The 144,179-nt window shown below is 39.5% G+C and overlaps 5 protein-coding genes across 7 annotated transcripts; 1 reads left to right on the forward strand and 4 right to left on the reverse strand.

The window, feature by feature from the left end:
* Positions 1-6,633: 6,633 nt before the first annotated feature.
* npr3 (natriuretic peptide receptor 3) lies at positions 6,634-38,092 on the reverse strand. The gene is made up of 8 exons (XM_062384960.1): positions 37,211-38,092; positions 18,941-19,063; positions 18,461-18,636; positions 16,554-16,689; positions 10,149-10,243; positions 9,907-10,024; positions 9,718-9,802; positions 6,634-8,935 (listed from the first exon to the last, which is right to left on the reverse strand). Exons 1-8 carry the CDS (start codon positions 37,866-37,868, stop codon positions 8,824-8,826), a joined length of 1,503 nt encoding a protein of 500 aa, XP_062240944.1. The 5' UTR covers positions 37,869-38,092; the 3' UTR covers positions 6,634-8,823.
* Positions 38,093-42,952: 4,860 nt separating this feature from the next.
* pdzd2 (PDZ domain containing 2) lies at positions 42,953-82,032 on the reverse strand. 3 transcript variants are annotated; one of them, XM_062384958.1, is made up of 26 exons: positions 81,686-82,032; positions 71,552-71,910; positions 70,327-70,805; positions 67,105-67,615; positions 63,530-63,675; positions 63,022-63,154; positions 62,550-62,603; positions 61,822-61,921; positions 61,330-61,478; positions 60,411-60,530; positions 58,961-59,075; positions 58,749-58,822; positions 58,327-58,549; positions 58,020-58,137; positions 57,361-57,493; positions 56,404-56,491; positions 56,127-56,230; positions 54,874-55,033; positions 52,692-53,596; positions 52,379-52,523; positions 47,362-50,035; positions 46,623-46,740; positions 46,402-46,503; positions 43,987-44,248; positions 43,656-43,776; positions 42,953-43,090 (listed from the first exon to the last, which is right to left on the reverse strand). In XM_062384958.1, the coding sequence occupies exons 2-25, from the start codon at positions 71,669-71,671 to the stop codon at positions 43,658-43,660; spliced, it is 7,152 nt and encodes a 2,383-aa protein (XP_062240942.1). In that variant the 5' UTR covers positions 71,672-71,910; positions 81,686-82,032; the 3' UTR covers positions 42,953-43,090; positions 43,656-43,657. The 3 variants fall into 3 exon arrangements, with proteins under 3 accessions (XP_062240942.1, XP_062240941.1, XP_062240943.1); XM_062384957.1 differs by having other exon boundaries at positions 62,451-62,603; XM_062384959.1 differs by lacking the exons at positions 42,953-43,090; positions 43,656-43,776 and having other exon boundaries at positions 44,083-44,248; positions 46,398-46,503; positions 62,451-62,603.
* A 7,124-nt stretch (positions 82,033-89,156) lies between these two features.
* On the forward strand, positions 89,157-102,796 carry LOC133950823 (Golgi phosphoprotein 3). Its single transcript, XM_062384962.1, has 4 exons — positions 89,157-89,590; positions 92,182-92,313; positions 93,397-93,511; positions 98,738-102,796. The coding sequence occupies exons 1-4, from the start codon at positions 89,381-89,383 to the stop codon at positions 99,160-99,162; spliced, it is 882 nt and encodes a 293-aa protein (XP_062240946.1). The 5' UTR covers positions 89,157-89,380; the 3' UTR covers positions 99,163-102,796.
* A 3,760-nt stretch (positions 102,797-106,556) lies between these two features.
* si:dkey-3h3.3 (uncharacterized protein LOC100144568 homolog) lies at positions 106,557-111,948 on the reverse strand. Its single transcript, XM_062384961.1, has 4 exons — positions 111,168-111,948; positions 109,880-110,866; positions 108,962-109,179; positions 106,557-107,904 (listed from the first exon to the last, which is right to left on the reverse strand). The coding sequence occupies exons 1-4, from the start codon at positions 111,171-111,173 to the stop codon at positions 107,835-107,837; spliced, it is 1,281 nt and encodes a 426-aa protein (XP_062240945.1). The 5' UTR covers positions 111,174-111,948; the 3' UTR covers positions 106,557-107,834.
* A 1,247-nt stretch (positions 111,949-113,195) lies between these two features.
* Positions 113,196-114,909, reverse strand: LOC133950824 (molybdopterin synthase catalytic subunit). Its single transcript, XM_062384963.1, has 5 exons — positions 114,768-114,909; positions 114,219-114,332; positions 113,670-113,826; positions 113,429-113,552; positions 113,196-113,346 (listed from the first exon to the last, which is right to left on the reverse strand). The coding sequence occupies exons 2-5, from the start codon at positions 114,328-114,330 to the stop codon at positions 113,239-113,241; spliced, it is 501 nt and encodes a 166-aa protein (XP_062240947.1). The 5' UTR covers positions 114,331-114,332; positions 114,768-114,909; the 3' UTR covers positions 113,196-113,238.
* Positions 114,910-144,179: the final 29,270 nt, after the last annotated feature.

Genomic DNA, 144,179 nt, shown 5'->3' on the forward strand with positions numbered 1-144,179 from the left:
TCTGAATGGCGCCCTAGGCAACCGCCTATGTCGCCTGTAGGAAAGACCGGCCCTGGGTCAAGGCCACACTGACCTCATCTTATGGTTTCAGTTGTCAAGAGATTACAGTGTCATTTATATGAGAGAAAATATGTAGACGGACACTGCACTGGTTAGCGGAGTCATACAACGCAGTGCGGTAATTCTAGTGTAGGTTTTTTTAAATAAATAGGTTATCTTTTTTTACAATCTACAAAAAGTTATCTATACATTTGGTCACAGAATGTTACCCAAATAAATTGGCATTAAAGATGGCATCTTGCTGTCTGGCCAGTCTGACGATGCATCTGAAGCGTCCATCAAGGGCGTTCTGCAGGTAATTTGGATTGTTTGTTTCTTGTGAAGAGAAGAATAACATGAATTCATACCAATATCAGATTACAATCAAACCTTTTTGTGTTAACCTTGTGTAAACAGAGTCAAAGGACATTGTACAACAATGACACACATTTTTCCACAGTACCTGTCGTTCACTACTGAACTTCTGACACCCATTACTGGACTGTGTCTTCCTGTAGAGTGGTGATGTTCTCAACGCTCTTTTCACAGTCTGTCAAAACAAAATTAGAGTTACAAATGTTAATGCCCCACAACCCATTGCAGATACGGTTGTATTTGCACACCACATCGGATCAAAACAAAACTGCAGTCTGTGAAACAAGCAGTTTTGGTAGATATAAGGAAAATGCTAATATTTCTACATGAAACATATTCAGTCCCTTAAGCAAAATAACAATGATGGCAGGCCGCAACCTCGATGCCTTCGTCTACTTTGCTTACAGACTAGTTTGCGGAGTCTCGTGCTGCCGCCCACTGACCGATACATCATCGCTCTTTTCTGAAACTAATGAAGGCAAATTCACACATGTAGACAGAAATAATCAGAATAAATTAAAAGGTGTAAAGATTGCTAACATTATGTTTGATGGGGCTCATCATTATACATAACAGAGGAAAACTTTGCACATGTATTCTTTAAATTGACTTGCCTTCCTGTGGAAAAAGTTGTTTTCCCAGTTAAACAATCACAGCAGGGAAGCATGATTGATCAAATTTCTTTCAGTTTGATATTAACTTGTATGTCAGCAAGCGTACTTTGGGGATTTAATAAAAATGTATATTTGGCACATTATATAAAATGGTGTTTCTGGTATGTAACTTAAAAGTACCTCTTTAATGGTAGGATCATTTCTCTCCCTCATCTTCCTCGTGGTACGTGGATGATGGTAGTGGGCTCAACCCGGCTTCTCTTTCTCTCCAGGCTGCCCTTCCTGCTCTTCATCAAGCAAAACAAACTGGTCGGTCCAAGTTATTGACGTTAATGAAACTCCTGTCGCTTCACTTGGATCCTCCTTGATTAAAAAACAGAACATAGCAATTGTTTTATAAAATGAATCGCAACTCCATAACATGGAAACATTATTGTCATATTGCATACTATACATTAAACCAAATTGACCTAATATTGTGGAGTAATGGTAGAGAAATACACTCCTTATTAATCTAAAGCATTCATAAATCAAATTCATGTTTATATTTATATTGTAGCGTCCCTCAATGATGAGCTAAGCGTCTTGAACTGGTTTCCACAACCATGTATTCACCTCCCAGGTAGCACAGGCTAGGTAGCACAGGCTACCGTGGGCTGAAGCATGTGGCTAACAATGGCGTATTAGCTGAAGAATAGCGTCCATTGTGTGTATCAACGGACTCCGCATCCGCTGTCTCATCACTCGGACTGTAAACCTAGATCGTAACGATCTTTAAAAACAATAAACTACTTACCTGACAGAAGGAACCGCTCCAGCTATGACGGAGCGCTGAGTTAAATGGACCGAATGTTTTGTTTACAAGCCACACGTCATGTCCGCTCGAGCTCTCGGTCCGTCGGCGAACTCGGACCCGCCTCTGTATGAACAGACTCACAGGATCCTTCGCATTAGAGGTGTAATCCATCCTCAAATATTAATATTATATAACATGAATAACATTCAAAATCACTGAAGGACACCACGCAGGGACAGTGATTTAAACACCACGCTGTGACCTGGTCTTCCGCATGAGAGCGTCATAGCAACCCTCATAGCAACGCTAAAAACATTCTAATAACTACTAAAATATTTATCATAAGCACGAACTGGCTGAAGACTGTGGAAGCAAAGAGCACATTTCTCGCTAGAAATGGTGTCAGAATGAATTTTTATGCCCAAACTAAGTTACAAAATTATATTTTGATCTGAAAAAGCAAGGAATATCCGCCATGTTTTCCTCTCCGCAGACGGGAGCTTGTGAGTCACGTGACGTGAGAACACGCCAATGCAAAACAATGGGACGACAAAATGTTACCATCTCACACTCTGAGAGGCCAGATTGTGAGATGGTAACGTCGTTCCAAGTGGACCAACGTTGCCACTTAACGTTTTCTGATGAGACTGGGTTGTCTTAAACATGTTGTAGTGTTATATTACATTAAATATGTTTTATTTGTAATGTCATAAACATTGTAGAAAAGCCATCATGCCAAGAAACTACACCAGGAAGACAACCTGGGGCCAAACGGCCCTCGCAGAGATGGGGAGTGCAGCCGCTGAGGTCATGCAAGGAAAGAAGTCCTTAAGAAAAGCTGGAAGGGATAGAAATATTGACAAGACAACCCTCAAAAGATTCATAAAGAAAAAAGAGAAGGGAAAGTAAAATCAGTAGCCTGGGGTGCAGTAGCTGAGGTAAAGAGAATATTCACAGATGAGATGGAGGAGGAGCTTGCCAAACACTTGAAACAACTAGCTGACCAGTTCCATGACCTTGCTCCAGTTAAGTGCCGGGAACAGGCATTTGAATACGCAGAGAAAAACAATATCCCTGTCCCTGTCAATTGGACAGAGAAACAATGTGCAGGTAAGCTAGGGTGTGCAAGTGATCACATCATCATAATAATCATAAATGTGCTTAATTGACCAATCCCCATGATTCTGTTACTACTCCGATATTAGTTTTGGAATTGGTGGTTGTCAATCTAACTGTCAGGATTTTAACTATTACAACATGTGTTGTTATGGTAGTTTTAAAGTGGAAAAAGTAAGTGGATGACTTTACCCCCTTGATTTCTCTGGTCTGTCTCACTTTACCCCTAAACTGGGGGGAAAGACACATGACCACGTTTTAAAAAACAATTATATTTTTACTGCCCTTTGTCCTGAAGACATTCTGATCATTTCTATTTCTAGGAAACATCCTGAATTAATGGGAAATGTGTAAATTTGAATGATACATCATTTTAGCTCGCCTAAAGGGGAGCAAATGTAAAAAATGTCTCACATTACCCCGCTCTCCCCTACCCATAATGCTTTGCCAATCACCATCAAGCTGGGAGGGAGACCCACAATTTTAGTATTTTCTAAATTAATAAGGATTTAAAAATTAGGATAGTGATTGTAATTTCTTAGTTTAATATCGTTTCAATGTATTATGGTCGATTTTTCACTACAACCTTAAAAAAAAGAGATCACAAGCGTGCTAGCCTAAGCATTCTAGTGATCTTTTTTTTTTGGATGATAATCCCGTAATTTCACATAATTTCATATTGCACCAAAAAATGTTATTACAATGAGATCCCTGAAAAAGCTTTCGTCTGGTCTGTTGACATCGACGACCAATGATTGGTTTTGTGACGACTATTGATGATGTAACCGCTTCTTGAAGGGCTGTCCCAATTCGTAGGGAAATATATTAACCAAAACCCCCTGGGTCTCCGTTTCAAGGGCCAAGATAACCCTTGAGAACAATGGGTAGGGTTAGGGCCAAGGGGAACAATTGTCAGGACAATGGGATTCGGATAATAATAGGAATGTATCTTTCACCTATGAACAATGCAGCAGATACATTTTGCTTTGGAGATATGTTTTTGTTTACGGTACATTGACACCATTGACTCCCTCATCACCTAAAGCACTGAAGTCACTTCCAATTCTACTTCTACGTGTAGTGCACCTGTTTTTATTCAGAGATGTTATTAATGGTTTTAATTTAAATTCTGTGGCATGTCATCCACATGACTACTAGCTCACTATGAATTCTCCAGAAAATATTCAGCTATAGTCTCAGATTGGCTCATATGGACATTCTCCAAAATTTTTAAGAGGGCTGGCAGTGGAAACTCAGGAGAAAGCCTGGGATTCAGTCAATGTATGAAAACAGAGAATGATATAAACTTTAAATAACTACAATAAAAAGTATGCACATTTTGGTATTGAAATTATTAGAGCTGTAAGTGGGTGCAAAAAGAAAGTTCCTATAACAGAACAGTAATATTCTTAAGGCAAAGAGGTTTGTGTCGATGAGTGTTTGGGTCTTGCGGAACTCCTGGTTATTTGCTTAGGGTGTTCATTATTATTATTATTTTTTCTCTACGGTCCTTTGTTTAGGGATAGTTTTCTTCAGAGGCTCCATATGCTCCAAAAAAGAAAAGGAAGAGGAAGGGCTGGCGATGTTGTGATTACTACTGGCCATATTGAAGGTAACCAACCTGGGACACTGTTTCCTATGAGACAAATTGGGATTTGTGCTATACAAATAAATGTTGACGGACTAATTCCTTCATTGGCTCATCATTCCATATTAACCTTTTCGTCTCTTCTTATTGTCTAGAATTTAAATTATTTGAGAGATTCTTGTGAATTTTTCTTGATATTTTGTGAAAAACCAATGACTTTGAATTTACTCCGATCTACTTTTGAAACCCAGACGTCTGGAGAGGAACTTATTAATTCTGAGACTTCTTGGAACACATCCCTCTCTCCAGTAGTAGTGAGACTGTGCCAGTACAGTCTGGTCTCCTTTTATGAGGCTCTACTTACACATGCTTGGCAGTGGCACATGTATTCTATAAACCAGGATAAAGTTAAATAGACTGCAGAATATATGAGATTTCCCCAGGAAGCATTAATGGGGCTCTGATAGTATCCATGTAGTCAAGTAGAGATGACAGTGCTCTGTATGTAGATTTAGAGGAAACACAATGTCAGAAAGACATGATACTTGCGAGAACTGCGAGAACTGCAACAGTAACTAGGAGAAGGCTATCACATTTAGGCAAAAAAAACGCTGTAATTTACCCAGTTTTGCTCGAAAATGAATGTGGGGCTTACTTGGATCACACCTCAGGAGCAGTATGGAAGCGTTTGTTTTTTATTTCTGTTACGTCAATTCGATTGGATTTGGCTGAAACATTGTTTCCCCTGAAACTCGAAAACTATATTTTAACTTTAACTTGAATAACATTCACTACTTTATTCATTTATATGTACCTCGACAAAATAGTGCCACGCATTGTCTTACCAATTATCTCTGAAACAAATATTAACAATGTATAATGATTTAAAGAGTAGGCTTGTCGTTGTGACCCCTAGTTATGCTTTAGGTTTCTTACATTTAATTAAGGGTTTTCTCTTCACTGTTGCCAAGGGCTTACTCATGGGGGAATATTAAGTCTCTTGGCACCAAGTTTATTTCTTCACTCAACCCCAAATTTATAATTGCCCCCTCACTCTTAGCAATCTAGATCTGAGCCTAAAAGGAGGTCTCTTTCTATTAAAGGATGAATGGAATGCAGCTTTACCCAGACCAACATGATCAACACGTCAAAACATAGACACATTAAATAACTTCACCTCAGCTAAAATAAAGACAGCATATGTAAATTAAAATGTGTTAGGGTAAAGTCCACCTTCCAAGATGGCCCTATGTTTTCCTGCTGTTTTAAACTCCCCTCAAGTGTGTTGCTTTAGCTGACTACCTATCATGCTCAGATTTTCTCCAGACTTTCTCTGGCCAGCTGTTAGGGTTAGGGTTACTTAGAAGACACTGACAAAGATATCAAGAGAGTATGTTTCCCATCACCAGCTGCTTATCGCATATGTCCAAGATAAAAAATCAACTAAGAACAAAACTGACGCAGTGACGTTTGAACATGCTGTCACTCTATTAAAATTGAACTTGTGCGAGAGTTGGACTTTGATAAATGACTTTTCTTTAAAGAAGGCCAGAGGAAAGATTGAAATGCAGTTTTGAGTTTTGTATGTGGCTCTGTACTACTTTTTATTTACTGTATATAATGTCTCAAATATGTTTAATCTTAGCTTTTCATGGCATATGTGAAAGATCTAAAATGGCATACAACATGTCAAAGCAACAAATATAATTAATCTATATGTGATATTTATAGCTGCCCTGGCTGAGGGGTAGAGCATGCGAATCTAATTATATGTCGCTTTGGATAAAAAGCCTCCGTCAAATTACATGTAATATATATGCAGTTAGCCTTGCAGCTTAGCAGTGACTGTGAGCTAACAGCATGTGTGGGTAGGTGTCTGTAGCAAGTTTGTGTCCCATCTATGGTCCTGATAATCCGTCCATGAAATGGAAAAACATTTTTTGTCAGGAAATATGTACTGTAGGCCATGTAGGACATTTGTAGTCTGCAGGTAGGAATTCAGTGTACTGAACTATCAGACAATATGCATCGGGACTGCCAGACACAAAGCGAAACATTTTTCAAAAGCATTTATTTCCAAAGATCTTCCATAAATGTCTCACCACCATCCATATTGCTTGATTATTGTGGCTGTATCTTTTGATTGTTTTGAAAATAATCATGGAAAAGCACAACCCGGGGGGGCGTATGGCTCACCTGGTAGAGCTATCCCCCTATATATGCAGTGGCCTCAGTTCGATTCCAGTCTGTGACCCTTTGCTGCATGTTATCTCCCACTCTCCCTGCCACCCTTTCACTGCTAAAACTCTCAGTCCTTTCAAATAAGGGTCATAAAAGGCCATAATAAACAAAGAAAAGCACAATTAAAAATCAAGCAGATTTATTATGCATAGACTGATCTGTGAATACGTCATCTTGACCCTTCTGATGTGCATTCCACAAGGAGTATAAAATTGGTACGTGGTATGAAATTATGTAAAATAATGTCTCGAAAAACCAGCGACAAACTAGCATCCATGATTTGTCAGATATCTTGGCGTAATGATGTATTTTCTTTACATGTGCCCTACAATGAATAATACAACTTTACATGATTAGTTTATAATTGGAATTTCGAAAACCTGGCACTAAGCTAAAATAGGTATACATGAAAACATAATCATGGGAAGAAACCAAAAGGGATGAAGTTTGAATGAAAAATTGAGAGAGAGAAACAGCCTCATAATATTGATGTTATAAATAACATAAAATAATTTAAATATATTTAGGTCACTGTAAAATCACTATACCCTACCAGATACCAAAAGGCACTACAGTAATAATTGTTAATTAGTAAGTGCATGAGGTGCTCCAGAATAACACATTTTTAAAATTTTAAATAAATCTGTTTACCCTCCCAATCTTTTCCACAACACACAAACTGAACCAACAGGCTTGGATGGTTGTCTTTATTTTGTTTCTATAAAAACTTTGAATTCTTTTAAAGTCTGCATGAATAAAGCAACTGACAGAAATTTCACATAGTCTCCACTGTTTTGGAATGTATCCCACACTGCCATTATACCATATAAATATTACCTGTCATGTACGTCAGTTCATTATGATTTCTGTTCCACTTTCTGATAAGGAATATTTAGGCTTTATAATTCACAATAAACATAATGTCTTTGGTAATATTAAATAAGTCAATAATTAATGTGTCAGTAATAAAACATGAATAAAACAACTTTTGTTTATCCTACTTCAACAGTAACCTTGCTTTATATATAATTATCTCTATAAAGTAATTTTTTAGCATTTTTGAAAATCGTTATCTTGTGTTTCTTTGGCTGCAGTTTTTGCAGCTCTGGCCACCGGTTCAATCAATTGTGGTGACACTGTTCTCTTTGAAAGATGTCAGAACACATGAAATGTGCTGTTGCAGGACTGGCAGGTCAGATGATCATAAACAATCATAGCTAATCCAGAGCTACAAACTACTAAGTTTGTAAATAGCTTTCCTTTAGTTCATTGGGAGGACAATTAGCCAAAAAACCAAGACAATCTAACCCATGTCGTCCCTATTACTGATGTATAAACCATTTTATAAATCATTTATAAATTATATGTTGAAATGTTTTCCCATCAGAAAGTGGTACCACAGTTTATATAGGAGCACCTGGGGTACAAAATACTCATAATTCTAAAATAATATAAGAATGTATGAAGAAGAGATACAATTTTAAGAGATGATAACTGACAGTGTGTCTTTCAATTTAGGAGCAATGTCCTCATTTAAGAATTAGGAATTTGGTTTGTGTGGAGGCTGCTTGATCACAACAAAGTTATGGTGAACTGAAAACATTACAATATCAGTAGCTTAATATCAGTAGCTTATAGCCTATATGTGTAGAAATAGATCTGGCCTATATCTCTTTTTAGTCACTTAACTCCAGCTGTATCAAGTTTAGCTCCGCTATTGTTTAAACATGAGGCCTCTATTTGTCAACCTGAAGGCAAAAGTACAGTAGACCTCACCCACCCTACTTGTGCATGCTAATGTAGTGTTACATACACTCTGTTCTTAATCATTCATAGTCATGATATATATATATTTTTGCCAGAGCTTTCTATACACCAATACAATCATATACCTTTGTATGGAGGAACATCTGAGTAAGTGGTGCTTTGTGACTGTTACAACTGTCCTGAGTTACAATAAGTCAAAACATTAAAGGATACAAACACAAAATATCTCAGTCTTTGGTCACATTCAGATGTGTGATTCTCTGTGAAGGGACTGCCACTGCTGCTAATTATGCTGCGGAGAAGTTAGATCTGATAGAGTCCTCTCGTAACTGACGGTGCTTCCCAGTGTCACCCTCTTCACTACGTGAGCGACGCTCAATTGTAATCCTGTAGTTCTTTCTGCAAAGGAATGTATAACATTAAAGGAAAAGTCATGTTTTTTTTTATTCTCAGTCAGCAATCATTCAATCAAATTTTATTTGTACAGCCCATATTCACACATCACAATTTGTCTCATAGGGCTTTAACACGGTGTGACATCCTCTGTCCTAAACCCTTAACAAGAGTAAGGACAAACTACCAAAAAAAGGGGGGAAAGGTAGAAACGTCAGGGAGAGCCACATGTGAGAGATCCCTCTCCCAGGATGGACAGAAGTGCAATAGATTTCACGTTAACTGAAGACATCCAGGTCCTGATTGTCCAGGGATTGAACTGAAGAAGCCTCTTAGAGGTGAAAATCTTTGTCTCGATTCAATGAATTTTAAACTGTCCATTTTTGGGTAATTCTACCCAGAATTCCTTTTATTTACTCTTCTAATTAATCATAGTGTTTTGGGTGTAACATGCAATCAACCAATCACACTGCCATCTCCTATTCCCTTTAAATGACAGGTGAGTCTTATTATTATGACACATTTTCAAGCTAGTAAGAGAGAACACATCTCTGTAGAGGAAACGTAGATAATCTGCGTGTGTGTGTTGTGCACCTGTCTATGTAGGTGCATATCACTTTCTTGATAATGCACTGTAAAAAAACAGTTCTTGGCTGTGAGGTTAGTGAATTGATTGTCAAAACTATAAAAGCTTTATCAAAGTGGTTTTAGGTAAATATATTTGTCTCTGGGCATATGGATGCAACAATATTAGTTTACATGATAACATAAACATCACATATAGTTACCTGAAAAAGTAGAACGCTATAAGCAGAGCAGTTCCAAGAACAGCTCCCACTATGACTCCAGTCAAAGCTGATACTCCAAGTCCACCTGTTGGAACAGTTATTGGTTGAAAAAAATCATTTGTACAGTCACACATAATGTAGGTAAAACACAAATGTCACCACTTCAGGTGAACAGTAGTGAATATTTACATGATTTGTCAGCAATCTCCGGAAGTGCTTTATGTCTTCCTCTCAAAGTGAAATGCTCAGTGTTGAATGCAGGCAGCATCTGAAAAGATCCATTTACTCCAAAGTAGTTGGCTACCATCTGTAAGATAGTATAACATATTATCATTCAGTTCATTTCCACAAGTACATATACCAACTTCTGCCTGGTCTGGAAGAGTTCAGGGATGTCACAACAAAATGTTGTAATTTTACTCTCATCTTACCTCATAGGTTCCTGCCTCAAAATTGGTCATGGCCATCAAAGAGAAATCTCCATTTCTGTCACCATTAACATCCATGGATACCTGGCCAGCGATTCCTATCCACCATTTTGTAAACAATTGAGAACATCACTTAGCTACAATCTTGAGGAAAATGATTCTCTGCTCTTGTAAAATAATTGCTCATTGATCTTTAGAAAATACTAAAATGACATTCCATTCTAGTCAAAAACAAACTGACACAAACATACAATAAAATCTTTAAAAACAAATATCATGAAGTTTTACTAATCACTACGTGTCATAGAATTTCATAGAATAGACTGCCAGTTATTGACATTGTGTATGAAAGTTATATAAAGCAAATAAATAGCAGTACCAGAAAGTAGCAGTAATAACTACTTCAAGTACAACTTTGATAGAAAAAAACACTAAAGCCTTAGAACTATTCATTCTTTAATAAGGTGAAAAAGCTTATTAAATCTATTTACTGAAAAAAGCCTCATCTGTGTCAAGGACTTTCTTTACATGTCAAGGAGGATTGCCTGTGTAGGTGGCACTATAACTGAATATTGGCATGTACCTGTCCTTTGACTGAGTATATTATACAACGAAGTTTGATAAATTGGAGAATATAAACAGTGTTTGAGTTAAAACTATGTATTGTTTTATGCAAAACATTGAAATTTGCCATGTCACAATAAACATGTTGTTAAATAATAAATAAAATTTAACCAAAACATGCGTAGTAATCAAAATGACGGTTTTATGTTGAGTTTAGGGTATGGCTCATAGATAAAGATGGATGATATGACAAATCCCAAAAGTGAAGCCCCCTGGTGACTGGCTGCAGTATAGATCATAAACTCCCCTCCATGGTTGCAGATGGGACATAGACCAACCTAAAAAGTCAATACACATCAAATACATTATGCTCACTGATGGTTTCCGTCATTTTAGGTAGTTTGTCTCACATATGTATGTTCCAGTATAATTTTTTTGATACATCTCATAGTTTATTTTCTGCTAATCAGACAGGGTGAAAGTCAGGACATAATTGCCTCCACTTTATGATCTCCACTGCACAGACTCTGGCTTAAATTACCTTAAAGTGCAGGATGGGGGCACATGAACCGGGTTTTATATGAGCTTAATTTATGCACAAGAGGTAGAGAAGCGACATCAATTTTTAGGGTCTATAGTATGGTTCTAAGTTAGTTTTTTTCAAATGTACCACATGAGATAATTGGTTGAACCTTTCTAGGGGTGCACTATCAAGTCATTTTGCCACACCCACGCAGATCAAAAATCCACCTTTACAATTTGACAGGTGCAATGTTTTATTTTTAAGTCTTTAATATCTGGGTGGCTTTAGATGTTAAAGTGAAAAGCTTCCTTCAAAGCAAGTAAAATGAGGAAGAATAAATAACTACAAATCTCCATCTTAACTGATTCATTTTCATAAAACCAGTATAGGGAGTTTTGACAGTTTGTCCTGACTGAGGTTTTAGTTGAGAATCTACTTCTGTTTTTGAAACATATTACTCTGCACTTCATAGCTCTTAATACCAACAATTCCGTGCACAATTCAACAGATTATCACAATTTATAATCTCACCTCCGCAAAAGAATAAAACCGTTGCTAAATAAAAATACTCTTTCAAGATGTTCGACTTCTGTTTCTGTTCCAGCATCAGTGCATGCCACTTGGAGCTAGACATTCTCCAGGGGGAGTGCAGGTAGCTGAGCAGAGTAGATGTAAGGAAGCATGCCCCATATGGTGGAATATTCTAGCTGCCCTCATGAGATAGAGGCTGAGAGAGCAGTAGAGTATGACATGGACAGTGTTGGCTCAACACCAAGGAACCCTCCAAGCTAAATAAAAGAGACATAGTTTAGCTCGCTCGCGACTTGGGTTGAGCAGAATCCTGACCACCAGTGCCTAAAGAACTCCAGAACCACCAGGGTGCTAAAAAGGAAGAAAGGGTAAAGGGTCATAGCTAATCCTGCCTAAAGTGAACACTCTTCTTCACCTACCTTCTTGGATGAGCATAATGATATCAGGTAACTCCAACTTGACTTCTTTTGCAGAAAACATTGTGCAATTTCACCCCAATAGCTGCGATAGAAACATTGAAGACTACCATTGGGAGGTTGAGCATAAACTGCCTCACTACACACCAGACAAAAAGCTCATTATGTGTAAATCAACCGGTAGGTATGTTCATTGATGCCCAATCCCATGAACATCTCATCTTGTCTATAATAATTACTCACAACTCTGCAAACATCTGTACAAGGAATTCCTTAAAATGATGAGCCATCAGCAGCCATCAGCACCATCCAGATCAGGCATAATAAACTATCGTATATTCAGCTAATGGATCTTTCTAACATGGTTATAAACCACAATGACATGGTACTATGTAAGTACTATTCCATATGTTCATGTTAGTTCTCTCCCTTCCTGGAATGATCTATGACCTAGGGAATAATCTCTTACCGGCTAACGGATGGCTGAAGATGTATCAGGCACCTTCAACTTAAGGTACCAAAACATGTCCATGTTTAGTCAGAGACCCTATGGGTGACGTAATTTTATCTCTAGGTGTGTGGTAAACATCTCCCCTATAAGAGTCTTTGTCGTGCAGAGGCAAAGCTAATTTTCACTTATTGGCTTGCGTGTTATATCCGAGTTCTGGGTCCGCGGTTTCCTTCCTTAAAACATATTTTTCAGCAACACTCTGCTGCTTGAAAGACACAACAAATTAGAACCTCCATAGGAGCAAGGCGTTAATATACGAAGCTTGGAAGAAGATCAACCTTCACTCCTGTGTGCACACTCCTGTTACACTAGTGTGTCAAAAGGGTAAATACAAAATGCGGAAAATTAGTAAAATGGCTCAGATTACATGGGAGATAGTTGTGAACCCAACTGGACAAACAGGACATTAGGTTGGTCTTTAGCCAGTGTGTCAATGTGAGGAGTGTTCAGAGTAAGCACCCCCCAAAGCCACTGTCTACAAAATCACCTCCAAGGTAAATGTGGGGAGACTGGGTCAGGACTGTTCTCCTGAGACCTGCATTGATCCAACATTTAGCTTGGATGTATAGAAATTGCCAACCATTTTCATTCGACTACACACCAAATAGTGGTGGATTACCAATAAAACCCACCCACTAACCTGTAAAGCTTTTCAAACTCCAAAAGAATGCACTAATACTTACACATTCAAATTTACATTATTGCATCGTATCACATGAATGCAAATTGAACTTACAAACTCAGCATTGGTGATACCTTTTTCCAGCAGACCAAAAAGGTTGAAGTTCACCCTGTAAAAGACTGGACTCAAAACCTTATTTTCCAATCATGAGGAGACAGTCCTCCCATCAGTCCAGTTGCCTTATGACTCCTCCTCATGGGTCATCATAGCAGGTAACAGACATACTGTACCAACGGATAAAACGACTTCACATTGACCTTGACTCCATAATCAACATCCCTGACATGATAGCTTAAACGGTTAAAGTTTGTCTCTCGATACACGAGCTGTCATCGTCCTCAAAGGAATATACTTATTAACCCTTTTCTCAAACACTGTGTCTTTCTCGTTCATGTATACTATCATTTGTATATTTGTTAGTTTTCACACGTAGTGAAATGCCAAGTTCCCAGAAGCTCACAGCCTTTACACATGGGACATACAGCCTGCATTGCCTGTGATTGGGAGCAACCTCTTTGCACAACTGTTGCTTGCACACATGTGTCCACACCGCCCGATTGTAAGCTACTGTAATATCAATGATACTGCCAGCTAAATCTTTCTGCACTGAGTTTGCCTTTGACATAGTATATGTGAGGAATGTGTGCAGACTGTGATTAATGTAGAATCTGTCATATTTCCTTTGTTTGCTGCCTTTCTAGATAGATCTCGCTTTCTCTTCTCTCCTCACTCTTTCATTCTCTGATTCCCTTTCTCTAACGACCGAAGAAGTTGAGTTGGGGGTTAAAAAGGATTCACTAGTTGGAGGTCTAGTTGGGACTGACCCTTAATTGGAGATCCCTTGCCTCTCTTGTGTACATCCCTCCCTCTCCTTGGCATCTTATGTTTTTGTATCACAATTACAGCCCCACCTGTTATCTCTCTCCTTCTCTTCTTGTTTCTTCGGTCTGTGCCTACAAGGCCTACCATGTCATGCTGGTTTTTGCACTTACATGATTTAAATAGAGTCCTTTATGTTTGATAGCCTACATCCTTAATCTCAGTGATTTCTGCCAGGGTTTTTCATTCCAATGATTAACAAAAGCATACAATTCCTAAATTCAAACACTAAATTGCAGATTAATACACCTGTGATATCCTGGTAACATCTAAACTTACACTGACCAGTAACTTTGATTTAGATTTTCTGGAGAACAATTGCATCCCCTCAGATTAAAGCAGTTTAAAATCTTTACCCCTTGTGAATGTCTCAAGTGTTGTGTGATTGTGGAAACAGAAACTTTTCGTGGTTTCATCCTTGCACCTCACATAGGGGAGAGCGGGGTAAAGTGAGACATCGGGTAATGTGAAACACCCCCTGTATCTAGGCAACGGAACACTTCCAACATATAAAACCATGTGATGGATGCTAGCTGAAGATTAGCCTGAATTGCTAAGAGATGTTTTTTCTAAAATGGTGGCTGTGGGGTAAAGTGAGACAAATGAAGACATGAAGCACAAGTTGAGTTTAGTCTTAAACATATTGTAAGTGTAATATTACATTACATATGTTTTATTTTTAATGTCATAAACATTGTAGAAAAGCCATCATGCCAAGAAACTACACCAGGAAGACAACCTGGGGCCAAACACCCCTCACAGAGATGGAGAGTGCAGCCGCTGAGGTCATGCAAAGAAAGAAGTCCTTAAGAAAAGCTGGAGGGATAGAAATATTGACAAGACAACCCTCAAAAGATTCATAAAGAAAAAAGAGAAAGGGGAAGTAAAATCAGTTACCTGGGGTGCAGTAGCTGAAGTAAAGAGAATATTCACAGATGAGATGGAGGAGGAGCTTGAAACAAACTAGCTGACCAGTTCCAGGGCCTTGCTCCAGTTAAGTGCCATGAACTGGCATTTGAATACACAGAGAAAAACAATATCCCTGTCCCTGCCAATTGGACAGAGTAACAATGTGCAGGTAAGCTAGGGTGTTGACCCCTAAGCTGGGGTAAAGTGAGACACAAGACCACTTTTTAAAAAACAATTATATTTTCACTGCCCTTTGTCCTAAAGACATTCTGATCATTTCCATTGCCAGGAAACATCCTGAATTAATGGGAAATGTTTAAATTTGACTGATATTTAATATTAGCTCGCCTAGGAGGGAGCAAATGTAAAACATTTCTCCATTACCCGATCTCCCCTATAGCTTGTTGGTCTCTGTATTTTAGTGAGTCTTGTCAATTCCTCATCTCCTCTTCTCTGCAGAGTTTACACTCACAGGGACAGGGAAGCAGTGATGAGAGAGGAGAGGTGGTGAACGAGCTGGTGTATATCGACAAAAAGGGTGAATACAGGGTTTTCACCCCGATGCAACACTGTAAAGCGACTAGCATCGCTGCTACTATTCTGCACTCTCTTTACACTTAAACATACGAAAGAGAAACCTTTGGAGCTTTTAGTTGTCATAAAAACTAAAAAGGTTGTCCCGTTTGGACTGCTGGGAAAAATATGGGGCCTTACATAGAGAAGACCCGCTCCTGATGTAAATGAAGAGTAGTTCAATATAAAGGGCCCATTCAGGGGTAAATAAAACCACAATTTGTATAATTTAGATGAAATACACAAGTAAAGACATATTCAACTTCTTCCATCTTACACACTTAACCTTTAACAGAGCCAGAGAGTCCATTTTATTTACTGTTCTGGTTGTCTGTGTTTTTTAGTTTTAGTTCTCTGTGAAATTATTTCATATCCAGGATAATATGGGTATTGGTCAATGAAATATTCCGAACTGAATCGATATTTGAACAAATCAAATAAAACTTAATCTTATTTAAGAAATTACCAATGTATATGTGAATTGTCAAAGGTATAATATTTGTACAAAAGGCACAGTTAAAAAGTCAGCCACAACAAATGTAAAACGTTAGTCTGGAGCCCTGAGATCTTTAAAACATGCAGTGACACTTTCTGACATGAATAATACCTTATTATATAAAACATGAGACAGGACCAGTCTAATTGTGGACAATCACTTTGTCACAGCTTGTGTTTGAGGTTTAAAAACAGAAAAAACAAAACTTGAAACTGCAAACATGCCAATGTCTTCTTGGAATAACTTTACATTTTGAAGTTTTGACTTGCAGTATATATTTTCAAGATATTTCAAATAACTACTATAGTGAGAAGAGTGCTTTACCCTCAAAGGTTCTGTTCCACATGTGTGAAGTAATCACTGTTCCATTCTTCTTACTGTATCCATTTTTCATAGCTTCATGCAAGGCGCCGGCATACAGCAACATGGCATCATGGAATCCCTCAACAAACATGTTGACCTGAAATGGAACATTAAGTTGTAAAGAGAAGTGATCTTCTAAAGGAAAGTGTAGTGCATAATGTCCAACAGTCTTCATAAGACAATGTACTCTTTGAAGAATTCAGCATTTTAAATGATTATTATTATTATTTAAATTTTTTTATCATTTGAAAAATTGGGTTTTCAGCTATACTTAAGCTTGCATAGCTGAAGTTCGAATTTGGACAAACAACTGATTTTATTGACAAGTGAATCAAAAGGAATTTTAGTGAATGTTTCATTTTTAGTTTAGTCATCTGACTTTTTCTTAAAGGGATGGTTCATCCAAAATGAAAGGTCACTCATTATCTACTCACCCCTATGCCGATGGAGGGGTGGGTGAATTGTTTGAGTCCACAAAACACTTTTGGAGTCTCAGGGGGTAAACTTTGTTAGAGCAGAATCCAATACAAATGAAGTCAATGGTGAGTCGTTCTTCAGACCTAATAAAACAACAGAAAAAACACAACATGTCTCCATACTGCTCCTGTGGTGTCATCCAAGTGTCCAGAAGCACCGACATTCAAATTCAACTCTAAACGGTGAGATTTACACCAAGTTTTAAGCCTAAATGTCTGGTGATATCTTCGGACGTGGTGCATTCCGGGGCTGTTGAAAATGCTAACGTCCGCTAGCTTAGCCACTTCTGTTCGACTTTTGGACTTAAAACTTGGTGTACATGAGCACTATGGAGGCATGTTGTGTTTTTTCTGAGTGAATTTTCATTTCTGGGTGAACTACCCCTTTAAATCGTACACAGCAGACCAATTTTTTCTGTCTGCAGTGAGTAAGAGGGAAAGGAAAGGAGAAAAGCAAGACTTTGATTGACTGACAGCCTGCCCAGGGAGTAACCCACTATGAGCACAATGTCAGTTGCAAGTCCATTTAGATCCTAACCATTCAGATTAACCAAAGACGTGATATGTCTGCAGAGAGATGGGTCCAGCAATCCTTTGATTAACCATGAGCGGTACATTGAGACAGGACTATTAGGGAAATAGAGACCCGGGATACCACCTGGACAACAGAGTGAAAACTGTATATTTCCTCAGAAAGCTTGGTCAACTTTTCAACTCTGTCATGTGGCAAGGATTCATGCTGAGTTCTCAGATGTCCTTTAGACCAAATGAATGTTTTGTAACCGATTTTGAAGAAATTCCTTAAAGGTGATCATAAGATATCATGTTGAAGAAAAACATAAACATTCTATGTCAGGCCACCATGACCTTGCCCTTTGGCGATCAAAATCAATCGACCTTGAGTATAAGTGAATGTTTGTGATAAATGTGAAAGGATTACCTCCAGATTACAAGGCAAAACATTTGTTTTGTGAGGCCCCTCTGACCTTTGACCTTCAAAATCTAAAAAGTGTATCATTGAGTCCAATTGAATGTTTGTTGCAAATTTGTTCGAATTCCCTAAAGGCATTCCTGAGATATTGTGTTCACCAGAATGGGACAGATGGACAACCCGAAAACATAGTTATTACATTATTCCAGCTGCTGGCTGTTGCTGGACCAGAGGCATAAACATACTACTGATTCCCAACCTTCAGGTGAGGAGGTTTACAATGAATGAATACAGATCATAACCGTGATAACCAGTTCTTGGTTTGTCAGTGCAGTCCAATAGTAAAGCAGACGAATACTACCTGACTTTTCATTGCTACAAATGTATCATACATCATTTCATATTTCAGAAAAAACAAAAAGATGAGTTAGTTCTGGTGTGAGATAGACACACATACGTACACTTTCGCAGTCCTCGCAGTCATGAATCCCAGCTTTTTCAATGGACTTTTTCATTTCCATGGAAAAGTTCTCAAATTCTGGCTTAATTGTCCTGAGCAGCGTCACTGTGTTCAGAGAGGAATAGGCTTGCCTTGCATCATTGTCATATTTATCTCCTCTCTTCCATGAGCCATTACCTAATTAATATAAAAGGGACACAACAAGGTATTTTTTCAGAACATAACTGAAAAAAATAATTGTTTAATCAAAATCTGTTTAGACATACTAATACCTAAAGCTAAAGTAGATAAAGATTTTGTAAGGAAAGACTTAGTAACAAATAACAGTGCAGAACAGATGCATTACATTCCAAAAGTAATCTATATAGCAGTATAGGCATATATATAATAATATATAAGTATGTGTGTAGAAATTTTATTATGCATTGAGGCTATTGTACAGTAAAACTCACACATTAAATTGATAAAATATTAACTCTACCATAAGAAGAAGCATTGAAGAGTTCGACATTAAAGAACATATAATTTCCATTGGTCAACCGATGTCTGTGTGCAGCCAGCATGATCTCTCGTATTTGGTCTGCTCCCATGCACATGATCACCACTGCAGAAAAATGACAGAGACAAATACAATTTAAGACATGCACAACACACTCATGCAATGGTAGGTAAATTTATCCTCTGCATTTAACCCATCTGGTGCAGGACACACAGAGCAGTGAGCAGCCATGTACAGCGCCCGGGGAGCAGATGTTGGGGGAGTAAGGTGACTTGCTCAGGGGCACTAGACAGGGTAGGGAGAATTCTCTTGGATTTTTGGACAGATCAATCCAGGTTCGTCTTTTGTTGTTTCTCCGTGGAGTCGAACCAGAGACGAACCAGAGACCTTTTCTGCCCATAGTCCAAGTTTCTGCCACTAGACCACCGCCTCTCCCCCAGGTTATGTTCATTGCAGGCAGCAGTGCGCCTAAATACCATAGATTATAAATCTTTGTAAGCACAGTGTTTGTGAGATCATTGAAGGAAAATAATTTCCATCAGTTAATTACTAAAATGTCAAGAGGTTAAGACCCTTTTTAGTTAAACCATTCAGTATTATTGTATTTATATAGCGCTTTTCTAGTCTTGAGGACCACTCTGCCACAGCAGCCCTCAATAGGCAGAAACAATGTTCAACCAAATATTTAAGAAAAACAACCAACAGAACTAAACACTGATTAAGTACAAATCAGCTATCAGAGCACTTTGCAACCATTATTCATGTCTTTATAAAGGCGTCATATGTTTTGGACCAGCACCAACTCACACACCAGCAGTTTGTCAAACTAACCTATTCCATAGGACCAATATTCAGCATCATTAAAATAATCTAGATCCTAGTAACCCTGAGAACCAAATGAAATACAGAAGAATTATTTATTTCATTACCTTGTTATATAGTTCAGTGAATCAGATACTGTAGTATTTTTTCTTGTATACGATACTAGAGCAAACATAGTTTTCTTTATTCATAAAATAACAGACACAAAATGAATGTACTTAACCTTAAAACAATGTATATTAGAAATACTATTTGTAGTAGTAGTAGTGATGTGACCACACGTCGTCAGCTGGAAGCTTCCAGAAAATGAATGAAAGGAATAAACCCAGACATATACAGAGAGAAAAATTAGATGATGGCTAGGGGCCTGAAGCTGCTCTGGTTGTAAATAATGCTTGGTGGCATCAAATGTGCAGGCTTGCTCTCAACAAGACAAATGTTAGGGCCTTGAAGAGAGTTCTGAAGAAAATCTATATATATTACGGGCAACAATGCCACCATTCTAAGCCCAAGTAAATGCATCATGCACGGAGAAACCTGCACAGAGTAGGCTAATGTTTTTTTTTCTGTTCCATTGAACTTTGCATTTTTTGGTTTCATTTAGTTAGAGCTGGGTGATCAACATAAAGCAAGTAATCACTAACGGCTTGAAGGACTGGCCATCTGGCAATTTGTCAAATGCTAGAAGGGCTGCCCATGTATGGGTCATTGCATTGACAACAACAACAACATCTACTACAACAACAACTACAATAATAATAATAATAATAATAACAACTGTTGAATCTTTCCTCACTGATTGAACACAGCTGGATTGGAATTAGGAACTGTGCCTCACCTCCCTTTGAGGGCAGAGTAAGCCATCAAAACACTAAACTGGCACAGATGAGGAACCAGACATAGTGTCTACACAGTAAACATCCAGTCACATTTTCAAGTCGTTTATCTCAGGCCTGTCTGATAGCACAGATGCATAGAATAAGTATAACAACAGAGGACTGACTCCACAACCTGACTCTTCTTCATGATAAAGAACTGAAGCTGATGCTGCTTTACATTACACAGACAACTCTGTTTCTTGTACTGAGCCAATCAATCCATCAGGATTAGTGGTAGCTTTATTATCATGGGGACAAATATAAAAATTAAATAATACAGTTAAAATAAACATCATCCATAGTAAACGATTGACTAGTTACTCTACATGTTACTCTTGAAAACTGATCCACGGCTATGTTGAGTGTTACTGTGTTTGACTACAAGTTATTTTTCATTGTGATGTAGTATATCCTACTCCTTATATTCATGTGTTTTGCAGACAGCTATACTGATGCAGGTCAGTGACAGTTACAGCACTAATACCCTTCATAGTTAGAATTCTCCTTTTCTATTCATCCATGTGTTTCCTAATAGTTCTCAGGGAAAATGAGCAGTGATACACAGCTCTCTGTTAACAGTGACAGAGATTCCTGCTATTCTCATTTGGAGCTATATTTGTAGGGTATATACATTTTCTGTACAATTTTCCTCCAGCGAGTTGATACAGAATTTTCCTTTGGTGTCCCCGTGATTGAGAATAAATAAACAAACAAACAAGAAGCTGCACAAACAAGGGTTGCAATTGAAAACACAGTAACCCCAGCGTCCCTGTTAATAAGGAAGATTCAGAGTCTTGCTGGAACATTCCTCACAACTCTGTCACTTAAACACACCTCCTGAAATATCCCTTGAGTCAGTGGGACAAACTTCACCTCAGTCCTGCCAGCACTATAGCACCCTTTAATTACACTGGGCTCTACACACACTACTGGCCCTGTGTATGCTCTGCAAGCCATTCCATGGGGCAGCGCTTGCAGCCAGCAACATTTTAAAACTTCTGGATTTTCCTTTTTGCTAGGGCACTGATGCTAGTTACAAATTAACTGAGGAATAGGGTAGCACATGGTGGGCTTAGTGTGTGCTCACAATGTATTTCAACTGACCTGTGTTGGACATTTACTTGAAAAGCTATTGCATATGCAAATAGGGGGCTATTGTGCAAATGTATTATGCCATAACTCAAAAACAAGGATTTGTGCTGCTGGAGGTGTCATAGGAGAACAGGATGAAGTAAGTAGGGTGGAGAAAGCTAATATTCAAGTAAATCAGACTCAGTTGGAAGGAGCCAACCTTGACATAGATAGATACTGTAGCTGAGCAGGTAAATGACCATGGGTTACTGATAATGTTCCTGTTTGTTGTTATAAACATTATTGTCATGGTAATATATTGCTGTCTTTACCCTTTCAGACTGAGCCTTAAGACTTTTGTGGTCATAAAGTAAGAGCGAGTCATTGCCTGTGCAGGAGCCCAAGGGGAGTTCTCTCTAAACACAAAGACTTCATACAGACTCAGGATGGGAGTGCATGTCTCAGGAGGATTAACATCAGAAATGGACCAATCATGAGAGCGGTGCTACATTTTCCCTCCTAAGTGGCTGTTACCCGTTTTCTAATATTGTGTGGTTGATAGAACATAATCTGTACAAACTGATGAGGTTTTTTTAGAAGCAAAGCATGGGATGCTGTCTAAATGAAAGAAATAAGTGGATAAATGTAAGAAATAAGTGTAGAGCTATCTGAAAATAATAATAAAATTATTCTAAGATGAAGAGAGGAACAATGCTTTTGCTTCAAAATGTGTCAATCCAATTAATGTAACTTATTCATAGATCTACACCCTTTAATATTCAGACGCATGAAAATGATGAAGAAGGGTAAAGTAGTTTTACTTAGTTGATCTAATCCCAAAGCATGAACTGAAATTAAATTCTTTACACATGCTACATCTGGACTTCCTACGTGGATTAATCCAAATGAGGGGCTTCAGCTTAGTGCCATGGTCACACATGAGGGCATCAAGCATTAACTATAATTAATGAGGTCACCGTGACCTTGACCCTTGAGCTCCAGGCAATAAAATCGAATAGTTCAGCTTTCAGTCCAAGTGACCATTTGTGCCAAATCCGAAGAAATTTCCTCAATCCAATCTTAAGATTTAATGCAAATTAATGTTTATGCCAGATGTAATGGAAGGGATGCAATATATTCAATATTGCATTCAAAACAACGCTAAGTCATGTGACCTTGACCCATTGACCTTTGACCATCAAAATCAAATCAGTTCATCTTTGAGTCCAATTAATGTTTGTACCAAATTTAACAAAATTCTCTCAAGCTGATCTCAAAATATCATGTTAAAGAAAAAGGAAACATATTTTGTGAGGCCACCGTGACCTTGACCTTTGACATCCCTTACAGTATTATTGAGATATTGTGTTTACAGGAATAAGATTGACGGATGGATAGCAGGCTGTCGTAGAGGTATACATTTTTTTATTTTTATTTATTGCATATATAAAGTGGATAAAGGTGGCTGTGGGATTGAATCACATAAAATCCTCTTCCTCACAGTTTGCTTTCCACCGATTTAACACCGACCTTCTGATGAAAGGAAGACCCACTTTAACCCCTAAGCTCTACCACTATACTCAACCCAAAACTATCTTTCAAGACATAACATTTTCCTTATGGAGAATTTTTAGGTGGCCTTGCATGCGGACACAAACCCCTGCAGAATGGCTTAGTAGAGTTAAAACTTTTAAATATTCCTTGTTGTCTTTATTTAAGATACATAAAACAATCAAAGTTTTCATTTTTAAAGTGCAACACTGTCCATCATTTGTCTACCACTCGTCTCCTGTAGAACAAGTGACCGGTTTAAATGAAACTGATTTTGCTCTGATCATATCATGTTGTTGATCTCAGCCACAAATCCATCTGTAATTCAATTATAAATGCACAGCCTCAGGCACTACTTTTGCCAGACCTGTTGGACCGAAGCGGCCACCTTTGATGAACTTTCAGTTGAGGAGACGGTGATGGTTTTGTTATGAATCTTTACTGTAGAGACTTTAAATCTTAAATAAAACATTCAGCTTAATTACAACTTTGCAGAGATTGATTTTTGATATAGATATATATTTTGATAGTTATGATCTTTTTTTTACTGTCAGCTTGAAACAAATCAGCAGATCCAGAAGATATGACTCCCTTCCTTTGGAGGTTAGAGTTGTGAAATGTCTGTAAACTGTGATGGACAACAGACAGTGGTGGTAATATGTTACTGTATGTCTTTGTCTCAGGCAGAAAAGGACACTATATCTTCACTGTGCAAAGAAATAATGGATTGAAATAGACACTCAGTCAGACTTTCTGAGGCCAAGATTTGATACGTTATAATGTTTTGTTATAATGTTTGGCAAAAACTGATCTTTTTGTTGAATTTTAAATCTGTTCTCAGTCGTTTTTATAAACAGAATGCAACAATTTCAGGAAAGCAGGATTTTACTTCTAGACAGCACTGAACAATGCTTTAGCCTTTTTAAAAGACAGACATCACTCAGAGAGGACTGGTTACTTTTTCAGTGCAAGCCAGCATCTGTACTCAGTCAAAGGTCAAGAAACGATGGTGCATTTTTGTCAAGCAACAAGTACAACAGATTGTGAACTGTTTCTGGTGATATGATGCGCACAGGGCTGGACTGACCATCTGGCCCACCGGGCATCGTCCCGGTTGACCCAATGTGGGCCGGTCTGGTCCTCTCTAAATTCCCTCCAATTGGGCCGGCCAATTGGCTACAGAGGGCTAGCAGTGTGTTGCCAGCATCGACACATATTATTGGTCTATTGTTTGTCATTGTCAATCAATCATGGGCTGACAGGCTCAGAGAGCCCTGACAGTGCTGTCAATCACAACACAAACCAGGGTGGGGCGGGACCTCATGGCATTGGCGGGGAGAGTCGCGGGACGGGCTGCTGCTGAGATAGAAACTTAAAATGGATAATAAGAGTAAAAAAGCACCCGGGTGGCGCTGAGAAGCATTGGGGAAAAAAAGCTGAAGTCTCTGGAGGTGGAGGCTGCTAAATGTGCCAAACTGAGGGACCAATTGGTGACGGGTTCACCAGCTGCAGATGCGCCGGGAGACGAGCGAGGAGGACTCGACAATGATGAGCGAGTGGAGGCAGACATGGTAAGTAACGTTGGCCTGGGGCTGGCTAGGCTACATTTTTGAGACATGTCCAAAAAAAAGTAGAAAACGTTTTTGATTTTGTTTTAATATGCCGAATTGTGATATTATGGGTTATTATTGTTCAGATGATTTAGCTAAGCCAGCTAAGAGCTGCTAACGTCGTTTACTGTTTTCATAGCAACAGTAAACTTTCTGAGCTGTAAATAGAGATGCAGAATGAAGCTGTATTGAAAACAGAATACAAGTAAACCTATAGGGAATAATTAGTTTAATTTGAAATATTTGCCATTGAATTTATTGTAATCTTTCTATTCATTTATTGTTTACTGAGGTGATAACTATTTAATAGGTATAATTTGTGTGTAAATGTGTTACTTTTACTGTAGTTTTCAAATGGCTGTGTATAGTGCTGTCTTGAGCATTTTCAGGTATTGTTGATTGATTTTATTTTATTTGGACATGGACATGACAATGTCATTGGACGAACCAGATGCATTGTTCACAGTGTATTAGCATAAATGCTAGTTTACAACACCTGTCCACAGGAGGTTGTCACAATGATCTGACTTTTTTGCATTGGAAAACACTAGTAAAGTGTCCTAATGAAAACATGACATTAGTGTTGTTACGTTTACAAATGTTTTAAGGTGAGAAATTTTAGTATTATTGTTATTATCACACATTGTCATTCTTAATCATCATTTATAATCATTATGGATGTAGTAATTTATTATTTGTCATTTTAATAATTCTTTTCAGAAGTTTTATTTGATCCTTAATGGTGTGATCATGTACACTAAATGATCAATTATTCTCCATTACAGGTTGTTGTGATATATTTGAGGAGTCGTTCTCCCTCTGTTTTATATGTGGACATTTGGGACCACTGTTAGAATTTGGTAAGTTTATCATGTATTTTTTTATATATAAATTCATACCTCATAATTGTAATAATTTTCAAAAGGTTTTAAAAGAAACACACATCCAAAAAGTTCCAACTCTAGGTGCAGCACAGAGGAAAACATTTTCTTGATTTTTCAGACATTATAATGTATCCATGTCCTTCTCAGGTTGACCACTTGACATGTGAGAGCCTGAGGAGGTGAGCCCCCTCTGTCCCTGTTCGAGGACTCGCTCTCTTTCTGCCTCCACTCTCTGCCTTCACTGTACCACAGTTTGTCTGTTGAGTCTCCTCTAGTCTGGTGAGTTTATCATTTTTTATGTTTTATGAAATCATACTTAATTTGTGATGATTATAATGTATCCATGTCCTTCTCAGGTTGACCACTTGACATGTGAGGGCCTGAGGAGTTTTTTTCCAGACACAGGTAGAGCTGGGCCTGCCCTTTTGGGCTGGGCTTCAGCTGCAGATATAAAGGCTGCCTCCAGGGGCATGGGGCCCTCAGCCTTTGTTTTTCTTTGCTTCTGCACCTTACAACAAACATCACACCTTATTTTCACACATCCAAACACTGATAACACCACTGACGCGTAACATATTTTACACATCCCACTACGTAGTGAGAGCTATCTTGATTTGGAGTTAAATAAATTTACTTTTGGCTTGAGAGGTTTGTGTGTAGCCTCCCTTCTTGTTGCCGTCTTTGAGCTAGGTGGTAACAGTAGTATGCATGAAAGAAGACGCCGCGAGATTTGTGGACTTCTATGTGGTGTCCGCTGATAATGTAGTGGGCTGGTCTGGACAGACAATGCCAGGGCTGAATTTTTGTCCCAGTCCACCCCTGGATGCGCATCACACCAGTTTCAAATTTTAGTACGTTATCATAAATATTTAGCCTGGATGCCAGACGAACTTAGCCCCGCCCACAACATTTGAGGTTGGGAAGTTCGGTCTGGAGTCGCTCCGTTGGGGTGAAATTATGCCCGACCGGGCCAATCAGATTGTCAGGGCGGGCTTTATACGATGATGGACAGATGATCAACAGTAACGTAATCAACCACGTCATCAAAGTGCCCTTGGGTTGAATTCGTTTTCAACAAACATGCCTGCCGCTGGAGAGCTGAGATGTGTAAATGCTGCCATTGAGTCTGTTCTAGAAGACATCGACAGCGCACTCATTTTGAAAGAGGAACAGAGAACGTGGAGGCGACGCCAAAGCACCGCGCTAATCCCTATCGCCCCAGCGCTTGGCTGTTCACACCGGACACTGAAGCGACGCTGAACCGCCGGGCAGCGCTAATAATATCACCCGTTGATCCAGTAGATTAAAAGCATATACTTACTTGTTGCTCCAACATTAAGCAACGACGTCCCAACATTTGTCTTTCTTGGTGTTGTCTTTACAACATGTTCCGAGGATCATACAACTCACTGTACTTCTCCACTTCAATTATTAATTTAATGTCATCCATGTTAAAAACTTCGCTGTTTGCTCCGTTAAATGTCGGGGGTAAATTACGTATTCTCCACTCAAGCCTATGTGGAGAATACGTAGCCCCCTCTCTCTCTCTTTTTATCTGTATCACTGCTTGTGTGGCTGTAGTGGATGGGCAGAGGGGGACATTTAATAATGTCATTGGTCAAATTAAAACTCCAGGACAACAGAAGGAGACTTCAAAGTATGGGATGCATATTTGATCATTTATATCATAAAAAATATGTCATCATATAGTTTAAGATCGTTTTTCAGTGTGTTTCCTGGTGCGATACACTCGCGTCAAGCGCTAAAAATAGACTTGACGCCGAAACGATCGCTGCACGGAGCGAGGCAGCCTTGGCGCAGCGCTTCAGCCTCCGGTGTGACCTGCACAAAGTTTTAACATGGGAGTGGATGGGAGCCAGCTGTTATTTAAGGCTTGGCGCTGCGCTGAAGCGTCGCTTCGGCATTGCTTCAGCATCCGGTGTGAACACGGCGTTAGTAAATAACTCACAATGCGCTGCTAATATACGTCACATACTACGTTGCTCTGATTGGTTGTAGGTCTATCCAATTGAGCGAAGAAGAATTTTATTTCCTGGTCAGTTGAAACAGTCTCAGACTCACATTCTGACTAGAATTGTGAGTCTGACAACGTCAGGCTAATAAATATTTAATTTGAGGTTGATTCCACTGTCATATTTATCTATGAAGCTACAGACAGCAGGTCCATGGTTAGTTTAGTGCAGAACAAATACTTGTAAACCATTCTATTGAAAGCAATCAGCAACACTATATCAACACATCTGAGGTATGTCTGCTGCAGAAATCACAGGACTTAAGAACATGCTAAGAATGGAAAACCTTCATTGGTGCACTGTTTGTGCCTGTGTATTGGTATGTTTCCATATTTCACACAGTAGTGGGACAAGTTTACCTTCAGGGCTCTCTGTCTGGAAATCAGGGGAAGGAAGATGTGAAGATGACTGGGTCACACACAGGGCATTCAACTGCGAGACTGGACGAGTTGCTTCATATTTTCAAATGTTTCCCTTTTATTTTAGCAACAGTTTGTTTAGTTGAAACAAAACTATTTGGTTGTCAGGTAATACAACTTCTCGGTTAGATTACTGAAAGACAAGAACCAAAAATGTCCACCATCAGAAACACAACCATCCATTTGCTATAACGTTATACACCAGGGACTAGCCATATCGTAAATGCAGCTAATACTGCCTGCTGTGGAGACCCAGCTGCACAAGAGGAGCTGCAAGATGCTGCAACAACAATATAGCTCAAATCCCCTGGATCAGCGGTCGGCAACCTGCGGCACCGGAGCCGCATGCAGCTCTTCAGCACCTCTGCAGTGGCTCCCTGTACAGTGCATGTTGCGCATATTTTTCGCGAACGGTGAACTTAACGAATCAGTTCTTTCATATGATGAACGTGAGTGAACGTCACGTTCACGTTCATTTTTTAAATAATCATCGTATCAGGCCATCATGAAATACCAGGAGCGGGTGAATGTGTGTGTGTATGTGTGTGTATGTGTGTGTACGCTCTCCCAGATAGCCGACACACACACAGAGCCTGGGCTCCGCCCCCCGCCCTGAGCCCCGCTCACTCGCTCAGAGAGACACATTGAGAGTGACTGACCGGCTGCTTCTCAACAGTGGAAAACAACGAGTTTCTCTGGTCTCAGCTGATCAGTGATCAGCGCCTAAGCTTCTTGATCAGAGCAGAAGCTGCAGGTGGTTTGTACCGATCTGCAGTTTCTGTGTTGGCCTCCAGTCTGACCTGCTCTCACATTTTGTTTTAGTTGTTTAGTACCGACCCCCGGCCTCGGTAAACTAATCATGGATAAATCCCAGCAAAGAAAAGTCTGGGAGGGAAATAGAGTTTAATTCTTTGTGGACAGATTACTTTGCTTTCACTGCCACCAATGCTGTCTTACTATATGTATGTTTGATATGTGGCGAGGAATTAGCAAACAATAAGAAACGTAATGTTGTAAGATATTTCCAGAGCAAGCACACAGCATCTGCTGAAAAGTACCAAGCTGGAGATGAGCAAAAAAAGCTGAGTTCTGTGTTTAATTTATTCCAAAGTAGGCCCACACATGTATTTTGTTCTCCAATTCATAAGAGTTTGGTGATTTTGTAACAGGTAAAAATAGCAGTTAAATGTCAACAGTTTTTTTTATTGTCGTTCTATTATTTAATAAATGCAACAAACTATAGTTGTTATATATATTGTATAACTATATATATATATAACTTTATAACCTGTGTTATCAAATATGTTGTGCGGCTACAGACAGATTTAATTTGGGGGAAGAGGGGGCAAAATGGCTCTTTCGATAGTAAGGGTTGCCTACCCCTGCCCTAGATGAACATATGTGGTTTAAAATTCAGAGTGGAAACTTATAACTGCTTCGAGAGATACTTCTCTTTAACCCTGTTTAAATGAAAAAAAGGTGAAACTGCGTAAAGACATGGTTTTTATTTCCCTTCAAAGGAACGTTTTTAATATATATTACTTCATTAACCTTCACTATGATCAGATAGCCGCAGTGAGGCTGTGGCTGTTCCTGTGTTGCACTGTGCTGATGATGGAAAAATAGGTTGACAACTTAAAACATTTGGCAGTGAATATGGGTGCTGGATTTGGGTAGAAGAGGGTGGTTAAAGTGTAGGTTTCTAGCAGAGTTGGGGCGATAGGGCAATTTGGTAACAAGAACTTTGAGATGAGGGTTGAATCCACTCCATGTCAAAGACCAGCAAACATCACATGTGTTTATTGATGGCTGCAATATGGAGGGTATGAGTAAGAGTTAAATGTGGAGACTGGGGCAGATCCTCTGAATTTCTTATGGCTTGCTTCACACAAATTGCTTGAATCTAAGCACAGGAACTTAGTAAGGAACTTTTATTTGGTAAATGGTCTGTCTTTATAATGTATTTTTCTATTCCTGATGACCACTCAAAGCTCTTTACACTACAGTTTTACATTCATTCATTCGTACACAAGTGCATAGAGTTCATCTATGTGTAGCACTTTCTCTATGAGAATAGAGAGGATGGCCAGTCTAGCCCCTGAGCCACTTTAAAATACTTTATATTTATATCTCATGGGTGTTTTTCTTAATAAAGAAATGAACGTATTATAATTGTAGTAAACATTCATTTGAATCAGTGTATATATGAGGACATTATAGTTTTTATCACTTTTGCTGTTTCTGTACTTGAGTGGCCTTTCCTAGTTGGATTTGTTGGCTCCTTGGTTTCTAGGTTTGAAGCAACTTTTACAGACTGGCTCTGTAGCGTATGTGGGCTTGCCCAGTGAAATAATGTCATATTCCACTTCCTGTTTCTGTTTTGTCGACGAGCTGTGGACCATCAGAGAGAGCACTTGTATTAGCAGCCACACCTCTCGTCTTGTAGTCATCATGAGAGCTAAAAACACCCACTATGTCTGCAGGGAGTGGAGGTAGAGCACTACACACACATTTTCACACTCTCAAACACACACACACACACTGCCTCACACACACACATACTACTACTATCGCACATCAGTGAAACTTGTAGGCAATATCTCTATTTCTAGAACACAAATACTAGTGGTTCTAGTAAAATACAGTACACTTGTTTTGAGAAGCAGGGTATTGCAATATTTTTGTGCTATTAACATGCCCCAGAGAGGAAGACTGCGGAGTAGGATATGTGATGGTGCTATACCAGTGAACTGAACACTGAATAGACAGTGTAAATAGACATCAGCATGGCTGTTAATACAAGACCCAAACTTAGCAAAACATCAACTGGGAAAGGGTCAAAGGTCAGACAGCTGGAGAAAGATCAAGGAAGCCTGTCACAGAGGACAGACAACAGAAACAGAGCAGACCAGAACCCCAGAAGAGGATACAGCAGTGTAGATCAAGGCCCCAATTTTAATTGGGCAAGTTTAATGAAATTAGCAAAGTGGTGGGTCATGGTTGGCCAGGCCTGTGTGGTTGACGCCAAGTGTGGTATTTTGGTAGTATTTATGGTTTGGGTTGGCCACAGCAGAAAGTGTAAACAGGCTAGCCCTAGTGGAAAATACATCAGAAGGTGGTTAAATAAACAGACTGTCACGTCACTGCTGTCATAGCTCTGACACAGATGATTCAATCCCAGTGACGCATGATAACAACAGTTCAACAAATAAATAGATTGCTCCATGAACTGATATTGTTATCTGGATGCAGACAGAGCAGCATGATCTGAACACACAGCACCACAAATGTGCCTCCAAATGCGGATGTTGCTGGGTTTTAAGTTAATTATTAGCGCTCTTAAAATATAAATAAATCTTTAAAAAAAAAATCGGCTTTTCAAATTCGAATTCAAAACAACTTTATTTTTCCCCGGAGGGCAATTCTTGTGAGTGCAGGCATCAACTAATGCATATTAGCTCAAAATACCTGATAACAGCTATTTTACTAAATCTGCTGACTAATTAATGAGCCTATCATTAACACAATACAATGATGATAGATCACATGCATCAAATGTCACCTCTGTTCACATCTACATGTTTGACAAGAAAATCAAACAACCTGCTGTCAATAGATAACCAACAAACTGCAGTTTGATAACAAATCTGTGTCTGTCGTCCATTTTTAGCTTAGCGTTAGCTTTAAAGTTAGCAATTACAGCTGTAACAACTGTTATCATGTGAATTTGGGAATACAGGAATGAAACTCTATTCTTGATTATTTATCCTTCCTGTTAACGTGCTTATTAGGTATTTCAAACAAATATAAAAATGCTGAAAATCTCCCGGATTAACAGTTATCAAATGTATTGATTACACAGGGGTCCTGAACTCTCAGTTTGACAAACGCTGCAGCAACAGATGCTAGCACAGAAAAAAGATGTTGATTCTTGAAAACAATAAAGGAAGGATAGAATTGTTCCTTCCTACAAAAACCACTGTACTCGATACACATGGAAACTAAGGACCAAAATACAAAATAAGCGATGCATTAAGGCAACAACAAACCAAATTAATCAAAAAATCAATTTACCTTATAATCTAAGTTTAAATTTTACTCAATTTGTCTCCTTTCCCAAAAATATCACATCACATCAGATATGACATATCCCAGAGTGGGAATCACTAATTACTGTTTTATTAACTGTCAGGGACAATCCTAAACCTTAGGAAAATGACTTGAACAATAGGGTTGGGGATGTATCAACATTTTGACACTGTTAAACCTTGCCCACAATTGCCTGGAGCATACTGTATTACCGGGATTCATTTATTATCACCTCACAAAGTGTTGGCTTGCATTCAGTAAAATGGCCAACATTATATACATAGGATTTATTAAAATGTAATATATAAATATATAAAATATACATAACAACACAACATTAACAATGTTTTCAACTTTTATTACCAGCAAAAATAAAACTGCAGTGCAAATACAGCATAACAGAATGAAATTAAGACCATGGCCAATACTGTAGATGGGTTCATATTTAGAATGTAGATCAAATAAATTAAAAGACCAGCCCTAAAGCAGCCATAATAGAAACAAAACAAGAAAAATAAGTATAATAGTAATTATGCATCCTGAGCCTATTTTGTTTTTTTCACTTCAACAAATCACTTTCTTTTTCGGCCTCCAGTAAGAATTCCAGCTTTACTTGACTTTGTTAACTTAACGTTCTCATCTGACACATCTTCCCTGCAAAACTGGAGCATGGGGACGAGAGAAGAGCTGGTCACATAGTTTTATCCAAACAAAACTTAATATGTTAAATATATTTTATTCCATGTTGTTCTATTCTGCATTCCAACTGATGATAATCAACATGCGTTATAAAATGTGTTACTAATCTGCACTACATCTAGCCTACATTCATTAGAATGCTAGATCTTCAATCTTACCGCTGATCTTCATTAGATCAGCGGCAAGATTGTCTGCTAAATGGCTTTGAGGAAGATAGGTTGTCAGGAGCTATTTTGATTCAAGTTTCCACTCAGGTGGGACATACAGTATATGGCGTCATGCTAACTGACATCAATAACTAACTGCCCCGTACAGCATTGCTTGAACCTTGTTTCTAACTTTTTTATTTTCTATACGGGGCATTTAGATTGACAGTTATATAAAATATCAATATAACTTTTACCGCAAATACAATTGAAGAACAATTATTTTCTGCCTTTTCAGTCACTTTGACCTTGATGTCCTGTAGTAATATAGCACTACGGGCTGCCACTGCAAAGTGAACATAGAGAAAACCAGAATTGTTAATCCAGGCATTGGGAGAGGTTATAACCATTTAACAGACATGAGCAAGATTTGACCGGTTAGAGGTTATGAATGTCGGTTTTGATACATTTTCGATTATTTGCCCAGCTCTATATCTTGTGATTTGGTGCTGTACAAATAAACTGAATGGAATTTTACAGTGTAGAATTCTTTTAATATCACAATATAAGATACAATGTAGTCATTAAAGCTAAGGTTGATAAACCTGGAAAAGCTAGCAAGGGCAGGTCACACTAAAAACTGCAACCAAGACATCCCACCCCCTCCCGTCAGCACTCCCAAAGCTATGCCCATATGAATGTGCACTGTCTTAAAACCTTTCCATAACTCGCAGGCTAACTTCTGGCTATCGTCTGTGTTTCAGCGGTGTATGTCTCTCTGGATGAAGATTCTTGTCAGGCACAGGCCAGCCGGTCAGTTAGTGACAGACAGGTATACCAGCCAATCATTTCATGTTGTTCAAATAAGTTTTTTTTTTATTTTACGGTCATGTGAGGGGCACAGACCTTCTTTTTTTCCGCTGGGACAAAAAAAGTGTTTAAAAAACACTCTAATTAAAAGCTTTTCCTTAAACAGTGAGGATTATTTTCTAGTTACACTAGAGCTGAGGAATTATCCCAATCATTTCTCATTTTGAAGGAAAAATAATCAAGAATAGAGCACGCACACACACACACACACAACCACACACACACACAGAACATTATGTTTACACACCTTTTTTGGAGAAACCTAAACTTAATCTTGAGCTCACCCTTACCTTTATGTAACTCCCCAACACTATTAGCTACTAATGTGATGAATATACAGAGTCCTGTGACAAATCTCCTGTTCTACCACATCCCAGAGGCGATCAACTGGAGTCCGGTATGGTGACTCCTGGGGTCACTGAATTTCACTGAGCTTACTGTCATGTTCATGAAAACAGTTGTAGAAGGAGCATTATCCTGCAGGAAATATTCATTAGAGGATGGTGTACTGTGGCCATAAAGGGAAGAACATGGTAGTCTCAGCAATACTCAGATAGACAGTTTAAATCAAACCATGATTGATGGTATTTAGCACCATGGTATGACAAGTAAACATTAGTCATAGTCACACATCACACCACCACCAGCAGCCTGGACTGTTGACATTAGTAGTAGTAGTATACGTAACTAGCAGCAGTGACCGACAGTGCATCCGTAATCAGATGGGCTCAGAGCTGCTGCTGTGATTATAAGGAAGATGTACACAAATGCCAGGGTAAACAAATAACCTACCTACTAACATGAAGTTTGTAATTGTTTTCAGGGGCTTGACAGTCAAGACAATACAACAGCAGCTATGTATAGAGAATGACTTAATAATAAGATTTTGCAGAGTATTTTATAGTGTATGTTCATATTGTTCTTGTAAAACCCAGCTTTCTGTGCTTGGATCTAGCTATGGTTTACAAGCAAGTGGCAACATCCTCTGCGCTTAACCCTCAACTACAGTGAGGAAAATACATAATCATGTCCTGGAAATGTGCTAATGATAGTAATGAGTGCTGGAATTGTGCTGCACGCTCACTTCTAATCTTAGAGATGCACCATCATTGTCAAATATGAAAGCTTGTAGATTGAAAATTGAAAATGTTTTATAATATATACATTGTTTGCTTAACATATGTACACATGCTAATCAAGCCCTGCTACATCATGCTGAAGTAAGCCTCTGCATTCTAACACTGCTAAGCTGTGCTGAAAAGCTGTACAACCTTCAAACCTCCCAGTTAAGCACCTGACATGCCGGGAATACTAATATCTCACCATCAGGTGCTCTTTGTGGCTCCAGCATTTAGCATGTATAATATATGCTAATTTATACAACAACCACTCCTGTGATATGAGGTGATGTAACCACAAACTGTTATGACCAGAGGATTGCAGTCAGCAAGCTGCTCATAAGTGCTGAAGAACTAACCTCCAAACACCCTCAACATATTGGAGAAACATGCTCTCAAATCAACAGCACAGTGTAATGATTTGGCTTGACCACAGCAGATGTACATGTACTGCTACATTAAACAACACTAGTAAGGTAGCCTACTAATTACTGGTGCATGATCTTATATACGAAGTTTAATATTCAAAATTAGTTCATGTTCAAAGCAAAAGCAATTCTGTTGCAGAGTCTTGCTTTATTTTCTCTCAAACATAATAAATATTTGCTCTTATGATGATGGGCATCTATAAGGGATTTTGATTGGATATATCATGGGACATTTAAATCTGCTGTATATTCTACTCCTGGAGTCATTCATTTTAATAAACACATTCAGTTAGCCCATCTGCGAGACTGCCATCTGTAATGCATTAACGTATTGTATAAGAGCTGAGAGAGAGGACGTCCTGTTTTTCTCACTGCCTGACTACCAGCTACATGTCCCATAGAGAGTTTGAAGCACCTAGCCCATAAAGCACATCTCTGATGAGGTCTGTTCATGACTTGATGTCCCATGCCAGTAGCATGTAGGATGTTATGTAGGTGTGTGTTGGTGCTGAAGGGTGCAGGAGGAGCCCATCAATTAATTTCCGCCTCAGTGTCAGTTTGTGTTACACGGGGGAACGATGAGGTGGCTTCACTTTTAATTCAGAATGTGGTTTGGCTTTAATTTATTCAGTGTACAGTTTGGCTGCAGCTTGATTGTACGATAGTAGTTGATCTATCAAACATTTAATTTCAATGATTTATTCAGCTATGTTTCATATTATCAATGCCCAAAGTGACATCTTATCGATGTTGATTTTGTTTTGTGTTGTGTTGGTTGGCTGAACAATCGATGTTTCAGTTTATAGAAAATAAATCAGCAATCATTCATTTTCAGACATTGCCCTGTTTCAGCTCTTTAAAAGGGTAGATATAGATTAGGTACCTTTTTGCAAACCTGTGTAGCCATTACAGTTCATACTGGCCCTGAGTAGATCATATCTTATGAATGTGATGGGTATCTTTGGGTAACTTTTTTGTATTAATGCACATATGGGTAAATGATTATTATTTTTGTAAAATATATTACAATGGAAACATGTGTTTTCTTGTCAGGATTGCTTCGTTTTATTTTTATGTTATTTTTAATTCCAATTGATTTCCGATTAATCCGAGAATTTTTCAGATTTTTCACTGGTGTTGAAACAGAGCTGATTATCTCAGGGGAATTCATCAGGAGTAATACATTCTTGATAGCATCAGTGAATAACCAGTCAAATCAAGATTTACTTGAGGAGTAGTAATTTGTCATATGGGATTATCACCTTTATCTCTTTGATTTTAAAGTGTTGGTCGCACAAAAAAACTCATTTGAAGACATTTTACTCTGCTTAGGAGCTTGTGTATGATATTTAGTAGCATCTAGAGTCTTTGTAATATCGTCAATTCTTTGAGCTCAGATCAATTGACACTTGAACCAACACTGGTATAAAGGCAACACCACGCAGAGAAGAATAAATCAAAGTACACCTTAGATGAGTCTCTTTTAATGATCAGGTGAAACTAACACTGAGCTGTGAAACCACATTGTTATTTCTCAACAGTTTTTTGTAAGCCTAATGGAATACAGTATTGAGGTATGGACCACTTTACATATATGGATTGAGACCACAAAGGGAGTGCTGAGAAATGCTTACCTTCAGTGTCATAGATGTGGTGGAGGATGTCCTCAGGGTCCAGGCGATCCTCCGGGGAAAAATGGTAGATTTTGATGTTGAAGTCAGTCATGTGATGATAGACTCCCTCCAAAGTGAAGTAGCAGTTCCGCTCCTGCTTGTCGTCCTCGTACACGAGCAATGCGCTCCTCCAAGTGAAGTGCTCGAACATCGCGGTGAAGGTCTCTGCCATTTTCACGTAGGACGGGGCAATGCGGGTCAGGTGGGAGTATTCGCCGTTCTTGTTGCCGAAGGCGAGTGCCAGGGCACCTGCTGAGATCACCGGGATGTTCCAGTGCGATGCCAGCCTCACCAGCGCTGCAGCCTCATACTCACAAACTGGACCAAGGATCAGATCCGGCATCTGCCCACACGACCTCTCCACCAGCAGTAACATGGCATCATTGGCACAGTCGGAGTTCTCAAAGTGGATGTTGAAGTGGAAGCCGGAGAACTGCCCGTCTGTCTGGAGCCGTGTCTGTGCGTAAAGGATCGCCGGAGCGACTCGTGCGTGTGAAAAAAGGTAGGAGTTATTTTGTGGCAAAAAGACCAAAACATCTATGTCCTCGGTGATGGTGTTTGTCACAACTGGATTTAGGACCATCAAAAAGTACACCCACATTGTGTTGAACTGTGGCATGATGCGACTTCCCAAGTCCCACTTGAGTGAAGTAACAGAGTGTTGGAGAGATGTTCTTCAGATGTTTCTCTCCACAAGTTGGCTCCACTTGGCAGAGCAGCTGCAAACACAAAGCCCACCGCCGTCACTAAATGCCTTAATAACTGTATTTGTCTGTTAAAGTAGCGACTCTGCTTGAATGTGCGTGTTTTATTCAGCATTGAGAATGCCCCCGAAGCCTCCTGGAACCTGCTCTGGATATTCTCCCCACAGTTCCTGCCAGGCACCGAGATCCTTCCAGCTCCGCCAGCAGCCACCACACACGCTGGCTACGGTCTGGAGTTTTGAAGCATCTTCTCAGGATTATTCCTGCGTCATCGGAGCGCTGCCCACCTCCTTCTTAAAGCTACACTGCTGCTGAGCTCACAATGAGCCACTTCAACCCGGCTCCAGTTAGCGCACAGGTTTAATGGGAATTATGCCCCTGGAAGCCTGAAACAACTAACAGCATACAGAAGTGTGAGATGTCGTTATTCATCTTTGCAGAGGATGAAGAAATATAAGATCAATTATTGTAATGTGTTAAACATGAAAAAGATTGGTGTCAATTGGAGTGTGAAAAAACCCGCTGAAGTCCATCTGGGCTGTAATGTAATATATTACTGACTGACTCTGCTCAAAAACACTGACTACAAGTTACATTTTCCATTTCTAAGAGCTGGAACTTTTTGAGAAAGGTTTAATGTTATTCCAGTTAAGAATGCAGCGAGCTCATAAACATATACCGCAAGTGTTGTTTAATGCATGTATCTCTGTTGTGTTGTTGGTATTAGTCGGTAGCCTCAATCTTATTCCATGACAGCGGTGAAGGAAGTAGTAGTAGTAATTAGATAAGTAATTCATTTTGAATGAGGCAAACATCCTCCATGAATAGCCTCCTTGGTAGAAAACATATGTAAAACAGTCCACACAAAACAGCTATAATGCTAGAGATGTATATTTATTTTACTTTGTATTTTATTTGACAGAAATATCACCCAAAGTGTCCATTCCATCGCACACAGTAAACACTTTCTATTCTTTCCACCTGCACACTCATTATGCTCCAAGCCTTTACAGAATACTGTGAATACACTGCTTGTACCCAGCATGTATAAACCACTCTCTCATCAACAGATTATTGTTTCAGGGGAGTATTTGAGAGTGAGTATTTGATGCTGGTGATTTTTCACTTAATACTGAACCTTAATGCAAGAACTGTATTTGATAAACTGGGCTAGTTCCATGTTTCTCCGGTTTTCCCTGCTTATCCCTCTGTTCAACCTAAGATGTCTAATTAAATAAACATTTCTTCAAGATTTCATTATTTCATTCAAGTGCCAATAAAAAGTGGACTTTTATATAATACATAATAATAATAATAATAATACCATGAATATAAAACATTTATCGTTATTATAACTGTAATAGGACTGTTGATTACCTAAACCTCTTTGTCTGGAGCAAGTGTGAGAAACATGCTTAGTGTCTGCCTTATCCCCCACAGGGAACTGGAGTATTCTCTGGGGCACAGGGTTATTCTTTCCCAGTAAATACCTACCATGAAGTATTTGATCTCCTCTAGATGTCTCTGTTCCTAACTATAGATGTAATACAATTGGTAAGATGTTATACTGTGTGCAACATGGTCACTCTCTCCTTCACTACGTTATGTTCCGTGATAACATTTTTGTTTGTTGCCCATTTGAACCACTGTGAGATTTGAACCAGTTCAACCAGAATGAAATAGCAGACAGTTTGTCGTTTTGTGGATTCACTCTATGATATCACAGACAGCCTGTGGTTTTGTTTGACAGTTAAAGGAATATTTAGATAATTTTCTTGCTTCCAGAGGCAGAAACACAACAACGAAAATGTCCTTAATTGAGGCTGCAGCCCTTCATTTTTACATGAATCCAATTGTGTAAGTCCACTCCTGACAACAGTCCACAGAGAATTAACAGTGCTCTTCCTCTAAGCTATAACTCATTGTGTCAGTTTCAACTTTGTTTCCAGCAGCAGACAGCAGTGGAAGCCAGTGTGCACAGTGTGTTCGCCCTAACAATTAGAGGTTGCTATGTGTGAATCTTTAAAGTTAAATAAATGTTTTGTGTGTTGTACCAACTACTTGTTCTGACATTGATGTCATTAAGAGTTTCATTATAAGCGTGTGTACTGCACAGAGGTTCATTTATCAGAGTGACTGACTTCTGTGCACAAAAAAAAAATCATCAACCTCAGCTCGCATCCTCTGCTGAATTAGCAGCCCTGCACTTATCACGACACATGAACATGTGTCACTAATGACTCACCTACCAAGTCTCTCAGAAGACACATTTTGTTTGCTGGCAAGTGGAGTGGAATTTGTTGACGTACATGCCAATGTTTTCCTTAGCTCTCGTTACACTTAAATCATTAAAGGTATTATACTGGATGTGAAGCACAATTCTGTGCTGTTTTCATCTGAAATGTCCAAATTACACCAGGGAGCACAACATGGGGATATTTAGCAATTATGTTCATTAAACGGAAATCAGCACCTTGTCATATAATGACACATTTTAGCAGTGGAAGTGGCATGGTCTGTGGGAACTCAGTTTTATCATGGGAGCGAATTTTCTTATTGCTGCAATTCTGCTATGTTTATGTGCCTTCAAATCATCTGTGCAGATTGTCCAGACTTAAAGCCATTGTTTGTGTCCCTCTTACTTGGTACTTGTTCAGTAATAATGATACCATTTTAATGCTTAATGATGTGTGCATGTACAATAGATGGCCAAAGATATCATGTCAAACTACGACCATGTCTTTAAAGAAAAGGTTTCATTTTGTGGAAAAGCTTTAGTGGTGTCCTGACGTCAATCCTTCCTGTCATCTTTGGGATCAATCAACCAATCAAATTTTATTTGTATAGCTCATATTCACAAATAGAATTGGCTTGATAGGGCATAACAAGTTGCGACATCCTCTGCCCCTAACCCTCAACAAGAGTAAGGAAAGAGGACTGCGCATTGCTGGAGCTCGGAAATAACCCAAATATGCATGGAGTATCATTTCAATTCCGCTACAGACCTGTGACTGTACATGTTCTTTTCCTCCCATGCTTTTGCTAAAAAGGCCAAAAAACATCCACTTAATTACCCATGTATAATTAGATGGTTAGCTGTTATTAAAATAACTGCATCCTCACTAAGATTAGAAAATGACTGTTAAAATTCCTGAAGAGTATATTGTTTCCGTCTGACAGTGAAGACATTTGGCAGAAAAAGTTGAATGAATTTAGTACAGCGATAAAACCATAGTCTGTAAAATGTTTGTCATGCACATAAAATGTTTAATTAATTAATTCAAAGCATTGTAAATATGTGCTGCAATTAAGCTTATAGGCTAAGTCTTACATTGTGTACAAAAAAAGCCTATGGAAGTTATTGTCGGAAATGTATATGTTCACTGAATCAGGGCTGGTTTACAAAGACATCCACACACAGTCTGTCACATAGATAACTCATTTTATGTACCTTATCTGTTTTTTTTTTCCTTTAAAGACAATTAAGAAGTGTGCTATATAAATTAAATATATTATTTATATATCTATTGTATACATTTATTAACCTCCACTGGAAGTTACCACTGTTCACACTGAAACTGGTCAGTATATTCTGATACATTTTCTCTATTACGTAACACACTGCATACATTGTAAATCATGAATTCATCATGTGTTAGGAGTGACTTGTTTTTGTTTATGCCAACAGTGTTCCTCTCACTGTCTGTCAGGACATGATAGAATGACTTTTCTTAAACGCTGTCAAAGGTGACAACACTTAAACAACACTGTGCATGACTCTTTTGTGTAGTGGAGATAAAGAAGGTTTCATAAACATTAAGAAAATGATTTGTTCCAAGTAACAATTCACTGACAGACCAAACGAACGGATTTATTTTGGGCTGTCTGTGTTCTTTTACTGCCATCTAGTGTTCACTTCTTACACATATGCTCACGGTGTGTGTGTTTGCTCAAGTCATGAATTATAATTATTCAAAACATTATGGTATTTCTCACTCTAGCTGAGTGTTGATAGAATGCTAATAAGTCATTTTGTGGCAGATTTCCTGTCTACTGATTATTGAAAAGTCAAAGTGAAAAATTCTGTTTACAGTGTGTATAACACCCTGTTAAAAAAATATTAAAAACATATCCTTTTTATTGGTTTGTTTTAGTATCTTTCTCGTATAGTACACAATCAATCAATCAAATTTTATTTTTATAGCCCATATTCACAAATCACAATTTGTCTCATAGTTTTTTGGCAGCCATGCAAGAGAATTGTGATGTCACAACGAACAACAAACAGTTGTGACAATTTGACTTACAATGTTTAAACAATAAACAAATTTGAGTTGAATATTTGAAACTAAGATTGCTCAAGAGAACTAAGAATGAATAAACTGTGATTTATGCATAAAAACAAAATAAGGATTAAGTAAATCTTTTAGCTTATCTTCTAATACTGCCTGGGCCAAGATGCTCTTACCCAGTTACAGGTAGTACAACTCTGTAGTAACATTATCCACTATGAGCTCATACAGGAAACTACTACACCAGACTAAGGTACTATTGAGTTACTTGGGAGAATTTACACATACTTACCCCCACTGTACAATTGTTATCACACAGGTTATTAAACATACTACAAACAAGCCCAGCCATTGGTCTTCTCACAAAGTTACTTTATTTTAAGAAAGCACAACCAAGAACCATCTTTGTATCATTCCAAAGTAAATCTACTGTAAACAAACTGCACTTCCCATCTGAAATAAATCATAATTCACCACAATAATGAGAGGTCAATCAAATTTGACCTATTTATAGTACAAACACAGGTAACAAGTCTAAACACAAAATTTCAAATGGAGTCCATCAGAAAATTTGTAAAAAAGTGAAAAAAATTGTCCTGCTTTCTGCTGCTCATCCATACCCTGTTTTAAAGGAAGCTTCACATTGTCCCTGCTCAGGAGGTTTCCATATTTTGTTCATTACAGTCAGGTCATCTACTTGTGAATGAGAAGTTGGTTGGGTCCGTCATTTGTAGTTTTGATGATTTTCCAGGCATCATGGTGCATGAGGCCTTCCAGAGAACAGCCATTGACAGATAGGACCTCATCGCCAACTTCAATAAGCCCGGACAGCTCTGCAGCACCTCCTGTTGTAGAGGAGCACAGCAGTCCAGCTTAAAGGGATAGTTCACCCAGAAATGAAAATTCACTCATTATCTTCTCACCCCTTAGGGGTGTGTGTAAAGTGTTTGAGTTCACAAAACACTTCTGGAGTTACATGAGTAAATCTGATCTAGGGATAGAAAGTGATGTAGCTGCCACTAGGTTTTGCATGATTGATTGGTTGCAAATCTTAAGAACTATCTAGTATGACTCAGAGGACAGACACCAGAGAAGTGTAGAACAGACAAAAAGACATGAGTATTTTAGTTTTGTCCCTGTCAGGGTCTATTTGGTAACTGTGTTAGCTCTGTGCACAGTTGTTAACACAAAGATTGGACCAAAAGTCAAAAGGTTTAGTGGTTATAAATAACATAAACAACCCAATTTAACTGTGTAATAAGAATCATAGGAGGTCCACAGCCTGTGGACCACAGGTATACTCCAGTCCACTGGGAATGGGCCTACACACATTACATCACTTTGTTTGATTCTTGATGAGTATTTACCTTTATCATGGACTTTCTATTAGACTTATAGAGGAAATTTCACCTTTAAAGGAGAGGCCTGTCTCCATGACTTGAAGCCTTCCCCCCATCCAGACTGAAGCCCAGGCCAGCAGAGGTCTTATGAAGCTCCACCAGTAAAGCACCATCTTGACCACCATTAAACACTGAGAGATATTCAACACAATTACAGTAATGAAATATAATTATGAATTATTCAGTTCTTCAATCTGCTACTTCACCTCTAGATGCCACTTAATTCTGGTCTTTGTAAAAAATTTCGACTGTTTACGACTGACGCTATCACTGGAATAACAAGAGCTGCTTATTAAGTTTGAGGATATTTATATTGTCATAGATGCAAGTCTTGGACTAACCTGCCCCGGCTTCCAAAGACTTCCTGGGAGAATGCACACTGTTTGTCTGGCTGACCAAGTCACGTTTGTCAGAGAAACTCAGTTCACTGTCTCTCCAAATGACAACTAAGGCTTGAATGGTCAGCCTGGCCTGGTGAAGACAGGACACAGCCTCTCCATGGGTTTTACCTTCCAGACATGTGCCGTTTATGGATAAAATGCCGTCACCTCTCTGGATAGTGCCTTCGAGGCTAGCTGCACCTTTGGTGAAGACCCGATGAACCTGGACACAAAGTTTCAGTATCTGTTACAGTACCACCCTTGACTGCCCACATTATTTTTGAAACTAACATTAGTCATTATTAGGGCCCGAGCACCGAATGGTTAGAGACCCTATTGAAACTGTTAGGATTTTTGTTAGGGCCCGAGCATCGAATGGTGAGAGGCCCTATTGAAATTGTAATGATTATTATTAAGGCACGAGATCCGAATGGTGAGAGGCCATTTTGAAATTATAAGGATTTTTATTATATGGGCCCTAGCACCGAATGGTGAGAGGCCCTATTGAATCTGTAAGGATTTGTATTATTATTATTTCCCTTTAGGGGGCTTTTTGAGGGTCTAGACATGCTCAAAAAGTTATGAAACTTTGCATGAAATTCAAGCTCTACGGATATTTTTGTATTCTGGAATAATTTGAATTGGGCGTGGCAAAATGGCTCAACAGGGCCCCCTGGAAAGCAGCCCCTAGGTTTCCCTTTCATCAGATCAACTTTTTTTCATCACACCGTATGACCGTGGCGTGGCGTCAAAGTTTGATTAAACGCCATCAAAACACAAGGTTCTGTATCTCGGACATACACTGTCCAATCGAGTCCAAACTAGACATGTAAGACAAGAGTCCCGGCCTGATGACATCTACACAGAAATTATGACTTGATCACAGCGCCCCCTGGTGGCTACAGGAAGTGACATGTTTTATACTTTGATGAACTGCTCCTGGTTGCTTTACAATATACAGCTCAAAAGAGCTCAGTCAAGTCCTTGGATCATGGTCAGAATTGTGACATTTCCTCAAAGCGTGTAAACATTGAGCGGCAGCGAAGGATCATCCTTCGCCAAACAACAGAATGTTTTCATAACTCCACTGTGCATTGTCAGATCTCTACCAAACTTCTGTCTCATGATCAGAGACTAAGCCTGAACAGCTCTATGTGTCAATATTTCCTCAGAGTCATAGCGCCAGCTACTGTTTCGCCATGAAACAGGAAGTACTTTGTTAATCCACTTTGCATAATTTAACAGGTTCCGAACTACTGACCTATGATCACAATCCTGACCTGAACAGCTCCATTTGTTAATATTAGTTCAGGATCATAGCGCCACCTACTGAGCAGTGTGAAAATTAAGTTGTTGTAACATTGTCCAATTGACACAAAATTGCTCACGCTACATCATAGCGCCTACTTGAACAGATCTATATGTCTGTGCGTAATAATAGTGATGGTGTCACCTACTGGCAACAGGAAGTAAGCTTTGTTTGACAACTAACATTCGATTTACATAAAATTTTAACAGTGTGATGTGCTATTGATAGCGTGGACCGTAATGAGCAATTAGCAGGCAAGCATCGACATCGTGTGACGGACGCAGGAAGTGAATCGTTTATCCTTGCTGCAGTGCGCAAAACGCATGAAACACGGAGACGCACGCTTGGTCATATATCGCTCTCTCCACCGACCGCAACAGGCTTGAACTTGCTGGTGCTCGGGCCTGCAAGTGCTACAACGTAGCCCTAGTTTTTAATTTTATTTTAAATATAAAAGCAGTGGTGAACAATAAATATTGTAAGTATTGGCAGTCAGCTGAAACTTGCAACTTCACCACTTTATGTCACAAAATTCTACACACTGCAACTTTAAACAGTGAAGAGTGTTTAAATTGTTTTTGTCACGTTAAATCGTTTGGTTTAATATGTCTTTTGCATGGGAGACTTGAGGACAGCAGGAGAAAGAAAGATTAACATAACCAGACATAATACAAGAGCATTCACAGAATAAGAGATAATAACAGAAACTCCTAAATAGATTTAAGCTAAAAATCTAATCAGCCAGTAAACTACGAAAACTAAAATATCAAATTCTATGTAATTCATTTATTTTCTAAGGTGTAAAATTCAGAGGACTAAGCATAGTTAAATATGACATTCACTCTCGTGAGCAGTGACTAAATCTGAGAGATGAAATAAGGAGGCAGATTCTTCATAAATAAAAATGACAGAATGACATTTTCTCGTTGCTTGTGGGGATTGTTTTTCAAATATACACAGTGGTGAGTACAGTAGTTTATTAGCACAAAGCACAAGGATAAATAAGGAAGAAGAATGAACATATTTAGAGTATATAGAATTCCTGAGGATTTATATACTGTACCTACAGTTATTGCCTTCTGCTCAAGGTCAACTCCACCAGCAATACTAAAACCAAGCCCTGAGCCCTCTTCTCTAGTCAGGACCACAAGCTGAGTTTGGACATTAACCTGCAGAGAGTTCGGACACAGATTTAAAAAAGGAATTCATACGGAATATAGGACTGAAACTACAGAGTCTAAGGAATCTGTAAAATATTAAATGACATGAGTCAGTGGTGTGATGTTACCTCAGAGAGGGCCCTGGCCTCCTGAAGCAGGGACAACACGTATGATCTAGCAGTCAGGGAAAGCAACCGTGTTTGCAGCTTACACTGACTCACAGAAGAAGTACTCAGCTCCTTTAAACTGCGGACAAAAGGAGTAAAAATGAACACAATAACAACACCCCCCCCCCCCCATAGAAATGGATACAATAAAAAAGAGGCACAGTTAAAACAGGTCAAAAGATAATTCTTACTTTATTCTTTTGTTTTATACACTAATCCGGATGACTGAAATATTTCTACAATAGTATATACAATTCCAATACCATTATGAAACGACAACCAAACTAGCCAAAAGCAAACACAATATATGGTGTATTCATAAAATGTATGGTGGTCAGTTGGAGATACCAAAATGCAGTTTATTACTTTCAACTGTATGCACAGGTCTGTTAGTGCATCAAGTTAAAATGCTGAATGTAAAGAATATGTAGGTCAAGAGTATGTAGGCTAAATACCAGAAAAAAGCGCCTCGTTATGAACTCAAGTCTCATAGAATGTGATTTGAGGTGACTTCACAGATTGTCATGAAACGTATTGAAATACATACACAGTAGTTATGTGCTGGATAAAAAAAACACTCCCCCCTGGTATTTGTCCACTCATATCTGAGTGGACAAATGTGTCAGATAAATGAATGAACATGAATATGATTTTAGCCACCGTCATCATTCATATGATAGTTTTTAAATGAACTGCCCACCTGATTGACCAGCTGGGCTGTTGTCCAGGGATCTCTGAGGGTCTATGAGGAGTCTCCTCAGTAGATTCAGGCTCTCCTTGGTTCACCATGTTCATATCAACTTTTGTCAGGGTTGCAGGGTGTGGACATCTCTCAGTTCCTGTGGCATTCAAAAGACTTGTCGGATGGATGCCAGGCTCTGTGTTATATATGGATGTACCATGCTCTCTAGCAAAGTCCTCTGTGCATAGCTTTTCCAGTTCAGGCATACTGAGAGCCCTGAGCTGCTGCATCCTGCTGCGGGGAAGTTTGCAATGTTTCCTCCGCAGCACTGGAGGGGTCTGTGAAGTAATCCCATCTGTCATATTTTTAACCTCAGCCTCAGGATTGTCCTCCAACAGGGGAGCTGTGTTGCAGCTTGCATCTGGATATTCAAGGTTCATTGGTGTAATGCTAGACCTCGATTTACCAAAAGGAGGTGAGTAGGGGGTGGTAGGGGTTTGATTCGCCACATAAGAAGTAAAACCCCTTTGCCGTGTCCGGCAGTCAATAGAATTGACCAAACCAATATAACCTGCAATCCTTTGGTTAAGTGAGGCTCTATATGCCAGAGCATATGACTGAATGTCATTGTTTCTAGCCACAGGCTTGTCAAAATGAGCCAGATTTTCAAAAGACTTTATCTTATGTCGGACAGAGAAGGGATTGTAGACTGCTGACAAGGTATTGTCTGTTGAGAAACTTCGCCTTTCCGTTGTCTTTATGTGCAGCCTGGATGTGCTTGACTTTAGGGGGCCAGTTGTCTCCAAAATAGAAGTATGGTTTAAGCCATTACTTGGGGTTGAGCTAGTTTCTTCAGTAGAACACAGTGAATTAAATCCTGTGTTGAAGACCTTGGCATTTGTTTTTTCTACTGCCGAAAGGTCAGGAAAAATTAGTGGTGATATTCTTGCATGCGGGCCTCTTTTAGTGTGCTTAGAGTCTTCTGAAAAAACTTTTTCATAGTGTGTCAGCAGTGGTGAGGATGAACCAGATAAGGGAGACAGCTGTACTTCTATAAATGTTCTCTGAGTGGAATGTTGGAGTGATTGGACCAGTGGTTTGGCTGTTGCTTTGCATCCTAATTGGATGACATTCTCCTTGGCTAGTTGCAGAGTTTGTAATGTGCCATCTGCAGGCCTGTGCTCAGTCGGAACTTGCCTTATGGCACTAAATTTTGGCAAAGCAAGGCAGCTGTTCATATCAGTCTGGTTATTTGTCATCAAACAACTGGACATGTCTGCCACTTGTGATAATTTTGCCGACTGGATGAAAGAGGTATACGTGCTTGAAGAAAACTGACTTTCAGATCTGGTAGGTTTTTGGAGGGGCTCTTCCTCTAGTTTGTTCTTACTATTAATACTTAGGCCTTTCAGTTTCGGAGCAGTGTTCGGTCTGATTTGAGATTCAACCTGAAGTTTAAAGATACCGCTCCACACAGGACAGTCTGAATTATTAGGAAGGTTTGGGCTAGAGGTCTTGACAAGTGATGAGGTAGCACACGGGTTTAAACCAGTTCTATATTTCAAGACTTTTTCTTTGTTTGTCACTGATGCTGGCACTCTTGTGTCTGCTCTACTAATGTGTGAACATGAGGCCTCTGATTCCATTAAAGGTGAGAGGGTCAGGTTTCTGTTCAAATGCTTCTGTAAATCTGAGGTTAGCAAGGCATCTGCATGCAGATTTGCAGTCATTCCCTGTGTGACACTATGAGCACCTGATGGGGAGGGGCTGCTGTAAATGCTTAGGCTACAAGATCTGGATGCCAGGCATTCGTTGTCACAGGATTGAATGGCACTGTTAATGTGGTACTCTGTGGAAGAAATGGTCATTGTACCATTTGGAGATTGGCGTGGTTGGTCTGTTGAGGAGTCCCTGAACAACTGAGAAAGCTGTAAGCACTGGCTTGTTGTCACAGAGTTTTCTTTGTAGCCCGCTGAGACCTCAGAGGAAACCTGCATCACATCACTGGTATGAGTCAGGTTTGTATCTTGACTGCTGCCATCTTGAGAAGGTGAGGACCCATTTAGTGACTGGCCTAAATAAAAGTGGCCACCTGCAGCAGGTTGATGCGCATCAGAATAAAAAATCTCCACTTCTTCCTCATCTGAAGAGGGCTCATGAAGATGTCCATGACTGCTGACCATCTTATTGACCATAACACTGTCAGTGTTGGATTCACTGTTTGAATCACTGTCCTCTCCTATGGGGTACATCATTTCAGAACCAGAATTTTCCTTTGGTTGGTTCATATGTATTGTCTCAACAAGTGGGGTGGCACATTTCTCACTTCCTGCAACCAGGGTTGAGCAGGGACTGGGCTGCGTTGGACCGTGAATGGCAGCCTCTTCAGACAAGGCCACAGTTTGTTGGCTTGAACTGCAGGGTAAAGCGTCATTCAATGATGTTTTGCAGGAGGGTTTAATGTGTGTATTTTGATCAACACAGAGGCTCGATTCTGATAAAATGTCACCTATATTGGTGATGGGTATGTGGAAGTCATGATCTGTGTGGGTTGTGTGGTTGGAATTTCCTGAATTTGCACAGATTATTTGTCCTTCATGGGAGGTTCCGTTAGCAGCTCTGGCTGGATTCCATCTGATGGCTCCATCAATGCTCCCTGACGAAATTATCAAACTGGATAGTTGATCTACAGCTGGAATCAGAAATGAAAAGTAAGCAGTAAGCGCCGACTAAATCATTAGACATGACATGTTATGTTTTTTTCCAAAACACTCAAAAAAATGTATTCAATCTTAAAACATAGTGAGCTTACATAAAAGGGAGACCATATAATAAATAATACATGGATATCCAAGGTGAGGAGTGTTCAGTAAACCAGTGTCAATCTTGAATCTTATAAAAAGGTGATGATCTGTGTGATTTCTTCATAATAAACAAGCAAAGTCAAAATATCATTAATGAAAGCAACAGAGTGAACAATGAGAGGGTTGCTTGGTGGATACTAAACAAAGTGTTAATGAAGGTATCAGTCCAGGAAAAATGTAGACACATTTTCAGGTTTTGTAAGGTGCTAAAGACTTGACTGCAGACATTGCTCTGTTTGCTGAAGGATATCACCTGATAATTTATTCAGTGGCTTTAATTTTACAGGCTAAATTGGGGAGCACATAAAGAGAAAGACTAAAGGGTATACAGCAAATATACTGATACTAGTGAACACTTGAAGTGATATGAATGAATCTTTTCACAGTGTATGTTGTTTTTTTTAACATATAAAATCTGAAATTGGATCAAATTTCAATAAAATGCAACCCCTTCACCAGAAAACTACCAGGTAGCTGTTTGCTCATCAGATAAATGGACCCCTGTGTGAAGATTGCAGTAAGCCACAGCAATGTCTGTACTACACTCCAGCTACATTCATATTACTCTACTATAAAAGTAGCAGTTATTACACTACATACAGTGGTAAGCATACAGGGAGTAAAACTACAGGGTACCTCTAGTATAACTAAACGTTAAATATACTGTATAAGATAGTCACCATGTATAGAAAGCCAGAAGCTTGCAGGTTGCTTTGGGGAAGTAAATGAGGGAGGGTGGATCCTATATCTTAGGTCAGCATAAAAGGGAAAGAGATGGTGCTCTATTTAAAGACATACTGAGTAGCATCCACTAATGACGTGTAAACAAAACAAGCAAAATTATACACCACACACATCACACGTTGGTGCATGGCTCCAGAAAACTCCACTGATAGAAAGAAAGTCAGATTTAAGTTGTTCAATATGATTGAGAAAAGGTCTGAGTAAATTTCAGAACTGCCCCTCTTCCCCTCAGCACCTGCAGGGGCATGTATGCATTTGATTGACAGCTGGCATGATAAACAAGCATTGTGGCTTACAAGTCCTGGGTAGACAGTATGTTGTGAGCAGTGGTGTTAAAAAGTTAGGAGCACATGCATTTAAAGTTGCAATAACATTTACATTCTCTTTATGGTGCTGCAGAGGAGCAACTAATAGCTTTAATAGGCCTCATGCAAGAACATCTTCATTTGTTTGTGCGATGAATTTGAAAGAAAAGTGCAGGAAAGTGTGAACTCTACGATGAGTGCTCATATGATGCTAATTGTAGAGGTGCCCATTGTCTTTTGTAAAGGGTTGACTAGAAGTTAAGCAAAACATTAATCCCCTGTAATAAATAGAGAATTTTATGGAAATTATATAAATATGGGTTCATGTAGACAATTGACAATTTCAGCCAGCCATGTGTGTGAGGACCTTGCACACAGACACGTGCCAGCTGAAATAGCAGAACAAAGGAGTTGTGAGCATAAGCGAACTATGCATTCACCAATTTTCTTGAATTTCACCTTCTTTATCATATTTCTGGATATACAGGCACAAACAGAGTTTACAAATTGTCCAGACCTGTTGTAGGATTCATGGAAATTAGTTTTCCACAAATGGATAATACATAATACATTTTACAAATTTCTGTAGCTACCCGACAGAACAGGGTCAGGTGGATGTAGACTTGTGGGGATGATTCATTTTGCAATTTATATACTACTACTGTGGACCAAACACCTGGTCAAGCCGCTAAGAATTCTTTCAGATAATCTAGATCTGTCTGTTGAGAGTGATTCCATCTGTGTAGCTAAATTACAACCAATGAATCCGTACCTCTTCGCCAGTCACATTAGACACATTTATGCGAAATACACCAGCTTAAAATATAATGAAATCTTCCTTTAGTAATATACTGTTTTATTTTAAGTGTGATGACTGAATAAGAAAGGACTGTATGTTGTTCGACAACTTAATATTACTCTGCAGCAAAACTGCTGCTTTTATTGCTGGATTTTCTGCCTCCTGTCCACTCTCCTATACAAGTGTTACGAGCACACATACAGCAGCACACCTCAGTCCGCTATTACTATCAAGAGTACTAAGTTAAATGGAAAACAGTAGCATCGACACTGATACTGAATCTTATAATTCCACAATACCATGATTCAAAATGGAAGTCTTACCAGAAACTGGTCTCTTGACTTCCAAGCACAGTGTCATAGGAAGGTTGTGCATCAGATCACAGATTTCCTGGTAGCTGGAAGAACACACTAGCTTTTCTCCAATTTTTACAATCTCCTCTCCAGGACACAGAAGGGATGAAGATTCCTGGAAAAAACAAATAAACACAAAAGATAAAACTTTTTCATTGAGCAATATACTTGCCAATGCACAATCCATTAAAGTCAAAGTTTTAATGGTTAAGATTAAGCATAAGTCTGATGCATCCATTCACTAATACTGGAGTGATAGAAAGAAAAAAACAATCAGACTTACCCTTTCTGCTGCACCTCCAGGCTTCAACCCTGTGATGACAACTCTTAGAGGTGATGATATAATCTCCAGGTCAAGCCCAAAAGACTCGTCCTCACTTCTCCTCAGGGTCACAGTGTCAATGGCACAAACACCCAAGAGTTCACTGATCTCTCCCTTCTTACAGTGCTGGTGGGATATCGACCCACCAGCAACCCCAGGGCTTCTCCCATACTGTGTAGGCTGGGATAAGGGCTGTGACAAAGAGAGCTCATCAACTTTGGACTTTGGCTGCTGGGGCAGGTTTGGGGCTTCAATGCTCATCATACTTTTGACCCGCGTAACTGCTTTATGCTCAAGCTTGGGGGACCTCTTGGACTCCAACTGTCCATCATCTTGATTTGTATGGTTCTCACTACTGAGGATCAGATTACTAGACAAAAAGCCTGCAATGCTTGCTACACCTGCTTTGTTGTCAAAGGGAAAACGGATGATTTCCTCTCGCTGTGAGAAACTACCATCGAGTGGTGTTGTCATATCATTGCTTTCGCACCTCTTTAAATACCAACCATCTTCACTGTCTCCATCTACATCTAATGATGATGTAACAGATGTAGCAACAACACCCATTGAATCAGTTTTGGAAACTTGGGTAGCTTGGGCATCACTCAATTTAACAGAGTCAGATTTTTTTAGTCTGTGGGAGTGCTCAGCGTTTCCAGTGTTGTCCAAGTTCTGATCAATGAACTCTTCCTGGAAACACATCACTCGTCGCTGGCGGAGAAGTGGACTTCGCACTGAAGTTGGGCTAGAGACGGCAATGGGCTGGCAAACATCCTCTCCATGGTGATGAAGAGGGACAGGGGTCTTGTCGTGTGATGTGTTGTACACAGGACTACTCTCCACTTCTATTAGGGAAGGGGTAAATGCTGCGGAATAAAATGCAGGTAATGTGGTTTATTCAAAAAGAAAATATATCTAAAAAGTAAACCATCAACATGTTAACAAACTAACATTAATTGTATTAGTTTTTAAGGTCTCGACCTTACTATGTAAAGTGCCTTGACATTAAGTATATTATAATTCTGTGCTTTACAAATAAAATGTAAATGTCTTGGCTTGTGTCATGGGAATTTCTCAATAGTCAAGCACAAGTCATTACAATGTCTTTCTGGAAGTTTATTCTACATCTGCAGATGGGCATCAATGTACAAGACCATGGGATAGATTTTATACAATGAGCAATGACATACAAGAAAAAGCAGCACTTTATACATCTTCAAACCTCTCCTAGAGAGGAAACAAATGTTTTCCATCAACCTCTTTGATGTGTAGTAATAGGTGATCAATATCCTGTCACCTACTCTTTCCCAGACCCCTGGAATGTAATATCTGTTTCAAGATCCCTTTCCCAATGTATACAACCACAAATCCCCCATGCTGTTAAGTCTTTGTTAGGTGACCCCGTCAGTGAGGAAGTCATATAACATCAGTTTGAGTGCAACCCTGACTTCTCAGGGAGACATTTTTTATCTTTCTAAACATAAAAGTAGTTCCTCATATCAATCATTGCTCTAATAGTAAAATTTCTATCACAGCTGTCTATAGTGTTGTTAATTTAAATCAAACAATGATTTAGGCTGTAAAAGAAAGGTCACATGATCAATCATTCAGTCAGCACTAACTAGGAGGAGGACAACAGCGGACATTTCGGCTAAAAACATGGTGTAAATAACACCATTTCGAGTCGCTATATAAATACAAAACCATTTACCATTTACATGGGAGGGTTCCCTCTCCCAGCACAGACGAAGAAGGGCAATAGATGCCATGTATGCAATCTTTGGTCAATAAACTTGCTAGTATCTCTTGACTGCATGAAGAGACAATGATGGCTGGTTCTGAGCTTTGAAAGGTCAAAAGTCTGCATTGCAATTCTGACAGTAAAAAAAAAAGACCATAGGATCTTCCTGGTTGATCTACATGTGAAAAAGTCCAAATATTCTAATAATAATCTGTGCATGAGAGCTAACCCTGTGACCAACTCAATTCCAGATGCAAATCTATGTTCAGGTTCTTGTTTGACTTGATTGTTTGATGCATGGCTGCAGTATGAAAGTCAGCGCACTCTACAGTAAGGCTGTGATCTTGTCCAGGTAACCCTATCCAAACATTTTCCATGATGATCAAATAGTTGAAAATGTACCATGTAGCTGTGACGTGCTGTCATCCATGGACATACTGCACCTCTGCTGGTGGAGACCCTCGTCACTGTTCAAGCTCATGAGCATGGAGTCAGACAGGAACGAGGGAATGTCCTGGGAGAAGTACTGAGATAACTCTGTCTCAGAGCTCAAGGACCCCTGCTTCAGAGTTGTGAAAATGGAGGAAGAACAAGTTATGTAAAAGAAGAATTTAAAGCACAACTGACACATTTTTTAAGTAGTTTTCCATAATTTTCACGATATTGAAAGTACATTTGACAATGTACACAAAGAAAACAGACAAGTTAATTGCTGAGCTTACTAAAATATACAGGTAAGTAGAAAAGTTTATCACAATGCAAGTGACAGTTTAACTCGATTGTAACGATCAACAGTTGTTCGCGGTCACACACAAGACAGATAGAAACATACGTAAACATGGGTGTAAAAAACACAAATATTATATGGAGGAAATCTATCAAACAAGTTTTAAGGATCTAAAAGATACACTAAAGGTTGGTATTGTTTTCACCTTGTGAGTCTGTTTGTGTGACATCATCACAAAATATGGGAAAACCTAGAGCAGCAAAAACTAGCACAGAGGTGGTTTTGAACAATTTGACAGATGTCTGTCTGTCTAACTGACTGCAGATTGACCACTGTTACATTGTCTCTTTTGTCAACGATGCAGTCACAAAACTAAGGGTTTATATCTGAGATCATAAAGTGAACAATATCCCTGCATATTAAATCCATGGCCAACTTTGTTTTAAGATCACTGTATCCCAGTCTCAATATTACCCATCCACTCAAACCCCTTGACCAGATGGTATCTAGTTTGAAATTGATTATGTTTATTTTAATTTACATTACATTACATTTTATTCTGCCTTTTCAATAAAACAGTCGGACAACACAAGTTAAACTCTCAATTTCAAGACTTTTAAAGCTTTATATATCTAATTACTAATGTAAATGATCTCAAAAGAAATTACTAACAACAATAACAGTTCTTGGTTGTAAGATCTCAACCTTACTATGTAAAGTTCCATGAGATAATGCATGTTGTGAACTGGCACTTTACAGATAAAACTTAATTGAATTGTGTCCTTATGATATTATAGGGAAAACCAAGAGTTCCCACGACGAGCAAACACTTGGCAAATGTGGAAAGAGAAACTACCAAGAATGTATCCATATTTTATTGTATCTCCAAATCTCTCAAAACCTATGAACTAAGCAATCATACACGTACTCTGCTGGCAGGCTCAAGGAATCTCTTCATGGTCCAGCTGAGAGCAGGGGAGCCACTTCCCTGTCTGTCCTTCATCGTTGGGTAGGGGCTCTTATAGGACAGACCTGTGGTTTACAACAGAGGCAGTTAAACCCACAGAGCTAAAAAAAAACTGAGCATTTTCAAAAGAAGGTGTTTGGCCATGCTGTTGAACTCCCTCTAACACTTAGTGAACATAATGTAGTAGAAAATAAAAGGAGAGGAAAGCCAAATTAAAATGTAGGTAAACATAACAGACCTTGGGAGTAAGTTGACTGTCTGTTCCTGCTCATTTTGTCCCTGTGTGCGGATCGAGCTATAATGTGATCCATCTCCTGTTCTGATACCTGAGAAATATAGAAATGCACTTTCATCATGATTGCAAGTTAAAAAACATATACACATAAAGAGCATAGACATCAAGATATAGATAAATAGCATTGTCTACGTTATATGTTTTTGTGCCCTCTTCTGGAAAACACAGAAATGAAAAAGACCCCTTAAAAGAATAGTTCACCCAAAAAAAGTTCACTCCACAAAACACTGCTGGAGTTTCAGGGGCAAACAGTAACTAACCCTGTTTACCCCCTAACCCTATAATTTTTGGATGACCTATTCCTTTAATTTGAAGACTGATGATAACATTTCAAACAATCAGTTTTACATTTACATTTTAAACAAATGTTTAAACGCATTAAAAGTCGATTTTAATGTGGACTTTGTTTTGCTATAATATTTGATGATATAAAGTTTCATTCTTACAGCAAATTGTGTTGAGCCCAAATATCTGTTACAGGTCTCTATGATTACAAATAATATGTGTTAATGGTTAACCACTATCCATAAAATGGTCTTATACAAGTTAAGTTTCCGAAAAAGAACGGAGAAAATTTGCTGTGGCAAAAAAAGGGTTTGTATGTTGACAGGACAATAACAAGTTGGATGAAATGCTTTTAAGGGTTGCCGTCATTGGGGCATTGGATAAATACAATAACAATTAAATACAATTACTTGGATAAAGGTAGTTTAAGATTACAGACTCATCTGCTTGGTATTAGTTTTTCTTTTCTTTTTAATTTACATGCTCTGAACATCTGTGGGACACCAACTGCTGAGCCCTACAGATTTTGGGGCTCCTACACAACTATAGATATTTGTTATAAATGCTAAAAGAGAAAGGATATGTCCATAGAAAAGGAAACAAACATTGTATTACCTTAGGATTTGGGTGCCTGCTAATAATGAGACTGACTGGTCCTGGGCCACATTCACTGAGGATGGCATAAGCCTCACCGAGAGCAGCATGTCGAAGACTTTCTGAGTCAACCTCCAGTATTTGATCTCCCCGGCTGCAAGGAGAAGCACAACCCTGTCAAAGACCTCACTTTGTAAATGCAACAACTTTGCGGCCAAAATGATCTGGTTATGAATATAAAAAGAGGAGACTATTGAAGTTTGTTTCTAAAATTGATTGATGCCAGGATGTGTTGTGCATGCTCATATATTGTAAACGCTGAACTGAACAAATACGTTTTGCGTCAAGCATACTTTAATACTGTTTGCACTTTCAGCACATTGTACTTAATGGTCTGTATTTATATAGCACTTTTCTAGTCTTGATGAACTGGTGATCTAGTGCACTAGCACTTTGTGTGTAAGGCATGTTCAATCAATCAATCAATCCAATTTTATTTGTATAGCCCATATTCACAAATCACAATTTGTCTCATAGGGCTTGAACAAGGTGGGATTTGTGCGATTTGTGTGTTATTCCTGGTAGGTACATTGCAAAAAGAGGGGCGGTAATAATATTTTTAGCCTACAGTGGCAGAAGTGCCTGCGCCGGTCCTGAGTGAGACTACATATACATTTTACCTGAGCCTGCCATCCATCTTGGCCACTGATCCCAGTGCCAAGCTGTGGATGTAGATGCCAGGACTAGAGTTTTCCAGGGCCAGACAGCAAACTCCAATCCCCAGACCAACGCCGGGCTCTAAATAAATCGACATTCACTATCAGAGAAGAAGTGTTCTCAAAACAGAGATCACTGCAGATGAGACCTTTGTAAGACATCTGGCAAGAATATGTATTTCATATTATTACAACGGCAAAAAAGCAGCTAATGATACACTATGTACAGCTCAAGTATCAATGAAGGGAGTTCTTAATTAAGTCAGCTAACCTTTATTAAGTGTGACCTCCATTATGACACAGTCTTTTGGACCGGGACCAGGGCCCTTGCGGCCATCAGCTTCTTCAGACCCTGAGGGGACAGGTGTTCCTCCACTGGTATTGGAGTTGGGTGAGCTGGAGCGACTGAGGAGGGTGGGGGTTGGACAGGGTGTCAGGCTGGGACTGCGCAGACGAGTCCGAATCGTCAGTTTCACAACACCTTTTTTCAATTGCTGTTGGATAAAATAGAAGTGAGGTGTAATGAAGTGAAGATGAGGACAGAAGTTTTTCCCAAAATGACTAAAAATGTGATCAACTCAGTGAACTTTCTGGCAATGTGAGCAAATTAGTCAAAGGCATTCTTTATGTGAAGAAAACATTTTACAAACTAATTTTAAAGAATGTTAAACTTTATACAACATGAAAGTCCACCTTGAAGATCTGGATGGCCTGTTGGTGTGTGAGTCCTTGAAGAGACTCTCCGTTCACTTCCAGAATCTCATCTCCTGCACAGGGAAGCATAGAAATAGAATGAGATGCATGTTCAGCACATGTGTAAATGACTGTTTCCCTCGTAATAAATATTTAACTTTCCTATAGCCTGGAGTCGCAATTCAATGGAAGAGAATGAAACGTTATGTTACCCTCTTTCAATCGTCCATCAGCTGCTGCAGCTCCATGAGGAAAAATGGTTTTAACAAAAATCCCCATCTGACCACGTGCTGAGTCCTGCCCACCAACAATACTGAATCCTAGGCCCTATGAAAACATAGATCCCAATACATTTCAGATGCAACAGTTTTACAATATTGTGGCATATTCACAAGAGTAATAGTGGTGGTTTTGGACATAAAATGCCATAATTTTATCCCATCAAGATATCATGTGAACGTGACGTACGGCTATCCACATGTATGGATGGACAAATCAACAACATAATGCCTCTGTCCACTGTTGCCAAAAGAATATTCTAATATCTGGTTATCTTTTTGACAAAAATATATCATAATTTAATGTCAGCACAAAACTAACCACTAGTTGGGTTGTACTGACAAATTGTGATACATAAATAATAAATGTTTTCACCTGTGCACACATTCGATAACTTCAACTGACAATGAATAAAATATCTAATGATCTGGGTGTGTGAACTGTTTTTCTGTTTAGACAATGAATTTGATTATCAGCACCTCAGCTGCTGCTTTTTTTTAAATCTGTGATTGACTGTTACTACTTAAAAAATTCGCAATCTATAAATTACCAATCTCAGCTGAAATTTGTACAAGAGGCAGTGTTATCTCTGGACATGATGACAGCGTATCACAGGATTATTATTGTTATTGTTATTGTTATTATTATTATTATTATCATTATTATTATATAGACAGCAGAAATTATTATCTCTGTCGGAGTCTATGTCGGAGTCTGTTTCCTCCTGATGCCTCTGACCTGCGCCAGGGTTAAAGGGACCAGAACGATCCAGAGACATGATCCGACATCATCAATAAATAACTGAATACATGTGATTATCAGTTTGAGTTTTAAGAGAGACCGAGATTAGCAGACATACAGACAGACAGACACACACACACACACACACACACACACACACACACACACACACACACACACACACACACACACACACAAACACACACACACACACACACACACACACACACACACACACACACACACACACACACACTCCTGCAGACTGAGGAGTTCCTCCCACAGTTTATTGCTGTGCCAAAGGGGTCGGGTTAAATTTACTAGTACTGCTGGGCCTTCATCATTTGTGCGTACGCATGGTCTGAGGAACTTTTAAATTGTTCATAGAGTTCAGACAATTAATGTACAAACATATTGATGAATCCCACATTTATTCGTCAAATGACAATATGAAGCTTATTTTGGCAGAACACTATTGTAATCGGTAAGGAAGGGTATGATTAAAGATCCAACGTAATTGCAGTGATAGTTGCGATTTTACACACTGTGGTTGTACAATCGGTACAGTCTGTTTGTGTGAGCTTACATACACACAAATGGAGTACAGCTTTATTCACTTACATGTCAAAGGAGTGCACTCACCTTGCCCTGGCCTTTCATCAGCACTATGCTGGAGATAATAGATGGCTGTGCCAGTCGCCATGGAGACTCCACTTGGACAGTGCTCAGGGAGCGGGCTGATTTCTTAATTATCTGATACTCCTGAAAAGGTGAACAAAAAGCCAAATAATATGTCAAATTTATCTTGCAAAAACAACATTTTCTTTTATTTGTACTCATGGTTTGATGCTTGATGACTTAAAATGACTTGTGTCTTGTTTGTAGGGACTTCACACCTACAGCTGCTAAGAGGCTGAGGTTCTTAATGTTTTCGCCTTATTTTAATTTCTCTCCCTCAATTATCCAAATCTGTGATTAGTGCAGCTCTCATTGTCATTGTTGTCATGAAAGAGAGTGAACAGGCTTTGTTCTGGTGTGTGCATGCGTGTGCGTTTGTGTGTGCGTGTGTTTGTGTGTGTGTGTGTGCGTGTGTGCGTGTGTTTGTGTATGTGTAGTGCAATGTGTACCAAACATTATTCTTCAACCATAATGCACGTCACATACATATAATCACACAACAAGTATTTCAAATCAGGAGGTTGGTGCTCTGTCACAAGGAATTACTTACTGTCACTTACTAATCAGATGGAGTTGCAAGTGTTTTCTGACAAATCATGAATCAGGCCTTGACATTCAAGGTAGAAATTTATGAGCAGTGTTGTTTTTTCATCATTGTTGTCAGGTCGTTCTGCGGTTTATCTTGCTAAACTAACATCTTAAACAGAAATAGCGGGCAACTGCTTTGTAAAAAAGGCCTTTGATAATCTAAGCTAATGGTCTAAAGCACAAACAGTCACTTGATTCAGAAAGACTGTTCTTACTCTCTAATGAATTATGAGTGTAGTTTGGATGTTACATGTGATAAACCAATCGGAGTGGCAGCAGGGAGGCGTCCACTGACCTGTCTCAGTCCAGCAGTATCTAGTTGTTGAGGTAGAGAGTGTTTACGTCGACCAGGCGGAGGCTTCTCGACAACTTCACAGCTGCTCACACCGTTCTCCACTAACAGCTCATCATCCTCACCCACTGATTCCAGGCGACTGCTCAGCCCTGATCCAGGAAATACAATAATGTCATTCCACTGCATAGAAGCAGCAATGCTTCAATGTATGACTTCAAATAAAAAAAATCTAAGTTAGACGCAAAGTGAATAAGGTCAATAAAATACCATACAAAAGGAAGTGCTGCTTTCACTATCTGGGGCAACCCTAAAGAGCCCTAAATCACCTCCAACAAAATGAGTACAGTTTCCTTCTTTATCAAATATTATTCATGGAGCAATGCAATTTTTTCTGAAAACAAAGAGGTACTTGGTAAAGCCTAACTCGGATATTAGTTTGATTACATTTTTAAGGATTTTGATGCTAATAACCTGCTACTGTGAGGTACCAACCTTGGGATCGACTGCAGAGCTTCATGGGTGTGGGGCTGCTGCAGGATCCTTTGGGTGCCTCTACCTTAGTTTGTTCTTCGAGTTTTTCAAGGTTAGATAACTGCAAGGTGACACAGGAAATCTCATGTTAAACAGATTTTTCTGATATCTGATATTACTATAATTAAGCCACTCAACAATTTTTATAGAATTTCCCAGTGTATAAATCATTTAAATTAATAGATTATCACATGTAATTAAGTCTGAATATAGCCTATATTATATAGACCAGGTACATTAGCCCTGTGCTGGTTCCAGGTGAACAGTTCTTTGCTTCGCTACTCAAAGGAATCTGTTGAGATGGTTCAGTCCTGTTATCAAAATGCATCTGCATTACACCTCCATCTGGATTAAGTAGGGCAGTCCCAGAACGCACTTGAGGGATAACGCATCCCATCTGTCTCAGTAAGAGTTGAAAATAGTGAGAGGAGAGGAAGACCTGTTTAGCTGGAATCACAACCTCTGACCACATTACACTAAATACCCCCTGGTGCTCACTAATTCTGCTTTGTGGGCTGGATCGATTTACATACAACAAAGACATTCACCCACAGTTACATAAACATCTACTAGAACATATCTGTCTATACCAGGAAGGGGTTGTGCAGATTTGTGCTGCTATTAGAAATCTGAGGTGAACCCGGGACAGCAGTGTGAGACCAAGAGGACGAGAAGCTGCAGGTGCTGACCAGGTCTGGCAGACTGGTGGAAGGGAAACGCTCAAAACCCACTTCTGACTCCTCCTGCAGGGACAGAGATTATAGGTAAATGTATGTTAAAATCAAGGGGGTCAAAACTCATGTGTAGTATATGTGTATGGTAAAAATATACATTTATATTTGTTTATTGGCAATTTCTAGCAAGACTAGTAAAGATTACTTGCATCTTGTAGGACCTATTAACACATTAGGAGAAACTGTTTCCTTTTTGTCGACCAACATGAATCCAATATAAAAAAATACAGTTTTCAGAAGAGTAAAACAGCAAATGTTGTTTTCATAAAACAAGAACAACTTATTGGCAGAAAGCCACTCTGCTCTGTTTCCCTCTAATAACTCTTCTAGTTTGTCATTTGTTTTTGTCCATTGTCGTTGTACTGTGGTCCTGTAGCAGCTGTGTGTGTGTGTGTGTGTGTGTGTGTGTGTGTGTGTGCACCCTTACCCTGTTGGCCAACACCAGTTGGACCAGACCAGTAGTAGAGCGGAGAATAGCGACAGCCTCCTGATGAGTGAGACCTACCAGAGACTGACCATTTATCATCAGCAGCTCATCACCAGCATGAAGACGCCCGTCCCTGAAACACACACACATGTAAAACTAACATATGTTATACTCTACAAACACACACACACATCGGCTCTTCTTTAATCCTTTGAACTCCAAATTGAAAATGTCTTGAAGACATTAATATAATTAAAGTGTATGCGTACAAGGCAGATTATTTCCCGGAGACTTTGTGGTGAGAAAAGTTTGAAAATATAAAGACAGAGTTTAGATTATAACAACAATTCAAATATTTAGAAAATAACTTTAAATAATCAATGAAAAATGCTAAACATTTTACTGAAGGCAGGAGCTCATATACTGTCAAACTCATTATGATTCACTGGGGAATGCAAAAAGAGACACACAGACAAACTCACAGAGTACTAAAGAAAAGTAGCAATACCTGTGAATGGCGCCCCCCTCCTCTATATGAGCTATAATGATGCCATGAGGAGAGCGCTTGGAGCCCCGCCCCCCTGTTATCTGTATTCCTAGGCCTTCCTGACCTTTCACCAGATGCATCTTCCAGATGTGGTTGCCATCTCTGGGCTGCAAAACAGCACAAATAAACACACATATATCAATACATCATACATCATGAAGTTGAAACATCAATTTAAAAGAGTTTTAATGCGTTCATTGAACATTTTCAATGTCAAAATCACATGCTTGCACCATGTCGTTGCTCAGTGCACGTAACATTTCCGCGATGTAGCCCCGTGATTCTCAAACTGTGTGGTCCGCCCCACCGATGGGATGCGGAGGCATAACAGGTGGGGCGCACGAACAGTCAACTTTACGAATCCGTTTTCATATGTACGTGCACGTGAGGGAACGTCACGTTAATTTGTGTAATCATCATCGTATCAGGCCAGCATTAAATACCAGGAGCGGGCGATTGTGTGTGTCTGTGCACTCTCCAACACAGCGCAAACACATTCATTTTATAAATTTAAATAATAGAATTTAAGGTCTAGCCTTAAATTTGTAATTGGTATGATAGTAAGGCATAGCCCTATGATTTGTTGTGCCTTTTGTTTGCAGGGTATGAATAAATAAGCAGGCAAAATTAGCAATAATAAAAAAAAATATATATATATATTTTAGGAATTGAATCATATGAAGTATAGTTTAAGGCAAGGGGTAGTGATTGATAAAGTTTTCTTTAAAAAACAAGTTAGCTCTCTCATTCTTACTTTCCACCTTTAAACTAGGAAATTAACTGAACTATGAACTATTTCAGAATTTAAATGGTGAACTATGAACGTGAACTATTCATGTTTATTTGTATGAATTGAACTTTGAACTAGTTCATGAGAGGTGTGAACTTGCACAACACTGCTTGGTTAAGGACAGAGGAATATCAAACCATGTTAAAGCCTTATAAGTCAAATTGTGATTTGTGAATATGTGCTATAAAAATACAATTGATTGATTGATTGATTGATGATCAGTCTCCATTCACTCAAATATTGATTATAAAAGCACATTTTTGTGTTTTCAACTTCCGTTGCCAATAGTCAGTGTGAACAGCTGGTGACTGCTGGGTGGAGTATCAAAAAAACCAAGCCAAGTCATTGCTTCATTCTACTGTAGCACCAACAAACTCACAACATTTCCTGGTCTTGTGATGTGTACAGCTGTTCTATGATTTTCTATTTTTAAAGAAAGTGTCACTCTTAAGAGATGGGCATTATGCAGCGCTAGCGAAACCTAGACATGCATTATTCTAGGCTGCTTGCATTGAGAAGAATTGAGTTTTGTATAGTGGTGGTTATTGTTGGGAGCTATGAGGCACACAACGCTTACGTAAGGATAATTTTACTGTGATAATCAATAAGATGATTATTTTTGTCTTTTGTAATTATTAGATTTAATTGGTATGTGTCTCTTTATTGGAAAAGGTGCCGCCAGTGTTCTAAGCATGGCTTGATCAATATTACCCTCATTATTACCCCTTCAGTATTCCATAATAGTTGAAATCACTAATTGTTTTGACATGTAATGTAATGTATTATGGGACAATCAGACTGAACTTCATTCCACATTTTTGTCCAACTGGCACTGGGTGAGATACATTCACCTCTAGTGGCCAACTGACCCAACTCCTGCTGTTTAATCAGATTGAACTTTGACATTAGGAAATAACACGGCTCTCCATTGTCCAGCTTGTCTGAGAGAGGAAATGGAACTCCTAATTCAGCGAACACTGTTTATTCTTGTTTTAATGAGAGCATGGTTTGTGTTAGTGATTAGTATAAACAATTTGTTACAAATTATTATCAGAATACATAACCATTTAGATTCTGTGCTTTCTTGTTGTAGTGTAGTCACACACCCATGTGGTGTACTTCAAAATTATTTTCTGTGACATGTGACATTGGGCATGTACACTCCTACAGTGTGCAGAAGTGATTTGTTGCTTGTGACAGAAAGAGCTAACTTTTCTGATGCTATTTATGTCTTCTCTCTAGAACAGCTTCATCTTCCAATTTAGTTTGGAGTTAGTAGAGTTAGGTTTAAACTGAGAGGGAAATAAAAGAACAGGGTATTAATTTTGGCAAAAACCTGACTTATACCATGTCAGTGCAAAATTTGGGATGCAGCTAACTACATGACCAAATATGTCTTGTCTTTTGAATGTAAAGCATTCACTCTCTATGTTTTTCTGCAATATCAGGAGCATCAGGAGCATGATTTATGCTTTTAGTGTTCGGTCTAGACAATTCAAATCGCCAAAACTACAATCTTTCCTGAACGTTAATAAAGTCTTTTTTGAAGACTTGTGCAAAATAACCAGAACATGATAATAGTAATCTCTTGATCTGGTTCTTACCAAGTGCATGAAGGGTCCATGCAGTCCAGCACCCAGTTTTCTTTCATGAATGCAGTCTCAATGCCTGCTGAGAACTACATGACCCTCAATAAAACGTTCACACTGAAACTATGCCCGATGGTTGCCTGAGAGTACTGTCTGTAACAACTCTATTGATGTTTTGATAGCCCATCCATGTGCAGTTTACCCTAGTGGTGCAGATGAAGAGTGAGCGAGAGAAAGAAAAGCAAGAGCCTGGCAAGGAGTGCTGCACATAGTTCTAGAATAAATCAATGGCACAAAACACAAATTTAGAGAACTTAAAAGTTATTATGAGAAGTGCAGAAAAGTTGATTAACTATGAAATGTGGTGGGACAAATTAGACTACAGAGGGTGTGTTTAAGGTTGCCCATTGGGTTTGTGTGTCATGTGCTATTTATTCATAATGAAGGTTTTATTGTTCAGCCTCTATCTGTTGGGGACACCTGGAGATTGGGCAACGTCCTCCCAGATCATAACTTTAAATACAAAATGAGTTATTTTATCTTCCTGATTGTACATAGTCAGTTGGTCTTCTGACCAGGGCTAACTGGTTATGCATTGCACTTTACTAAAAAAACTAAGGAGATTGTGCAGTTGAAGTTGTTGCTCTGACACTTTGGAACACCCCTCCTGCAGACACAAGACCTGTGGTCTCTCTTGATGCCTTTATAAAGCAGCTTAAAACGTATTTATTCAAACTGTCTCAACTATTTATCTTCGTGGTACATAGGCAATGGCACTTACTTCCGTTTTCACCTCTCATCCTTCTTCTTATTTAGTTTTTCAAAACTAATATTTTCTTTTTGAGTTTTTATTGTTTATTCTTTAACAACTGTTAAACTTTGTGACTTTGCTCTCTGAGATTTACTTTACTAAACAAATAATGCTTGAACTTATTTAAAATTACTTCATCTGTCTTTAAGCTTTATCTTGACTGAAGGAATTTTATCTTAAACTTCATGAAAATGTGATGCAGAAATTACATTTATAAATAATTTGTGTCAGTTGAGAAATAAATCCTGGTTCTTTGGAATTAATATTAATATTAATATGGAAGTGAGAGACCAACAAAGTACCCTGCAATTGTCCATTTTATCTGAGCACTGTATGAGAGTCTCACCTGGCTTGAAGAATCACTGCTGAATGAATCCATTTTGCATTTCAACGGCTGACTGTGACACCTCACTGGCAGGGTGGCGGTGCCTCCACTATGCAGATGCTGAGGAAGTGCTCTCACCTGAAGAAAGGTTTCTGGGCTTTCTTCTGTGGGTGTATGTGTGGAGATGATGTAAGCTGCGTCATTTCCTGGAGAACTGACTTCTGCATTAGTGGGAAAAGAAGAATTGTAACCATTGTAGCAGCTCTGGAGTTCTGAGTTAGTACAGTCCCTGTTGTCTCGGTTAGCGGATGATCGTGATATGACACCAAACTTTCTTGTGCGTTTGCAGTTTGCTGTTGCGTCAGAGGGTTCAGAGGCAGCTCTGCCTAGCTGCTGGTCTTCAAAGCTGTCATTGCAGACATGGTTAACTATGCCATTCACATCACAAGGAGGGAGGGGAGCCTTTCGTTTGACTCTCCGCAACATGATCAGGTAGACACAGCCTCCATTCCAGCACTGGTCAGCCAGGTAACTGAAAAAAGCATTGAAAGAATACTGTTGTCATTACATACAAGTTTATATAGAATAATTCAGTTCTTACACTGTGACCTTGCTCTTTGACCTTTGACCACCTGATCAGTGAGTCCAGGTGAACATGTAAGCCAAATTTGAATGATTCCCTTGAGGTCATCCAATAATCCACGTGAATTTTTATGCCAGATGCACTGAAATTCGATTTGGGCATATCCAATGTATATCCTTTAACAATCAACGTCACATGAACTTGGCCTTTAACCTTTGACCACCAAAATCAAATCAGTTCATCTTTGCGTTCAAGTGAATGTTTGTGCCAAATGTGGAGACATTCCCTCATAGTGGTCCTGAGATATCACATTTACAAGGAATGTGCTTGTGAGGTCACAATGTCCTCGACCTTTGGCTATCAAAATCAAACTAGTTCATATTTAAGGTCCAAGTGGATGTTTGTAACGAATTTTAAGAAATTCCATGAAATACTGCATTCACAAGAATTGGACGCACAAAGCAGCAGAGGTGGGACCAAGTCATTTTTTTGCAAGTCCCAAGTAAGTCTCAAGTCTTTGCCCTCAAGTCCCGAGTCAAGTCCCAAGTCAAGACAGGCAAGTCCCGAGTCAAGTCCAAAGTCAAGACTGACAAGTCTCAAGTCAAGTCCAAGTCCTGCAGTTTGAGTTTCGAGTCTTTTCGAGTCCTTTTGATCACTGAGTAATAATATATTTACACAGATCATGTATGCTTTTAAAATCTGTATTTATTTATTAAAACAAGTGCAATTGAAATTACAGAAAAAAAATTGTGCCAACATTGCACTTCCCTATTGCACTATTAACCAGTCATTTTTAACATTTAACTCATATTTTGCAAGAATATTCTTCATTTTAAACCACTCCTACAGAATGAACACATTTGAAAAAACAAGTGCAACTGTAATTATTTGTACAAAAGTGCTAACAACATTGTCCTGTCCTGTGTTTATCTCACGTCATATTGTCTGTGTGTGTGTGTACATGTGAGAAACATAACAAATACTTGAACATAACAATGAACAGGGTTGTGCTTTTTATATGTCAGGGCCCTATGCTGCATTGCATTTGCAAAAGACCACATTGGCCAAAGGTCTGTCAGTCATTTGTGCACGATGGGGACGTAGTATGATTCCACCAATTGCCGCTGCGAGCCATTTTGGTGCCCTAAGCATAACTCCTCTATGATTACGTTAAATAATCATCAATAAGTACAAACAAGAATAGTCAATCTTCTTTAACTTTTTTTGAGCAATTTAATATATCTCTTGTTCTGCCTTTTTTGTGATATACATGTCTAAAAGGTACCTAATATTTCTATACTGAAATAATATCGGCATTATAATTGTAAGCTAATTTATTTAATGACGTTATTGTTGAGGGTTGATTTGTATTTCCGGTTTTAAGTGGGTTGTTGGTAGTGACTCTTATTTTGAAAGGGGGTTTTAAAGGAAGTGGGTGCTGTGATGAGTGAAGTTGTAAAATGAACGGAGAATAATGGTGCCCCCTCAGGACTTGGTGCCCAACGCACAGCGCGTAGTGGGCGTTTTGGGAGCGGCGGCACTGCACACACACACACAGACGCACACAAACACGATGAAAGATACAGAGCGCTCCTTAATAACATACTTTTGAATCTTTGTGTTTTGGGGAAAATAGCAAGTCTTATCAAGTCAAACGGCTCAAGTCCAAGTGAAGTCACGAGTCATTGATGTTGAAGTCCAAGTCGAGTTGCAAGTCTCTTTACAGTTTGTCAAGTCGACTCTAAAGTCATCAAATTCATGACTCGAGTCTGACTCGAGTCCAAGTCATGTGACTCGAGTCCACACCTCTGCAAAGCGGCGCACCAGACTGCGACTATTTTAGGAGACTGTGCAACAAAATGGTATAACTAGCCTCGTTAGTGTTTAAAATATTTTTTTTTAAATGATCGCATAGGCCTTCATGTGAATTACAAGGAGCGAAAGAATGCCTGGGGGATACTGCCGGGGTCTGTATGTATGTGTGTGTGTGTATAGTCTCCACCTCGCTCCCAGCGCACACAAACACGTACATACAGGCCCGGGGCTTCGGCCCCACTCACTGGCACAACAACACACAGTCAGATACGAGGAGCAGGAGCAGCTCGTGCACATGAAGCCGGTTAGTGACCTGCTCTCACTTTAACTTATAAACAACAACACTAGTTATCAGGACCTGATCAGTACATGAAGTAACCTAGTGTTTGTTTGATACGCTCCAGAGTTTATGAGACTGCATTTAAGCATCATGAAAAATGACTCATCAACATGTTGTGCTCAGTAGGGGTGAGAAAGTGAGAATTCTTTTACATTTGCTCCCCTCTAGGCGAGCTAAAACGATATATCCGTAAAATTTACAAATTTCCCATTACTTCGGAATGTATCATCAAAAGTGGTGGTGTTCTCCATTAAAAATACACATACAGGCTATCTTTATTTGTATATATATCAAATCAGGTTTTTGAGTTGTTTTTGCATTTTTGCCTGAAGTCCACCTTAAATCCTAATAATTTATTCACAATATCTGCATTACTTATAGAAAATATTAATTGGATATTTCAACCATATAATGATATAAACGATGACCCAACAGAGATTTGTCATGCAGTAGATATCGTGCTAATGTATTTCAACTGTGATTGCTTCAGTTTCAGTCATCTTACCTGGCTCCACTGACGTCCACTCCAACCATCAGCTGCCCATTCAGCGAGAGCAGTTCATCTCTAAGTTTAATCCTCCCACAGCGGGCTGCTGGGCTCCTCTTCTTCACCTCTGTCACCCAGATGCAACCCACATCCATCATGGGGCCCTGGTCCCGCCTCCTTCTCGGCCCTCCCTTTTTTCTTCCATCGGGGTCCCCAAAAATGGGGATGTTCCCAAAGCTGAGGCCAAACTCAGCAGTATCCCCCTCGTCTTTACCGAGGAAAATGGCATGAACCTCGACATCTAACCCATCTCTGCAGAGGGATGGGCTAGCTGACGGAGCTGTTTCCCCCTCCATGAAGTTGAACTTAATGTACTCCACCAACTTTTGAATGGCAGCCAGACACAGGGACTTGTCCTCCATATTAACACTGCGAACACTGCTACTACTGCACACACTATCCCCTTCCCCATTCTGGTTGGAGTCCTGATCCACATGCTGGAGGAGTAAGAAGAAGAGTGACGAGTGAATGAAGCTGGATAACATTTCATGAAAAGCCTTTAACAACTTAATGTTCATTTCATACTACTGATAGTTTGCTTAACAACATTATGGTCACTAGTTTACAGTATATCTTTAGACCCATGCAGGGAGTCTACATGGATCACATAAGATGTTTTAATTTTACCCACATCAAAATTTCCATGAGATAAAAAAAAACTTAATTTTGGAACATCACACAACATATTTAGTGACAAAACAAGATGTCACAGACAAAATATTAGATACAAACTAAATGTGAAATTGATAGGCTACTTCACATTAGTCTTGTGTGATAAACATGCAATTGTAATAATCAGTGTTTTGCTTACCACACTTTAACAGTGTTCAAATGTGGTGAACTTTAGAAAGCAAAGTCACACCATATTTTATATTTAAGTAAAAACACAAGGTGTATAAACGGTTTTGTATTTATATAGCACTTTTCTAGTCTTGATGATCACTCAAAGTGCTTTACAGTACAGTTTTACATTCACCCATTCACACACACATTCATACAGTGCATCTATTCGCAGCACTTTGTTATTCTATGGGGGGCCATTCGGGGTTCAGCATCTTGCCCAAGGACACTTCGGCATGCAGATGGGTCAGACTGGGGATCGAACTGCCGACCTTCAGGTTGGAGGACGACCACTCTACCCCTCAGCCACAGCCGCCCACTGTATGTGTGACATACGAAGTACCTTGATGCCATAACTGTCCTGATTCAGGTTGTGCTCCTGCTGGGATATTGTGCTTTGTTCCCCCTGCCAGTCCTCCAGCAATGTGAGGATGCTGAGGGCGTTGTCCTGAGTGATGGGCATCCTGGCATCCTGGGCCTTTTGTTGGGTTTCTCACCAACAGCTACACTGATGATTCCAAAGGTTAGTATAGGCACAGTAACCAGTGTAGGCTGATGGCACCCAAATCCATCTCTGAGGGAGGCTGGCTGCAGAGAAACTGTCCAAACTCTACTCTGAGATTTCCAAAAGAGCCAGGATGGAAAGTAATGGATTACTGGCTGGACTTTTGTGCTGTGTTGTCTGCAGCACCAGCTCATTACCTAAAAAGAAAAGAACAAGAAGTCACATTGTGGCAGCAGATAGAATGGTAAACAATAATCAAATAAGATTGTTGAACAAATTTCCAATAAATCCTAACCCCTTATACCAGGGAAGATTACAAAATAGTATAATAGGATTGTTGGGGCTGAATATAAAACAATGTCTTGCCAATTCAATATGTCCCTTCCTGCTCTGTCTCGTTATCATCCCGCAATCATCAAACTAATTCATTCAAGTCATTGCCTACCTGTGTTCATTTGTAATTCTTCAATCCATGATTCAATGTCGCAACATGGTAATCTGCTGCAGTATCTTACAAAACAAGCAGTTAAACCCAAAGGCTGACGTGTTCACAACAGAATGTAAAGCTCTCTACTTCCCTCTCCGGCTGTTTCATTAAGCTGGACATAAGCCGCTCCCTCCATTCTCCATACCATAACTGCTTTAATTATTGAATGTCTTATTTTATTCTCGAGAAATGCTATCCATCAATCAGCTGAATGTTTCATACAGTGTGTGAAACCTCTTGAAGGATTTTGAGAAAATTCCAGTCACTGGGTATTAATGTAATTAAAAAACAATAATTTAATCTGGTGGGTTGGTCTTAACTCAAATTTTGGGATTTTGAGTCTTTCTCCTGGGTCACAATAAATGTTCTATAGAGTTGGCTCATCATGTCTATGTGTTATTATGATATATTATATTTTACAATTTACAATGTATACAATTATGTAAACGTATATATTAGTGTTTGTGTATGTCTATGTATGAGTAATTTTGTCATAATTTCGGGATATAAACAAAGTTGCAGGATAATTGTATTGTATTTGAATTATTATTTGTATTTGGTAAAACTTTTTTCTTTTAGTATATATAAATTGATTATATATATATATATATATATTATATTTTGACTTCATTGAAGGTTTATCTTGTGTAGTGATTCTCAGCTAAGTAAAAGTATATGGTTAATAAGAAGGAAATAGACATGGTGTGGGGTGAATGAGGAGACTATGAGAGGTTTCATTCTGGATACTGTTCCTCCTTGAAAAAATAATATCTTCAGCTTTCACAAGGCAAAAATATGCCAAAGAAATCTGTCCGCAAGATGTCAAAGGTAGTTGCTGAACAATGCTGAAATCAGCATTTTAAAAAACTATGTAATGTATTACATAGTAATGTAATTTGTCTATGTTTGCTTAGAAAATAATGAGCTGGTAGATCGAGAAGTACAAGTCTTGTCGATGAGATGAAAATGATTGGCATGGTAAGAATAAACCCCTTAATGACTGCACTATAAGATAAAAACTTAAATTAAAATTATGGACATTAAATTGGGGAGAAAAAATGGGACAGTCACCACCTCATCTGTCATTCATGCTACTGTTATGCTCAGCCAGGTATGGCTCCACTGGAACTGACATACAGGCATTTACTGATGATTACACTGCTGATGGAAGCAACAGGATGAATGCAGAGATCTACAGGAGAATTCTGTGCTAAGATTTAGTCAAATGCATCAAATCACACGTGAGGACATTTCATCACTCAGCAGAATAATGATTCAAACATACAGCCAAAACCTTTCATGGTGAGGAGGTGGAATATTTGTGTCTGGCTGTCGGTTATCTTCAGACAGTCAGTAAATGCAAATTTATATATGGAGCACAGTTACATACAAATATCATTATTACAAAAATATAATACAAGTGTTATAACGTAGTATCAGGTAGTCTTACACTACACTTGAGATAATCAATAATATATTCCCTCATTCAAACACAGACATAATAAAAAGCATCACATTTATAACTAGAATGGAACTCAGAGTGAATACCTCTGCCAAGGCCCACATACTTATAAACATCAGTCTCTAAACATGATAGATTTTATATCAATGTCCATGATTTATTCTCTATAAGGAATCAATAAAAAATTGATATAGTTAAGAAAGGACACTGGATCTGCAGGGACACAAGCAAACAGACGTAACGTTCTTAATGGAGGAAATAGATAAATGGTATTTTGGCTATTCCTAAAATGCAACAAAAATACTTGATTTTGTAGAATTAAGCAAATACGGAGTAAAGTAAGGCAGATTAAAGGTCCAATGAGGATCTGATAGCAGAAATGGAATATAATATTCATAGTTATGTTATCAAATAATTTGAACACAAATTTGTTCTAAAATCACCCAGAGCCCAGAAAGTCCCTTTAAATCTGTAGCCATTCCCACAACACTTCAATCAATCAATCAATCAATCAAATTTAATTTGTATAGCCCATATTCACAATTTGTCTCTTAGGTGCTTTAATATGGTGTGACATCCTCTGCCCTTAACCCTCAACAAGAGTAAGGAAAAACTACTAAAAAAATTTTAGTAGTAACACAAATTATATCTACACATATATTTTTTAACACAGATTAGATTTCACAAACATTTCCATTCAACCAAACATTAATATTACAAAAAAATAATAATTGGAAAGTCAGAGAAGATATTGGAACAGGGGTTGCCCATGTCATCAATTATAAAGCTATTGACATAATTTTAGAATCGGCTATAAATAGTTGCTTCTACGGTCCACTTGTCAAATGCTACACTTTCGTCACTTGTACACTGTCGTAAGAGGCTGCTCTCCTGCTGAATAATTAAATCAATGAATGTCTGGATGATACAAATCTAGTGTATGCTTAATCTCTTTAATTTACAGTTAATTTATGCTTTCTTAATGTTTTATGTTTGATGGTCTCTATTGCACATAGTGGTCACGCTTATTGTGCGAATTGTTTTCGTAGTTTGCTGTTAATTGAAGGCTTTGCAAGAACACTGAGTGCAACTACGCCGGAGTCAAATTTCTAGAACTCACACATGGCAAATAAAGCTGATTCTGAAACGTGGTGCTAAAGCAGCAAAGGCCTTCAGGGGCCTAAATCATAATAGAGCGCTTATATGTAAAGTGAGGAATCTGGGTTGACCCTTGTTCTATGCTTAACTACAGACAGAGAGTGGTGCAGAGCCACATCTGTGGCAGATATAGACAAAAACACAGGCTACCATGTGACCACACTTAAATGACTATGCAGAGCTTGGGCTTCAAATAAACTGGTGGGCTTTGTGGTACCATCTGTCTACTATTCCTGTACACTCCATCTGAAGGCAAACAGGGCCTGTCCTGTTCTGGTCTCAGCTCAGCCATTAACTGGAATGAGAGATGGAGGTTTCCAAGGAAAAAGTGGAGGTGAGGGTGTGCTACAATCTCAAAAGGATGAAGCTTTCAAAATAAGGTATCAAGTGACAAATGATGCGCCACGACCCCATAATTAGCCAGATTTAAACCGCAGAAGCTTTCCCACAGAACTGAACCTTTGCAGGAACACTGTGCTTTTCCACCACAGCGAACATTGTCTAAATTTAGTTCCGGGGATTTATAACCCCAAAATAATCGGTGCTCGGGTTGTAGCATGCTTCATGAAAATACAGAAACCTTTGGGATCGGGCTTGCAGTGCTGAATATTGGTATTCCAGTGTTTATTTGATTGGTTTATTTGGTTTGCAGATAGGCAATATTTGACATAAACTCAGAAGATACAACTTTCACTGTGCATGTTATTGTGACACCAGTGTTCAGCAGGTAGGCCCACTTGGCCACGCTTTGCAGTAGATACGTACAGTCCCAGGTCTTAGGACTATGGTAGAATCATTAGAAACATTAAACATTCAAAAGCTTTCCGAGGAATAATTAGATTCCTTGAAAAAGAGTTCCTGGGTCTAAAAGTTCCATGATCTTTTGGTCGAAACACAACAATTTATGATTAAAAGGAGCAAGTCCAACAGATGGATGAGACGCAGCATTTTAAAGGCTGGTCATTGTGCTTATCAATCCTCAACCTGTGTGGTTCAGGACGATGTTATTCAAGTAAAAGAATATAACCCTGATTAGGTCATCTATTTAGGGTGCGAGTGAGATGCATTATGGCCTATGTAGGATCCAGCGTCTCTTTTGCTGGACCTATAGGTACTGTTTATTGCAGCAGTATTCGCCATGGCAATCATGACTCCCCCTTCCTTGTATTTACAGTACCTCTGGGCAGGGTCACTTAGACTGAGAAAAGGCTTTAAATTCTAATATTTAAATAGACAGAAACAGAGTCAGTGTGCCAACTGATGACACAAATCCATTAGACAACAACAGTATTAACATGACATTTCAAGTTACAACCTAAATCCTTCTGAAGGGAGCCCTTCCCCCTCTCTACATAAGCTCTGGCTGAACACTTGTAACAGAACTAAAGACCTTTAGTCTGTATTTTTACACAGAACAGGCCAAACTCCACTGTCACCTCCAAGAGTTTCTGCTTATCACTGACATTGTCATTCATACAAACACAACTGTTGTTAAATACTTAAAATATTTGATATTGGTTGATGACCTGTCTCTTTTTATGTGTGCTATATCATCATGGATTTTGGAGGAAAGGAGCAGGTAATGCAAAGCAGTGTTGAGTTGAGCACCTCAGAGGATGCGTACTATTCAGGGACATGCAAACATTGTGATGCTCCTCCCCCCAATGTCTTCACCATAATGTACATCATCTGACACACTCATCTGTTTGATGATGCATTTTAAGTCTGCTGCCTGAGCAAAAAAACTGAAGACACTGTATATTCACATCATACAGGAACCTTTTTTGAAAACTCATTTTGTTCTAATAAGTGACAACCAACATCAAGAGCTTCAAAAGAGTGAGCTGGTTTTGTTTTTCTTACAGGGCCACAAAGGAGACACATGACATGTGTGCGTGGTCAGTGATGACAACATTTACTTAGCAAAGCAATGGAGAACATTGACTCCTAAAATGAGCCTTAAATTAACATTTGGTTTATCTGAAACCACAGGCTCAATGTGGCCTAGTAAAAAAAATACATTAGCCTTACCACAGTAAAAAGTCTATTACAGTGGAAAGCTCAAAGCATTGTTTGTGTGGCAACCCACATGTCATCTCCTCATGGGTGTATGTGCACTGTAAACAATTCGTGTTTACAATGTTGTACCGGGCAGGACATGGCATTGCTTCTTCGACACTGTGCAAGCTAGCACTTGAGAACAGTATTGCATTGGACTGCAAAAATATGTGGTGCTGCACCATCGAGGTGTAAACCCTCCGACATGTCCCTCTACCTAGGTTTGACAACAGGGATTAGTTGCCCACTCTTTGTTCCGTGTTCAGGCTGACCTACATGTCTCGTCCCACCCATCCCCCTATACCCTGCACTAGTCCTAGGCACCATATGGCCAAAGATTACAAAAAAACACATTTCAGTAAATCCGAAATGTCACATTGTTATAGAATAAAAGGGAAAACACACTAATGTAGTCCAGTGTAGTCCTGATACTTTAATCAGCTGGCGATACTGACTATAATAAACATGTTTTGGACCTTCAATTTACCATAGAAGATTCATAAAAAAATGACATGTATGCACAGCAAATAGTTTCTACCTGAAGATTGTTTTTACTGTCATTATTGCAATGCATGAATAAATTGGCAGCCCTTTTTTCCAGTGTAATCTGAGAGCTGTTTTGTATCACTTTCTAACAATTTCACCAAAAGTTATTTTTAGAGCACTTGAAGATACTATTTATTCAGGGTGTGTCTAACACTTCATAAATCAAACTACTGCATTGCATTTGGTTTGAAATGGTTTATTAGGAAAAAAATCTGTTGTTCAGCTGCCTACTCAATTAGTGCTGTTCCATATTTTGTCCTGCCGCTCAAGTAATAGTTGTATTAATAATTTGCAAAATTATTATGGTTGTTCCAAAATGTATATATTAGGGGAAATACCTTGATTGCTTAGCACTACAAATTCTTTACGTTTGGCACAAAGGTTTTGAAATCACAGGTTCCTGAGGAGTTTGTAAACATTTTATAGGAAATAAATGAAAACGAATGGCACACATCTTGATGTAACTGATTTACCTATGACTACTGAAAACCACTTCCTTTAACGGGTTAGGCAAGTACTGTTGCAAGTTCCAATATTTAAAGACCTTAATGTAAATCTTGATAACAAAGATTAGATAGTTCTTTATAGTCATCCCACACAATCCTGCCCTGTCAATGAGGCCATATCCACACTCTGTGTTTAGCCTACAAAGAACCATCTGTTGTGCAGCTGCTGAATCATCACTTTATACCTGAGCTGGATTGAACATATGGAATACCTACACCAATCCCACATGCATACTACATATATTTTGATCAAAGGGGTGGCCAAAAACTGACCCACAGTCAATGATATAAAGCTGCTTTCAGACATGCACTGAGCAACAGATAATCCCTGAGATTATCTGGAGAGGGGCTGTATGTGAGAACCCAAATTTCTGAGTGAGAGCCTCCAGACATTCTCTGGAGTTTCTCCAGCCAGCCCCTTAGTAAAAACTCCAGATATTGTCTGAATGAGCCCGAGTGAGAATATAGCAGGAGATCCTCAAGAGGATTTACCGATTTTACGAGTGAGTGTTTGAGTTGATGACATTTTTAACTCACTTTAGACTGAAAAGTATATCAAGAGAACCTTTGATAAGCGCCAAAAACAGTGTTGATGTGCTGCAAACAAAAATACCTGATTTACAATGTAAGTTGTGTCCTGCCTCTGCCCCTAACCTAAATGCCTTGGATATTTCTGTTGTGTCTGAGGAGTTTCAGCAACATGAACCTCCACCAGAAAACACACTGTCCTTACTCCTCTAAGATTAAGATTACGATTAAGATATTGATCTCAAAACTAAACTAAACTTCTAGGGATGAGATGAATACAATCACGGATGGTTCACATTTTACTAAAACTGCAGAATATAAAAAGAAAACACATTTTTCGATATTAACCTGCAAGTCACACATGCTGCAGTTAGCCTGACATGTTTGAGAGTCTGCATCATAAAGTTAGTTTCCATTAATTAATTTCCATTTTTTTCCAACTCTATCTGAAGTGTTTTATGTTGTTTATACAGCATGTACAATAGGACATTTTTGCTTGAAGGGGAAACTGATTCAGGGCTCAGAGGCTGAGCAGGGGCACTGGAACATGCCCGGGATTAGAGATATTTATTGTTTCAGGCCATGTGAGCTGTTGTCAGCAATTTGTGAGTGGTGTGCCGAGAGAGCAGGGCAGGCTGATTCTGTCTAGAACAGGAACAGTGGATTTTCACCTCATGTGTTCAAATGGTTGAGCTCTGTTGAACAAGCAACACAATGTAGCACAAGCAACATAACATAGAACCACAAAGCAGTTCGGCATCACATGATTTGTATGTGTGTGAGTATCAAGCCGCACTATCCCCAAACTAGAGAGAGTTGAAACAAGCTAAATCAAGTTCAGACTGAAACACTTTCCCCTTAAATCATCTTGTCATCACCTTCATTTGTGTTACCAAAGGGTGAATCTAAGTGTATTTGCAGAGCCTTCAGCACAGGACCAACATGTTTAAACATGTGGGGTGGTAAGAGTGCACTGATTATGGAATATGTTCATGTAAAACAGTTGTTTGGGGCTAAGACTTTCTGTCTGGGCAGGTGCAGAAAATAAATGCTTTCGGGGGGTTTGAAAATAATGATTATATAAATATATATATATATATATAAATATATATATATATATACACCCAGGCATGATGAACAGCACTGCGTTAGGACATTTCCAGAGTTAATGTGGACACAGTCAGATTGAAGGTCCTTGATACGTACCACAACAGAATTATGATCATGAATGAATGAAAAATAATTTAAGGGTAAGCGCATATCCGCTTACAAGAAGATTGGGCCACATATAAGATTAGGTGATAATCTGTTCAGAAATTACTGTTTATAGCAGTGAACAGTGCAAACATCCATTCCTAGAAAAAGCAGGGAGCAACCAGTGCCCCTCCCTCTAACTAATGGTCCAACAAAGTGCTGCTAATAGATGCACTGTATGAATGTGTGTGAATGGGTGAATGTAAAACTGTACTGTAAAGAGCTTTGAGTGTGTTCCTCAAGACTGAAAAGCACTATTTAAATACAAGCCATTAACCATATGAACAAATGCCCTCGAGAAGAGTCACAACTCAGATATAAACAAATGCCCACAAGTGCCATATGTACTTTAAAATAGGTTTAGGTACCTGTTCATCAAATAATTCCTGCTGCCCGTCGTGGTTAAGGCATCCTTTCCTGACACAATTTGAATGACAGTAATTGGGTACAAAGTCCACAGTGTTTTTCCATGAATGTGAAGTTTTTCTAAGGTCAGTAAGATGCTACAGTGGTCAGAATATTTTCCAGTGTGACCAGTGTGAGATGGTCCAGTAATGAACGATGATGTATGTGCTGATGTTTATTTGCCCCCTGACTGCTATTTACAGACACACGAGAAAAAATGGTATACAGTACCAACTCATTCTGATCCTTACAAAGAAACGTCCTCAGCAGAGCCCAACTTGAAGCAGATGTTTTTTGAATATCAAAACTCTAAATTTTCTCTCTCCCTCTCCCTCTTTCTCTTCCTCACCTCTTTCTCACGCACCTACTCTCTCACACACGCACATGTTCAAACCACATTAAGTGCAGTAAAAGACCTGCTCTTGCACTCACTGTGTTATTATCACAAAATAACACAAGACATTTGTCTATGGACTGACTGTTGCTATGGAACATCCATGCCAAAAAAAACACATACGTTTTCCCTGCACAACACTTAAAATGATTAATTATTTCTTAAGATTTTTCTAAGGCTGTCTTCGCTGTGGCCACAATTTCCTTAACTTCCCATCCTACATTCATATATACACTGAAGGAAACGTTCAGTCATTCTGATTGGATCAAATGGAAGAATATCTGCTCCTATCAAAAATGCTTCAAACAGCACTCTCTGTGTGGACCTATAGAGGTGGACCATCTGACTGCTCCTGCAGATACTGCTCCAGGCGAAGCAACAAACGCTGTATGGAGAAGTGTGAACTATAATCACATGTGTCTGGTTCCTGAAGGTGATAGCCTGGGAATGATCAGTGCAGTCTGGATGGCAGCCTGTAGATGTAAAAGCTATCACATTATTATACGGTGAGGTCATTTGGAAACGGCAGCCAGAGGAGAAAAACAGTGAATGGAGAAGCAGGGATTTCCTCAGCAAGAATGCAATGATAGCAATTCACCCGCTGCTTTCCATCAGGACAGAGAAGTCCAGCAGGGTCTGACAGGGGGATGAGCTGAAGAGGGCCCATCTGTGGACACCAACACAATCTACTGATGTGCCCATCTGCACCGTTACTCTGCTTCACTCACCACTATACAGCACACACAGACACAGGTTAATGTTGATGCAGGAGCCCATCTCATTTTACTTTCTGTTATTTGTTTTTTTATTAGAGCAAACTTTTTAGCTAATACTAAACCGATCCTCCACACATGTTGTCAGTCACAGAGATGGCTTATGTGTGGTAGTTGGTCAATGGAGCAAGATGTGGACAAAATGAATCCAACGTTATTTTCTAGTTTAAAAGTCTCTCATACAAATCCAGCAAGGCTCTAATGAGGTGACGGTGCCGTTTGCGTAGTGACTGTGGTATTATGAGCCACCGTGATCCTTCTGTGTCCATGTCACAAGAGCACAGTGAGAGGACGAAACTAACTGCACCAGTTCACTCACTGGGACTATCTGTTGCAGTGTGTGAGACCGTGTGAGAAAGTAAGATGCAGCGGATAAACACAGACAGCACAGGATGTCGTACCTTCAACTACATGGTCACTCATCCGAGGGCTCCCGATCCCACTTCAGAGTTGGAATATTCCATGTCGTCCGTTTTTCTTTTATGAAAATAAACGAGCTGTTTACTAATTCTTCAAAAAACGCATATACACAGCTCATAAAATCTTCTTAGCGGTCAAATCCGCGCAATAATAAAGTAGCGCAAAGCTGCATTTAGACGCAGCTTGGGGAGAAAAGTGTCCCCAGACTTCAGCTCCATTCAACAGATATCAATAGCAGGAAAACACGTCCAAGAAGCGAAACTTCTGCTGAACTGCATTTAAAATGTTCTACGTTCTTCTTTCTCCGCAGATGGATACTCCGCGTCAGGGAAACTGATGAGCTTTCATTCGGCTGCAGGCGGAGGGCGGAGACAAAATGTCCACATTTTGTTGAGACGGCGGTTTTATCCTGAACTCCGCCTCCAGCTCCTCTTCCTCCGTATACTGTTCATTCCCCGCTGTATTCCAGCTGACAGCGGCATGGCGTCGCCCCAGTCCACTGCAAGGTTACCAATCACATCAATACTATAATCAACAACAATGTATTTCTATTGTTATCTTCGTTGTTATTATTAGTAACCCTAACCCAAATCATAATATACATTATCTCAAGGCACTTATCATATAAGGTCAGGACCTTAAACATTATAGAGAAACCCACAGTTCCCACAATGAGCACCACTCTGGCGACTGTGGAGACGAAGAACTCCCCCATTAACTGGAAGAAACCTCTAGCAGAAGCAGACTTCAGCCTAGTATTACTCAATGAGTAACTCTTTAGCACCAATTGAAGAATGGAACTGTCATGATAATTTTCACATACTTGTATGTAAACCTCTCCACCTGGTCTTGTTGTTTGAAGGTGAAAAGGGCACTATTCACGGAAGACAGTACAACACCTCCATCTTTCACTAATGTGCAGTTACAGCAGGGGTGTCCTAACTTTTTATCCCGAGGGCCACATACAGAAAAAAATTCGAAGGTCTGGGCCACTCACACCGCCACGCCCCCTGCCCTTGAGCGGACTGTTGACAGTGCGCCTCAATCGCGTCGCTCAGGGCGGGGGGCGTGGTAGCCTTCTGAGGGACAGCTTGCAGGTCAGGGGTGAGATGGGCGCCACCTACTGTCTAAACTGAGAAGTACAATACAGTGGGCCATAATCCATTAAATTACAAGTCATTTAGCTGATGCTTTTATCCAAAGCGATTTACATTCAGTACGTTCAAGGGTACCCAAGGGTACAAACCCAGAACAACAAGTATCAAGAATGTACAATTTCTTCACACTTCTTTCTCACTCGTAATTTATGTTTTTATGTAACCAAAGCTCTCCAAATGTTGGGTAGCAGCTCCTGTTGGTTCAACTGAGCTGTCAATCTAGACTTGACCCAATCGGAGCTGGCATGGGCTGGCATGGGCTGTCCACAGCTTGCAATAGCCAACGAGGCACCTTGTTGTTGGAAAGAGCCTGCCCCTCTTCTGACGTGTAAAGGATTCGCCAATTGCACCCAATTGTTCTGATGACTGGCGTTCGTTTAGCCAATGAAATATCTAAAATATTGATGTGCTGTTTGATGGGGGGGGGGAAAGGAGACACCACGCAAATCACTGCGTAACAGTGTCCAGCTGGTCCCAGAGCATCGTGCGTCAGTGTTCGTCCCCGTCGTGACTGCTACATGTTGCTTAAAATATGAAAGATATTTATTTGTATAAATTTTAAACCATATGAGCGGTTTTGTCTCCTTTATATAAAAGTATGATTTTGAGTGTAAAATTAGCCTTTTTAGCCTGGTTGGTTACCATGGTTACAAAGGGTCCTCTGGAGTCTCCAATTGAAATTGGGCTAGTCAAGGCTTCATGCTAGGGCTAATTTAAAATGAATGGCGGGCCGCAGATGGCCCGCGGGCTGCAGTTTGGACACCCCTGAGTTCCAGTGACAAAACATTGTGATAAGCTCAAAGTAGAGAATTATTTGGACTAAAGAAAAAATCTTTAGGGCTACAACCATGAGTACCCAGGCCAGGTGATGTAATATGGGTTAGGGTCAATCTTTCATCTTCCTTTGCCTCCTGACGTCTTAAATGCATCACGTCCTTGTGTTCCCCCCAAACACATTTGAATGCCTCACCATAGCCTCACACCCTGATGTGTCTTCTCAAAGACAGAGCCTTTAATTCATCAATCCCTTCATTAAACCAGTTAAAGGGATCATCCTTGTTACGTGCTCACCATGTCAAACAGAAATTGTCAATCATCTGAACAACCAAGCTCTTCCAAACTCCGAACCCTTTATTGTTGTGCTTGCTCAGTAAAATTATCTTTCAACACTACCTTCCGTATACAAAGTGCTTTACAGTACAGTACAGTACATTGTGCTTTTGTCCTGTGGTGACAAAAGCACAATGTTTATTTCACCTCAGATGACTGAAAAGTTAACATGAGATCCTTCTGGCCTTCCACAGAGGCACACACATATCGCCATGGTGTGAGACCTGTACTGCATCAACTATAAAGTACAGCATAGGGGATTGTGAACAATTTAGAACATAACATTTTAAATTTCTTCATGTAGGACTCATATGACAATTTGTCATTAAAGTCCACAGTATTATTAAATACCCCTGCAGCCGCTCCAGCCAGTGTCTGTTGGAGCTTCTGGTGTCTGGCATGGACTAGACCTGTACACTCAGTGTACCCAGTTCAGTAACAGTTCTTTCCGACGGGCAACCAGGCCTGTCTATTACCCACATCTTGAATCTTCCTCCTCTCCCTAGAAGCGTGTGCTGCTGGCTCCTCCTGCCTACTCCCCAACATATTTCTCATTCTGTATTAATCAGTATTCACCACTTCCCTTCTCTGCAGTATTTAAGGAGCAGTACAATCACACGTTCCTTACCAGAATATTAGCTTACCATATATTATTGCCTCGACCAACCCTTGCTACATAATGTCAGCTGTTGTGTCTGTCGATTGCAAGAAGCCAATGACCTAATCATTTGGTTCAGGAAAGACTAATGTCATTTTTATATCCAGTGAAATAAGGATAAGTGTTGATACTTAACTGACTGTGATAATTGTGTTTTGATTTGGGCTGCAACAAAGATTATTTTGGTAATCGATTAGTCTATCGACTATTTTTTTTAATTAATCGACCAATCTAACGATTATTTCCCATCGCAAATTTAAATAATGACTCAAAATGTTGGAATTTGAACTTTAAATGTATTTCAGTAACAAGTTTTGTAAACATGTAAACGTCATAATAAATAAACAAAATTGTAATACAAATTAAAGGGCAACGTTGCTTTTAAAAGAAGAAAGTGCAAATAAAGTTTTGAAAGAAACTCAAAATAGCAATCAAGCCTCTGCATCTGCAAAATAACTCAAAAATAACTGACATTCAAATGTAAAAAAGTAAGTGTAAGTCAGGGTTAGAAAGTAATTAAAAATGACTTCAGGGGAACACACAATTTATACACATTTCAAATTGCAATGTAGAAACGTGAGCATATTGACATGCTCTGCAGTGAGGCTGGCTCTCTTTTTGGAGGCAATGTTCCCAGCTGCTTAGAAGAGCCCTCCAGTGTGTCTCTATTCAAGTGGCATGGTTGTGAGGCAGAGGCTAGTGAGGTCCCAGTCATCACTTATAAAGTGACATGTGATGCCAACATATGCCTCTGTTGCTACACTGGTCCAAGCATCAGTTTTGAGGGCAATCTTGTTCTCAGTTGCTTTTAGAGCATCTTTAACCCTGACAAGTGTAGCTTCATACTTTTGCTGCATGAGCTTTATAAAATGAGTTCTGGAAGGTATGTTACGGTTTAGGGAAGGAGAAGGACCCAGGGTGCAGAGGTTATAACGAAAAAAGGTATTTAATATAAAAAGAGTCTTTAAATAAGACAAAAACAAAACAGGAACACTAACAAGTAGCACTGGTGACAAGGCGCACGGAGAACAAGGAAGCTCCAGACGGGAAAGCTGGTCGAGACAGCAGGACAGGAAAAACCATATCTCACGACGTGTGGCGACGAGTAAGAGAAACAACTAACGAATATCATAGATGTTGATGAACTTCCAACATATAAAACCATGTGATTGATGCTAGCTGACGATTAGCCTGAATTGATAAAAGATGTTGTTTTTCTAAAATTGTGGCTTCGGGGTAAAGTGGGACGAATGCTGTGGGGTAAAGTGGGACAGTGTCTCACTTTACCCCACCATGAAGCACAAGTTAAATTTAGTCTTAAATATATTTTAGTGTTATATTACATTATATATATTTTATTTTTAATGTCATAAACATTGTAGAAAAGCCATCATGCCAAGAAACTACACCAGGAAGACAACCTGGGGCCAAACACCCCTTGCAGAGATGGAGAGTGCAGCCGCTGAGGTCATGCAAGGAAAGAAGTCCTTAAGAAAAAGCTGGAAGGGATAGAAATATTGACAAGACAACCCTCAAAAGATTCATAAAGAAAAAAGAGAAAGGGAAAGTAAAATCAGTAGCCTGGGGTGCAGTAGCTGAGGTAAAGAGAATATTCACAGATGAGATGGAGGAGGAGCTTGCCAAACACTTGAAACAAGCTGACCAGTTCCAGGGCCTTGCTCCAGTTAAGTGCCGTGAACTGCCATTTGAATACGCAGAGAAAAACAATATCCCTGTCCCTGCCAATTGGACAGAGAAACAATGTGCAGGTAAGCTAGGGTGTGCAAGAGATCACATGACTGATCTCTTGCACATTGGAAATGATTCTGATCATTTCCATTGCTAGAACACATCCTGATTTAATGGGAAATGTGTACATTTTACTGATATATCAGTTTAGCTCGCCTAAAGGGGAGCAAATGTAAAAAATGTCCCACATTACCCCGCTCTCCCCTACTAAAAGAGAAAGAGAAAAAAACACAAAGCTTTAATTATCACGTTGTAGGCTAAAGTATCATCGTTTTGTATAATGCTAGAGCAGATCTCTCGTAATTGTGTTGATATGAAAGGACTGAACTCAATCGCATGGATATAGCCATAGTGGAATAGAATGGACATATTTACATTCTGCAACAGAACCTCCACCTCTGCACCGGTGAAGTAAGGTCCGCGTTTACTGGACCATGTGTTATGAGCAGACTAAGTGAACTGCATTACCCAGAATGCACTAGGCATACGGGCTGTAGACGTGATGGTTACAGTCGCTCATGTAAAGTTCGAGCCAAACCCACGCTTGCCGTGTGAGAGTAGTATTTTAAAATGCACTACATGGTGTATGCGTTCGCGTTGACTGTGGATTCTGCACACGTCTTTATAGTTGCATGCCCTTATAAGAAGCTGGCGGGGCGTTTATTTATGCATTTTCAGGAGTGCGACTAAATGTACAGCGCAGCTCAGGACACTTTGGTGGTTTAAGAACACATTGGCAGCTGTTCATGAATCCGACTTTGTATATTACCGGAATTTTGCAACCCTATTCAGAACGAACGAAAAGACAGGCTACTCTGATAATTCACTGATTTACTACATTGCACTTAAGGAGCAGTCATTAAGCCACAGCAATTCGGGGGACATTTTGGGTTCATCATCTTGCCCAAGGGCATGTCTGCATATGGAATGGGGGAGACTGGGAACGATCTCTAAATCTCCTGAGCCACAGCCGCCCCCAAAACGTTATATAATGAACCGCACATACGTGACATTGCAGGCGTGCACACACGCACACACACTTAAATGATGATGACACATTATTCTTTCCCCATAACATACTTTATTTCTGTTAGAAATGCAATACTTAAATATTGCACACATTTAGTCACTTTTGCAGTTTCAACATTAATTTATTTTGTATTAAGTTGATTTATTTCTCCCTTTTGTTTTACTAATGCTGAAGGGATTTCTTACTTCATCATCTAACTAAAGGATGAACTCCAGGAAGCATTGAATATAAATACAGGACGAGCAAATGATGCTGCACCAAATGCAACATCAAAAGGGGATTTGAGTCATTTTGATATACACATTGTATTTCAGTAGTATTAAGTGTAGTGTTTATTTTTTGCTTTCATGATTAGATATTTATTTCAAGTTATAGACCAGGTAATGGTTCTGCATCTTTTGTTGATTAATGTTAATGTGTTTACTGTTATGTGTTGTGTGTATTCAGGCTGATAACCCAGTATAGTTGTCCTTTTGGTTCAGTGTGTAGATGGGTCAGTTTAGTTTTGGTACATGAGTTGGATTGTTAACATTCTTTTGTTTAATTAGCCTGAGTGCCAATGGTGGTACTAGGTTTTTTTCACTGGTTAAGCTTTTGCTTCACTGCTTATTGCATCTGCCACCACCCTATCACATACAAGGCTGGATTACTGGGCAAAGCTGGCAACTCTTAGCTTATTTCAGCCATGATCAATCAGGAATGTCTGTACATCTTATATGAAAAGTTTCAGTTCTGTTGCTTGTCAATGGCTTGGGGAGGGCTGAAGGCCTGGAGTTACACTTAGCCCCTTCGAGACTATATGTGTTTTCTGCTTATCAAATACGTTTTTTACAGTGTACTCTATTTTGTGCCTGGTGTGAAATACAGCGATAAATGCTTGTTTGTGTAGTATGTTATTATGCGAAACACAGCCAAAAACTTGAAACACAAGCTTGCCTCAAACACTTACATCAAAAAGATATTGCCCATGTTAAAAACTATCTGCCTAATTTGATGGACAATAAGGAGAAACATGAGGTACATAGCCTTGTCAAAGTGGATCAACAGATATACAAATAAGTACAAGTAAGCAAACTTGAAAATGACTTTTCATACCTCCAAGTTAAAATACATTGAAGGGCATTACATCCACCTAAGGAATAGTAGGCCTTTTCTCATGTTTAATTATCTGATCGTTAAGCAGGTGTGTTGTGCTCAGGAGAAACTCCACTGAATAAATGGTGCAAAGACGCTGGGGTATTGTCTGAGAGTAGTCACTTGAATGTTAACTTTTTTTAAAGAGCTATTTTTTTTTAATTCTGTCAGCACCATCAAATACATTAATTCCCGAAAAAGATTCTCAAAACCTCAGAAAGCTTTCAGAGAAGTACAGTATGGTTAGCTGAGCAGTTGTGTGAGTATTGTGAATACTATAGGCAGTATAGTACAACTATTATAAAAAAATATATCGTTATTAATTAATCATTGTTATTAAATATACCTGTTGAAGTAACCCATTGATTCAGACAGGGTTTTCCTACTTAGAGTCTACTGCAGATTGACACTATGTTGATAAGATGCTGTAAACATTGTTAGCACATTAATTGTTATTAATCATATAATCATTAATCATATATTATCTTATATAATATTGTAACTCTAGTAATATATTTTGACATATACTGACCTATTGTTGGTGAAGGTTAAACGTGATTGATATTCAGGTTATCTCGGCTTCTACCTGCTGGATAAGTTCGGTACAACAGCAACCACACGGCGCCATATTAGATTGACGCTACACTGCTGCGGACCAAGTCGGGGAAGACGGACAGTTCTCCAGATGTCCAGGGTCCCCAGGCCGCAGTAGTCTGTTTGCAAAACACAGAAGGGTACTGCTGTATGGTTGACATCAAGTAAGAGGAGTAAGCATCTCGAGCAGCGTCGTCCGGGGCGTCTTGTTTTCGTCGTGGTTCAGCTCACTCGGCCGGCAGACATGACTTCCTTGACTCAGCGGAGTTCGGGCCTCGTGCAGAGGCGGACCGAAGCCTCGCGCAACGCCGCTGACAAAGACCGTCCGCCCGCCGAGGAGGACGACGAGCCCCGGCGAGGTGACGAGCAGGTAGAAGACGACCCCGGAGACTCCAAAGAAACACGCCTCACCTTGATGGAAGAAGTGCTGCTGTTAGGCCTGAAGGACCGAGAGGTAATGACAGATAGTCCCGGTCTGTTACGCTGTAAATGTAAGAAAAACATTAATGCACTACGATGGGATGTTGCCCAGGCTAACGTTAGCTAAAATGTTCCCAACCAACATAGCTTTAGTTAACGTTAGCAATTGGTGTATGCTCCGATGCTAGCTGTCGCTAACAACAACCGGCGAAAATCGGCATTATTGTGTCATAAAATGACAGTTGGTTGTTTTCAGTTAAGCATTGTGACAGACGATGTTTATTGTGGTATTGCTGCAGTTGACATAGTCGGAAGAAAATGATTAACAATAGGAAGTGAAACTAAAAACAGACGGGTAAGTGATGGCAGTCTTAATGTTACTATCCAGTAATGCTGATCAATGTCGCACAGTGGATCCATTATCCTGCTCAACGTGACCGAAACGTTAAATAATCAGAAGAGCCAGATCAAGTTACTCTTATAGTCTCCACCAGTGAATAGGATTTGTGCACACTGATCATAAGAAAGAAACAAGTCAAAGTGAAAACTAATATTTATATGTTCATCTTAATTAATTCAAATATAAAGCACTGCTATATCAATGGAGCTTCAGCCTATTATAGAGGTTTTTGTTGTCATTTGATTTGAGACCATCTGCCTCAAACTATGGTGACCAAGTGCATTTGTAATAACCAAAAAGCATGTTTATAACAGGTGGGAGGTCAATTTACATTTAAAAGTGCCTATTCAAAAAATCTCTTTATGATGTAGACTCATAAACATTTCCTGACAAAGCTGTGGAATTTACTCTAAGTGACCGATCAGGAATGAGTTTGTCATGTCCTTTAATAATAGTTATCTTTATTGATCTTTCCTCAATGCCTTTTGACTGCAAGCTGATACTGTCAGTATCAAGCATGATGCAACATCTGATTGGTTTACTGATGGACAGTAGTCCAATTTGCAGTAGTCGGTTCAATTTATTATCCAGTCTGTATTCAGATCCCTAAGGAGTAAACACATTTGTGCTATGTCCTAATGCAGGGGTAGGCAACCTTTACTATCGAAAGAGCCATTTCGCCCCCTCTTCCCCCAAATTAAATCTGTCTGGAGCCGCACAACATATTTGATAACACAGGTTATAAAGTTGTATATATATATATATAGTTATACAATATATATTACATTACATGTCATTTAGCTGACGCTTTTATCCAAAGCGACTTACATTTTTAGAACACTCATCATTTTATGAGGGGCCATCTAGGGGTTCAGTATCTTGCCAAGGACACTTAGGTATCTTGCCAAGGACACTTAGGCATGCAGATGGGATAGAGTGGGATTCGAACCGGCAACCTTCTTGTTGCAGAGCACCCGCTCTATCCCCTAGGCCACACTCTCCCCATATATAACAACTATAGTTTGTTGCATTTATTAAATAATAGAATACAATAAAAAAAACTGTTGACATTTAACTGCTATTTTTACCTGTTACAAAATCACCAAACTCTTATGAATTGGAGAACAAAATACATGTGTGGGCCTACTTTTGAATAAATTAAACACAGAACTCAGCTTTTTTTGCTCATCTCCAGCTTGGTACTTTTCAGCAGATGCTGTATGCTTGCTCTGGAAATATCTTACAACATTACGTTTCTTATTGTTTGCTAATTCCTCGCCAGATATCAAACATACATATAGTAAGACAGCATTGGTGGCAGTGAAAGCAAAGTAATCTGTCCACGAAGAATTAAACTCTATTTCCCTCCCAGACTTTTCTTTGCTGGGATTTATCCATGATTAGTTTACCGAGGCCGGGGGTCAGAACTATAGATTAGCGACCTGCAGGGAAGAGCGCCGGGACGTAATAGGATGTGACGCATATTTTAGATGCTGAAATATTAAAACAAAACGTGAGAGCAGGTCAGACTGGAGGCCAACACAGAAACTGCAGATCGGTACAAACCACCTGCAGCTTCTGCTCTGATCAAGAAGCTTAGGCGCTGATCACTGATCAGCTGAGACCAGAGAAACTCGTTGTTTTCCACTGTTGAGAAGCAGCCGGTCAGTCACTCTCAATGTGTCTCTCTGAGCGAGTGAGCGGGGCTCAGGGCGGGGGGCGGAGCCCAGGCTCTGTGTGTGATGGCTATCTGGGAGCGCGTACACACACACACACACATACACACACACACACACATTCACCCGCTCCTGGTATTTCATGATGGCCTGATACGATGATTATTTAAAAAATGAACGTGAACGTGACGTTCACTCACGTTCATCATATCAAAGAACTGATTCGTTAAGTTCACCGTTCGCGAAAAATATGCGCAACATGCACTGTACAGGGAGCCACTGCAGAGGTGCTGAAGAGCTGCATGCGGCTCCGGAGCCGCAGGTTGCCGACCGCTGTCCTAATGTAATGCTAGCAGTGTTAATATTGTTTCCGCTGAGGGTTCTACACGTATTTGTGACTGAAAGCACTTTATGTTGTTACTTTCTGTGTTTGCTCTGATTTGACTCACCAGGGCAATACGCATTACCATCAGAAATACTTCTGGCTGTTTGAGTGTAATTTCATTGGAACTGATAAACCGTGTCCTGGTGTGTGTTTCCACAATGTAGGGCTACACCTCGTTCTGGAATGACTGCATTTCATCCGGTTTGCGAGGATGCATGCTGATTGAACTGGCCCTGAGAGGACGCCTCCAGCTGGAGACGTGTGGCATGAGGAGGAAAAGTCTGCTGGCCAGGAAGGTAGGACATTTTTTCTGCTTATGCTTTTAATAGATAAATTGCTCAGAGAAGTTTTTTTTGCCACCTCCTAACAAATGCGGGCTAGGGCTTGAGCGTGTCAAGCATAAAAATGACTTAATCAAAGCAAATTCATTCACTCTTTCACTCTGCAACTGACTTGTAACAACAACCCATACACATTTTAGCTTGTAACTTGCATATCCTATCATCATTATGGGTTACACAAAATTAAATTGCAGAGTGAAAGAGTGTGAATAAATCTGCTTTGGGAAAGACATTTTCCATTTGATTATTTTAAGGACTACAGTCAATGGACAACCGATCTTGTATTTTAATCAAGCACAACAACGTCCTGTTTATCAGGTTGCAATGCCCTATGTTAAGAGATTTGCATTGTGAAGTGAACAACTCTAGGTTTTGGACTATTGGTTGAACAAAATTAGACATTTTAAAGCGGACATATTATGAAAATATGTCCGCTACCAAATAATTTTGGTATCTGCCATGTCTACCGTCCGAAAAACTCTGCAAAAAAACAACTCCCACGATTGGTTGTGGTTCCTCTATGTCAGAACTTTTCGCTAGAGTGCGTCGAATGGGATTACGACCATAATTGTGGTCACAGTCAGTCTACATGGCATAGCCCCCCAAAACAGGTCAATCTGAGGAGGGCTGTTTTAGACAGTGTAAAAAGGCTGCTGTTTTAAATGATCCTTGTGGTATTTTGACCATTTTTTTTACAGACATTTCATTAAGACCCCAAGGAACCATATCAACTGTGGTAAAATGGGCATAATATATCCCCTTCAGGCGTCAGGGAAAATGTTGGGCATTGTTCACTGGTTTCTCATTTTACAGACCAACAGTTGAACAATCAAGAAGATCTCGACCAACATCAAGAAAGTTAATTATAGATAGACATCTAGTTGAGTAAATGAACTTCATAGCACATAATATACAAATCAGCAGTGTATGGTGTGAATATCAGTCAGTGATGTGAGCGGATCCTTGATAAATATAGCAAGGATTTCAGCAGCTGTCCTCTGATTACTACACTTTGTAACTGTCTATCATCATTCGCAGGTAATTTGTAAGTCAGATGCTCCAACAGGTGACGTGCTACTGGATGAAGCCCTGAAACACATCAAAGACACCCAACCACCAGAAACTGTGCAGAGCTGGATCGAACTGCTCAGTGGTGAGTTCATGTGCATCGCAGCCTTATTCTGGTGGTGTATCTGTGCATTAATCTAGAAAAAAAACAGGTCCATGCTGCCTTCTTGTATTTGTACAGTGTATTTTTTACTTAACTTTCAGTTAGGTCTAGTGGCAGAAACTTGGACTATGGGCAGAAAAGGTCTCTGGTTCGTCTCTGGTTCGACTCCACGGAGAGACAACAAAAGACGAACCTGGATTGATCTGTCCAAATACAAGAGAATTCTCCCTACCCTGTCTAGTGCCCCTGAGCAAGGCACCCTACTCCCCCAACATCTGCTCCCCGGGAGCTGTACATGGCTACTCACTGCTCTGTGTCCTGCACCAGATGGGTTAAATGCAGAGGATAAATTTACTTATCATTGCATGAGTGTGTTGTGCATGTCTGTGCATGTTGTTGGTATAAATAAACGTATCTTAATCGTATCTAGGGCTTAACGATTAATTGCATTTGCGATAAAATCGCGATTTGATAAAACGTGATTTTCCAATCGCAGCGTGCGCGATTAAAACGTGCGAAAGAGAGTAGGGCTCTGGGCTGCTGTCCTCACCCGCAGCAAGAGTGCCGCGGGACCACAAAACTCCTCTGATCCAGAAGATAGCGAAGCAAGCCTGCATCACCTACAGGGTTCTAAAGTCTTCGGCCGACGTGGCGGACTCACAGAGCGAGCTCATGACGCCGCTGACCGTGGTGCGGGCGGCGGACCTGAAAATCACTCCGCGGAAAAGCAAGCCGTGCTCCGGGGCGGCGGGGCTCCAGAGCCCCCCGGTCACATACATGCACATCTGCGAGACGGTGGTGTTCAGCATGGGGGTGTTCCTGCTGTGGCCTGGCTCCTCCATTCCGCTGCACGACCACCCGGACATGAACGGGAATCTACGGAGCTGCTGATCCGCAAGGTGCATCCAGCTGGCCCGCCGCATCCGCGGACACAGAGCTTAAACTGCTGCTGCTCCACTGACTATAACAACGCCGCATTCCTACACTTATAAAAATAAATTCAATGTGGAAGTAATCCAAGTATTCAGAATACGTTACTCAAATTAGTTGGGCCTGTAACGGAATACGTTTTCAAACTTCCCAACACTGGAAATGTTACTGACTTAGGAGCAGTAAGACACCTACGATAAAAAAAAAAGTGCAATCCTTGTGTTTATACTTACAATGACTTTGATTAAATTACTTAAATGCACACTGATTTGTTTTTCTTGTTGCTGTAATGAGCAGTTAAATAAAAATGTGGGAAAGAATATTGTACAGTAAATGTATCTTATATTGTGTTGGTCATATTTAAATCATTCATTATGTTTTTTTTGGGAGAAAAAAATCGCATATTAAATCGCAATCGCAATTTTGGGGGGAAAAATCGCAATTAGATTATTTCCCCAAATCGTTCAGCCCTAATCGTATCTTAAATATTTGGAAAGCGACAACATTTTCATAATTTTGGCCCTGTATGCTACCACAATGGATTTTAAATAAAATAATCTAGCTGCTTTTGAAGTGCAAACGTTCAGCTTTAATTTTAGAGTATTTACATCAAAATTGGCGGAATGGTTTAGGAATTGCAAAAAATTCCGTACTTCACAATTCTTGCATCTACTGTTATATCATCTATAAACACTAGTGAGCCAGTGCCATTGGAAGCCATGCATGCCTGTGCCATCACACTGTCTCCACTAGGGCTGCAGCGATAAGACTGTCATCAAAGAGGTCGACGCTGAAAATGCATCGACATCGATATTTTAAATCGCATCTTTTTTTTGTTTTATGAATTGACCTTTTCGATTTCTAAAACGTTTTATTTCAATTCATCATAATAATGCTCTTCAATATAACAACGTGACGCCTGGTTTACACCGGACGCAGAAACGCTGTGCCGCTCTGCGCAGTTAGCCCGCGATTCTGCTTTTCTCCGCTTGTTGTTGTATGTAACCCGTATTGTGTTAGGCGAACTCGACAGACTCAACGCCGAAACCATCGATGTAGGGCGCGAGGAGCATTGCAGCCCATGTGAACCGCAAAAAGTTTAACAGGGGGGTGGATAGGAGGCGCCTGGCTTTCCTTGGCGCTGCGCGGCGCTTCGGTAATGAAATGATCAATTTGATTTTTTGGTAGGAAAATTAATCGTAAAGAAATAGTCAACAGATTAATCAATAGAAAAAGTCATTAGTGGCAGCCCTAGACTCCACCATGCTTTACAAGTGATGTGGTGTGCTTCGGATCATGAGCCGTTACAAGCCTTCTCCAAACTTTTCTCTTGCCATCATTCTGGTACAGGATGATCTTAGTTTCATCGATCCAAAGAAAGCTGTTTGAGAACTTGGCTGGCTTTTTTAGATGTGTTTTGGCAAACTCTAATCTGGCCTTTCTATTCTTGAGGCCTGTGAATGGTTTGCACCTTGTCGTGAACCCTCTGCATTTGCTCTTGTGATGTCTTCTCTTTATGGTAGACTCGGATAATAATACGCCTACTTCCTGGAGAGTCTTCTTCACCACACTAGATGTTGTGAAGGAGTTATTCTTTACCATGGAAAAGAAACTGTGATCATCAAACTGCTATTGTCTTCATGGACATCCAGGCCTTTTTGTGTCGCTGAGGTCACCAGTGCGTTCCTTTTTCACAGAAAGTACCAAACTGTTGATTTGGCCGCTCCGAATGTTTCTGCTAGCTCTCTGATGGATGTTTTCGCAGCCTAACAACGGGTTCACATCCGACGCGGACGCGGAAGCAACGCGCCAATCCTCTGGCTCCCATCCACTCCCATGTTAAATCGTTGTGCTGAACACACCGGACGCTGAAGCGTAGCGTTGCACTGCCTCGCGCCGTGCAGTGATTGTTTGACGTTGAGTCTATTTTTTTCGCTTGACGCGAGCGTATCGCGACAGGAAAAACACTGAAATGATTTTAAACGATATTGACGACATATTTTATATGATATAAATGATCAAATATGCATCCCATACTTTGTATTCACCTTTTTAACCAGTTTTAATTTTACCACTTTTACCGACCACATTATTAAATGTCCCCATCTGCCCATCCACTACAGCCACACAAGCAGTCATAAAGATAAAAAGAGAGAGAGGGGGGGCTACGTATTCTCCACATAGGTTTGAGTGGAGAATAGGTAATTTACCTACGACACCCGACATTTAACGCAGCAAACAGCTGCGTTAAAGTTCTTCAACATGGATGACATTAAATTAATAATTGAAGTGGAGAAGTACAGTGAGTTGTATGATCCTCGGAACATGTTGTATAAAGAAAAGACTAAAAAGGACACATGTTGGAAAGCTGATGCAGTTAATTTTGGAGAAACAATTAAGTATATGCTTGAAAAAAATTTAATTAAATGCCGTTTATACTGCAGGCTGATAACAGCGGCGATTCTGCGTCGCTAACGCGCCCGGTGTGAACCGCCAAGTGCCGGCGCGCTAGGGATTAGCGTATAAAGCCCGCCCTGACAATCTGATAGGACCGGTCGATTATAATTTCTCCCGGGCATAATTTCTCCCCAACGGAGCGACTCCAGACCGAACTTCCCGACTTCAAATGTTGTGGGCGGCAGTGTTAATTTCATTGACGAAAACTATTTTCCATTGCAACTATATTAAAACTATTTTCCATGACTAAGACGAGACGAAGACGTAACGAAAATGGATCTTTGAAAATAAAAACTATGACTAAATCTATTTTAACTTTCGTTGACGAGACGAAAATGTTCGTGGTTGACTAAGTCACAATAATTTTTAAAACGTCATCGTATCAGGCTGGTGTGTGTGTGTGTGTGTGTGTGTGTGTGTGTGTGTGTGTGTGTGTGTGTGTGTGTGTGTGTGTGTGTGTGTGTGTGTGTGTGTGTGTGTGTGTGTGTGTGTGTGTGTGTGTGTGTGTGTGTGTGTGTGTGTGTGTGTGTGTGTGTGTGTGTGTGTGTGTGTGTGTGTGTGTGTGTGTGTGTGTGTGTGTGTGTGTGTGTGTGTGTGTGTGTGTGTGTGTGTGTGTGTGTGTCCAGATAGCGCACCGACCCGTAGCTCCGCCTCGCGCAGTCGCTCAGACAGACACAGTGAAAGCAGAGAGCGTTCTCGTGGAGCAGCCTCTCAGTGACCAACTGCTTCTTAACTATGGAAACAGTGAAAACACAGAGTTTCTCTGGTCTCAGCTGATCAGAGATCAGCACCGCAGCTTCTTGATCAGAGCAGAAGCTGCAGTTGGTTTGTACCGAGCTGCAGTATCTGTGTTCGCCTCCAGTCTGACCTGCTCTCACTTTTTGTTTTCACATTTAAAACTAAATATATATTTTTAAGCTATTAGGCTGCAGCTATATGTTTTTGTTATTAAACGTGACTAAAATGGAATTTGTTTTCGTCGACTAAAACTAGACTAAAATGGAATTAGTTTTCGTCGATGAAAACTAGACTAAAACTAAGAAGGATAAAAATGACTAAATGTGACTAAAACTAATTTGCTTTTTCGTCAAAAAGATGGTTGTCACCAAATTATACTTGGGATTTACAAGCACTAAGAATTAATCAAGGAATGAAACTTATTATAGGGCCAGTGTTTTTGTCAAAATATGCCTCCCTGCCAAAAATGATAAAAACATAATCTTTCTGGGCTTTCAAAGTCCCTAAGACAATGACTGAGGGCTCAGGTGTAAATGTTTGAAGAGATTTCCAAGTAATAAGTTTACAATGGCTGTCATTCTTAAGCTGTTTTTAGACCAGACCTCTGGAGGATGTCCGGAGAATTGGGTACGGACTTACTCTGGAGGTTGACTTACACATACACAACACAGCGGTTAGTTCTCTGTTCAGATGTGTTCACAACAACACATCTGAACAGAAGCCTCTTGTGTGTGATTCACTGTATTGTCATGCAATTTTGGTTGACATTGTTTGCATAGTACAGCTCTGTTGGAGAAGAATGGCGACTCTATTTTGTGCTTTATTACTTTCTGTGTTTGTTTTAAAACCTGCGTTTGAACCGAATGTGGCGGCATATCCACGGCTTTAAAAACACCATGTGTATGTTTGTTATCACTTTGGCCCTGTCTCAACTGTTGGCTTCTTAAATACGATATAGGGATATGGGTTTGCACTTTTCTCTAATGTAAATGCAGTTTCAAATTGAGTTCCACACTTCAGCCTTTGTCATAAGCATGTTGTAACATCATTGACTTTCACATGTTTCCATATGCTCATCTTTAGGAGAGACGTGGAACCCCCTGAAGCTTCATTATCAACTGAGGAACGTCCGTGAACGGCTGGCCAAAAACCTGGTGGAGAAGGGTGTCCTCACTACCGAGAAGCAGAACTTTCTGCTTTTTGATATGACCACACATCCTCTGACCAACAACAACATCAAGCAGCGCCTTATCAAGAAGGTCCAGGAGGCTGTACTGGACAAGTGGGTGAATGACCCTCATCGAATGGACAAGCGGATGCTCGCACTCATCTTCTTAGCTCATTCCTCCGATGTCCTGGAAAATGCCTTTGCCCCGCTGCTAGACGACCAATATGACCTGGCCATGAAGAGAGTGCGGAATCTGTTGGAGCTGGAGCCCGAGGGGGAGAGCATGAAGGCTAACACCAATGAGCTGGTATGGGCTGTGGTGGCGGCCTTCACCAAATGAGTTCACTACAAAAAGGACAGCAAAGCAGTTGTGGCATTCAAGTGGCATTGTGCATTGGGGTGGGAATCACAATACTGACACCAATATGGTGACTTAACGGACTTACAGTTTACCCCAGCCTGGACTTTTGGAATCAAGCTCTATTCTTGTTCCTCTGTCTATCTCATTTTCTTTTACTTCCAGATTACTGTCCTTGTTAATCCGCCATGGTCCCTTTCCCCACGTGTCCTTTATGTGTTCACTTTTGCTAAAAAAATTAATAATAATATGGAACTTTAAATGAAGTGGTTGGTGGTGATATGGGTGTGGCTGAAATCAAGAATTTGATTTATATCTTTCTTTTCTATTGGGTATATCTTTAACACAGTTCGAGGTACAGTATGTTTGGCAGATGTTACTTGAGGTACCATCTTAACACATCTAATAATACATAGGCATGAACGTTTTTAAATCGGTATCCAAATGTGATATGTAAGGGTTAGGGTTAGTCACAGCATTGTTTTACTTTTATATCAAGTACTGGGGGAAAACTAATATGGTCAGATCCAAAAGTTTCTAACTGGTACTGTGAACCTTCAACATTTTTAAATTCCAGTTTTTTACTCTGTCCATTTTCTTAATCCATCTCATCCATCCATTATTATGGATAAATGCAAAGGACGAGATTGTCCCAGCTACATATACTGAAATGTTGCCAGTATATAACAGGGCTGACACGTACAAGCAGAGAAACATTCAGACCTGCAGAGAGTTTAGAGTTTATAGGTCACTTGCCTGCAAGGTCAGGTCAAAGGACCATTGAGGAAAACCACAAGGGCACTTGAGGGAAATTATACTCTGGGCTGGGCAATTAACCAAAAATGTATCGAAATGACATTTATAACCTCTAACTGACCTAATCTTGATGAGGTCGGTTAATTTGGTTAATACTATACCCAATGTGTGCATTCACGAACTGTCAGGTCTCTTTTCCATACCTTTTGCTGCTATGGTCCGGGTACCTTGTACTGTGCCGTCCTCACATTGACAAGTTAACAATAAAAACACTTATAGGAAGTTATTAGGATACATACAGGACTAGGAAGACTACTGTGTGTTTGTTTGAGTCTGTCTATAGTTTAGGAGACTTTAAACACCTCGAAAAAAGTCCAACATTCTCTACGAATGCAGGTCACCTGCTAGGCACAACACAATGCATAATGTGATACGCACAGCCAGGACATCAGAGTAAAAGCGACCAGAACGATCTGGATTTGTAATCCGACATCATCGATGAATTACTCAATGTGTGAAGAGCAACTGACACACACACTCCTGCAAACAGAAGAGAAATTCTTCCAGCAAATTATGAAGCAACGAGAAGTTTTAAATTAAAAGTTGCAGAAAAAGCTACGCCCTTTTTTAAATTTAAATTTGAATTCAGCAGGTTACGATATAGGTCAGTTCTACATGTGAATGATTCAGAAAGAGCAGATGAGCAGAATCGTTGACTGGCACTTAGTAATGCTCCTCATGGGTAGAGGTGGTAAGATCACGATCTGGTGGTAGGGGGCATAAAGTAATTGATCGTATTAGAGGTACAATTTAAAATAATCACAATATTGATTTGAAGTCATATCGCCCAGCCCTACTAACCATAGAGCCACTCTGCAACCTGAAGGTCCATTCCTTCTTGTTAAGGTTATGGGATTTATTCTTTGTTTTGTTAATTACCTAAACAACCCTAAATGTGCATGGACAGATCATGGAAGATAGAATGCTGATTTATATGATGTGTGACATACAATAGACTTCAGCTCTATTCAATATTTGTAGAAAAAAATAATTACATTAGTAGCCTGGTTTAAACTATTGTGCAAACAACAGTTTAGATGAAATAATATAAATCCCTCACGTGCAGAATTGATATGGCTGATAGAAAAACAGTATGCAAGCCCTGAGAAACATGGAGAAAAACATTTGCATTTGCAAAAACAGTTGTCTCTCCTGTGTTTAGAAAAGGTTAAACAAAGAGTTATTTGCACCACTGTCAAAGTCTGAATAGGCCTGAAACCATTCATGTCTTCTAGGTGATTTTTTAATTACTCCATGCATAACCTATTGAGTGTTTTGGCTAGTTACGTTACATTACTTTCAATGGAAAATTTAAATACATGCGTTGCTAAAGAAAGAAATTGACAGTAATGTCCCATACTCGCACAAAATGTGTAACTTGTGTTTCTAGTGCATGCACATATTAAAAAACACCTGGAAGAAAAAACGAATGCCTTTAGTCCTATTTTGACTGGGGCGCATCCAAGCCTCTTGAGGCCAAAACGAGTATTACAAAACAAAAACGTGTTCCTCACCCATTGCTAATTCAAACACTTAGAAAATTGATCTCCAGATTAATTCCTAATTGCCTCTCAAAACCTATCATGATTTTTTTTTTGGGGGGGGGGATGCATTAAAAATTATATGTTCAAATAATATATTAATCTATCATAAGTATGAGACTCCAAGACAAAACACTCAACTCTGCTTCTCCCACCCCTGCCTCTCCCTGCTCCATCATTCTGTCTCAGCTAGCATAGGAAAACGTCGCTTAGTCATTTTAGAGGGGATCACTGCTCTGTGGCCAGGCCCTTCAATGACCCTAACACTAGCTTTAATACATATTTTTGATAAAATTAATTGTATACAGGCCATGTTATTTTAAATTTCCTCTGACCAGCTTTTTATGATTGGGATTAGCTCTGTTGCTGATGCACTGTGAAAATGGTAGATATCAAAAAGTGTATATTCAGGATTCAAGCCTGCAATATCTGAATGATAACAGTTGAAACCAAACGTAATTTAGTCTGGGTCCAATGTAATGCTTTTGTTTTTGCTCCCCGCTCCTTGATACATTAACCCTGTCTAAAATGTATTCTTCTTTGCATTTGCAGTGGCATCAACTCTGTTGGCTGATACTGACCCCTCGCATGAGGGGCTGTTGAGGATTGCACTGATAAGTTTTCATTACAGGAACAAACTTAAGAAAGCTGACTGCAAATCAAATAGAACCATACTTTCCCTAGTTAGTGTATAATCAAAAATCAAGTAATTACGTGGGATACTGCATTTACCATTCTGGATTTGTCTTGTATGAAGAATCAAATAATTGATGAAGTGGAACTCTGAACAGGGAGAGGTCTGGGGTATGTTTAGTCAGGCAATTTCAAAAACTACTAAACAAAAGTACATTACCTTTATTGATATGATACACTACTTAAAAAAATACAAAACCCAAAACGGGACATTTTAACACAGACGGGAAACCTATCTCTTATTATAAACCACTTACAGTTTGGTAAAATCTCCTCGGGGCCATAAACAAAGGTTTTGACCACTTTTATCATACTAACCTCTAATGCGATGGCTGTTTCTGATTCTTTTTGGCAGGGGTCAGATGATAGTGATGATTATGGTGTAAATGATAATACTCTTAACTGGTTTTAGCCAAAACACCTTGTCTAAATCAAATACTTAAACTCTGGGAGAGCCATGCACGGCTTGCAAAGACGTACCAAACTCTGCAGTGATTCAAAAAAATGGCAAGTTGTTATCTTTTCATCACATTGGACTGTAAATAAAGACAGATAAAGCATTTCCACTCCTGCTCACCATACTTAAGTTAAGCCAAAATTTCCTGGATACGGGTGCTGCTGTCGTAAGCGATTGATCTGTTGATGTAATTTGTAGCCAGGGTTAATGACCTACATTACAACAACTATGGGATAATCAAGATGCTTTCATAAAATATCTATTTATTAATCTTAATTTAATAACTTTGGATATTTTTTATTTTTACATAGGAGTAATAAACTGTTCAATACTTTGTGCCCAGTGTACAATGCAGACAAGGATCTGCCAGATCTCTAAAAAGTACTTACAAGAGGTAAATGTGATAACATACAAACTTCAATAATCCTTCATAACTTTAATGTAGCTAAACAGTAGCTTTAACAGAACCCTCCCCCAATAGAGTGGAGGCAGGCCTGAGGCAATGACCCCAAGGTAGTTTTTAAAAGATGACCTAAGTAACAGAATTTTTAGGCTCCTCCAACGACAAGGCATTAAGGATCTCAGGTAAGGTTAAAGAAACTCCTGTTTTATTCTTTTATAACACAGGAGGTTAGAAGCTGGCATTTTTCCATGAAAGAAGGTAGTCCCTGTCCATGTGGCAACTCTACAGCAGTGTCCAAAAGTTTGGAGAATGACACAAATATGAATTTTCACAAAGTCTGCTGCCTCAGTTTTTATGATGGCAATTTGCATATACTCCAGGATGTTATGAAGAGTGATCAGATGAATTGCAATTAGTTGAAAAGTCCCTCTTTGCTATTAAAATGAACATTTCCACTGCATTTCAGCCCTGCCAAAAAAGGATCACCTGACATGTCAGTGATTCTCTTGAGTCAGAGTAGCAGACCGGAAGCTTTCAAAGGAGGGTGGTGCTTGAAATCATTGTTCTTCCTCTGTTAACCATGCTTACCTGCAAGGAAACACGTGCAGTCATCATTGCTTTGCACAAAAAGGAAACGTCAGGGACAGACTGATATTCTGCAAAAGGTACAGGGATTGGACTGCTGAGGACTTGGGAAAGTCATTTTCTCCGATGATTCCCCTTTCCGATTGTTTGGGGCATCCGGGAAAAAAGCTTGTCCAGAGAAGAAAAGGTCAGCGCTACCATCAGTCCTGTGTCATGCCAACAGTAAAGCATCCTGAGACCAATCATGTGTTGGGTTGCTTCTCAGCCAAGGGAGTGGGCTCCCTCACAATTTTGCCTAAGAACACCGCCATGATAAAGAATGGTACCAAAACATCCCCTGAGAGCAGCTTCTCCCAACCATCCAAGAACAGTTTGGTGACAAACAATGCCTTTTCCAGCATGATTGAGCACCTTCATTACTAAGTGGCTCGGGGGACAAAAACATAGCAATTTTGGGTCCATGGCCAGGAAACTCCCCAGACCTTAATCCCATTAAGAACTTGTGGTCATCCTCAATAGGCGTGTGGACAAAAAAAACAACACAAATTTTGACAAACTCCAAGCATTGATTATGCAAGAATGAGCTGCCATCAGTCAGGATGTGGCCCAGAAGTTAATTGACAGCATGCCAGGGTAAATTGCAGAGGTCTTGAAAAAGAAGGGTCAACACTGCAAATATTGACTCTTTGCATAAACTTAATATAATTGTCAATAAAAGCCTTTGACACTTATGAATTGCTTGTACTAAAACTTCAGTATACCATAGTAACATCTGACAAAAAGATCTAAATTAAGCAGCAACTTCACAAATCCAACCACATGGCATAAGGGATTGCCATCTAGAAGAAGAAGGGAGGTCACCATTGTTTACGTCACGTGGGTATTACACTAGAGTACTGTAGTTGCCAGGAGATAGCGGTTCTGTTCATTCACGTGTCCCTTCAGAGTCTCTTTGGCTCTCTGCAGTGGATGCTGATTCTGCTATCAGTGAAGTTACAACCTGTCAAGGTGGCATGACATATAGAGTGCATCAATCTTCCCTTGAGGAGGTACAGGGGCATGGGTTATTTTTATACTACAGCAGTCACAGGCTCATCCCTTAGAAAATCTCTGTATGAGATCACAGTGTATACTTCCAGGGTAGTTTGTTATCATTGACAGGTGCTGCATTCATCAAACCTGCATTAATATGGGAAAAAACAGGCACATCAGGAGGGAAAGGTCAGTGTTTGGGTTACCGCTGGTGGACAGATTTGACATCTTCACAAGAATGGTATTACATGTTGACAAAGAAATCAGCTGCTGATAGATTTCTGTCCGATTTTTGTCAAATCATCAGTGCCCAAAGATTTTGTTCTATCGTAGAAAGACAGGAACAAGGGTCCAAGTTTACTTTCTATGGCTTTGACTGTCTCAGATTTGGTCAAGCTTGTCAGTATGTGTTATCACAGAACAAAAATGTAATGAAGAACTTTTTATTTTGAGGCTGAAAATTCCCCATCTATCGCGGACTGAACTAAACTGTCAAACACTTCCTGTGTGGTCAAAAGTCCAATGACTATTCTCAAAATAAATCTACTCAATTTCAGAAAAAAAAGATGACCGCTCGAATGCATGGAGAATCAGAAGAAGAGATAGATTCATACACAATGTATTTTTATCAGACAAATTCCAAGGACATGTTACAATTACACCATCTTTCAAAATATTGAACTCTGAAACATTTCCCCCCGGCTTTTCACTATACTTTGCTCTTAATTCCACATTCCCTCAAATAATTGTATGCATTTTCTTTTCAGATTTGTTGAACTGTTCTGTATAAACACAATTTTTGCTATTTAGGCTCATGGATCTTGTGTAAAACATGGCTGATGACAGATAACCTCCTTCTGATGGATGTAGTAAAGGGTGTATGATGCAGCCAACCATTGTGGGAGAAGGGGTGACCAACAGGTTTATGCAACTGAAAATCACCTCAAGTAGTGGTTTGAATATGAGAGATTATTTATGATACCTTAATAAATGGAAGTTCTACTCTGTTTTTGTCTTTGGCCCTATACAATAAACCAAGGGTTTGGAAGGGTCTAATCACACAACAGATTTCATTATATTTGAACATTCTTGACCCTTAAGCTAATTTATTGATTTTATAAGGACATAGGTCTGTGAGCATTGTGTGCGCAATGGAACCTTATTTACCATACAAATTAAATCTTATATTTAAGTTTTTGTTACATTAGCATCTGTTGACCTACCACTATCTTACAAAACATGCAAGTTCAGCGTCGAACTTTGTCCTTTTACTTACGAAGCTCAAGCCACTTTGGATCATTTCACCACACTCACTGAAATCATGATCCTCCCCGTCAGAGTCCAAAGAGAAGTGAAGAAAGGCAGGTATCTGTAAATATGTTCTCCGTATGTGATTTATGTATGTATGTCAGTGATGTGTTAAGTGTACAAGCTACTGGATGATCTGAATTTCCCACGGGATTAATAAAGTATCCATCTATCTATCTATCTATGTGCACAATAAATATGGTTTCATTTCTGTCCGGGTTTATTTGTCAAGATGTTTATATTGTTGTTTTATGTCCGATTGTTGTTTTTATGTCCAATGCACCAACCACACCAAGGCAATTTTCTGTATGTGTAAATATACTTGGCAATTAAAATAATTCTGATTCTAATTCTGACATGAGCTGAAACCAACACCAAGGTCACTGGCGGCACAGCAACACAGCAACTTACCTGGGTTTCAGGTAAGGTATATATGCTTCAGTGGAATACAGCTGACAGGACTCATGGTAAAACCCTTTGACTCAACAACAAATCATTTAACCAGTATCCACATGCTCTGAATAAATACAATGAACTTAAAAACATTAGACACACAAGTTACCATATAACAAAAATAATGGTGGCTTTGTGTTATTTAATGTATTACACAGCTTACACATTATAAAGTTTTACCTTAAACAGACCAGTAGATTTAGCCATTCATTCTCAAATATTTCTATAGTATCAAACAGTATAGATAAAAAAAAGAAGGAATAAGGAATTATGAGAGAAATCTGCAAAATGGGTCGTATGCCTCTGCCCACCAGTGCATTTCAGTCTAAATATTTTTTTATTTCCAATTACCATGACCTCTGACTGCTGAAATCCAATAAATTCATATTTTAATCAAAGTGGAAACTGCTCAAATTATAAAGAAATTACCTTAAGTCAGACATGACCTTGACATATCCTGTTGAAGAAGCCAAAAATATGTTTTATGTGGCCACAATGACCATTAAATCTAATCTTTCAGGCCAAATGAATGTTTTAACCAAATTTTAAGAAAAAGTTCCTAAGATGTTGCATTCACAAGACCAAATCTGGTTTTGTTACAGTCACCCTGACCTACAGCCACCCAAATCGATCAGTTCATCTGTGACTAAGTGAATTGTTACAGATGTAATGAATTCCCCTCGGACACAGACAACAATGTAAGCTCAAGTGACCCTTAAATTTTGACCACCAAAGTCAAATAAGGAAATGTTTGTGCCGAATGTGAAATGATTCCCTCAAGGTGTTTCGGAGATATAACTTTCACCGACTAATTTACTTGTGAGGACATAGTGACCTTGACCTTTGACCACCAAAATCTATCAGGTCACCTTTAAGTCCAAGTGAATTTTCATGTCAAATTTGAAGAAATTCCCATAAGACATTCTTGACATATCGCGTTCACAAGAATAGGACGGACGGAAAAAAAAGAAAAACATATTGGCCCAGGCTGTCATCAGCACAGAAAATTTGAATCTGAAGCTGTGGTTGATAAATGTGAGATGTCCTTATTTATGAAACATCAAATGATATTAAAATAATATTAATTATACCTTCTATGTAGTCTTTCTGTATATATGCTCTCCGTATGTGATTTATGTATATATGTCAGTGATGTGTTAAGTGTACAAGCTACTGGATGATCTGAATTTCCCTCGGGATTAATAAAGTATCCATCTATCTATCTATCTATCTTTTGTTTTGTTTTATATGTGGGTTTTTAGATGGGAGATGTTTGTACATAACTTTGAAGAGATAATATTGTAATTTAACAGATGACATGAGCTTGTTAGTCTATTCATGTGATAAAAAAACTCTATAAAGAAACTCAGTCAATTCCCTTGAGTTTCAGTTCATCTCCAACTCGGCTGAGGTAGTCAGGATCTGGGTATCCATAGCTGTAAAGACAATGACAGAAATTAAATAACTTTCTATGGACAGTTAATCTGTAATGTTGCATGATTGCTGGTCATTAGCCCTGTAGCAGGCTGCCACTAAAATCACAAGACTTCTGAACAGATGATTACATTTAGGTCATAAATTTACAGATTTCCGTTTTTTATATATATATATATTGTTTTTATATACATATTTTATTTGTGATATGTGGCTGTGGCTGAGGGGTAGAGAGTTTGACCTCTAATCAGAAGGTTGGTGGTTTGAACTCCGATTATAGCTTCCAAAAATTATGAAAACAAAGTAATCGACAAAAAACGATTATCATCTCAGGTTTAGTTTTGCAATGAGGCTCTCTCATTTTGTCTTGCCTCTTGACACCGGGCTGTTATTCTGCTATGGATCAAAGTCAATCCTTTATTCTCACAGGCAGCATTTCTGCTGCATGTCTACAGTGGTGCTGCAATTTAGGGTTTGTGGTACAACTGTATTCCTTCGAATAAAAGTCTTAACTCAACTAAATGTCAGGGCACTATAACAGGGTTTCAGTTTGAGCGGCAGCCTGGATCCATCATCCGACACCATGGGAGTCACCTTGCTTGGGCATATGGGGCTGAAATCCTGGACGTTATAAATTTAGTCCCAGATAACTGGCGTGTGGAATGAGGAATGTTTCGCATTTCAGCATTTAATCGGAAGGGATTATCCAAAATGCCTGCGCAGGCAGCGCGGCTAAGGCTGTGTTGTTGTGAATGCATATGTCCTTCTCTTAAGTGGGGAAAAAAAATATGCTTGTTTAGTGTAAAAATAAGTTTATTACATTAACAAGCAACTAGGGGCAAAATATTGAAATCTACATTTTCTATGTCTATTCTGCTGTGAGCTGTGCATAAGGTAAAAGAGCTGCTGCTGAGCTGTGGCGGAGCTGCACTGCTCATTCAGTTAGGGAACAATCTACATCTGTTATAATGGGCGCCAAAATAATTTAGATCTCTTTTAAGTCCATCATGATAACAATATTGACAGAAATAATCGTAATCATGTTTTTTGTGTCCTCACCAAGTTGGTCCTCCGTGTGTTGAAGTTTTGTGGTGAATATCATTCCATGTGACTATGTTGTTTCTGCCTGTGGTGGTGGAGCGACCCACAGTGAAGATGAGTCTCTGGTCAAAGGCACGTCTCAACAGCCCCAGGATCCTCCTGCCCTCTGAGGAGTCTGGGAGATAGGCCGTGCGGAATACACCTTCAAATGGCTGACCAGGATTAGGATGCTCCTCCTGCAGACAGACAGTAGATGTTTCTCCGCTTGATTTTGTTCTGCCAAGTTGTCCATTATTATCTGGCTAAGAGCAACTCGGAGTCCAAATTATTTATGAATCAATAAATAATTTATTAATTTCAAGACACATACTAATGCTAATACAATTTTTACTATAATTAGCAGAATAATGCCTAGTACAAAAAGGAGGGAAAGAAAAGAGAATCAAATAAGAATGGAAACGACCAAATACAGGAACTCCAAACACTGTCCAATTATATATCAATAATATAACATATCAGGCTAACTAATTAGTCATATAAATTGAGTCGGTAGATTTCACCAGCAGGAGATTGATTTCTTTTCCAGTGTTATGATTAAAGAAAACTCATCATAAATGAGAAGAACAGAGTGAGAAAAAATTATGTTAACGTAGAATACTGCTGGTAAATGATAAACCACAGTCATCAGTAAATGTAGTCTAAGCTAGAATCACACTCAGTAGAAGGCATACCACCGCTAAGGCAAAAAAAACCTCCACATCATTGTGTAGTTCTTACATTAGATACATAAAAGAAAAAAAGGATGTCGTCTGTTAAATTAAATTATTTATTTGTCATAAAAAAAACACAACATAAAACTGCCTTTTAAAATGTTCGATGAAATGTTGCATAATTCTGCCAACATGTTTCAGTTTAGTGTTGTATCATGAGACTTACCTCTTGGATGCCACTTGGAACCTCATAGTCTATAGTAATTGTTCCATATTTCTCATATCCAGGTAAAGATGAGCTGTTTCTGTAGATTTTCATTATGCCTCCATCAGGTTGTGTCCCTGTCAAAGTACCATATATCTTTCCACATGTGGGGCACACAGGCTTATATTTATAAGCTTTTTGAAAACAGTCTTTGCAGAAGGAATGCTTGCACTGCAGGGTTTGCTTCTCCTTAATCGCTATTGGTTCCATACAGATTGGGCATAATTCATCTTCAGGATCTTTGTCTTGTATAGGCTGAGGACCCCAGGTTCTACTGCTTGGGGTTTCTGTTGAACCTTTGATCACTGGACTCTCGCTTGAACGTTGTGTATTTTGTGAAAGGAACTTCTTCAATTGAGCAATGTGCAGAAAGGGCCCTGTAGCTGAATCTGGATATCCGTGGCTGGGTTTAAAAAGGATTTTGGGAAACCTCATCTGCAGGTCTTTCAGTTGTTGTGGAATCACAGGGACAGAAGTGACCTGCAGGTCAGAGGCAGTTCTCTGGTAGAATGTGATGAATCTTTGTCTGACATAATCAGCATGAACAGGGTGTGCGGAGACACCCTGCTGTCTTATAATCACCTGCACTGTGCCACTGGGGTTATTGTGCACTGTTCTATGTTCTGGCTGGGTTTCAAAGACAAAACTGTTCCCTTGAATTTTGTTGAGTTCTTTTGCGCATTTTTGCTGAATGTAGGTCATAACAGCCACAGATACATCAATCGATTGGATATGAGTTGAAGCATCTAGCTGACCATGTGTGGCAGAACTGATGGAATGTTTCACTGCTGATAGTCTGACTGAAAGGTATTCCAGTTCCTCAAAGGTTCCTCTCACTCTGTAGCAGGAACCATCTTTCTCAGCACTGTAAGATTTAAGAATCTTCCTTAATCTTCCAGGCTCTGTGTAATCAGCTTCATCAATGATGATAGTGATGTCTGTGATAAACTGCAAAAATACAAGATACCTAAAGTTAGCCATTTAGACATTTGGATAGTCTCTGGTGAGACTGGTCTGACAAAAACAATCAGAAAAGTTCAGTTCTATTCAGTTGACTGTCTCCATTAGTTTGTGCATTATTTCAGAAACCTTGAGTGAACATTCTTCACCCCCCCCCCCCCCCCCCCCCACAGTCAGCGACAGTGGTGACGTGTCACAACTTCACCAACTGTAATAAAGCCCCTGCCTTCATTCCTAGCTTTCCTTTGGCCTCTTCATCTACTGTTGATGTACATAATAAGACACTTACCTTCATGTCGCAGTTACTCTGACTTAGTTCTTCCTCTGGATTTAGTGCTGAAGACCTGTCTGCTTTTCGGTTTCACTTTCATGTTCATGCGTCCTCACTTGTCTTTTAGCGATCCCTGTCGCTCACAGAGGAAAAAACATCAGCCATTAAAGCCACGAGTAAATATGTCATTGTAGTCGATCATTGACTCACAAATGTGTTCTGTCCAATGGATACAAATTCATTTCCCCCACTTGCTGCACTTAGAGTTCTTACTTTATCCAAACATTCATATTTCCATTTAGGCTTGTATATACTGGTTTATATATGTTACTTAATACTTTACTTCCATTATTCACAGGGAAATATCCGCCTCTTTACTTCACTACATTCAGCCAAGAGTTTGCTGTTCTTATGCAGCTAGCTTTGTAGCATATCTGTTTTAGTGTACAAGATGATGTATAGGATATTCTGAGGATCATATCTCAAATTGAGGTCAACGTATAAATGTAATTTACTTAAAGTCTATATATATATTTTTTTTGTGTGTGTGTGTGTGTCTGTGTTGATAAAATAACTCAACAGCACATGGATAGAATTTCACCAAACCTTGTGGGAATATTACCGAGGAGTTTCTCCAGATGATTCACTTTGGATTTCATAATTCTCAGGTTAATAAAAATAGTCCTAACACTTACAATTTATACCCCTTCATATGACGTCATGCGATAAGTGACGTCTTGTAGATGAAATTGACATCATGCATAGTTAAATTGTGCCCGTATCTCTGCATCCCAAAGGATTGTAGACATGACATAACATGTATATAGATTGAAAAATAACTCATGATCATATGATAGGATCATGACATCACTATGACATCATCAAATTAGTTAGAAAATTACATTATGCAATGAAGCATTCACTTTTGCTAGAGATTAGACTAGGCTGCAAGTTTAGTTTACATCCATTTCGAGACTCAAATACTGTATGTAGTTAGATTTTTAAAGACATTCAATAAATAGCATTGAGTATATTATACAATAGTGATTGCATTCCCAGATATAGTCAAAACCATGTTTTGTGAGGTATTTGACCACTACCTTATCAATTCATCCTTGAGTCCAACATTTGTGTAAAATTTAATTCCAAGGAGTTAAATGGTAAATGGTTTTGTATTTAAATAGCGGTTTTCTAGTCTTGATGACCACTCAAAGCGCTTTACAGTACAGTTTTACATTGACCCATTCACACACATTCATACAGTGCATCTATTTGCAGCACTTTGTTATTCTATGGGGGGCCAGTCAGGGTTCAGCATCTTGCCCAAGGACACTTCAGCATGCAGATGGGTCAGACTGGGGATCGAACTGCCGACCTTCAGGTTGGAGGACGACCACTCTACCCCTCAGCCACAGCCGCTCTAGATATAGTTTTCATGACAGTAGGACATACTGACCAAAGACAAATATTATGCTTCTGGCCACTATAATGTCACCAGCACATAGGCATTACAAGCACAAGCTACCTAGTAAGCTCAGACCACACTTGAGTCCGAGAAAAACTATGACTGATCTCAGTTTCCCCATAAAAAGGCAGGCAGAAAGAGTTTTTCACCAAATCACAGATAGCTGACATAATAAAACTGCTGCCATTCTGAAGAAATACACCAACAGATTAAGGTCAGTTTCTGAACATTATAGAGGCAAATGTGAGTTCTTTGCTCTTTTTCCTGGTTACTTTCCTGATATACCTGTAAAAATAATTTGTTAGAAGTGTCAGGACCAGGGTATACCTCAATATACCTATCAACCACATACAGGCAGACATTTTTTCTTCCAGTTGACCAAACAAATCTTGATCCTTTGTTGATGTCAGTCATACATACTGCATCGCATGTGGTGTTTGACATTAATGTAAAGAAATATTAATTCTGGTCCGATGAAGAACTGACTGAGGTATTCCTCACTAACTTACCTGACATCAATGTCTGTTATTGTTTCAGACTTCCACAACAGAAACAGAGACCAATAATCAAAGATCGTTAACTTTCGTGTTTCTTTCAGACATTCTACACTTTATTTGCAGCAGCTCACAATGACATGTTAACGTTGATGTTTTCTCTCTGAACTTTACTGTGTTCTGACCAGGGACACTCAGAGTTCTCCTTCCAGCTTGCCTCCTGCGTGTCATAAACCTCCTGTTGATCAGAGTCACATGATCAAGAATCAAACAAACATCCTCGGTTATCAATAATCACGACCGGCTCCTGAAGTTGCTACCTTCTTCCAGATTGGGACGTTGGCCTTCAGCTGGCTGATGCAGTGGTTGATTGCCTGCTGGCTGTCATGGCGATGAGGTGACGAAATCGCCATGACAACACTGGCCTCGCCCACCTTTACCCACCTGAGGGAAGAAGTTCACAGATGAGTTGGACATACATCAACCCTTATGATATTATTACCAAACTGTCAAACTACTTGTTAGTGTAAGCAGTTAGCATTAGTAGTGTTAACGCCTCACCCCAGCCTGTGGTGGACACAGATATGCGTAACAGTCGGCCAGCGCTCTCTGATGTCACCACACAGTTTGATGAACTCAGATTGGGCCATGAGCTCGTACGCCTCATACTCCAGACCAATCACCTTCCTGCCATCCACCTCATCCTCACGGGTTGTACCTGCAGACATGCGCACATACACATTACTTAAAAACACAACTACATATTCTTCTGTCTCTGTGAGGATACTCATTGACATAATCAGTCCCAATCCCCTAAAGCCAAATCTAACACTAGATTTTTACCCTCTAAAATAAACCGACATCCACCAAATATATTTCCCTCTACAAATATATCATAACTGCCTTGAAACATTAAATTATGACTTTATTCCAGAATTATGACTTTATTACATTGATATTTTCCTTCAAATATAAACCCCCCTCTGAAATGTAACATATTGTGTGTTGAAATACTATGTTATTCTAAAAGGGTATTGTCCAAAAATCTTGTAAAATATAAGGTAAATTATTTCTGCAGCTGTGAATAAATTATAAAAATAAATTGTAAACCTATAAACACGGAAATAGATCCACAAGAGGCACTGCTGACAGTATCCACCACATCCTGAACAGGCAGCCAATCACGACTCAGCTTTAGGATGTCTCTCCGCTCATCTGACATCTCTGGAAAAAAAAAGGTTTTTCGGGTGTTTTACACCCAATTTCAACATAACAATGATACATTCTTTTCTGCGGTCTCATCATCAATGCCACAAAGATAATGTGAAATGTGGACTGTTTCAATTGGAATCAAAACAATACAATTATTTTTATTGTAATTTTAAAGATGCGATCATGTAATAAGTTGGACATGACCGACACACAAATAATTAGAAAGACCACACTGCAGCTGAATGTCCCTGTCAGCCAGTTCAGTGTCAATCTGCATACACCTTCTTTCCTGTGACCTTGGATCAATGAAATCTAATCAGTTAATCTATGAGTCCATGTGATAATTGAGAAATTCCCTAAAGGCAGACTTGAGGTATTATGTTCAAAAGGCCAAAGGCATGTTTTGTGAGGCCATCATGGCATTCATCTTTTAAATCCAACACTTACTTTATCTGTTGTGTTCTATCCTCCACTGAGAGGTGGCACAACAGCTACCTCGTCCCCGTCTCCCAGGGTTACCACCTGGTCGCCAATGTCAACGTAATGCTGACGCACTGCCAACACAACTTGACCCTGAAGGATGGACAGTCTACACACACACACACACACACGACAATTTACTAAAAAATAGAACAGGCGACCAGGGGCCTGTTTTATGAAGCAGGATTTGCAGTAATCAAGGTAACTTTAGGTTTAATTCAGATTTTTGTGAACTAAGAAAGTTGTTCACTGCTTATAAAGTAAAGAATCACCATGGTCACATTGCTGAAGGACTAACATTATGATGAAAACAGATCAAAACCTCTAAACGGGCAAACTAAACAAAAATTAAGTGACTCATTTATCCATAGGATATTAAGGACAAGAAAAACATACTAAACAGCAGCAGATATTTTTTGTCCACTCTGTTTGAAAAACAGAGCTTCTCAAATATACACAGTTTTGGGGGAGAGAGTTTATCACAATATATCTCTGATAAGCTTAAGTCTCTTATTTAAAAAAAACCCACTGTTCAATATTTTCATAATTATAAATTATCATTTCATACAGACTGAACTCATCAAACCTTAACTATTTATATTTTCTCCTCTGTTTTGGCAGCAAAAACAGTCTAATATTACTTATTTTTTATATCAACTTTACATCAATATAACTTTATTAACTCTAACTTTATTAATATAAACTTTTTAAAATCTAAATCACATGTCCATAATTGTTTGACAAAAAACAAAGACAATGCTCAATAATAACCTTATAAAATGACTGAGTATTTACAATTTATCTTTAGCCTTAGAGTTACATTTAACATTGTTTAATGTCACCCGTCTGTCACAGCAGATATCAGCTTTTCTTCTCATATCACATTATGAACTTAATTCATTGTTCGGACAAAGTTGCTTGAAATAAATGACTCTGCATCTTTAACATGAACATGAGCGTATATGAGCTGGATAAGCAAACCCAGGCTGAACTGAGACAGCTGATAACCAACTTCTTATTACAGGTTACCAGGACGGACGATGTTAGGATTAAGTGAAACAGCATAACACAAACATTTCCTGGGTATGTTGAACTTGCTAAGACAGACTCCAGGGTTAGTAGAGTGCCAGACAGAGGCTAGACATTGGGGACATTTGGACATACTATATTCTGTCACTGATGTGCTTCATACCTCGGATGCCGCTGTACCAACAGGTTCCAAAGGTCCCGGCTACTGATTGGTGTTGGCACTGCAGTGACCTCCTCCTGCTTCACTCCAGTTAGCTCCACACTTTTAGCAAAGTAAAACACAAACACCTGAAGAGGAAAACATTGTTGTTTCTATTTATTTTGTCTTATTGAAAACAAAGAGCAGCAGAACTTTAAACTGGTGAACAGATGAAAACCTGTCGATGGAGAAATTTACTTTGGAAGCCATGAGCCCTGTTTTCAAAAGTTTGAACTAGGTTAAACTAGCATCAGATCTAAAACTAAATTCAAAAACTCTATCTGGATCAGTGCAGTTCAGAGTTCATTGAGTGAGATAATCAATCTAATCTAGTCTAAGTTGAAGTGATCAGAACTCTGACCAAACAGGACTCCTACATCCCTCTTCTACTTACACTGCCTGTTACTTCTGTATTGATTTAGAATGTCTTGTTAAATGGCCTTTCTCCAAACTACATCAATGACTTGTTCACCAATGTTGTGCCTCGGCATTCACTTAGAAACATAGAAATGTAAGTGTGCTGATATGAGGCTGTAGAGGAACACAAGCACAGAATGAAAAGATGTACTCCGGTCTGAGGAGGCTAGGTAGGAGGAAAATTATCCCAGACAAGTTTGTGCTTTGACTTGAATCCAATGGCCAAACTTCAAGCAGAGACTCGTGAATGAGCACATTAGACAGACTCAATCGCCCTGTCCATGGATGATTCCTGTCATCGATACAAAATATGAACTAAATAAAAGAAAGACGATGGACTGCCTGTTGTTGCAGCTGCTTCCTTACCATGGAGTTTCTACTACATTGTAATCAGTCAGACATTTCTGTTTCTCTCAATAATTATCACGTCAATTCACTGTAGTACACTGAGCTCAGTTAGAGTGAGGTTCCGCATTAGCTTTGTTTCTCAGTCTAATCATCTTTGTCCTCGTGCTTCTCAAGAGGAGATGGCCGTCAGGACGTGTGTCTGTTCTCAGACAACAACTGAGTGAGAAGCCATGACACACACAGATCATCATCATCACATCTAAATATGGAAAACATACACTGTAAACACATCATCTAAACGAAGACCCATTTCTCTCCAGGGTAGAAAAGGATGAGTCGTTGTACCACAAAGTTGTTCCTCTTCACTTACACCTTTATTTTACTGTTCAATGCTGTTCTAACTTTGAAAGGTTCGTTAGATTGAACTGATCGCCGTTTCCCTTTCTTCCAAGTGATATTAAACGCACGAGAATTGAATGCTGCCATCCTAAGAACAACGATACATAACAGACATGAGAGAGCGAACTAACCTGTGAAGTCATGAATGAGCCTGCTGCTTCCGCACACTTCACCTCAGCTTCATCAGCTGAGCCATGTGAGCTGAGCTGCTGCTGCCTCTTCTTCTTCTTCCGCTGCCTCTTCTTCTTCTCACGATTTGGCAGAGGAGACGGATCGATGGCGGATTGCTGCCCTCTACCGTTTGTTATTTGCTATTTTTTACAATTTGTTCGATACTGTGCAGATATTCCAGCAGTATCTTCTGCATGTGCTGTTTAAGATGAGTAAAGTCTGCAGGGTAAAGACAGTCTCTCCAGTCTCTGCCAGCCTTTGAAAGCTTCCTCCTTTGAACTGAGTCATTCTTGCTCCGAGCCTCCACGGTCACAGTTAGACAGACAAATTAATACAAAAATGAATATGTGTGCCAATAGTTATAATTGTACACATTAATAGCCTAATCAAATATATACATTTTGAAATAAACATAATACATCGTAAGAAATAGAATGTGTCCTTCCCAGTTGCCCCCACCCAGACTGCTAGTAACCTGGGTTAGACAACTAGTCAACACCTCTCCCTTACTGCCAACATTACTGCAACAGGAGAGCACGTCCCCTTCTCACTCAGAAGGCGGTGCTGTGCTGCGAAAGGATGGGTCCAGTCTACATCCAGGACATGGTCAAACGTTTCACGCCACCCCGTTCACTCCACTCTGCATCTGCCAATCGTTTTATTGCTCCCTCACTGCGAGCAAACCACTGAACATCACAACTGTTTGCTCTCCTGGCTCTTAAATGGTGGAACAAGCTCCCCAATGACATCAGGACAGCAGAAAGACTTCACATATTCACCCGCAGACTAAAGACACATCTCTTCCGACTTTTTTAAATAAAACTATTAAACAAAACTTTAGTTCAAACAAGACAATTTGTAGCACTTAAATGGCACTTAATTATAGTACATTGTAGTTTGGCTTCTTTGAAGAAAAATGTACTTTCTTGATTCTTGTTGATTTGGGCTTGTACCCTCATGGTTGAATGCACTTATTCAAGTTGATTTGGATAATAGCATCAGCTAAATGTAATGTAATGTACTTTAATGTACTGTGTTACCAAATTCCGCATGGTCTATTAACATGACCAGCTTTTAATGGCCCTTTCCCTTCTTCTTCCCCAGCTATGACATACGGTCTACACAGCATACAAATCAATTTGCCACAGTAGTATTGATCATCCATTTAAAATAGTTTTTTTTTACTAATTATTTAATCATTTACAGCTAAATGATTGAATTAACGATTTATTTCGTACTGCTTTGGTGATGAAAAGAAAAACAACATCAATGTTACAATAATATTTCCCTGCACGTATTTCCTAATGGAAAATAACCAATAACAATACAAATGTATGATTGTATAATGCATAAATAATAGTGGAGATTTGGTAAAATGAAAGGTTGATTGTCTGTGAAAGTGTGATTAGTCTTTAGGTTATGGATCAGCCCTCACCCCCATGATTTGGAACAATCAGCATGTTTTGTTTAGAAACAAATCCAGACACATACAAGAATGGATTGAAAAAGATGTAATATATGTGTCAAATGTACAAACTGCTGGAGGATAGATGGATATGAGGACTTAAGAATGAGTGCATTTTTCTTTTAACAGTTTGATAAAAAAGTCTATCACGAAACATGTGGTTACTTATCAAAAGTTGTGAAATCATCAAGCTCCTAGTTGGTGAAAAAGATTTTGTATATGTATTAACCACCATATCAGGAAAACCCTGACCTTAGAGTTATTTTCCCAAGTCAATCTCAAATGAATACTATCTTTTCCAGACATACAAGCTAAAGCTCTGCTCTAATCCAAAAAAATTCCTCATTCCTGACATATTTAAAGCATTCCATTTGATTTTGTTTTTTCGTGTTCTTTGTCTTGAATGTTTCTCAAGAGTTGTTGGAGTTTCTCTGCAGCCTTTTCAAAACTCCATCAGATTGATCCAAATTAGAAGATAGTTTTGCTTCTGACTCTGACTCATACTAAAGTTATCTGTTCTATTTGTAAATATCATAAAGCCAGAGTGCTTCTGACCACCACTTAAATCCGATTATTTGGTATTAATCTAAAAAATCTCTGACTTTAAAATAACGACAAACATGATAGTCAATACCTAAAATTTTAGGGGAAATATTCAAATATTGTAATTTTATATTATTATTCACACCATATATTAATTTTAATATCTTTCTCGCACACTCTTAAATTTATTTTATTTTAGTCTGTATGTAGTTCTGTTTTTTACGTTGACTGTTTTGTTCGATATGTCTGATGTGTGTTTTAGTTACAAAATGATGAAGGCAATCAGGCATTGTTGTTGATGTTGTCATCATCATCTTAGCTTCTTTATTCAAATTGTATTAATATTAATATTGAAAAATATGTGTTGAATGTCCTAATCACACCAATTTTCTAAATGATCAACTTTAGATAAGTTCATTATGTGGACATACAGTTATGATGTTAATGGAAGCTCATTCATTGTCAATCAGTTTGTAAGTTGGAAGCTGTATACACAACAAGCTGAGCTCAGGTTTACAGTATAATAGTGAATCTTCTATTCTTCTCAAGCTTTTGAGTTACATAATGTTAAATATAGTGCTTTATAGCTGTTAGCGATGTTGAGCAAAAAGTTGTGCACATATTTGTATTGTCTACACACATCAGATGTCCTCACCAGTCAGTCTAAAGAAACGATAGTAGGTCCAAATATGGTTAGAACATTTTATTGTTTACAGTTATATGATGTGGATGATGACTGTTGAGGTTCTAAAGTTTAGAATCTAAACAAAGACGCACATTACAATATCTCACCCAAAATAGCTGTTATCTGTTCTTTAAATCAATGTTTGTACATTCAAATTACATGAACACTTTAAGTAATAATTTGCCAAACAAAAACGTCATCACTATTATCTAATTAGATCAAAGACTGTCCATTGACTTTTATACCAACTTTTCATGATCTCAGTTAAAATGCTTCTTCCTTGGTTGGGAAATTAAAGTCTCCTGAAATTGATAAAATCAATTCCTTGAAAAGGAAGACTCACTCTATTATATACTGTTATTCATAAACAATAGTAATTTATTCTTTGCTATTTTTGCACAATAAGCCTGGATATATCCATATAGTTGGTAACAGCATTGTCTACCTTAAAACCTTCAAGTTTATTATGATATACTTTAAAAGAAGAGAACATTCTTATCCAGATATTTAATTTCTTACATTCTCAGTTTTTATTTCACCAATTTATCTGACGTTCCTCCACTGGCTCGGCAAATAAAATGTCAACTACAATTTCTCTCCTTTTAAGGTATACTAAAATTCCAAGGATATCACTGAAGATGTAACGATCTCAGCAGCTTACAAAAGCTGAGCCCAGGACAAAATGAAATAAGCAGCAGTCAGCTTTGTATGCTGCCATGTGTTCACATTATTTATGGTACTTTTAGATTTATGTTTAGTTTATGGAAAGCAGGACATACTGGAGATGCCCAAAACTTAAATCATAATTTATTTTGGTGAGCAGAGTAAAACGGGGAGGAGAGATGAGTGGAAAAAGGAGAGAGAAGAGAGAGGGAGAGGGGGAAGAGACAGAGAGAGAACAGGAACAGATGTGAAAGCTCAGTCAGACTGGTTGTTATAATGAAAATAAAGGTATTTATAGATGCAATGGTCTTATAAATAATAGCAGCACCAGCTTACAACAACAATAATTATTATGATCATAATGATAATCATAATTATTATGATTATTATTATTATTATAAGAGAGTGATGGCAGGGACTGGAAGGTCCCGGCTCATACTGCAGTGTCAGTGTTTGTCCAGCAGAGGTCAGTACAGCACCATATAACGGTCCTTTTGTGGATTTGTTTTGAACTCTTCTCCGTTATCACACAGTGTGTTTTTGAACGTGATGCTCGGCCGGCAGGATGTACCAGTTGCGTCCCTCTGGAAAGCCGTCTGTCCGGTTGCTCCCACCGCCAGCGGACACTTTTCACGGGAAGTTGTCCCGGCTGGCTGAGTCTCTGGCGTCCCGTTGTCAGCGCAGTTTCTTCGGCCTGAGGACAGCAGACACACGGCTGCATGAAGGATTGGAAGCTGCAGGATTGTTGTAATTCTCTCCTCTTGCTCTATGTTTTGTGCATTCGGACTGACGCGTGTGGGCTGACCGAAGAATAAGAAGAACACCCCAGAGCGGTATACGGACAGTAACAATAGGCAAAACAACAAAAATATGAATTATTTTTCATTCAATAATAATTACAATAATATAAAACAATCAGTACATAACAACAACGATTGAAAATAAGAGAGAAAGAACAGAGCGTGATTATTTTTGCGGAAGAAAAATAACATTACATGTATTACTACAATGATAAGAATTATCAGTTTTATTTTAACTGTTATCGTCAGACTTTAGAGACTAAAATATGTGTTAAATTTCTTGATTTTCAATTTGTCAAAAACATTTACGATTGGTTCGGGATAGTATAAATGCATATTGTACAGTTTTATTTTAAATCTGATTCAGCTGAAATGTCTTATTTTCCAATAGTTTACAGGCACATTGACTCAGGCGTTTTAACGCAGCGTTTTATATAATGAAGAGAAAAATGAGGATGACCTGGATGCATTGGCCTGTGTGTGCGTGTGTGTGGACCGCCGTCTTTAGCTGATTCCAAAGAAGAGTGCGCTTTAACAGCCGTGAAGGTATCACGCGGGTCGGATTGACGAAGTTTAGACATCTGTCAGACTCGGCCAATAGAATATACATTAGTATTATTGAAAAACAGCGGGGTTTAAGTCCAGTTTCTAATCTGATCACATAAATCAGATGGAAACTGAGCGACGCCTCCAAACCGTCACGGATAGCACAGAAAAAGATCAACTTGTGACGCATTCTCAGTCACTGAGGAACAGGCTGTTTGAATTCAAATGTCGTGAATGAAATGTATTAAATGGTGTCTATATGCGCTATGCAGCTGCTCGTTGATCTTGTGTTAGAGCCGCAGAGACACCTTTATCTGATGGTCAAGCTGAGGGTCGCTGACAATTGAAAATGTTCAGCTTTGGCAAATTTTCTGATATGAAGACGACATCTGAATGTGCTGAGAATATTCTCCAAAATGTCGGAGTCATAAAGAACATCAGAGAACAGCTCACAGCAAGAAATGACTCCTGTTAGATCATAAAAAACATGTCACTGTTAGACCACATGCAACAGCAACCGACTCAGAAGCTGAGCCCTCTGCACATATCACAATTATCTATAATGTTTATCCACAAATAGATAATAATTCATATTTTAACAAAATTACAGTCATTCAAAAAAAACATTAGAGATACATTTTGATATTTTTGGCAATAATATTTTTCTAAATCATAAATATATTCAGCAAATTAGAACCAATTCATATGACTCAGATGCTGTTAGTGGAAATTCCATTGGTACATTTTCACGAGTAACTAAACTGCTTACATTAAGTGAATTAAATATATAGCTATTTTTATAAATATGAATGACTGGGTCTGCTGATGGGTGATTTGTTTGTTACTTCTTATTTCAATAATGATAAATAATCAACTATTAGACCACCAATAAAAATTATTTTACTCATATTATCCATCTTGTCCACTAAATAAATAAAGCCTTGGTCAGCCAGTCAGGCTCTTTTGGCCTGTGGCCTCTCTGGAGCAGCAAATGACATGGTGTTGCCTACAATATTGATTTATTACTATTATTTACTATTTTCATGCTACTCGACGCACACACACACACACACATACACACACACATAAACAAACCCATTATTAGTAACAATACTGCAAGCCGATTGGTGAAATGAAGACAGAGTGGTTGGTCGGAGCTTCACCCTACAGCAGCATGGTGAGCCACAACAAGAGACGAAGCAGACGGAGGCATAATAGTGAGTAACACTGTCTACATAGCCTGACGTTGTAATTCTCACAATTCTAGTCAGAATGTGAGTCTGATACCGCTCCATTGGGATGTGAGTATGGGGCGTGTTTCAACCGAACCAGAAAAAAAAAATGACACTTGTCTCAATTGGATAGACCTACAACCAATCAGAGCAACGTAGTATGTGACGTATGTTAAGCGACGCATTGGGAGTTATTTACTAACGTCGGATTCACAACAGACACTGAAGCGACGCCAAAGCGACTCTTAAGCGCAGCGCCAAGCCTTAAATATCAGCTGGCTCCCATCCGCTCCCATGTTAAACCTTTGTGCGGGTCACTCCGGAGGCTGAAGCGCCGTGCCCCGCCAAGGCTGCCCAGTGCCTTGCAGCGATCGTTTCGGCATCGAGTCAATTTTTTGCGCTTGACGCGAGCGTAGCACGCCAGGAAACACACTGAAAAACGATTTTAAACGATACTGATAACATATTTTATATGATATAAATGATCAAATATGCATCCCATACTTTAAATTCCCCTTCTGGTGTCCTGGAGTTTTAATTTTACCAAAGACATTATTAAATGTCCCCCTCTTCCCATCCACTACAGCCACACAAGCAGTGATAAAGATAAAAAGAGAGGGGGGGGGGGGGGGGGGGGGGGGGGTCTACGTAATCTCCACATAGGCTTGAGTGGAGAATACCTAATTTACCCTCGACACCCGACATTTAACGGAGCCAGCAGCGGTAAAGTTCTTCAACATGGATGACATTAAATTAATAATTGAAGTGAAGTACAGTGAGTTGTTAGCCTGACGTTGTCAGACTCACAATTCTAGTCAGAATGTGAGTCTGAGACCGCTCCATTGGGCTGTGATTATGGGGCGTGTTTCAACTGACCAGGAAATAAAATTCCTCTTCGCTCAATTGGATAGACCTACAACCAATCACAGCAACGTAGTATGTGACGTATGCTAAGCAACGCATTGTGAGTTATTTACTAACGCCGGGTTCACACCGGACGCTGAAGCGCAGCGCCAAGCCTTAAATTACAGCTGGCTCCCATCCACTCCAATGTTAAAACTTTGTGCCGGTCACACCGGAGGCTGAAGCACCGCGAGGCAGCCTTGGCGCAGCGCGGTGCTTCAGCCTCCGGTGTGTCCGGCACAAAGCCGTGCAGCGATCGTTTTGGCGTCGAGTCTATTTTTGCGCTTGACGCGAGTGTATCGCACCAGGAAACACACTGAAAAACGATTTTAAACGATATTGATGACAGATCTTATATATGATATAAATGATCAAATATGCATCCCATACTTTGAAGTCCCCTTCTGTTGTCCTGGAGTTTTAATTTGACCAATGACATTATTAAATGTCCCCCTCTGCCCATCCACTACAGCCACACAAGCAGTGATACAGATAAAAAGAGAGGGGGGGGGGGAATACGTATTCTCCACATAGGCTTGAGTGGAGAATACGTAATTTACCCCCGACACCCGACATTTAATGGCGCAAACAGCGGAGAAGTTCTTCAACATGGATGACATTAAATTAATAATTGAAGTGGAGAAGTACAGTGAGTTGTATGATCCTCGGAACATGTTGTATAAAGACAACACCAAGGAGGACACATGTTGGGACGCTGTTGCTTAATGTTGGAGCAACAAGTAAGTATATGCTTTTAATCTACTGGATCAACGGGTGATATTATTAGCGCTTCCCGGCGGTTCAGCGTCGCTCCAGTGTCCGATGTGAACAGCCAAGAGCCGGCGCGATAGAGATTAGCGTGGTTCTTTGGCGTCGCCTCCACGTTCTCTGTTCCTCTTTCAAAATGAATGCGCTGTCGATGTCTTCTAAAACAGACTCAATGGCATCATGTACACATCTGAGCTCTCCAGCGGCAGGCATGTTTGTTGAAAACGAATTCAACCCAAGGGCACTCTGATGACGTGGTTGATTACGTTACCGTTGATCATCTGTCCATCATCGTATAAAGCCCGCCCTGACAATCTGATTGGCCCGGTCGGGCATAATTTCTCCTCAACGGAGTGACTCCAGACCGGACTTCCCGACCTAAAATGTTGTGGGCGGGGCTAAATTTGTCTGGCATCCAGGCTAGTGAGATGTATGATCCTTGGAACATGTCGTATAAAGACAACACCAAAAAAGACAAATGTTGGGACGCTATTGCTTAATGTTGGAGCAACAAGCATGTATATGCTTGAATACTACTGGATCAAGTGGTGATAATATTAACGCTGCCCGGCGGTTCAGCGTCGCTTCAGTGTCCGGTGTGAACAGCCAAGCGCCGGCGCATGTTCAACAAGGAAATGTCTTTTTTTAATGTTTTTAAATACTTTAGTGTTTATTGGTTCTTAAAATTCAGAGACATGACATTATGCGAAAATAAATGGAAATGTTTTTGGATCACTAGTGTGTAATGTTAACAGTTTAGATTTCATTTCATGTCCAAAATTCCACCATGTGATTATTTTATGTGTATACTCTTTAGTTATGACCTGTAATTTGAACATGTAATATAATTATAAGATCTTCCTCATTGTTGATCTTGCACGGACAATATAACTGGAACTGCAAATGGAATACTAACACGTAAACTTCATATATATCTACAGTGGTTAAAACAAAATTTATTAAAAATATAATATTATGTTATTGTAAATGCTTGAATTGGTCTTCAGCAACAGTTTTTCCAAAATCATGGTATTAAATTTATTTCTGTAAAGAAACATTCCTCCAGATAATATTGTCATGTTGGTATCAGTACAATGGTTTCAGTGAAATGAAAAGGGATTGTATGATGTTAACAACCTGTTAATGCTGTCACTCAGTTTGAGAGTGTCAGCAGGCTGTTTTGGTGCAACACTGCTGGTAAATAGTTATTTTATGTGTGCCATTAAACACTCTATCTTAACAAATTGGCTATTGGTGTGTTTTAAAAGAAAATAGTATGTTCAGCTCAAGTACACAGCACTCTCATATTAATAATTAGTTAGTACTGTATATACATTATTCTTTGACGCTAATGCCACTGTTGTACTAGCAATTATGCAACAATAGTTTTTATTTGTCAGTAGCAACATTAGACTAACAGGCTGTTGTTTGTTGCTGCAGGCAGCAGCCATTATCCTGGAGTGTGGCTGTGCTCTTTCACTCACAGCTACTCATTACCTCATATTGATAGAGCTCTAATTGATGTTGTATGGGTATTTGTTTGCAGTGCGATCCACATGATTGCTGAACATGCTTTTCAAACTTGGTGACCTCCAACCAAACCACACCGTACTAAACAGAAGGTGACACATTTATGACAGAGGATGATCCAATTTTCCAAGGTGTGGAACAAACTGTGCATCTTTTTTTGTACAGGGATTATTTCATGATAAATAGAGACCATTGGTACAATGTTGTAGATATTTACTAGGTTTAGAGGTAAAATTCAATGTGTGCTGTCAAAAATGATTCCAATGTCATTAGAAATCTTGTTTTCATTTTTATTTTGAGAAATAGCCCAATATACCATTAAAGTCCCACGAGTGTGAATAACATTGATGACATTGTTTTAATGGCACTAGTCGAGGGGTGGGATATATTAGGCAGCAAGTGAATAGTCAATTGAAGGGTTAAAAGCAAGAAATAATGGCAAGTTTAAGGATCTGAGCAACTTTGTCAACAGTCAAATTGTGATCAACAATCGATTCAGATAATCTCCAGAACAACACATCCCAGTGTTCAGTACCTTCCAAGCATCCATGGAGTTACAGTCAGTGGTCCCAGGGCTCATTGATTAGCATGGGGAGAAAAATGGCCCAATCCCACAGAAGCGCTAGGTCCACTATGGCACAAATTGCTGAAAACCTTAATGCTTGCTATGATAGAAAGCTGTTAGAATACACAGTGGATTGCAACTTGCTGCTTATGGGGCTGCATAGCCAGAGACAGGCCAGAGTGCTCATGTCCGTCACTGAACGCATCAGAACCATTAAATTCCATTTTCAAATGAGTAAAAGTTGTAGTTCTTTATATCTACAAAGGTAGTGGGTTCTCTTTCACATAGTCCACCATGATGCACCACCAACCTGCCGTTGCATCACCCATTCATTTGTGAACTGTCATTTTGAAGCATTCAAGCACTGCCCTACATTACATTGAAGGGCAGTGTGGCCTAGTGGTTAGAGTGGAGGCTCTGCAACAAGAAGGTTGCTGGTTCAAACCCCACTCTCACCCATCTGCATGCTGAAGTGTCCTTGGCAAGATACTGAACCCCTAAATGGCCCCTCATAAATGTTGAGTGTACGAATTGTAAGTCGCTTTGGACAAAAGCGTCAGCCAAATGACATTTAATGTAATGTAATTAACTTTGGCATTTAAGTTTTGTCTATATTAGCATGACCATGTTTCTACAGTAGCCCAGAATGGACAAACCAAGCACTTGTTGTAAAGACGACCTGAATAAGCTCATTGTTCATCAAATGATCATTGACTAATTTACTTTAATATATGATAACGTACTGACTGATGTGAAAGGTAATTAACTTACCTGCAGAGGAGGTTCAGGCAAAGTATTAAACATTTATTTTGACTAAAAATTAAGAATATCATGTCAACCAGGTTTGGGATGTTTTCAAATGCTCTATTAGTAATGATAGAAATTAAATTGCTTTGCAGTGTTTTAGTGTCTTAAAAGCCTTGACAGTTTTGCATCTGTCCCTAAAACAGGACTTCATGGATCCTACTTCAGGCAGAAACATCCCCACAGTGTATTCTCAGAGTTCTTTTTGTAAAACTTTGTAAGCTAACATTGAAAGTAATTGCAAAATATTGCATATGGCCCCTTTAAAGAAAAGAGTGGAATGGAACAATTTTCAGGGAAATGGACTGGTATTGATATTATCTACATAAAGTTTTGGTTTGAGTATTGATATGACCATTCATATTAACAAACGTTAATGTTGATGTTAGATTATATCTTGGAAACAAAAACACTATTTAGTGCTGTGATACTTGTGTGTTTTCTATAAATGTATGTTTATAAATGTAAGACATGAGCTCAACTCTAAGCTCTTGATAATCTCAGCTGTTAACTGTATTAAGTTTCAAAACTAGTAAGCAAAGAGGACATATGGCCCTTAAGGGAATTATTTAGTGTAAAGTGTGTCTGTAGAGTGTCTGTAAGACTGTCAGATTGGTTTTTGTATAAGTAACTGTGACAGACATGTATGAACACCCAGGCACGCAGTGAGTGGGGGAAACTATGTACCTTACAGTTTGATCTTTAGGTTGTTAAATAACCTTTGACCACATTATTATTACAGTCAAATGTAATTCTATTATGGCTACTGTCCCATAAACAGTGGATTTATTAATCACAACACAGTCTGACCTGTTGAGACTTCAGCTGATCCTTCATTGGGCTTCAATCTGAGGTTGATGGAGGTTATATTAACCACTGCTGAAGAAAGTGGACCAGTCAAATAAGCTGTTGCTGTGGAAATGGGAATATTAAATGGGTTAAAATCAGTGATTAGAGCCTCAATAGAAGTTGGGAACTAAGAGCACACATCTTGTCTTATAAATAAGTCAACTTAATAATCATTAACACAACATTAGTGAGCAGAAATAGATTATTTCTAGCCATCTGTCTTTATGAAAAAATGCAGTTTTAACTCAATCTACACAAAGAAATTACTTCAACAGGTAAAGCAGAACACACATAAAGAATAGAAGCAGCAGTTTTCTTAGAAACACTGTACCAGTACAGTTTGTCCCTATGGATTCACGTAGATAATTGGGAACAAGATATGAAGTGGTCGAATTAATGCATTAGGCAGGATCTTCCAATTTAACTTGTTATAGGAATATATTAACCAATCCTGTGATTCTTTTCTTGTGTTTTCTCTCGTTATAATTAAATTTATTTCTTGGGATGAAAGGTGTCCTTGCACAGAGCTGCCCATGACAATACACTGTCCCCTGGATCTTTGTTCATAAGTAGACATACAGATGTACCATGTAGTTAGTAACTATAACTAAATTATGAAGGAAGAATGTATATAGTACAAATCCTTGTATGTTACGCACACGCACACACACACAAAAGCTATATAATCTATGTTTTACTTAGCTTTCAGATTCATCTAGCTTTGACACAAAACAGAGCCCCATGACTTATTCCAGCGTTTCGATGAGCCTTAAGAGAACGCATTCTTCAAAACCAGAAATCTTTTGCCTGAGGAAACTTAAACGCATCACTTAAAGGGCACATATTATGCCCATTTTACCACAGTTGATATGGTTCCTTGGGGTCTTAATGAAATGTCTTTAACATATTTTCGTTAAAATACCACAAGGCTCATTTAAAACAGCACCCTTTTTACCCTGTCTAAAACAACCCCCCTACGATTGACATGTTTTGAGTGCCCCGCCCCCCTCAGCCCCGGTGAGCATGGCTACGAGAGCCCCAGCTCCCCAGCGCAGCCGCGCAGTGGGAGCTTGAGCTGGCGCAGCAGCAGCATCCTTCCACACTGTTGAATCAACGTTTAGAGGTGTCCGGGGGGGTCCCTTGTTTTTGCGTCCACTTAAATGTCTGACGGGTAGCAGCAGTGAGCTAACGCTAGCGTCAGCTCGCGAGCTAATGCTAGCCGGGCTCCACCGGCCTGGCTAGCTCGCGAGCTAACACTAGACGGGGAGCTGGGCTCCCCTAGCCGGGGAGAGCCCCTAGGGGCTGGCGCTAGCTCGTCGTCCAAGGCCATGTAGCGAGACTCCCTACAAGGGCTTGGTGTGACTATGACGTTTATTTCGGTCGTAATCCCATTCGACGCACTCTAGTGTATCGTTTCTGACATAGAGGAACCACAACAAATCGCGGGAGTTTTTTTTTGCCAGAGCTTTTTGGACGGTAGACATGCCAGATACCCAAATTAACGTGTAGAAGCACTACAAAGGTGGAATTTTATTAACATGTCCCCTTTAAAGGTGGCAAAATGAAAATCTGACAGATGCCTTGTTTAGACTGTTAAGGCAGCCTGACTGCACTGATTCACATGTATTTTCTGAACAGGCAGATGATTAGACTCTTACTAATGGACCCTGTGTTAGGTGACTGCTTTAGGAAAGACCAGGGAGATAGTTGCCATGGATATAGACATAAATTAAACCCCTTAAATGAGCAGGGGGGGCTGGGGGGGAGTTCATGTCCTTTATGCTCTACTTGTTTCCCCTCTAAAAGGTACAAAATGTACGGTGGTCTGACAGAGGAAGTAACTTTTCAAGTGACATTTTACATTTTGGGCTTGGATGGTGTATATAGATGTCAAGTTGACAAATTGAGACATCAGTGTGTACAGACCTTGAGGATGGCACTCTGCCATTTTTCATCCCAACAAACATTGTGAGTGCTCAAGAGCCCTTCAGAAACTGCAACAGATAAAAAAGGAAGTTTTGAGAATAGTGTAAATAGCTATCATTGTCAGGTCCATGCTCCCTGCCAAAATGGCAAATAGTGGTCTCAGTGGGAGAACATTGTTTACATGAAAGCTGTCAACCGCTGGTGTTAATCCTCTCTTTGCAGGGAGCAGGATGTGCAAGTTTGAATGAATGAATGAGCGGCTGACAACGTCAACAAAGAATGAAATCTCTCTTTAAGTACATGTCTTCTTTATAAACAACATTACATAAGTACTCAATTTCGCTTCGGGCAAAAGCACCAAGTCATTTAAACATAATCTTAGTTTAACAACTCGAGGGATGACTAATTATATTGTAATATCTTTAATCAAATAAGTGTTTTCAGATTTCATAAAGCCCAACAGCCTTTTAGACCTTAAAATAAAATAAAATCTGTTTTAATGAAATAAAAACTTTTAAATATCAACGTTGTTTCTTTTAACAGTGATTATGATCGTTCTATAACATTAACCAAATATTTATGACGATTGTCTTCTTCTCAAGTTATTTCTGTGCCTACAACTAACCAAACCTTTATCATAGCATCAATACTTTCTCAAAGGGCTAATTAAGTTCAGATGACAAATGTGCTTTTCTAGTCTTGATGACCACCCATTCACACAGCACTTTTTTTTCTATGAGGGCCAATTTTTAGGTTTAGCATCTTGCCTGAGGACACTTCATAATGCAGACGGGGGAGACTGGGTTTGAACTGCCGACCTTCTGGTTGGAGGACGACCGCTTTACGCCTCAGCCAAAGCCCTGACTGAAAGAGCAATTGAGTCCAAAATATCAATACTGCAACCAAAACTCATTCTACTTAATCAAATGTCTTTTCCGCATCTGTTGCTGCTGTCACTGTGGGCGAATTGTCATTATGCCAATGTGAAATAACATTGCAAAAATCTTCTGATGGTGTGTGATTATAACCTATCTTGAATAAACCCAGTCTTGTCTAGGTGATTTAGACCCTGTATAACTGTATCTAGCTGCTGCACAAGCACCTTGAAAATATTTTGTAATCAACATTCAAAAGAGATAGAAGTCTCATGCTGTAGAGTAGTGGATCTTGTCCACAGCTGAATCTCTATCACTTTACTTGTTTAATAATTAGTTATCGTTTAAACATTGTTGTGAGTAACTATTTGACATCTTTATTCCACCACTATAATGAAAGATGATAACATTTTTGTTGAGTCTTACAGCTAACAGTAGCCATTCACTGCTGCTCAGCTTTGTTCAGCAGCTTTGACCTACCCCTGCTCCTGAATTAGCTTGCCCTCAGTTACAGTGAAGTCTGCTCCTATGGACGAGAAAGCAGCCTTGGCTGGCCACCCGTAGCCTTTCACATGGACATGTTACTGTGCTCCCTAACTGGAGGCAGCAGAGCAAGACGCTGGATCTATTCAGCAGAGAGTCAGGCTTTTGATTTGGTTCATGGGGATCACTTCTAACTGCAGACAAGCATTAACACTGAGTGGGTCGTCATCTTTGACTTGATCAACCAATGATAGGGGAGCAGCGGCGCTCCAGCTTTCAAATGAGCTGAAGTAAAAAGGGTCTCTGGGCCACCAGTGCCCAGCTGAATCAAAATGTTGTCTTTTATTCCAAACCCATTAGCAACCTCCCGACACATGCTATAATAAAAACACACATTTATTTTGGTCAAAATGGGATGAAAACACTTGGAGATTGAAGTATCAATTTGGATGTTTCATTTTTTTCCCTCTTTCATTTCATTGGTGTGGCGTTGGTCATGAGGAGACCTACTCACAAAGCCCAGGATTGTCCATTCAGTAAGATGATTTTTTTATGAAGAGATATCATTTCTTCCATTAATGCTCAGACTGGTATGGGTGTGTGTGTGTGTTTGTAAGTGTGTGTGTGTGTGTGGGTGTGTTTACTCTCTCCCTCACTCACTCTCTCACTCTCTCTCTCTCTCTCTCTCTCTCTCTATATATATATATAGGAAAGTGAGAACAACCCTAGGTTCCTCATCAGCACTGTAGCAAGGGTCTGAGGGGCAATGATTTCATGGGCTTCTTTATAAATAAAATTATAGCCACCAGGGATAAATCCCACCACCTCCACCCCATACTCCCCATGAACAGCACAGATACATTGTCCAGTTCAGAAACCATAGAACCACCTGCAGCACCAGATTTATAGTTGGACCACTTTACTCAATAGATATTTCTGAACTGGCTTCACTACTCGTGGTAAGGGTTTCATCCACTGGATTCAAAGTATCTGAGACAATATGAGTCAACCTGTCTACAGTGTCTAATATCTGAGGGGAACAAGATGATCAGAGCAGATCTCTAACCGATTTGTATCATCTTCAGACAGAATGAGACATGTGGATTGCTTAGCCTGACGTTGTCAGACTCACAACTTAGTCAGAATGTGAGTCTGAGACTTCTCCATTGGGCTGTGATTATGGGGCGTGTTTCAACTGACCAGGAAATAAAATTCCTCTTCGCTCAATTGGATAGACCTACAACCAATCACAGCAACGTAGTATGTGACGTATGCTAAGCAACGCATTGTGAGTTATTTACTAACGCCGGGTTCACACCGGACGCTTCAGCACAGCGCCAAGCCTTAAATTACAGCTGGCTCCCATCCACTCCCATGTTAAAACTTTGTGCGGGTCACACCGGAGGCTGAAGCACCGCGAGGCAGCATTGGCGCAGCGCGGTGCTTCAGCCTCCGGTGTGACGGGCACAAAGCCGTGCAGCGATTGTTTCGGCGTCGAGTCTATTTTTTGCGCTTGACGTGAGCGTATCGCACCAGGAAACACACTGAAAAACGATTTTAAACTATATTGATGACATATTTTATATGATATAAATGATCAAATATGCATCCCATACTTTGAAGTCCCCTTCTGTTGTCCTGGAGTTTTAATTTGACCAATGACATTATTAAATGTCCCCCTCTGCCAATCTACTACAGCCACACAATCAGTGATATACATAAAAAGAGAGAGAGAGGGGGCTACGTATTCTCCACATAGGCTTGAGTGGAGAATACGTAGTTTACCCTCGACACCCGACATTTAACGGAGCCAGCAGCGGTAAAGTTCTTCAACATGGATGACATTAAATTAATAATTGAAGTGGAGAAGTACAGTGAGTTGTATGATCCTCGGAACATGTTGTATAAAGATAACACCAAGGAGGACACATGTTGGGACGCTGTTGTTTAATGTTGGAGCAACAAGTAAGTATATGCTTTTAATCTACTGGATCAACTGGTGATATTATTAGCGCTGCCCGGCGGTTCAGCGTCGCTGCAGTGTCCGGTGTGAACAGCCAAGCGCCGGCGAGATAGGGATTAGCGCGGTGCTTTGGCATCGCCTCCACGTTCTGTGTTCCTCTTTCAAAATGAATGCGCTGTCGATTTCTTCTAAAACAGACTCAATGGCAGCATCTACACATCTGAGCTCTCCAGCGGCAGGCATGTTTGTTGAAAACGAATTCAACCCAAGGGCACTTTGATGACGTGGTTTATTATGTTACGTTGATCATCTGTCCATCATCGTCTAAAGCCCGCCCTGACAATCTGATTGGCCCGGTCAGGCATAATTTCTCCTCAACGGAGCAACTCCAGACGACAAGTAGGCTTGAATTCTGGGAGCGGAGTGCTCTAGTGGGTTTATAAGGTATTAACAGCTCTTTAAGGTATAAAGGCGCTATATTATTGAGGGCCTTGAAGGTGAGGAGGAGAATTTTAAATTCTATTCTAGATTTAACTGGAAGCCAGTGTAGCGATGCTAATATTGGAGAAATGTGCTCTCTTCTCTTTGTTCTCGTCAGGACACGTGCTGCGGCATTTTGGACAAGCTGTAGAGTCTTTAACGACTTCCTGCTGGAGCCTGATAATAATGAATTACAATAGTCCAGTCTCGATGTAACAAAGGCGTGGACTAGTTTTTCTGCATCTTTTTGTGAAAGGACATGTCTAATTTTTGAAATATTACGCTAGAAATTTGTTTTAAGTGACTATTAAAGGATAAATCAGGATCGAAGATCACTCCCAAGTTCCTGACTGTTTCATTGGAAGCAAGGGCAATGTCGTCTAGCGCAGCTATATCATTAGATAATGCATCTCTAAGGTGTTTGGGGCCAAGTATTATAACCTCTGTTTTGTCTGAGTTTAATAAGAGAAAATTGCGGGTCATCCAGGTTTCTATGTCCTTGAGACATGTTCGAAGTTTAGTTAATTGATTACTTTGTTCAGGTTTTATTGACAAATATAACTGGGTGTCATCCGCATAGCAGTGGAAATTTACCGAGTGTGTCCTGATAATGTTTCCTAGAGGAAGCATATATAATGAGAATAAAATTGGGCCGAGCACAGAGCCCTGTGGAACACCATGATTAACTTTGGTGCGCACAGATGACTCATCATTAATTTGCACAAATTGGGAGCGATCAGAAAAATACGATTTAAACCAGTTAAGGGCGGTTCCATTAATGTTAATTAACTGTTTAGTCTTTGTAATAAAATTTGATGGTCAATTGTGTCGAATGCTGCAGAGATCTAACAGAACGAGGACAGACACAAGTCCCTGATCTGAGGCTATTAAAAGGTCATTAGGGACTTTTGCCAAGGCTGTCTCTGTACTGTGATTGGCTCTAAACCCTGATTGAAAGTCTTCATATATATTATTTTCCTGGAGAAACTCACACAGCTGATTGGCTACCACTTTTGCTAAGATTTTAGAAATGAAGGGGAAGTTAGATATTGGTCTGTAATTGGCTAAAACCTCTCGGTCTAGGGTGGGTTTTTTATATAGCATGTTGTTATCAAGGCAGATAATAATGAAGGTAGTTCTGATTCATAAAAGATTCCAAGCTGACTCAAAGGGAAGCCAGGAGAAACACATGCTAAATAATAAATGATTTGCCTTTTGGTCCAAAAGTATTATCCATCTAGAGAGACACTGATCTATGTTCACCCATGGCTCTGTCTAATGTGTTTTCAATTTAGCTGAAAATCTGCTGTAGAAGTCAGGAATCAGATCCATAAATTCTATCTCTTTTATTACTCTGAATCATTTGGTGTTATAATATAATTATTAACTAAATTTCTATGTATTATTCCTACATCATTACTACAATTCTGGAAGAAAGCAATTCTGTATTATGCATTAGAACATGACAATACCAAAAACAGCAGTTTGAGTTTGTTCTTAACTGCAGCAATATGTGAATCTCCTGGAAGCTGCATTTTCACAGTTCCAGGCTGTGGATATCTTTGAGTCGTCATGTACAACAGCCATTTTAACAGCATCAGAGTGATGTTAGCGTATGTAGCTTCAAGTCCCACTGGGTCTAATTCAACACTTGTTTGTGGCACTGTGGCACCTGGAGACCAGCAGTTGGATGTCTGACATGCTGTTGCCGATGGCTGCTCTCCAGCTCAGCATCAGTTGGGAATCAGCAGCCATGTAAAACAGGCCCATGCGACCTGAAACTTTAATGCAGACACAAAGGCTACCAGGACTGTGCTCATCCCCCATCCCAATATACTGTGGGACTCCCTCTATGTCGGAAACACTAATCAGCATCCCAGAGCTGATTTTAGCAACTTGTGATGGTGTATGTGGTAGTGGACGAGGTAATGAACACAAGGGACTAATTTCAGAACAAGTTAGAAATATGACAAGATGGGTGTAATTTAATGCTACTAGCTCCCTCATCCACTATACACACACACACGCACACACTTCCCCAAGTTTCTGCCTGACTTCCTCCACTACACCACTGGCACTCTTTAAGCAGCATGCAGTTAATTATTGAGGACCTGAAGAGCTGCACAGCTCTTAGCCTGATGCTGTGTGGTTGTTTAATATAGCTCGCGACACACTCTTTGCACAAATCACATGATTCTGCCTTTTCACTGTATGTCTTTTCATTGTTGGTCAGAGTAGAGGCATCAGCCTCTATTCGATTTGCATCATCATAATAACAGCAATTATCATCATCATTATTTGCTGCTTTTGATTTTTGAGTGATAGGTAGCATTGGAATTCAGACGAAATACCAGATTACAATTCCCTCTTCATCATTTTCCCTCTGCATGTCACCTATAGTAAGTGGAGCGTAATGAAAGATTGCTATGTCAGGTGCCCATAGCAGAGAGGGAGTCATGGTGAGCAGTGAAGTCATGTGATAATCTGGCAATTGAATAATGAAACACCATCATGATTGATGCAACAATAATTGCAGAAAAGGCTATACAATTTCACCCGATCATATGACTTCACTGTAACATATCCTAAGGATTATGTATGTTCGACAGAATGAAAAACATACTGATATATTTGATATTCTTACGGTATCAGTGGTAGTTGATAAGGTAGGGAAGGGATCATTTCCTTCACTGCATGAATGTGCTCTGTAGATTTCAAGGCCACCTATTCATTTTTATTTGTACAAATAACCCTTTAATGGTGCTATCGATAGGTACTGAGACGAATGTCAATTAGTTCTGGATTCCAAATGGCCAAAACTTCACTTCCACTCATTTAGTATTGTTTTTCCTTCATTAAGAGGAAGGTGTGTTACATAATTATAGATCAACACTATTCAGGGAGGTGGTTGAGCGGATAATGGGTTAATAAAACATCTGACCAGTGACAAAGTAAGTTTTTCATAGTCAACCTGTCTGAGGTTTGAAACTATCCCTTAAAGGATTAACATCATCAAGATAAGGGTTTTAGGAGCATTGATGAAAATACATTTTTTGAAGCATAACTGAAGGTCAATGAATTGATGGATTATTGTCAGTATTGGTCGAGTATCTGAGGAGAAATACTATATATCAAGCAGTCCTGCTGTAATCATAGTCTATGGTCAGCAGGCACAACGATCATAATCCACCATCGAGATCAGATAACAGTAAAGTATTGAAGGAAACAATTAAAAAAAAAGGTGTTCGAGGCTGTGCAATATTTTAGGTGATTTTAAAAGGAATGTGGGCTACCAAAAGTATTAACACCATCAAGCATTTATGGAAGTACCATTTTGAATTCATTTTACCCAAAACCAGCAGGTCTGCTTCAGATCAAAATCCAAATGCAAATGCACCGAAGACCAAAAAACATACAAAATGAAGAGTCACATCAGAGACAAACCTACCTAAAGCTTACATGCTAAGTCCAAGTGCTAACACTCTAAACTGACTGTCAAACTGTCTGTTAGTATGGAACACTATATACAGCGGTGTACAATGTACTTGAAAGCCATACTTGAGTAAAAGTAAAGATATCTTACCTGAAAGTGACTCCGGTATAAGTTAAAGTCACCTGTAAGAAGATGACTTGAGACAAAGTAACTCATATTAAACGTACTTAAGTATCAAAAGTATCTGGTGGTGAAATGTACTTACCAACATTAAAACTGAAAAGTGCTTTTTATAGTAGGCCTATACAGAAACAAAACAACCAAAAAAAAATGTCTCTTCCGGCTTTATTTTTCCGGTGACTGAAAATACTTAAAAAAATATACATATACTGTATTATTTTACAAATTTTGAACCCCAGATGCTGAGGTCCAAATAGTATTGGACTAGTGCCTCCGAACTTCTAGGGATAACAAAGAACCAACACACCACAGTAAAGTAGCCCTTGTGTCTGCCTAAGAACACTAATAGAACACAGTGTAACCACAAAATAAAAAAGACAGAATACTGAAGACTGAACTGAACCGAGCTCCTGCTTGAGCACCTGGTTAATTGTAAAAGGAATAAATGGATGGGGGATGTGCCCGCATTGATTAAGTCCCTGCCCTATGTACACACGTCGCTACTACCCATTGGACGGTTTAGTGAGGTCCTCGGATTGGCCCCTCCAGATTCGGTCATGGGCCTGGCGGAGCGCCGAAAATACGATCAAACTTGACTATCTAGAGCGGGGGTGTCCAAACTATGGCCCGCGGGCCAACTGCGGTCAGCCATCAATTTGAATTGGCCCGCATCAAAGTCTAGAAAAATAATTGACTTTGGCCCACTGTATTGCATGTCTAGTGAATGACCCAGTCCTTCCTATATTTTTCTGCATGTGGCCTTTGAAAAAAAAAGTTTGGACACCCCTGATCTAGAGGAAGTTAAAGTCGTAACAAGGTTTCTGTAGGTTTACATGCGGAGGGATAATTACCGGTACAGCCTGCTCGACCACGGTTGACCACTGCAGCACGACTAACATCCGGACACTTAAAGTGTCGTGCTGCCCGCCGGACGCCAAAAACACTGTCATTACGACGTCATTTCCCCCATGTTTTAACCTTAAAAACAGAAGTGGCTAAGCTAGTGGACGTTAGCATTCCGATTAAGATTAAGATTAAGATTAAGATTCATTTATCAGTCCCAAACACATGCACAGACATGCACAGACACACTCATGCAGGTAGGGAAATTTAACCTCTGCTTTTGACCCATCTGGTGCAGGACACACAGAGCAGTGAGCAACCATGTACGGCGCCCGGGGAGCAGATGTTGGGGGAGTAAGGTGCCTTGCTCAGGGGCACTAGACAGGGTAGGGAGAATCCTCTTGGATTTTTGGACAGATCAATCCAGGTTCGTTTTTTGTTGTTTCTCTGTTGAGTCGAAATAGAGACGAACCAGAGACCTTTTCTGCCCATAGTCCAAGTTTCTACCACTAGTCCACCGCCTCTCCACTTTCAAAGGAGCAGTATGGAGAATGTTATATTTTTCTATTGTTTTATTCCGTCTGTAGAAGGACTCACCATTGATTCATAAATGTGTTGAATTATGCTCTAACAAAGTTTTCCCTCTGAGACTCCAGTAGGGATTTGTGGACTCAAACACTTCACCATCCACACCCCCATTGCCATAGGGGTGAGAAGATAATGAGTGAAATTACATTTTTGGATGAACTATCCCTTCGATTTATACATTGTCTCCATTATCGCTGTGTCAAGGTCAAAGAGAATTACTTCTTCATAGAAGTAAAATTCAGGTGTAACTGGTTGCAGGTGAGTAGTCACAAGAAGAGATTAAGGAACACAGGAAACTGACCAATAAGGACCCACAGAGGAGCTCACTAGTGAAATTCTGGTGGCTCGAGGTCTGTTCCCATAGAGCCCCAAATTGGGCTCAACCCAAGGGAAAAATAAAATGCGTTGCACTTCCTGCAACAATAGGCAGTGTCAATAAGGCATTAGACATATGATGGGGCCCTAAATTACCCGTGTCTGTCTAGACCTCAACTCATTAATTGTGAAAATTATTATTTGAAATATACAGAGTAGTTGAGACTTTCTTTCTTTCAAAGTTCTTTTTATTGAATTTCACAACTTTGCACAAACAGCAAAAAATAACCCATAGCACAAAACTTCCACCCCCTCGTAAAGTCGCCCTCTGTTACTCATTAGGTTAAACTTTCTCCACTGTATGCATAGTATTCACATATTTAAAAGTGTAAACAATGAAAAAATCATTATAATTAAAGATGCCTAATAAAGTTAATTGAATGCGGGCAGTATCTTTCCATCTTATGTGTAATAGGCGGAGAGGCAAAAGAGACAGGGACAACTATTTAACCTCCCAAAGGTAACTGATACCTTTCAGAATAATTACAATCAATGACATAAAGGGTCTGGATTCATTTGAAGTCTTAGTTCTGTAAAGAAAGCTTCACAAACAGCTTTCCGATGTACCTTCAAACCATTACATTACATTACTCTATACTGCTCGTGTGGTGCCATCCAACCAATTTAATAAGTTTACAAACCTGTTTGACTACTAGTGATCCATTCTATGAAATCCTATTCAACTTTACTAAATACCAACTTACGTACATTACCTTTCATTATCTGAGGTATTAGTTGTAATTTTTTCACATTTTTATTTATAAAAGCTACTTTTGTTATGAAAAATATTCAAAAGCATGGACAATAGGGTGTGGCGATAACATGTCCTTAATTTTTTCAGAAAAGGCTAGAGCAGCCCTGGATTTATTTACTTTACTCTGCAAAATATTCCTGAACAATTACATCCAAATTATTTTTCATCCTATTTACAGTGACCCCTGTAATTGCCATCTGATTTGAAGTCAAATGAACTAAGTAACAGTGTTGTTACCTCATACAGAAACTTCTTGGGTGGATATTCCCATTACCTCAATGGAAATGGAAATTTCATTAAAAATCTACAGGGCCTCCCCAGTCTCTTTAACCTTTTCAACCCCTTTGACCAGCAAAAAACATTTGTCATTGTCAACAAAGTTATCTAATCTTACCCAGGGTCAGTCAGACCCACTCCATACAATAAGAATCAGGACCTGAACAGACCCAGAGAGAGAGAACAGCGATGGCAGCTTTGATGATTCTTGAATCAACCAGCAGCTGCACTTAAAAACAGAAATGCATGTAATTGTCCCAGCAATCCATAGCCTGGATGCCAGACGAATTTAGCCCCGCCCACAACATTTGAGGTCAGGAAGTTCGGTCTGGAGTCGCTCCGTTGAGGAGAAATTATGCCCGACCGGGCCAATCAGATTGTCAGGGCGGGCTTTATACGGTGATCGACAGATGATCAACGGTAACGTAATCAACCACGTCATCAGTGTGCCCTTGGGTTGAATTCGTTTTCAACAAACATGCCTGCCGCTGGAGAGCTAAGATGTGTAGATGATGCCATTGAGTCTGTTTTAGAAGACATCGACAGCGCATTCATTTTGAAAGAGGAACAGAGAACGTGGAGGTGACGCCAAAGCACCGCGCTAATCCCTATCGCCCCGGCGCTTGGCTGTTCACACCGGACACTGAAGCGACGCTGAACCGCCGGGGAGCGCTAATACTATCACCCGTTGATCCAGTAGATTAAAAGCATATACTTACTTGTTGCTCCAACATTAAGCAACAGCGTCCCAACATGTGTCCTCCTTGGTGTTATCTTTATACAACATGTTCCGAGGATCATACAACTCACTGTACTTCTCCACTTCAATTATTAATTATGTCATCCATGTTGAAGAAGTTTACCGCTGCCCCCTCTCTCTCTCTTTTTATCTGTATCACTGCTTGTGTGGCTGTAGTGGATGGGCAGAGGGGGACATTTAATAATGTCATTGGTCAAATTAAAACTCCAGGACAACAGAAGGGGACTTCAAAGTATGGGATGCATATTTGATCATTTATATCATATAAGATATGTCATCAATATAGTTTAAAATCGCTTTTCAGTGTGTTTCCTGGTGCGATACACTCGCGTCAAGCGCAAAAAATAGACTCGACCGCCGAAACTATCGCTGCATGGAGCGAGGCAGCCTTGGCGCAGCGCGGTGCTTCAGCCTCCGGTGTGACCCGCACAAAGTTTTAACATGGGAGTGGATGGGAGCCAGCTGTTATTTAAGGCTTGACGCTGCGCTGAAGGGTCGCTTTGGCATCGCTTCAGCGTCCGGTGTAAACCCGGCATTAGTAAATAACTCACAATGCGTTGCTTAACATACGTCACATACTACGTTGCTCTGATTGGTTGTAGGTCTATACAATTGAGCGAAGAGGAATTATATTTTCCTGGTCAGTTGAAACACGCCCCATAATCACAGCCCAATGGAGCGGTCTCAGACTCACATTCTGACTAGAATTGTGAGTCTGACAACGTCAGGCTAAGCAATCCACATGTCTCATTCTGTCTGAAGATGATACAAATCGGTTAGAGACCTGCTCTGATCATCTTGTTCCCCTCAGATATTAGACACTGTAGACAGGTTGACTCATACTGTCTCAGATACTTTGAATCCAGTGGATGAAACCCTTACCACGATAGTACGATAGATAAGTACTTTAATATAATAACCCCTAGGGATATTTTGGCATACAATAGCACATAAAACTGTATGAAAGTATGTGTGAGGATTGTGTTTGGTGTTGTTGTTTGTTGTCTCTCCTTCCCTTCTCCTTCTCCCTATGCAGGTTGTGTGTGGCAGGGGGCGCGGCAGGTTCCTGGCTGCAGCGGACAAGGCACACCTGCTCCCAATTCATCTCATCATCCCCTCCATAAAAGCTTGGTCAGCTCACCACTTCGGCGCCAGATTATTCCGTCTACTCCTATAGATGTTGTGCCGTAGTTTCTCGCGACCCTCGTGTATACTTGGATACCTACTAACTATTGTGTTTCCCTTCATCTACTCAGAACCTTTGTGTGCCTTATCGCTCGGCTCCTCATCCTCGTCTCACCCTGGATCGCAAAGCCAGGCAGCACCCTGCCGCTCCAGCCTGCATCAGCCTCTCCTGCCAATAAACTCTGTTCACTTATCCTCAACTACTCGTTCGTGTCTGCTTTGGAGTCCAAACCTTATCACAAACCCTAACAGTATGTGCTAATAGAGACATTGACAATACAGATATTTTAAGTATGAGAGGATTGAAAATGTAGGGTGAGATATGTAGAATAAGGTAACAAAAGTAACCAAGCCTGAGTGCTGAAACCACATAGAACAACAGATGAAAACATTTATAAATGAAACAATACAAAGGTTGTTCATGCGACTAACATAGCCTGTCAATTATGGTACAGCAAAGGTGAATTTTTAATTTGTAAAGAGATTAGCATTATGGCAATCTGCACCACAATAGTACACACAAAGCCATAACCTCACCCCTCTAATGTTAGTTGATTCAGCTCCTGCTCTTCGGTGGGTCCAAAGCAAGTGTAAAAGAAGAAGCCAACAAACATATCTATGCAGACTTGTGCTAGTTCCCATATAAGCTCAGAGAAGCATAATTCCAGTTTTTCCCTTTTGCATCACTTCTCCATCCAGTGTGGTAAAAATAAATAAATAATCTACACAACACAATTCCAGGCAAAAAGCTTGTAGCCTGGAGGCATGTCCTACAGATGTGCTTGCTTCCAGAGGGACAATAAACGTGCATGCTTGAATGTCTGTTTGTGTGTGTTTGTCTCTGAGGGTTGTGCTGTCTGTGTCATGTTTTAACCAGAAATGACACCTAGTCTTTTCTAATCAGTGTTTTCAGGAGCTGCTGGCTCAAACAACTAAATGATTCGGCTTTTGATTTGATATGCATTTTGCTATGTATTGTGTGTATATATAATAAATTGTTATATGAAATATATTTTTATAAGAAATACACACAAAGACAAATAAATATATACATATATATAGACCTATATAATAAGAAGAGAATAGACAGAAACAAACATACAGCCTCCAAAAGGAAGAGAATATTTAATGTTGCATTTAGAGTAAATCAAGCAGACAGAGAGACACGCATACACTCCCCTGTGACCGAACGGGGGGTCGCAAGAGAATACCCATGCGAGCTGCTCTCCACTAAATGCACTCTCTTATTAATATTTTAAAACCACCCATAATGTTGCCGGAGAAAAAAAGGAGGGATCCACAAGGAGGAGGACAAAATACATCAATTTGACCATGGCCCTCA

This window comes from Platichthys flesus, chromosome 3 (assembly GCF_949316205.1).
Source record: "Platichthys flesus chromosome 3, fPlaFle2.1, whole genome shotgun sequence".
NCBI lineage: Eukaryota > Metazoa > Chordata > Actinopteri > Pleuronectiformes > Pleuronectidae > Platichthys > Platichthys flesus.

What these genes read in the sequence shown, in the direction of transcription:
- npr3 (XM_062384960.1), bottom strand. Translation starts at nt 37,868, where the DNA reads ATGCCACAGTTCAACACAATGTGGGTGTACTTTTTGATGGTCCTAAAT. An exon ending in GTGGAACAGAACCTTTGAGG is followed by an intron (nt 10,244 to 16,553) that starts GTAAAGCACTCT and finishes AATGGTGGATAG; the next exon opens with GAATCGCTGGCCAGGTATCC. An exon ending in ATAGCGTTCTACTTTTTCAG is followed by an intron (nt 8,936 to 9,717) that starts GTAACTATATGT and finishes ATTCCTTTGCAG; the next exon opens with AAAGAACTACAGGATTACAA.
- pdzd2 (XM_062384957.1), bottom strand. Translation starts at nt 71,671, where the DNA reads ATGCCCATCACTCAGGACAACGCCCTCAGCATCCTCACATTGCTGGAG. An exon ending in GTGGACGTCAGTGGAGCCAG is followed by an intron (nt 67,616 to 70,326) that starts GTAAGATGACTG and finishes TGCTTTTTTCAG; the next exon opens with TTACCTGGCTGACCAGTGCT. An exon ending in GCAGGCACCCAAATCCTAAG is followed by an intron (nt 56,492 to 57,360) that starts GTAATACAATGT and finishes TATATTTCTCAG; the next exon opens with GTATCAGAACAGGAGATGGA.
- LOC133950823 (XM_062384962.1), top strand. Translation starts at nt 89,381, where the DNA reads ATGACTTCCTTGACTCAGCGGAGTTCGGGCCTCGTGCAGAGGCGGACC. An exon ending in AAAGTCTGCTGGCCAGGAAG is followed by an intron (nt 92,314 to 93,396) that starts GTAGGACATTTT and finishes CATCATTCGCAG; the next exon opens with GTAATTTGTAAGTCAGATGC. An exon ending in CTGGATCGAACTGCTCAGTG is followed by an intron (nt 93,512 to 98,737) that starts GTGAGTTCATGT and finishes GCTCATCTTTAG; the next exon opens with GAGAGACGTGGAACCCCCTG.
- si:dkey-3h3.3 (XM_062384961.1), bottom strand. An exon ending in TTCCAAGTGGCATCCAAGAG is followed by an intron (nt 109,180 to 109,879) that starts GTAAGTCTCATG and finishes GTCTGTCTGCAG; the next exon opens with GAGGAGCATCCTAATCCTGG. An exon ending in ACACACGGAGGACCAACTTG is followed by an intron (nt 107,905 to 108,961) that starts GTGAGGACACAA and finishes TTGTCTTTACAG; the next exon opens with CTATGGATACCCAGATCCTG.
- LOC133950824 (XM_062384963.1), bottom strand. Translation starts at nt 114,330, where the DNA reads ATGTCAGATGAGCGGAGAGACATCCTAAAGCTGAGTCGTGATTGGCTG. An exon ending in TGTGTCCACCACAGGCTGGG is followed by an intron (nt 113,553 to 113,669) that starts GTGAGGCGTTAA and finishes TTCTTCCCTCAG; the next exon opens with GTGGGTAAAGGTGGGCGAGG. An exon ending in ACGTCCCAATCTGGAAGAAG is followed by an intron (nt 113,347 to 113,428) that starts GTAGCAACTTCA and finishes TCTGATCAACAG; the next exon opens with GAGGTTTATGACACGCAGGA.